At 36.1% G+C, this 118,272-nt stretch overlaps 7 protein-coding genes across 9 annotated transcripts in view; 4 read left to right on the plus strand and 3 right to left on the minus strand.

The window, feature by feature from the left end:
- The first annotated feature begins 499 nt into the window (after positions 1-499).
- Positions 500-10,913, plus strand: LOC126820822 (WD repeat-containing protein 25). Of its 3 annotated transcripts, XM_050548953.1 has the most exons (6): positions 500-688; positions 3,381-4,342; positions 6,090-6,259; positions 7,348-7,485; positions 9,352-9,495; positions 10,081-10,913. In XM_050548953.1, the coding sequence occupies exons 2-6, from the start codon at positions 3,424-3,426 to the stop codon at positions 10,297-10,299; spliced, it is 1,590 nt and encodes a 529-aa protein (XP_050404910.1). In that variant the 5' UTR covers positions 500-688; positions 3,381-3,423; the 3' UTR covers positions 10,300-10,913. The 3 variants fall into 3 exon arrangements, 2 of the variants coding, with proteins under 2 accessions (XP_050404910.1, XP_050404912.1); XR_008788248.1 differs by lacking the exons at positions 6,090-6,259; positions 10,081-10,913 and having other exon boundaries at positions 9,352-9,489; XM_050548955.2 differs by lacking the exons at positions 500-688; positions 3,381-4,342 and having other exon boundaries at positions 5,446-6,259.
- A 4,334-nt stretch (positions 10,914-15,247) lies between these two features.
- Positions 15,248-23,462, plus strand: LOC126820816 (protein Spindly). Its single transcript, XM_050548944.2, has 8 exons — positions 15,248-16,099; positions 16,536-16,663; positions 17,593-17,859; positions 19,038-19,205; positions 19,582-19,827; positions 20,357-20,599; positions 21,028-21,276; positions 22,289-23,462. The coding sequence occupies exons 1-8, from the start codon at positions 16,012-16,014 to the stop codon at positions 23,258-23,260; spliced, it is 2,361 nt and encodes a 786-aa protein (XP_050404901.1). The 5' UTR covers positions 15,248-16,011; the 3' UTR covers positions 23,261-23,462.
- A 2,902-nt stretch (positions 23,463-26,364) lies between these two features.
- On the minus strand, positions 26,365-43,848 carry LOC126820484 (putative N-acetylated-alpha-linked acidic dipeptidase). The gene is made up of 18 exons (XM_050548483.2): positions 43,172-43,848; positions 40,900-41,188; positions 39,805-39,927; positions 38,962-39,142; positions 37,322-37,418; positions 36,604-36,693; positions 35,488-35,573; positions 34,376-34,495; positions 34,035-34,120; positions 33,571-33,634; positions 33,287-33,354; positions 32,868-32,977; positions 32,177-32,267; positions 31,406-31,495; positions 30,687-30,852; positions 30,233-30,314; positions 27,970-28,062; positions 26,365-26,741 (listed from the first exon to the last, which is right to left on the minus strand). The coding sequence occupies exons 1-18, from the start codon at positions 43,447-43,449 to the stop codon at positions 26,531-26,533; spliced, it is 2,325 nt and encodes a 774-aa protein (XP_050404440.1). The 5' UTR covers positions 43,450-43,848; the 3' UTR covers positions 26,365-26,530.
- Positions 43,849-46,591: 2,743 nt separating this feature from the next.
- LOC126821579 (glutamate carboxypeptidase 2) lies at positions 46,592-61,277 on the plus strand. The gene is made up of 12 exons (XM_050550035.2): positions 46,592-46,605; positions 54,791-55,082; positions 55,709-55,831; positions 56,290-56,470; positions 56,777-56,873; positions 57,697-57,786; positions 57,939-58,024; positions 58,349-58,468; positions 58,779-58,864; positions 59,243-59,306; positions 60,788-60,855; positions 61,164-61,277. Exons 1-12 carry the CDS (start codon positions 46,592-46,594, stop codon positions 61,275-61,277), a joined length of 1,335 nt encoding a protein of 444 aa, XP_050405992.2.
- An 8,067-nt stretch (positions 61,278-69,344) lies between these two features.
- LOC130010422 (glutamate carboxypeptidase 2-like) lies at positions 69,345-83,331 on the minus strand. The gene is made up of 18 exons (XM_056100931.1): positions 83,321-83,331; positions 79,736-80,027; positions 79,298-79,420; positions 78,728-78,908; positions 78,268-78,364; positions 77,404-77,493; positions 77,184-77,269; positions 76,276-76,395; positions 75,454-75,539; positions 75,142-75,205; positions 74,446-74,513; positions 73,553-73,662; positions 72,759-72,849; positions 72,261-72,347; positions 71,525-71,690; positions 70,901-70,982; positions 70,365-70,457; positions 69,345-69,688 (listed from the first exon to the last, which is right to left on the minus strand). Exons 1-18 carry the CDS (start codon positions 83,329-83,331, stop codon positions 69,487-69,489), a joined length of 2,049 nt encoding a protein of 682 aa, XP_055956906.1. The 3' UTR covers positions 69,345-69,486.
- Positions 83,332-85,093: 1,762 nt separating this feature from the next.
- On the minus strand, positions 85,094-106,247 carry LOC126820482 (putative N-acetylated-alpha-linked acidic dipeptidase). Its single transcript, XM_050548474.2, has 19 exons — positions 106,036-106,247; positions 100,034-100,431; positions 99,248-99,539; positions 98,853-98,975; positions 98,170-98,350; positions 96,539-96,635; positions 95,851-95,940; positions 95,663-95,748; positions 93,539-93,658; positions 93,182-93,267; positions 92,078-92,141; positions 91,645-91,712; positions 91,023-91,132; positions 89,886-89,976; positions 89,423-89,509; positions 88,844-89,009; positions 87,644-87,725; positions 86,709-86,801; positions 85,094-86,043 (listed from the first exon to the last, which is right to left on the minus strand). Exons 2-19 carry the CDS (start codon positions 100,330-100,332, stop codon positions 85,842-85,844), a joined length of 2,337 nt encoding a protein of 778 aa, XP_050404431.1. The 5' UTR covers positions 100,333-100,431; positions 106,036-106,247; the 3' UTR covers positions 85,094-85,841.
- A 9,584-nt stretch (positions 106,248-115,831) lies between these two features.
- LOC126821824 (leucine-rich repeat-containing protein 74A) overlaps positions 115,832-118,272 on the plus strand; it is a 14,398-nt gene continuing 11,957 nt past the window's right edge. The window contains exon 1 of the mRNA XM_050550334.2: positions 115,832-116,199. The gene's annotated coding sequence lies outside the window, so the exon portion shown is untranslated. The remainder of the gene's footprint in view (positions 116,200-118,272) is intronic.

Below are 118,272 nucleotides of genomic sequence, written 5' to 3' on the forward strand. Positions count from 1 at the left end.
GTCATTTATACATAGGGCCGATATAAGTAAATCCCAATCCTGTGTAGCCATCTTCAAAGCGATTATCATAGAGTATTTTAACTCGATAGTTGAAACCACGTTCAGATGGTTATCTGATGAGTGAATTGTTATTTTTGTCAAATGAATCAGTTGTTGTTTTTATCAAAGATAAGTAAAAGTTGCTCAAATATATTGTTTTTGGCCATTATGACTAACTTATTTGACCGTTATGACTAAGGTGGGGCCGTTTTGACCAACCTGTTTTGGACCGTTATGGCACAGGGCGATATTTGCTCAATATGTTTTGGCCATTATGACCAAATTATTTGGCCATTATGATCAAGCTTTTTGGCCGTGATACCCAAACCTAATGGCCGTTATGACTAAAGTAGGGCCGTTTTGACCAAACCTGTTTTTAGCCGTTATGGCATAGGGCCGTAATAACTACATCCGTTTTGTCAAAATTATTTCTATTGGTTAATTTCTAGGTCAATTTCAAGATGTCTGCGTCCATGTGTAGAATGTCAACATTACTATTATTATTTTTACAGGACTGAGTGATCGTTAGTACATGTATTAGATGTGCTTGTGCAAGAAGAGTTTACTTTTATTTATAGCACACGTTAAAATTAACAGGGTCTACTTTCGCTTTTGAGGTAGAATTGAAAATGGTGATGAAATAATGAAGGTAAGAATGAAACCGCACTCTCTGGAGTTACTGAAGTCACAGTCATAACAGTGCCATAGAAATGGTTCCACTACTGGTGTCTTCCGTCTTACTCTAGCCACAGTATATAGTGAACCGTCCTAAGGCCTTCCTTTGAGCAATTCACTACAAAAAAGTTACTGGCCTATAACTCCCTTAATTTCCAATAACACTGACCCCAAACTGTAGGCCTACTGTACGTAATGAAATGAAATGAAATGGGGTTTAAAGTCCTACTGTTCTGCTCCTAACCTGGGCTAATGAAGACAGGCATATGCCATACAGTGTGCTATGAGGGAAATTTTGCCCGGGCAGCGGCACTATCGCCTACTCTTATATCGAATTCCAACTGCCAAGGGATCTTTTACGTGCAATTCCAATGTATACACGGGACCTCGGTTTTTCGTATCATCCGAAGGACTAGACAGCTGTCCTTGTCAGGCCCTCCGTCCTGCATCACTGACAGGGGGGAACCACGCCGGAAAATCTGGATGAACTTTCTCGGCCAATGCAGGGATCAAACACCCGACCTCCAGGCTAGCGAGCCAGCGCCTTACCCACTTAGCCACGTGGTCCCCCCTACTGTACGTAGCTTAACTTAATAAACCAATTCCCATTGAAATAAAGGTGAAACCTTACCATATAATTATGTGATTTGATTTAACCCAACTGCTATATGAAATTTCTGTGGAGTTTAAAACGGCCGTGGAACCAGAATCGCGGGGTGTCATCTCGAGAAAACAGAAAAACTGTTCGGTAAGATAAGATTATGATTTCAGTTTTCAACTCTTCACTATTTGTAACATAATTGCTGATTTCCATGCAAACTGTGATGATATGTGTTGAAAAGTTTGCAATTGAACCTAATTTTATTTGCTCAAAGCCTTGAATAGTGTATCGATTGCAGTCGTAGATAAGTATTGTCACAGATAAAATTTGGCGCTAGTCACACGATAGATAATACCGTATTATCTATGGTCACACAGTCCTGACATATCTTGTTACGCGGAATTTAACCCACAGTCAACAAAACCCCATTATTAGGGCTATTTAATTTATCACTTGAAATGGGGTTTAACATCCTACTGTTCTGCTCTCACTTTGCTAATGAAGACAGGCATACGTCCTACATGATACCGTGTGCTATGTTGAGGAAAATTTTGTCCCGACAGTGGTACTACGAACTACTCTTGTTTTGAATTCCAACTGTCAATGGTTCTTTTACGTGCCCACCAATGTGTACACAGGATCTCATTCCCTTGTCCCATTCGCATGACTATACATTGTCCCTTGCCAGACCCTCCGTCCTGCACCACTAACAAGGGGGAACCACACCGAAAAATCCAATGATCGAACACCAGGATCGAACACAGGAACTGATCTTCTTATATCAAATTCCAACTGCCAGGGTTCTTTTACGTGCACATCATTTTTTCGACCCATTCTACAATTAAAAAGATTTCTTCTTTTAATCAGAATGTGGGTCATCTATATTGATATTAGATTCATAACAAATATTCATTTTTTGCTAAGCTTCATATATAGGCTCCTTTTTTAGCTCTTATTTTTATTAGTAAAATAATGATCATTCTTTTGCAATCTGTCATGTTATCCTTTTTATACGCCCACATGGAAATGTTGTCGTATATTGCCGTCGCCCCCATCCGTTCGTCTGTTGGTCCATCCGTCCGTCCGTCGTCCACAATTTCTTGTGAACACTCTACAGACTACATTTATCATCTGACTGTTTTGAAATTGATATATGCTGTTTGCATTAGTGAGATGAAGAAGCCTATTTAATTTCCGTTAATTTCTTCTGGAGTTATGGCCCTTGTTTCACTTTGTTGCATCTTGTGAATGCTCTAACGACAAAAGTTATCAACCAATCTGTATGAAATTTATATGCATCATTTAAATTAGTAAAATAAAGATGCCTATGGAATTTCAGCAATTTCCGTTAATTATGCCGAGAGTTACATGTATGGGGCCCATGTTTCACTTTGTTGTACCTTGTGAATGCTCTAACGACAAAAGTTATCATCCGATCTGTTTGAAATTTATATGTATGGTTTAAATTAGTAAAACGAACAAGCCTATTGAGTTTCAGCAAATTTCCGTTAGTTACATCTAGAGTTATGGCCCTTGTTTCACTTTGTTGAATCTTGTGAACGCTCGACCGACAAAAGTTATCACCCAATCTGTATGAAATTCATATGCATCATTTAAATTAGTGAAATGAAGAAGCCTATTTGAATGTCAGCAATTTCCGTCAATTACTTCTAGAGTTAAGGCCCTTGTTTTAATTTGTTGAACCTTGTGAACGTTCGAATGACAAAAGTTATCATCCAATCTGTACGGAATTTATATGCATTATTTGAATTAGTAAAATGAAAAAGCCTGTCGAATTTCAACAATTTCTTTAGATTACTTCCAGTGTTATGGCCCATATTTTAGTTTTTAGAACCTTGTGAACCCTCAAACGACGAAAATTATAATGTCATCTGTTTGAAATTGTCTATTAAATGCCCCTAATTACCTACAAAAGAATAAATATGGAACAAACCCCTGTCGACCTCTCAGACGATTTAGCTGCTGTGGGTGTATGTTTTGTTGCCTGGCAACCTATCTTATTTTTGGTCAAAGGAATAATACATTTTTGTTATTATTTATTTAGAGCCAATGATCTGTTTAACTTAATCATTGAAAGAATCAACAAAATGGATTTGCTGAAGTTGTATGAGAATGACTCAGATTCTAATTCCAGTGGTGATGATCTTGGACCTTCGGAAAAAAATGTGAATGATAACCAACCACAGTTACACAGTGATTTTTTTTCTTTACAAGAAGATGATGAAAGTGGCGTTTCTGTCACTGACTATTCTTATACTAAAAACATTTATGTGAACGGATTAGAAATTGAACTGCCACAAAGCTCATTTTGGATGAGCAAAGATTCTTCTGCGCAAACTAATTCCAACAAGAAGATATCCACAACAAAATCTATTTCAAAAGATGAAGAAGATACTTTCTCTACAGTTTTCCTAAAGACTGTTTCTGATGTTAAAGTTACTTCCTCACAGAAAAAAGACAAAAATGTGTTACTAGGACAAATTTCTGATAGAGAGTGTAAGGTTTTACCAGTGCAAGAATGTAGTCCATTTTATAATACAATGTCTAATAATATTTTAAAAAGGAGTGCTGATTTTGACATTATTCCAGAAAGAAAAATTATTAAAACTGTATCGATTAGTGCCCCAAATACCAAAGAGATTAATCCAAATAATAAAGAAAAACCAGAACGAAGAAATATTTTTTTCATCCATGGAAAAATTGCTCCTTTATTGAATAAAACATTCCAATATAAATGTCCTCATAAAGTTGAGAGAGAATGGGCTGGACATAATCAAGCCATAAACAGAATTTGTTGGAACAATGCCAATTATAGTCATTTAGCCTTGTCTGCATCCATGGATAAGACTATTCAAGTTTGGAATGTGTGGTCAAGTTTTGATTCTTGCGTTCAAACTCTGACTGTTCATGATAAAGCTGTAAAAGATGCTGCCTGGGATTCGTCTGGTCAAAAAATATTAAGTTGTGGCTATGACAGATCATGTGTTTTAACTTGTGTACAGACAGGTAATATTGTCCTTTTTGTGTATCCGGTGTGGTTCCCCCATGTCAATGATGCAGAATAGAGGGCCTGGTAAGGAACAGTGTATAGTCGATCGGATGGGAAGAAAAGCAGAGGTTCTGTGTACAGTGTACACATTGGCGTGCTCATAAAAGAACACTTGGCACTTGGAATTCAATATGCCTCAGGGGGTTGGATGGCCAAATGGTTAGCACGTGCACGCTGTATCATAAGGCCTGTCATTGAGTCAACTGGTGTGGTTTGTAATCCTCGGTTGTATGTGACAAGGAGTAGGGTCGCCTGTCCAACCTCGTGGGTTTCCTCCGGTTTCCTCCCACTGCCCCTACGCGCAAGCGAATTATTGAAATAAAATTAAACCATATGTTAGTCCCAAAATGACCTAGTTTGTGTCGAGTGGACATTAAACCCCATTTCTCTCTCTCTCTCATTATTAGAACAGTCCGAGCAGAACAGTAGGACATTAAACCCCACTTCATTTCATTTCATATAGTGAGAACTGCCAACTGGTTATCTAATCTCCCATAATGTATCTTTAAAGTTACAATTTCATATTTTTAAGTTATATTTTTAAAATGTATTAAAATAAAGCCCTAAAATAGATGGTATCTATAAACAGTCCTATCTTGTTAAAGAATAATCCTATTAATCCTATAATTTACTATTGCCAGTTGAGAAATTGCCAAAAATATCATTTTCAACTTCAAATTCAAACATTTGAAGATAGCTATTCCATGGTGGGGAAGAGGAAAACAAGGGAGGTAATTGTGTTATTATTTCCGCTGCGGAAATGTGGACGTATATTGTCGTCGTCCCTGTCCGTCCGTCCGTCCACAATTGTTTGTGAACAGTCTACAGGTCACAATTTTTATCCGATTTCAATGAAACTTGAAATATAGGTTTATCACCCTAAGATCTCGGTTCCTCTCGATATTGGCATGTATCGGACTGTAACTTCATAGATTATGGCCACTGATTGTACGAAAAATCACGTTTTTAGCTTGTGAACACTGTAGAGGTCACAATTTTTATCCGATTTATTTTAAAGTTGAAATGTATAATTGATTTTGGTTCCTTTCGATATTCGTGCATATCGGACCGTAACTTCCTGAATTATGGCCCCTGATTGTACAAAAAATCGCGTTTTTAGCTTATACCCTATAAAGGTCATAATTTTTATCCGATTTAAAAAAAACGTCTTATTATATCACCGTTAAACCCTAAGGCCAGCTGAGTTCGAATTTCGTGAAAATCGGCCCAAAACTGACAGACAAAATGGCTGCCGTTCGTTCTCAAATAGCGTAAAAATATGGTATATCAAGGTTGTGGACCCTATAGAGGTCACAATTTTTATCCGATTTTTTTGAAACTTGAAATGTAAGTTTATAACCCAAAGATCTCGGTTCCTTTCGATATTCGCGCATATCGGACCGTAACTTCCTGAATTATGGCCCCCGATTGTATAAAAAATCACTTTCTTTTTAGCTTGTTATCTCTCGAAAATGTGGGCGTATCCTGCCTGGCAACCGCTGATTAAGTGTGAGAAAGATAAAATAGAAAGCAAAAGACATAGAAATAATTATGGTTTGACTTTCTTAGAAAATATGAAATTGTAACTTTAATTGGATTAGTACATTATATGTGTGAATTCCATGTACATGCACTAACACGAACAAAAATGTCAAATTTAATTTTATACCAGTACAACTTTGAAAATGTATTTGTATGTTTCAGGTAGTGTTATAAAAAGACTGGATCATGATGGCTATGTATTTTGTTGTAAATATCATCCATGTAACCCAAACCTAATTATAACTGGATCAACCAATAGAATATTATCATGGGATTTACGAATACCTGATAATCCAGTCTCACAGTTTACTTATAAGGACAAACTTGGACAGGTATTTACATGTAACAGTAGGCCTACTATAAATTACCTGCATGAATGACACCCTAGGTCAGACTGCGACCATGGGTAAAATTTGGTAACATTATCACATGGGGTAGAACCATTGCCCTGGCAACATTATCACACTGAATAGAATCACTGGCAACATTATCACACTGAGTAGAATCACTGCCCCGGCAACATTATCACACTGAATAGATTCACTGGCAACATTATCACACTGAATAGAATCACTGGCAACATTATCACACTGAATAGAATCACTGGCAACATTATCACACTGAATAGAATCACTGGCAACATTATCACACTGAATAGAATCACTGGCAACATTATCACACTGAATAGAATCACTGGCAACATTATCACACTGAATAGAATCACTGGCAATATTATCACACTGAATAGAATCACTGCCCGAGCAACATTATCACACTGAATAGAATCACTGCCCTAGCAACATTATCACACTGAGTAGAATCACTGCCCTGGCAACATTACCCTCTGAGTAGAAACACCATTATCATCTAAAATAGAATTTTTGCTCTAGTAAGATTATCACCTTGCCCTTATAAAGTTACCTCCAAGATAAAACCACTGCCATTAACAATAGATGGGACAGCTATTGAAATTGACTTTCTAGACAACTCTGTTCAAATGCTAAATTAAAACTTGCATTGATTCGTGAGGTCAGTGGTGGAACCAACTATTGTCAATTTGATAGGGTATAAACACGACTAACTCTATCCTTTAAAAGTGATACATGTTCATTTATATGTATATGTATTTGGAAATTTTGTCATTATCAGAATTATTAAAACATCGTCATAAACTGAAGTTTTTATTTAATATAATAAAGAAATGAAAAATGAAATGAAATGGGGTTTAACATCCTACTGTGCTAATGAAGACAGGAATATAATAAAGAGTAACACATTGAAATGTATATATTGAATGATAATTACTGGTTTTAAACATGCAATATTTCGAAGACCATAAACCAGTAATTAGTTTATATATTATAGTTTTCATTGCGATAAAATGAATGTTAAATTACATGTATCTTCTTTTTTTTACCAGATCCAAGATTTATTGTTCAGTCATAATGGAGAAACTGTATTCTCATGTAGTGATGTTGTAACCCAGAATTCTTCCGATAAAAATATAATGGCATGGGATTTTAAAACTACTAGTATACTCTCTAATCAGATATATGAGGTAAATCTTCGTCATTAACTAAATTAAAGGAGCCAAGTCTTTAACTCAGACAGTATCATCCACAGTCTTCAATATTGCAAACATGACTTATTGGTCAATTTAAATCAACATTGATGTTGTTATCTTACCGTGAAAAGTTGGGCTTCTAATATCCACTATTTAAGACAAACTGAAAATGTTAAAATTGGTACACGAATCTCGTGCCAGAATGCTTTTCAGCGTCAGTTGTATGAATCGACTCGATGAACGAGGCTAAATGTATCCCATGTAGGAGAATACTATCGGTGTTAACTGGAATAACCAGACGCCAACGACTGCCATTCAATTTAGACTCTTCGTGTATTCCAAAGAATACAACTGATTAGAAATTACCGTTAAAAACAGAAACGATTGAATGGAAATGAGTTTTTATACGTTCATATTACAGTATATGTGTCGTGACCCATTTGTGTTCATTTCTAGGTGCCAAAGAATAGCGATTTAGCTTCTTCAATATAATCCTTGAATGGCATTTAGGGATTGACCACAATAAAAAATACAACATATTTTTTATGGAAATCAATCACTGATTTGTTTACATACATATATACATGTAGCATGAATTTCGATAAGTATTCTCTTATCGTTATCAAGCATAAAAGATCATAATGCTTGATAACGATAAAAGAGAATACTTATCGAAACATCGCGCTACATGTATATATGTACAAACCAGTGATTTTATTTTCATATTAATTGTTTTGTGTTTTTTATTTCCAATTTTGATCAAATATTAATGGGGGTTGGCAGGTCGAATGGTTAGCGTGTGCGCTTGCATCATAAGGTCTGTCATTGAGTCAGCTGGCGTGGTTTTCGATTCCCCAGGTGTACATGACCAGGAGTAGCATCGTCTGTCCAACCTCATGGGTTTTCACCTGATCCTCCGGTGTCCTCTAACCATTAAAAACCACTATGCGCAAGCGAATTATTGAAATAAAATTGAACCATGTGTTAGTCCTGAAATGACCTAGTTTGTGTCGAGTGGACATTAAACCCCATTTCTCTCTCTCTCTTTTAATCAAATATTACTGCAGCTAAAACTTTAGAATATTTTGATGTGTATGTTAAGCTAAAATTTGCCTCTATTAGAGTTGCCTTTCCATATGATTACCTAATTTGACCAAGTTTGTAAAATGTAAGAGGTTTCGATCAATCCACACTTCAGCCAGATTTAATCGGATGAGGAAAAGGTCAGCTGAAAAAGGTTGCGCTTTAAATTTAATTTAACACCAAATAAGTATAACCCACACAGTGGCCACACTGCAAGTCATAAGAAATAAAGGATCAGTGTGTGTTGGGAATATTGTAAGGAATAAGCTTGAATCACTGAATGGTAAGGTTTAGTATGGGGATAATTGCTACTTGGAACAGAGAGTTGAGTAATGAAAAGTAATAATTTGTTTCTTAATCTTGATAACTGATTAACACTTACTTTCACTCACTGTTCCTAAATTATGAAGATAATACACTATAAAAATGAAAACATGGAATTAGCAAAATACTTGAATTATCTGATTACATTATGTGCACTGACTGTTTTAAGAGTTATCGTGATAGACAAGTCTAATGTGCCCACTGAGAGACAAGTCACAAGTGTAATGTCCCAATGATAAATGATTTAGGAAAAGGGGAGATAACCCATGTGTTTAAATTTGCAAAGCGCGTTTTTTTAGCCAACTTTTCTGTTGTAGCAAAAATATTCCATAACAAATATTAGCGAACCACAGTCATAATTTCAATCAGTAATAAACACTATTTTTATTAAATAGAATTATCCCCTGTCCTGTTAACCGTAGTTTCATACATTGTTTTTAAACTGATTTTCAGGAACGGTATACATGTAACCGACTAAAGTTACACCCACAAGATGCCAACTCCTTTCTCGCACAATCACAGGGTGGTTATATCGCCATATTCTCTACAAACCGGCCATTTAAAATGAATAAATCAAAACGATTTGAAGGACATAAGGTAGGTAATATGGATGTTTTTATAATGGCTTATCTCTACTCTAGATATATATTTACAGTGATGTAACAATATCCCAAGTTGCAATTCAGTTGGCATGGCGCAAACATGGCGGACTTTCCCAACCTCACATAAAAAGGTTATTCTTGGCCGGACGGTTAATGTCGGCGATTATGTACACACGCCAACATTGGCTAAGTGGGTAAGAGGCTGGCTGGCTAGTCTGGAGGTCGAGTGTTCGATCCCTGCATTGGCCAAGAAAGTTCATCCAGATTTTCCAGCGTGGTTCCCCCTTGTCAATGATGCAGGGTGGAGGGCCTGACAAGGACAGCTGTCTAGTCGTTCGAATGGGACGGAAAACCGAGGTCCCGTGTACACTGTCCCTTGACAGTTGGAAATCCATATAAGAGTAGACCGTAGTGCCGCTGTCTGGGCAAAATTTCCCTCATAGTACACTGTATGGCGTATACCCGTCTTCATTAGCCATGTTCGGAGCAGAACAGTAGGACGTTAAACCCCATTTTATTTCAGTTCATATACCGACATTTATCATCAGTTGCTTTATATTGACTATATTTTGTTTTTCAGCTGCTGGGTAGAAATATAGGATTTGATATAAGTAGTGATGGTGATATTGTTATATCTGGAAGTTGTGATAAAACATTATATTGTTATAGTTATAAAACTGGTAAACCCTTTAAAACAATAGAAACTACACTAGATTATACTGATGTAGCTTTTCACCCTGTTCTAGCCAGTACGGTATTAACATCTTCATGGAATGGACAGCTGGAATTACTACACTAACAATGTGATATGTAGCAAATAAATTTAAAGACAATATTTCAAGTTTTATTATATTCACAAATTGTGGCATGTATGTTCTAAAATTTCAGAATATTGTTCACAGACTGTGGCAACAGCTTATGGTTTCATAAGATTCTAAAAAGAGTACGCATAGTCCGTTGGCTGTATCGGGCTCCCCGAACAAAAGATGATGCGCATGGCAATGGCTACTTGCTGCTTCACTTATTTGTTTATTAGTTGCGCATTTTAGGTCACTGTCAAGAAGATTACATATATATATATGACTTTTTTTCAAGCGCCGAGAAAGTTCATCCAGATTTTCCGGCGTGGTTCCCCCTTGTCAGTGATGCAGGACGGATGGCCTGACAAGGACAGCTGTCTAGTCATTCGGATGGGACGAAAAACTGAGGTCGCGTGTACACATTGGCATGCACGTAAAAGATCCCTTGATAGTTGGAATTCGATATAAGAGTTGGAATTTCCCTCATAGCACACTGTATGGCGTATGCCAGTCTTAAAGGAGCTAAATCGCTAATATTTAGGACCTAGAAATTAACCCAAATGGGTAGAAACGCATATAATAATGTAATCTGATTGTATATAAACTGATTTACATTCAATTGTTTCCTTTTTGACTCTAATTTCAAATCAGTTATGTCCAGCGAAATACAGCATATGTCTCAACCCTATAGCAATTTCTAGCGTCTGGTTATTCCAGTCTATTAAGCAGGCTCTCCAGTTGAATATGTCTAGCCTCGTTCTTTCTGGTCACTTGTTGCAAATGACACTAAAACGCACTATGGTACACGATTCGTGTACCAATGGTAAAATGTTTATTTTGTCTTAAATATTGGATATCAGAAGCCTGCCTTTTCCTGGTAAGATCACAACATCAATGTTGATTTGAATTGACAAATAATTCGTATTTTCAACGTGTAAGACTTTGGATGATATTGAGTTAGAGACTTAGCTACTTTAATTATCCCAGTCGGAGTAGGACGTTAAACCCCATTTCATTTCATTTCATTTTTTTTTTCAAAAATGCGTTAAAACGGTGTACAACGAACCTTTGTCGTTAAATATAACGATGTGGTTAAATGATTTAACCACATCGTTACATTTAAAGACAAGTTTAATAACTGGGCCCATTAAACCGACGGCTTTTACGACCAATTGGCCCATATCTTAATGCTCCCCAAATCACTGATTTGCTAAATAAATATTAATCTTTGGTGGTCTTGAATGTCATGTTTATCTGGACTTCGCATAATTCGGGACAAAATGGGGCGTCACACTATAGCAATTCGCACTATGGGTATAAAATCCAAAACGCATAAAAATGAAGGCTGTCAAGCTCGATCCCATGGCCTGTATATAATTATTTTGTACATTTATTGTTTAAATTAACACTGTTTAAGACACGTTACTTTTCATGCGACTTTGTGATGAAAAATCCCCACAGGTCGTTAGAAGCTAGAACGAAGGTATTAGGTAAGCATTTAGTAAAATTGACTAGTTGATGGACGAAAAGCCTGTAGGCCTATAGATAGGAGGGCAAATCTACCAAGCCCGTGTCATACTCCATGTTCCTTAATAAAAATCTAAATGTTCCAACGTGGTTTACTTTTGTCAGTGGTTCAGATTAGAGGACTTGACTATGAACAGCGTCTAGTTGTTCGGATGGAACAAACAATGGAGGGCTCGTGTACACGTTGGCGTGCAGAGAATTGATTCCTAAATTATGGGTTGAAATTCGACGAAGAGTATTCGTAAACGCCGCTGTCCGGGCAAAATTTACCTCATATTGCACACTGCATGGCGTAAATTGCCCGTCTTCATAATTGGTCGCGTTCTTGCATTATCCGCATTTGTTACTATTTATGTTCTGGATTTCTTGTTGGTTATTATGTGCGGTTCGGATTCCATGCACTTTTTAATACGGAATACGGGAGAAATTATGCAGCGTTGTTGACGTCAATATAATCTCGCGTGACGTCATATCTGAATGACGTAACAAAGATGACGTCTTATCGTCGAATTTGAAGATGGATTCTATTATTATCATGGGATTGATAGTTTTGAGTCCATTGTACCAAATAAAAGAAATCGTTTAAGAGAAGATATTGGTAAAAATGGAACCAGCAACATTTCTGAAAGGATGTACTTTCTGGATAGTTGTATTGTCAGGATTAATATTACAAAGTCACGGTAGGCAACAAAGACATCAACATCGACGTGACGTCGTTTTTGTTGTTGACTTGAATCGGGTTTTAAGACATACATAATTACATAACACTAGATCTAGTGATCTACCTAAGAAAAATCCGAATTATCGGAAAAGTAAGACATATTTTTTCGAGTTCTAGACCGGAAATGTTTTACCGGAAAGTCGGAACAAATAGACCCGAGTTTTCGTCCTCCAGCGACATCATTCTCCAGCAGCCGAGCAAAGTTTAAGATCTGAATTTATTGACATCATGTAAAACGAAAATTAATAATTCAAATCTAGATCTAGCTCTATTTATATTTATTTATTGCATAATAAAACTAAGTAATACACAATGTTGATCCGGATTTATATTATAAGCCCACTTTCAAGACTGTTCCTTTGCCTTTAAAATCAAGTTTAACTCCTCTGACCTGTATGTTTTATGGATGTTTTGTACAAATTGTATCTGTAGCTGAAGGTAAGCGTGTCGGGCCTGGAATTGTTCTGTACAAAACATATATTCTCCAATCTGTTAAAACTTGGGATAACAATTATATTCTATGTGGCTTTGATTGACAATGACAATTGATAATCATCGTGCCGGCCCGACAGTGGTCGTGGAATGGGCCTCCAATCAGTTAGGCCTATAGAATAGAAATTATACGGATTATGACATGAAAGTGTAGTTAGTCCAGCCTGTTCTCCCACCACTCCACCGGTGTCATGCCAGTCAAAAGTAGCACCGGTTGGTCTAGAAGCCTACTATGTCAATATTATTTATGAATAAATTCGGGAAACATTACACAGTCAGGCTGCTAACATATGCTAGCCTATAGTATAATATGGTCCAGTACATGGTAATATAACAGTTTCTTTAGTTTTCAAGTACAGTGTTCTAGTAAGATCTAAGTAATATTTTGTTAAAGGGTCAATTTCGATTATATTTTGAAGAATAAAACTACTTAATTTTGTGCTAAAAACCGTTAAAATCCTCTACCTTAGGACCGAGCAATTCACCCAATATTGGCAATATACGTGATACGTTTTCAAACAACTTAAACCCGCCAGTCTTCGTCTGAAAATGGAGACCTGTGTCCCAACCTTAACTATACGGTGTCTGGATAGAAGCAGACTTTTATTTTATAAAAATAACGTGTAGGTGAAATTTACCTTCGTTATCAAGTACAGCACGCGGGTTATGCACTGTATAGACCTCTAAAGGAACGACAATAGATTATCAGGTCGTCCAACGAAATCTTAAAAGGGTTATGTGTCCGGATAAGCAGTTTTGACGTTCACGCCCGAACGACTCTATATTTTGAGCTGATACCATTCCTCTATATTTTGGCGCTTAAATTTCATACGTACGATACACAGACTTTTATTGCTGAGACACTCTTGAAATCGGGTGGTGACTTTAAGTAGCTAGACCAGTAATTACAATTGTAATTAGGGTTTCACACTGCGTAGCTTGTGTGAAACACTATTGTTTTTGATAAAATTATTCTTATTATTATTCTTATTATTATTATTATTATTTTTTTCCAATTTGATTGTATCTCAGAAACTACTTGTCGGATTGATTCGATGTCTTCGGTTTCACTGGAAAAGTGGGTGTGACTTAGAGATTAAAGCTATTTCGAACGTTCTGCGACAATGCGAAATGTCCGAAATCGTCGAATTTGTCGATTTTTGAAATATTGCCGTAATATTAACAATAATCGTCCGATTTTAACATTGGATACATTTTGACATAGCCAGAGACAAGGCACATAGCCACGGTTCTTTAGATTTTTGATTTTCCACGAATCGTCGGAGGTATTAGGCGCCAAATTTTGAAAATTTAAATTTTTACAAAAAACTTTTTTATTCATGAATATTTTAATGTGGTATTTTACCCAGGGTTAAAGACTCATCGTAAATTTCCTTGACCCCCATTGGCTAATTCAGTTTTTCAGTCCTGGATTAATTATTTATTGCTCGATTTGTATAAAACAAAGTTCATATGCTCCGTAATCCAAAATGTCATTTTTTTTGTTACCGGTAAAGTTACCTTTCGGCAACGGAAGTGACGTAAATTTAGCAAAAACTACAATTTTGACAGTTCGGTACCACTTTTTGAAAGCAAATATTATTTTTTTCAAATCTGGTATGATTTCGTTTTCGGGTCATTTTGATTTAATGGTGAAAAAAGGTGAAAAAATGAGCTATTTACAACCCATTCAGGCTTTTCATATTTTAAAATATTTCTTCGCAACTTTCATAAACTTGTAGCATTAATCCATACGAAGAGAATCTATCTCAAAATTAGTTTGTAATATGAGCAGTTGCCGAGAAATGGTCAATTTTGCATGAGTCACTCTTTACGCTATTGTGTCTGTAAAAGAGTCAATTATTATTGGATTTTCATAAAAGTGACACCATTTGATGCATAATGTCAATTGTGACTAGTTCAACTCAATTTAACATTTTCCATGTCACCGGAAATGACGAAATTTGGGTAAAAACTGTATTTATAGCCTTAGAAACAAATAATTTATTGAAATGAGTCGTATTTGTTGTTTGTTTAATATTTTGATATTTGATTCTAATCAACTAATAGAATGAACCCATACGATCATATAGGTATCACAAAATGGTTTCTAACTTGTTTAGTTGTAGAGAAATAGGTAATTTTCAAAAGGTCACTTTTCAAGGTTTTTTGTCCATAAAAGTGTCAATTATTATTCGATTTTCATGAAATTTTCACTATGTGATACCTAATGCCATTTACGATTTCATACAAGTAATTTAAGATTTTCATTATCACCGGAAGTAACGTCATTTTGGCAAAAACTGTATTTTTAGCTTTCAAAACAGATATTTTATTCAAATGAGTCTGAGTTGTTATGTTTTTAAAATTATGATATTTGATTCCAATCAACAAATAGAATAAACCCATACGATCATACAGATTCCAGAAAATGGTTTCTAACTTGTATGGTTGCAGAGGAATTGACGGTTTTCTACAAGTCACTTTTTAAGGTTTTTGGTCTATAAAAGTGGCAATTATTATTCGATTTACATAAAATTTTCACCATGTGATGCCTTATGCCATTTCTGATTTCATAAAACTAATTGAATATTTTCATTATCACCGGAAGTACTGTACACTTACATGTAACAAATATATAAAATGAATTGATATTGCTGGATTTGGTTGATTCGGCGTCCATTTTATTTGATGTGTGCAATGATGAGGTGGAAACCTGTTTAATGGTTTCATTGGTACCGGAAGTGACATATGTTTAGGGTAACGTGGCACCGGTGAAACCCGTCATTACTGCATCGCAGTTTTAGTTTTAACTTTGTATTTATGTTTTGGAGGTTTATTTTCAGCAAAAGTTAGTGATGTGATAAAGAAAGAAGGTGGAACATTAGAAGAATGTGCTAAATCTTGTATAGATGAAACAACTATAAAATGTCGATATTTTAAATTTATTAACAGTACTAAAATCTGTTTAATGTCAGCTATAGATCACCCTAACCTTAAAGAATATTTTCAAGATGAAACAATTTCGGGAACTTCAGACCAAAACTATAACTCGAGAGGTAAGTTACAAAACGACCACAAAATATGGTCAATTATAAAAATGTAAATTTCAAATGAAGTTAAAGGCAAACATATTCATTCTTGTAAACCCAAAATGATCGCGAATAACCAGGTAAGCACACGGGAAACGCTTAACCACTGAAACCCTTTGTTTTGAAAAAAAATAAGAATGGATTAAGAATACCTCCTCCACAGAAAATCATTATAGGGCCGGTCATTGCATAAAAAAATATTGTGTATTAAAAAAAAAAAAAATAGGACCGCAAATATATGATTATGTAGCAAATATAGATATGTTGGCCGAAAAAGTTTCTCGCTACTTTGCAGTCTGGGTTTCCCTTCTCTTTTTCTTGAATTCTCTTTTTTTTTTATTCTTTGACTTGAAATTTGTTTTTGACTTGAAATTCTCGTTGTTTTTTGGGGTTTTTTTTTTAGATAAGGTTAACAGAGAAATGAGAAAGATTGTGACCGTTACGAAGGAAGCATATGAAAAACAAAAATTACGACTGGAGAAATTAGTGGAGAGTATATCAAAACTTGAAAAGGAATATAACAAGATAAAGGTTGGATTATTGCTTTTATATATTGTTGAGCCACAGTTACCGACATTGAGGTCTTCTCTTCCTTCATCTTTATTTTTACATTTAATAAAGCCAGACATTAATTCACTTGATTTCATAGTTATGTTATGGTTTGTAATGTCTGTACTTTTCGTCTCGTTCACGTTTCATAACTCATGACTGCCATATATTTCATGTATGAGTACATTATTATTTTTTATTTAATTAATTATTATACAGTTTGATGTTTTATAAAATGAATAAACTAATAAATAATACTCGTTTTCTATAGCGCTAAACATTCAGTAATAGAATGTATGACTGCAATGTGACGCTTTACAATGTAAATATGATTATAAAAAACATACATGTTTATACAAATAAACAAAAGAATACAAAGGAATAGTCAAGTTACAATACACAAATGGAAAGTGAAGCATTTAAATTATAGTTCAAAAAGTTTAAATATAGCCAAGTTTGGACTATTTTGGACTTCCAGAGGCAATCTGATCCATTCTTTTGGTGCTGCGTATATATATTAATATGATTTAATTGAACTATAATTCATGTGTAATTTGTATATAAATAAGCCTGGAAATAATGCACGGGACACGAATATCGTCAGACACAAATTAAAGCTTTGCCAGGCACAATTTCTCTGGTGTTTTCATTTTATTTGGCATAGTAATGTCTTTTATCAATGTGTTTATTGATAATTTTAATACATATCCGGCAAAATGTTCAAAATATCAGTTATTAGTTCAGTACTCTAAGCGTGTGACTGGGCTTGATTTCAAAAGCCTGTTACTTTGGTGTCATTATTAATTTCTTGGCCAGCATATTCAACTGTACACTTTATATATTATTTTTATTGAATATTTTATATATATATATATATATATACATTACATATACTACTTTATATTTTTTAGACTTTGAAAGCGAACCTGGGTGAAATAACACAACAACTAAAGTTTGAAGAGAAAGAAAAACAACACGAGATGAAAAGATTACATGATGACCGAACTAATAGTAACCGAGCACAAAAACTTCTGGCAACAAAACTACGTGAAGTCGCCTTACAGTCCAGTCGTGTTAAATCGGAGTTAAGGAACATAAAAGATACACAGAGAACGTTTAGTACAGAAATAGAAGCTTTAAGAAAAGCTGAAAATGATATGTATGGTAATGTTGTTCAAGTAAGTGTCATGTTGAGGAACAGTCAGAATAAGATTAGAGTTTAACATGTCATTGGTGACGTCCACAAATTATTTATATTGGCCAAACATAACGTAACGCGCTCATCTTTATTCCGCAGAATAGAAATGTATTTGATTTACATATCCGCTGATACATCGAGGTTCAGGGCTTATCTAGCGTTTGTGTTTTGTTTTATTAATCCTCGTATCTTCTACTTCTAGTACCAATTTCATGGCCTTTGGTTTTGATATGCCCACATTTCCACGTGGGCGTATTTTGTCGTCGCCCCTGTCCGTCCGATTTGGACGAAACTTGAAATATAGGTTTATATCCCAAAGATCTCCGTTTCTTTCGCTATTGGCATGTATCGGACCGTAACTTCATGGATTATGGCCCAAGATTCAATTGTAGGAAAAATCACGTTTTTAGCTTGTTAACACTCAAAGAGGTCACAATTTTTATCCGATATTGATGAAACTTAAAACGTATGTTTATAACTTAAAAGGTATTTTTATATTCGAAAGATCTCGGTTCCTTTCGATATTCGCGCATATTGGACCGTAACTTTCTGGATTATGGCCCCCGATTGTACGTAAAATTACGTTTTTAGCTTGTGTACCCTCTAGATCTCGCAATTTTTATCCGCTTTTTAAAACTGTTAAAATATATCACGGTTACACCATGATGACGAGAGAGTTTTAATTTCATGAAAATCGGACCGAAACTGCTCGATAAAATGGCTGCTCTCCGTACGCAAATAGTGTAAGTATGTACGTAATACCAAGGTTTTGTACCCACTACAGGTCACAATTTTTATCCGATTTTAATGGAACTTAAAATATATGTTTACATCCCAAAGATCTCGATTCCTTTTGATATTAGCCCATACCGGACCGTAACTTCTCTGTCCATCGCTTGTAAAATGTTCGCGTGTCTTGTCTGGCAACCGCTTGTTCATGTAAGTAGCGAAATATTTTATTGGACCTTTTTCCTGTTGCCCCTGCCTTATACCTATCCTAAATACTGAACTACAAACTAATTCGCCATGACCAGGCCTTCCCGTATTGGAGAACTCTCTTTTAAACGTTTTATATGGAATGGCATATTGATTTTAACAGTCGATGTGATCAAGTTTTCATAAATTCCTTCTTGACGAGTAATATTTTGTTTCTTACAGATTAACCGTAAGACAACGAATCTTGGCAGTGAGTTGGGAAATATCAAAAATATGGATAGCGATATAAAGAATGAACTACTAGAAATGGGTAGAAATAGTCATAAAACAGACATGCAGATAGAGAAACTACGTAAAGATATTATTACTCGTAAAGAAGAAGAACTTTCGGTAAGCCAACTATATTTTAGAATACCACATGTGTCTTATAGTACTGAGGTACTACTACTACTACTACTACGACTACGATGACTACTTCTCACTACCTGTTACTACTTCCCTCGCAATAGAGTAATTTGAATGAAATTTTCAAATTATTCATTTTACATGGTCTATTTTCGAACTATTATAGCAAGAATGGCTAGCCCTTTATCCAAATCTTACATAATGTATCTTAAGCATTCTTTGGCACATGGTACCATGCTGATATATGCTGAAATATGCTAATAAGGTGAGAATACTGAAAGTCATAGATGCATGCAGTTTGATTTGACCATTGCCACATTGTACATATTGTCCATTATTAATTGGCCACGTACTATTGCAGTTGAAACCGGAAGTTGCTGGTGTTGAGAAGAACCAGAAGACCCTGGCTAAAGCTTTACAAGCGATCGCTCATAAAGTAGAGAAACTGGGAGAATATTTATCAGGGTTTGAGAAGACTGTGGACACCTTCTCACAGAAGATGACCACAAAGATAGAAGATGAGAAGGAACTAGCGGAAGCTGTTAAAAGTATCACGACGGCAATGAAAGAAATGAGAATTGATGTTAATAAACTTCTTAATCCACAGGTAGGCTAGGAATGTAGTTATTGAGTGAAAGACCCTTTCGTGGTACCAGTTTACACAAACTAACACATCAGTACAAACGACCGTTATGTTTACTAAAGTAGCGCCTTGACCCCGCTCTCAGCCTTTAGCTAACACGTTACAGAAAGCATTTATTGTGACCGTCTACTAGTATCTTGATATCACCTAGCTTGATAGTACCAAAGGTATCTTGGGTGGAAGTATGCCACAAGTTCTAGAATGTATAAAATATCCGGTTTTAATACCCACATTTTAGTTCATTACAATCAATGACATGGACGATGCTAATCAGTCTGGGGTCATTCCAAACATTTTGGGGTCTGTTCAAGAGTCTATTCCATTCTCGTTTTAAATTATTTCACTGCTAAGATAACGTTTTTAAGTTTATAAATGTGATACAGGACAGGGTTCTAAAACTTGCTCAGCTGGATTTGTTGATCCTGATTTTAGAGCGAAAACTAACAGTGTCGACTTTGATGGGTACACCACGAGTTCTATGTTTGTTTTTCAGTCGTCGTTAAATATGGAGAGATCTCAAGGTTTATTGAAGATGAAGAGTGATGTTAGTCTATTATCTAGTGCTCTACATCAACTACAACAGGATAATAAAGGAGAGAAGATGGATATGACTAATCTAGTTAGAGATCTAGCTAATGTACAACTCTCTAGTCAAGATATGAAGAATCAACTTGGTATTGTAGCTAGAGCCAGTAAACAACTACAAGCAATGACAAATTCTATACAAGAAGCAGAGGTAATACCATGTTTTTACTGCAAACCTCGAAATAAGTCGTGTGTCACAGGTGTTTTGTCAGGCACAACAATTCTCGGCACTGATTTATCTTCTTTTTTTTTTTGGTACTTTATTTTTCTTTTATTTTATACTTATTTATATGTTTTTGTACTTTATCTTTTTTTAGTACTTAATCTTTCTTTGGTACTTTTTTTTTCTTCTGTACTTTATGACCATGTATACACTGGCGTGCACGTAAAGGACCTCTTGACACCTTGATATCTGGAATTCGAAGAAGAGTAGGCAGAAAAGCCGGTGCCCGGTCAAAATTCCACCCTCTTAAAATGATCGATCGTGGTGACAAGACGTTAAAGTCTATTCCAATCCATTCAAGTACTATTAGTATTATAGTCAAAATTGTTTTTTGAAATACTGAAAACCCTTTTCAGAGGCAGAAACCAAGCGTTGTTGAAGTGGCTCAGATGCACAAAAGAGTTTTAGTAGCATTGAAAGCTATGGAGAATAAAGAAGCACATCTTTTAGATAAAGTGGAGCAATATCAACAAGCAGTGAATCAGATAGCAACCAGAGTTAGAGACGCACAGGAAGGAAACTCGAAAATACAGAGAGCCCAGTTTCGATATGACGAGTCTATTAAACAAATGGCAAATAAACTTATTGCCTTAAATTCCAAAGTTGTAAGTATGATTAAGTTGTTTTCTCTTGTAAGCTCATCTTATAAAGATGCATTATGTTAGATTTCGATACAGAGCTGACCGTTCTTGCTATAATAGTTCAAAAATAGATCCAATTTATCGTAAATATTTTAAATCTCACGGGCGTTCTAATCCATTTAAATCTCTGCCATCCGATGATCCAGGGAGTTGATTATGGGCTTGTCATGTTAATAAATGTTTAAATAATAATGTATATAACAGGGTCTAATCTAGTTTCAGCTGTAACTTAAATATAAAAATCAAGGCAATCAGGGATCTCATTCAAGGAAAATTAACCTAAATTAAATTTAAATACAGCCTTTAAATTAGCCAAAAGAGTTAACGTTTGTGCTATAGGGTCATTGGACTGTTAATAAGTTGCATTGATTTGAAAAAAATGTTAGTTATGGCGGACAAAGTCCCTGGGGTTTCTAATACCCCTTCTTTTTTACCTAACATAATAACATAAGTTACATAACATTTGTGAAAAACATTTGTGAAAAATGACACCCCCCCCCCCCAAAAAAAAAAAACCACCTGATACCACTTCTCATTATTTGTTGTATATTTATTACAATTCTCACCTATAATCCACTATATCAGTTTCTAATTTCTTAAATACGTCACCCATATTTACAGAGGCATTAGTCCTGTTATGTATGCAGGTTATGGATTCGATTGGGATGAGGGATGGAGTCGCTTGCCTAACCCCGTTGGTTTCCCCATACTTCTAAAGATATCTGCCGGCAAGCGAATTATGAATTGAAATACTGTACATGAACTCGTAAATGGGATTTGACCCCTCCACTCCATAATAAGCGGGTAATTTATTTCAATTAATAATTCGCTATCTGATTCTGTTAATACTAAAGGGATCTCGGTCCTCTGTGAGGAAATAGCGACACAAAGTTACATTTCCTCGCGTCTCGAACATAAATATCAGATTATGGATGAGCATGCATTCGTTCTCATTCTATTTGTTTATATTTTTCAGGAGGGTCTAAAACTGCCATTGAAGTTCAATGAAGGTAAAGGTGGTTTAAAATCCAAAGTATTAATAGACAAATTGGTAGATTTCAAGGACGAATTACATCAGTTAGAGGGAGCAGTTGCTAAATTGAAACATGTTTCCCCTGTGCTGAAACCCATTATAGTGCCAGAGACAGAGAGCAAGCCCTTGGAAATATCCCCTGTGCCGAAACCCATTATAGTGCCAGAGACAGAGAGCAAGCCCACACTAATATCCCCTGTGTCGAAACCCATTATAGTGCCAGAGACAGAGAGCAAGCCCACAGAAATATCCCCTGCGTTGAAACACATTATAGTGCCAGAGACAGAGATCAAGTCCCCAGAAATACCCCCTGTGCTGAAACCCATTATAGTGCCAGAGACAGATAGCAAGTCCCCAGAATTATCTACAATTGTTAAAGAAACTTATAAAAGGAAAGAACAGGAGCTTCCTACACCAAAAAAAGTAAAACGTCCGCTCGATTTGTCAAAACCTCAGAAACCACAAGGAATACCACAATCTAGCTTAGAAACAATTCCCCAAATTAACACCGAACCTTTGTCTAAAACCGTTTCAAACCTATTGAAGAAGCAGAACGTATCTCTGACGACGGAAGCCAACGAGTTGAAACAGATGAAACGACTAAAGAAGGGGCGGCGGAGGGGAAGGCGACGAAAGGGAAGGCGTCGGAAGGGAAATCGGCCGAGAAAAGGGAAACGTAGAAGGAGGCGTAAATTAACACCCGAACAGAAATTAAAAAGAGCAGCACTTAAATTAACAAGAAAAGGAAAACGTAAATTTGGAAGAAAAGGTAAATTAGGAAAACGGCGTCGACGAAGAGGTAAATTAGGAAAACGAAGACAAAGACGTAAATTGCGTGATGTGGTGGAAGAACAATTGTCAAAAGAGGGTGTTAAACCATTAATAGCCAAAAAAATGAGTGACGTGGTGATATAAAAGATGCCAGATATGTTTTCAATGTATTACGTAATAACAGTAATTTTTGTTACAATTTGTAAAAATAATACTTTTTCGAGATTAGAAGTCTGGGAGTGAAGTAAAGCCATGTAAAATAACTCAAAAACTTGTTTTGAAACCTTTGATTAGGGTTTTATAACGTGGAAGTATCAGTGAATTTGTTGTGATCTTGAATATATGAAATAAAGGATTTTAATTCTTCGTTTTTATAATATGGTAACCTGCGTCCGTTGTCCGACCACAATGTAAGATTTTGGTTTTATAAATTACAGGGATTAATAATAATAATAATATTAAGGGTTCTTATAAAGCGCTAAACTCCAAACAATATTGTTTGCTCAAAGCGCTAACAAAGTTTACAGGAAACAGTTATAAATATGAACACTGAAACAAGTAAGTTTTGAGTTTTTGTTTGAAGATGCTTAAAGATGGAGCAGTCCGTAAATGTAGTGGCAGAGATTTCAATGTATGTGCTGCATTATAGGCAAATGATCTGCCGCCAAAAGTTTATTGGGTCATAGTGAAAAACTCATCCAGAAAAAAAACAAAAACACCACAAGGACATTGCACCAAGTTAGATTTCAACTGACAAGAAAAAAATTGTTTATGTCAGTTTAACTAAGATGATATAGTATGTTATGAATATTAAATCTACAATAATTTAAATAATGGGATAATCCACTGAACAAATGGTGGCACAACATACATTTAGGGTCATTAACGGGATCATTCCAGACTCCACAGGAGCGCATTAGTATAAGTGGGTTTAAACAGCGGGCACGAACAGAAATCGAAAGACTATAACATCTTTTTGAGCATTACAAAGATAAATTACTAAAACTTGAATAAGGGATTGCGAAAACAAAGTATATTTAATTTTCTCCTTTCTTGGAGATTAAAATTGAACGAAACTAAATTAACCAGATGACCCCAATTCATTTCTACGAAATACGGCGCATAGAGATGGGATGCGGCGTTATAGCTGACAAAGAAATTGTATCTGTTCACATAATTTAAAAACGTGAGGTCCACTCGTGTATACATTTGACAGTTGAAATATATACATTAGCCTGAAAATGGCCTAAATAATATGTTAAACCCCTTCCTTTCCAATATCATGAATTTTAAAATGGGCTTACCAGGTACCCTATGAACAGGTAATATAGTACAGTGTACCATAAAGCTCTGCACACACAGCCAACAGTAAGCGCAACCTGCCTCATTTTGTGCCCAGGAAGGCAACATGTTATTACAACGCATCAATTGTTTTTATAGATATTATAAAAATTACTGGAATCCAAAACGATTACCACCACATGACGCTGAATTGACAAGCTATCCTGGATCGTCTTAGCCTTTACCTCCTTCCAGTGGCTGGCACCTTTTATATTTTGTATTAGAAGTAGTTTGTCAAAGACATCTCCGGCGTTATCCACCATATTCTCACTCCCAGTAACATCATACGTCATGTGCCAGCGCTCTCTTAGCTAGAAGTTTACTAGCTTCCTCACCTCCCTTCACGATTTGTCGGCAGAGCATCTATGGCAGTGGCGACGCCAGCCGCCGGTGGTTAGAGGGGCAAATCTGGGGCAAAGTCCAAGGTTAAGGGGGCATGAGCTTCAACTAGGGGTAGGGGGGGGGGCTCCCTCTGAAAATTTTGAAAAACAGCTGCATTTCCGGCACTGATCGTTGAGTTAAAGTGTCAAACGAAAGGATTGTCGAACCTCGACGAAGCCCACTCACGAGCGTCAAAGTAGGGAGTCCTTACGGCGGATATGGGGGACCTCCCCCGGAAATATTGAAAAATAGACTGCCGAAAATGCTGTCTGACAGTATTCAGTCAGGAACCGATTTTCGAGATAAATAGATCTGACCAGATACCGTCCGTCGCCTGATCACTAGTTTTACCAGCAGATGACGAAACTCCGCTTACTTTATAACAAATATTATATAGTGTTAATGAACTCGAAATGAAATGAAATGAAATGAAATGGAGTTTAACGTCCTACTGTTCTGCTCCTAACCTGGGCTAATGAAGACGGGCATACGCCATACAGTGTGCAATGAGGGAAATTTTGCCCGGACAGCGGCACTACGGCCTACTCTTATATCGAATTCCAACTGCCAAGGGATCTTTTACGTGCACGCCAATGTAATGAACTCGAAGCAGCAGTTCTAATAATACATGTCTCTCTCTGGCTCCTACGTTTTTCCAGATTTTCGTTGGGTTGAACGCTCACCACCACAGACGGCGTAAAATCTGGTCATGTCTTGGGCCAAAGCGTGTGTGAAGTTAAAAATGTTGAGATACACAAATCTGAAGTATCATATACCAGTAGCAATGAAATGAAAATGAAATGGGGTTTCATGTCCTACTGTTCTGCTCCGAACTGGGCTAATGAAGACGGACATACGCCATACAGTGTGCTATGAGGGAAATTTTGCACGGACAGCGGCACTACGGCCAACTCTTATATCGAATTCCAACTGTTAAGGGATCTTTTACGTGCATTTCAATGTATACACGGGACCTCGGTTTTTCATCCCATCCGAACGACTAGACAGCTGTCCTTGTCAGGCCCTCCGCCCTACATCACTGACTAGGGGGAACCACGCCCGAAAATCTGGATGAATTTTCTCGGCCAATGCAGGGATCGAACACCCGACCTCCAGGCTAGCGAGCCAGCGTCTTACCCACTTAACCACCGTGATCCCCCCATACCAGTAGAATTCATGTAACTACATATAGATCACCGTATCAACCTGGGGGTTGGGTGGCCGAATAGTTAACGCGTGCGTGCTGCATCATGAGGTCTGTCATCGGGTCAAGTGGCGTGGTTCCGATACCCCGCTTGTACGTGACAAGGAGTAGGGTCGACTGTCTACCCTCGTGGGTTTTCTCAGGGCTCCCGGTTTCCTCCCACTCCTAAAGACCCCTACGCGCAAGCGAATTATTGAAATAAAATTGAACCCTATGTTAGTCCCGAATTATCAAATAAAATGAAAAAGCTTACACATCTTTTCATAGAAGTTCACGAATTTATAAATGTTTCTGGAAGGTTTAAATGAAAATTGAACAAAACAACACTTTTCCAATTTATTTAATATTCATATAGTACAATTCTAATATGCATACATCTGACCTATAAAAACGGGTAAATACAATTGACATATGGATTATATTAACAAATATAATAGCAACGGCTGGATGATAAAACGCAGGCATTTTAAGGTATAACGCCATGTATTTTATTTTGTAATGGAATGGAATAACGTTACGTCACGAAGAGTTGACGCCGCTGATTGGATAGTGAATAAAATAACAGAGAAATGTTGTCTGATTTGGTCCCATCTTGCATTAGGGTCGGTTGCTTTATCGATTTCGAACAGCAAATCAACTAGTCCAGGAAAACTACTTCCGGAATAGGAATCAGTACTACTTTGCGCCATTATCATATGCCTGTAAACCAGAAGATAAATACAATAAATACATAACTCTGGACTATAATTATATGCTTGTCGTTTATTCCCTTATATAAACCATCATCCGTAAATATTACCAATTTTACTATTTACGTTTTCTTATAAAACAATTCTTAATCTAGGTCAGTTACGAAAAACTTATGCTCACGTAAATGTATCAAGCTCTCGGCCCACCATAAACTTTAAAAATGTCATCCCGCGTGCAGACTAACTAATTTACTAAGCAAAAAGTTTGCTTCAAATCCTCTAAAACATTTTAATTGCAAGAAAACTACGCCATGCCACTAAAATCTTATTTTATCATCCTTGTTTGTTAAGTGAGTTGATTGAGGGGGGATCCATTTTCACCTTGTATTTGTCGTTAGTCGCTGTCCATTTACCATAGATATCGACGCCTAAGTAAATTCTTAGGTTATCCCCTGTCAACTTCTTTTTCCTCCGTTTAATCACAGATACTTCTGGACGTTTACGTCTCTCGATGCTCTCACAACCGTTAGGGGTTAGAATAACATATAAGGGGCGGCCTTATACATCACTCGGGCAGACACGCTGCCAGTTAGTGATACCCTTATATTTTGTCTTGTGTGCGCCCTATGGGTGTTTTTCACGGAATCCAGGGACACATATCGCTCGCTCAGCGCATCGACTTCCCAGAAGTAGTAATGACCCGGGAACGAGGTTGAGTGCCATATTTGACAATACGTATTGTTTAATGGTCGAGAGCGAGACATTAAGTAATATATTGTAACAACATGAGGGCCGTGAGGCCCGGATGTTTTTACAATATATTACGCAATGTCTTAAGCTCGAGATCATTAAACAACTTAAAACACAGACACTTGCACGTGCTTTGCAATGAAATACGTCACTCGAGTTCAATATTTTACGAAGTTACGCTTGGCACATTGCCCGTACGATTATTTGAAATAATGGTACTCCAACATCAAAGGATGACGTCACATCTGTATTTTAAATATAGATAATGGCCGCTTATTGTAATATAAAGGGATGGTTAAACAAACAATCCACATACTAACAATCCGGTTAGCGATAGAAATTTGCTATTAACGGGACCACTTAGTTTGCCTTTCACGTCCATATTGTAAACCATTGGCCAGTTTACACTTTGTATCTAAGTAATGTCCACAGTTCAGCGTTTGTGTTATGCATCTGCAAGAAATATCAGAAAAGTTAATTCGGCTTACTTTGTCAGATGCCTCCCAGGTAATCCAGCTGGATCTAAGAAAGTTCTCTCAAATAACATTAGCTGATCATTCACCATTCTGGTTAATAATGGACTGTATTGAAGTAAATAAAACAGACAATGAATACAGAAATTAAAGGATATGTGTATCGGCCTTGGATATTAATAAAGAAATTAAAGGGCAGTAGTGGATATAAATAAAAGGAATTATAGGACATTAGTGGATATAAATAAAAAAAATTATGGGTCATTAGTGGATATAAATAAACGAAATTATACGACATTAATGTATATAAATAAAAGGAATTATATATATACTATTCAAAAAAAGTAGGGGATATTTGATTTTGGGGGCATAATACTAAAATATGCAAATGACTACGAAAAAAGTCACTATAGAACCTAACAGAAGAAACATTTCCAGTTACATGTGACGCCCAAACGCACCAATAGCTACCGCATGGAATGCAGGTGATGCTTGGGATCATCATGGGGGTCCAACCCAAGATTTGCACGACTCTGACTTTGAATGTTACAGTCATTGTGGCATTGAATTCCAGGGTGGAAACATCAGTTTAATTGTTTTAGTGACCAGAAAACAAATTTTGATATGCGTCGGCTTACCCAAAATGAAAGGTTACGTGCCCTTGGCATGCTACAGATCGGCACAACACAGGCGGTTGTGGCGCGGACGATGAATGTTTCTCAGTCTGTCATAAGCAGGCTATGGTCCAGATACCGTGATACACAATCTGTACAGGACAGACCACGCTCAGGTCGACCAAGGGCGACAACTCAAGCCCAGGATCGATTTATCCGTACCTTGGCCTTGAGAAATCGTGTCATCACAGCAAATCAGATCAGCGCTCGTCTTCAAACAGACACTGGTGTGAGAGTGAGTGGCCAGACGATTCGGAATCGACTGCATAGGGGTCACCTTCGCGCCCGACGTCCTCGCGTGATCCCTTGTTTGAGAGATGATCACATTCAGGCAAGACGTCGTTGGTGTAGGGATCGTCAACACTGGGATAATCGACGCTGGAGCAATGTGATGTTTTCAGATGAGTCAAGGTTCACTGTTGATTTTTTTGACAGACGTAGGAGGGTGTGGCGTCGTCGAAACGAGCGCTTCCAAGACGTTAACGTCATCAGACATGATCGATTTGGGGGTGGTTCTGTTATGGTGTGGGGAGGCATCACTGTTGCTGGAAGAACAGCTTTACATGTTGTTGCAGGGCGTGTTACAGGCCAGTACTACCGGGACAACATCTTGGCAGTCCATGTTGTGCCGTTCGCACGACGTCATGGCCGCCGTTTCATCTTCCAGGATGACAACGCAAGATGTCACAGGGCCAGGATCGTTACAGGTTACCTCCAACAACATAACATCACCACATTACCTTGGCCAGCACTGAGTCCCGACCTCTCCCTCATCGAGCATGTCTGGGACATGCTTGGACAGAGGTTACGTCAACGTCAACAACGTCCTGCCAATGTCCAAGAACTTGCTGCTGCGTTGCAACAGGAATGGGACAATCTGGACCAAAATGACCTTAGACGTCTCATTAGGAGTATGCCACGTCGGATCAATGCTTGTTTGGCAAACAGAGGAGGATTTACCCGTTACTGACTTGGTTGTGATGCTGTGGTAACTTTGCTGTTTGACCCCGGGTATCATTTTACCCTTATAATGGTCAGTCTGTGCCTTACTTCGTCTAACGATCATTTGGAATAAATCGATGAATGTGAACTTCATTTCATTTTGTCATTTGTTTCTTCGTCAGTTTCATTAGGTGACTTTAATAACACTTAAAAATCAAATATCCCCTACTTTTTTTGAATAGTATAGGACAGAAATAGAAAAAAATAAAAGGAATTATACGACGGAAGTAGAGATAAACAAACTAATTCAAAGGATAAGCGCACAGACAAATACAATAATTATAAAAAGACAGATAAAAGCGGGGATCGTAAACATATTACCGAACGACTGTGCGACCTCGTGGGTTTTCTCCGGGTCCTCCAGTTTCCTCCCAGTGCTAAAGACCCCTACGCGCAAGCAAATTATTGAAATAAAATTAATACCATATGTTTGTCCCGAAATGACCTAGTTTGTGTCGAGTGGACAATAAACTCCATTTCTCTCTCTCTATTATTTTCTACATATTTAATTAGTTTGTGTCGAGTGGACGTTAAACCTCATTTCTCTCTCTCTATTACCGAACGAAGAATAATTTACAGTGTTAAAAAGCGCTGAAACTTACTCATTTTTGTTGATTGTTTTCACTCTTTCTTGAAATTTGGACGCCTCTGCACCCAATTCCTTAATGACCATCTGTAAATCATCTTTAAATAAATCACAAAATTATTATCAAAATGATGAAATAGCCAATGCTATCGTCTGTTTTGTCTCTTTGTAATGTGCTAGAATGGGGGCTAGGGAATGTAATAAAGTGGTGGTTTGCACCTAAGCTATAATTAATTAGTAGTCGAGCGTTCAGGTCTTCGTTTGTCAGGGGCTACAACTGCAGGGATGACAAGGAACCCATAACTGTTGGAAATTGAGGAATAGTAGGCGAAATACTGCTGCCCGAGCAGAATTTTCTCACCTTGATTTGTACGCGTAACCATAGAAATAATTTCTATCAAATGCTAGTCTGAAAACGGCTGAAATATTGTGAAGTATAAACTCAATTCCATTCCATTAATTATACTCACCATAATTACTGATGTTCCCCTTTAAATAAGCCCCATATTCTGAATCTAGAGATACTCTGAGGTTTTCCATATTCCAGGCATAATCTGACACGTTTAGTGGAAGTATTAATGAGTCGGCTAAATTTCTTGCCATTTCAGCACTAACCCGAGAAACTGCTTGATGATACTAAAATAAAAGATGGATATATCCAAATGAACCGCTCCAGATATGGTTGATTCTGTGTGAAAGGCAATTATCTTATAGTCTTGTCTTTATTAAATCGGTTTCCAAGTGGGGTTGGCCATAGGTTCACGTTATCTACTTAGATAACTGATAGCCATATTGTTATACGTCACTCATTCAATCCAACATTGAGATTTCTTTAATGGATTATATGACCCAATAATCAAATCTAGCGGGCATTTTCAACAGGCCAAAGATTTTGATTTGATATTTTTACATAAGATAATTGGACAATTTCTTCACATTCTTGGCTCTGGCATTTAAGTTGCATACTTAATCCCACTTTTCTCATTGGATATCCTGTAGAGTCTGTGACAGCTCCTTTAAGGTGTATTTGACAAATGAAGCGGCTAATTTCGTTCCTGACAGGGGAAGACTAAATTTAAGATCAGGCAGTGGTATTTCTCTGTTAATCATCGGATATTAGCAAGCTCGTGTACTCTTCTGGATAAAACAAACCTTCTTTAGAGTAAATAGTTGAAAATAAACAGCCTACCTTAAAGTCTGGATCAACCAGGTTCTTAACCGCATAAAATGTCTCATATTGAGAATGGTAGAGTGGGTAGCCAGACACATTATATCCATGCTAGAACAACAACCACAAAAAACTATGGAACTAGGCATTTTGTCTCATTACATTAAATTACTGTTGATTTTATTACAATGCCGATCCCATCTAGTTATCTTGTAGACTAAACATTAGTGTTGATCCCATGACTATTTGATGACAAGTTTGTATTTTAACTTCCGGTCATTGCTGATCCCATAAGGCTTGTATCACGACTACGTCTTAGGACTGATCTGTTTGTATTTGGACTATATGTTAGTGCTGATCTGTTTGTATTTTGGACTATATGTTAGTGTTGATCTGTTTGTATTTTGGACTATGTGTTAGAGCTGATATGTTTGTATTTGGACTATGTCTTAGTTTCTCATCTGTTTGTATTTGGACTATGTGTCTATATTGACGACTCATTAGTGCTGATCCTTTGGTACTTGACCAGTTGTTAATATATGGATCGTGAAATATCACGTGGTCTAGAAAGAGTAAGGATATCACGTGTCATTACTAAATGTGGTAATTATCGGCTTTAAGGTAATATCGGGACCAATAACCATAAACAGAGTTACCTAAAGTCCCTAACGAGAAGATGTAACCTATGTTCCAGGCAATTAAGCATACTCGTACACCCGTTGTACGAGCATCACTAGATAAAAAATAAACTTGAGCTTGTACTATGTAGAACATTTAATACCTGCAACTTACTTCATTATAAGTATACGTGAAATCTACAGTTGATATCCCAGCTCTCTGTATCATTGGTGCATAATCACTACCAGAACCCATTGCCTTCAGCCTTAAAAGGTAACAAAATTGTATTTATCAGTTCTTGCAACTTATTAATAATGATGCTGTGAGTGGCTTTGGGTGTTCCTTAAAACAATGTTCTTATTTATCGTAAAAACATCAGGATAAATTTAACTTTGTCAGGAGCCACGATTATGTTTAACGAATCTATATTATACCGGAATAACCGCGGGGGCTAAAATTATGACATTGAATGCTTAGAAACAAACCCTAAAGACTAAATGTAAGTTATTACAGGGGTTAGTGTGGAATTTGTACTCTTTGTGTCGACATTGTGGCAAGGGTCGTACTGTTTGTACACATAAATCAGTGACTCGTGTGTTGATGGATTGACAAGGGTCGAGTTGTCTGTACACATATATCAGTAACTCATGTATCGAAAGATTGGCAAGGGTCGAACTGTCTGTACGCATAAATTAGTAACTCGTGTGTCGGGAGAGTGACAAGGGTCGAGCTGTCTGCACACATACTTCAGTAACTCATGTCTCGAGAGACTGACCATGACCGATCTGTCTGTACGCATAAATAAAAAAACTAGTAGGGTCGAGTTATCTTGTACATATAAATCAGTAAATAAGTTTGGCCTTACTCGGGTGATCCATACATTTCACCATTTATTTTCCAGGGTCTGTTTAATAACCATGTGTCGTAAACTGTTTTTCTTCCTGCGGCTATCTCTGTAGCATTAGGGTTCTCAACCTGGAAGATAAATTCTGCGTTTTATTTATCGTTTTGTTTTAGTATTTTCTCTTCAGTTTATATTTAATATAATACTAATTATAATTTCCATTTCTTGTGCGTCATATTCACATATACGTATGCTAAAAGCGCTTTTAAAAGTAATAATAAATTTTTGTTTGAATAATTGTGAATTTTTATTTGGGATTTTAAGTTTCGCTGTCGCTAATTCAGTTTTTACACGACGGCTGCGATAAGCCAAGAATGATTTTTCTCTCGTCTTCATTAGCCCAGTCGGTGTAGAACAGCAAGTGGATATTGTATTCTTACCAGTTTAGCGGCGTCATAGACAGCTCTGTATAATAAAGGAACAGATCGTGTCCGAAGAGAATGTGTTCCTGAAATGTAAAGTTTATTTCATAGAAATTCTGATTTCCAATTCTCTATTTAACGCCTTATTTAATGAAATTTTATCAATTGAATCTAGTCACTTTATCTATTCAAATGATTAAAATCGGTACAGATCAAGAATCTTCTTTTAACAGTAGTGATTCAAGGGCCGATTCAAGAGCTGAATAAAACAAATAAAACATTCAAAATAGTAGATTTCTTACCTTCAACTGATATATCTACATTTATATAAGCTATTGTCCTTTCTTTTAAATTCTTGATATATTCCTGAAGAAAAAAATCGATATAAATGAAGAAATTGAATTGCGCAAACAAGTTACAGGGGCGGATCCAGGATTTTCAGAAAGGGGGGGGGGGCGTGCTGCCCCCACTTGGGAGTGCGAAGCCCGGCCCTCGTTGGACGGACTGACGGGCAATCAACCAAGTCACCCACCGGCTCGTTTCGGAGTAAATTACGACGGGGATCACTACCATTTTTAGGTATTTTTGTTCTCCTTTCCCGCAAATTGTTCGCCACCGCAAAAAATAGGGGGTTCGTGCGCCGGGTGCGCGCCCCCTTGGATCCGCGCCTGCATTATCTGAAAAATGGCAAAGTAGAAACAGTAAAAAAAACTAATACATGTATTGGATTCTTCTTTTTATCTGTCAATATATTTTAATGGTTTACCTCAACCCATTCAGTGGATCCTATAAGTCCATATTCTTCCGCACCCCAACTACAGAATAAAATAGTTCGACGTGGTCGCCATTTACCTAGAGAACATTAGACATAGTTCTGGTTGATAAAAGGTTAGTGTTACGCAAAATAATTATTTAAAACCTAAGACTTAAAGTTTGACGTACATATGCACTGAAGATTTCGTGTAGTAAGAACATTTAGCGCCAAAGGAAATCTTGCCAACATACAATATTGTGAAGACAAATTTTCAATTATAGTCACAAGGTTAAAATTTATGTAAGAAATTTAAGCTGGAAATGTAGGAGGTACGGTCTATTAATTTGTTGTACCTGATTTAACCAAAGCAGCCATTGCTCTGGCAGTTTCCATCATAACAGCTGTACCACTGGAAGGGTCTATAGCCCCATACACCCAGGCATCACGATGATTACCAAATATGACATATCTATCTATAATAACAAACACCAGATATAACATATCTATCTGTAATAACAAATACCAAATATAACATGTCTATATATGATAAAAAATGGTCAAATATAACATATCTATCTGTAATAACAAACACCAGACATAACATATCTATAATAACAAAGACGCATTTGAATTTTATAAACGTTCCGAGCTGTAGCTTTAAATAATATTTATGTCTACTTAGTAGACAGGTTAATCAAGGTACATGTAGATTGCTGGTCGAGCAGCAAGATTCCTGACAACCGGATGCTTAAGATAGTCTTTTGGGACTAGAGCCTTTAAAGGAACTAAACTTCTTACTCAATATTATCCATAATATTCGAAGTAAAACAAAACGAATTAGAATTCACTATTGGTCCATATCAATAAATATTGATGTTGTTATATCGTGAAAAATATGGGATCCTAATATCTAATATTCAAAACACAAGGAATATTTTAAAATCAGTACACGACGTCGTGTATTCTATAGTTTCGAGCGTCATTTGTAATAAGCAAAGAAAACATATTCCACGAGTAATTAATTATTGCTGATTCACAATTCACCATTCGGATTCTTCAAGTACTAACTGATTAGAACTGATTAGAAATTAGAAGACACATTTTAAAAATTGAATGCTAAATCACTTTTGAAAAACCTCATATTATGTGAGTTTAGTGAGAGAGAGAGAGTGTGTAATGGGGTTTAACATCAACTCGACACAAACTAGGTCATTTTGGGACTAACATATGGTTTTTAATTTTATTTCAATAATTCGTTTGCGCGTAGGAGTTTTTAGCAGTGGGAGGAAACCGGAGGACCTAGAGAAAACCCACGAGGTTGGACAGGCGACCCTACTCCTTGTCACGTACAACCGATGTGAGTTTAGACTTTTTTCGTATAATTTAAGGTGTCAAAGAATAGAGCTATGCATCCTTTAACTTACTGTTCATTTCTAAAGCTGTACATTTATGTATACATATTTACCTGGTTCGACAGCGCCTTTTATAATACCAATTACATTAGAAGAATTACGACGGGCACGTTGCGTGGATATATTCATTCTTACTTTCCTATGAAATAAACAAATACTATATTAAGATAAGCAATACATGATTATATGGTTATTCAAGAGAACAAACCAAATATTGCACAGTGTGATGTTAATAGTCTTACTAGATTGAGAACTGGTATATAAATATAAACAAAATACATACTGTTGATCGATGCCGTACGCTTATTTGCGAAAACTTAAAAACAATATTGGTGTCAGTCATTATCACATATTAATTATGTGGTAGAACTCGTTAAACACGTTCCAAATAAAATTTTAACACAGAGATCATTGCTACGATAAATGTGTAATGAAGGTTTCAACAAAAGGGAGTGGCGAACGCAAAAGGAAAACATGAGTTATCCTTCTATATAACTGACTGGCTAATAATTCCGTCGAAGACCAAAAGTTGTTATGTGAGACTGTGAGAGGATATCTGGCAATTCAAAAAAGTAATCGAATGTCAATAGAAATTGAAAATTGCATTCAAATTACTTCATTCTCAGTCAACTTATCATTGCTTGTAGTTTTGACAAGATGTATGCACAGTGGTAACCAAGGCACTGGTATAATCGGGAATAGCCTCGCTTTCCCATTTTTAAATTAAATTTTTAAATGGCGAACCGTTTTAATCTAGTTAAAATCTCGACTATCATGCCATCGAGAGTCGATTATGGTCTTGTTTTGTTAATAAATGTCTAATAAATAGTTTATATAACATTTCAGGCCTAAATAAAGACCTGCAATAGGCAGATTTAGCTCTTGCATAATAAATGTTTAATATATACATGGTAATGCACGGACTTTTTCTGTATTTTTTCGTTTTCTCCTTTCTAGTGACAGTCAATTTCTGTTTTGAATTTAAGATATCCTCTCACAGTCTCATATATTGTCCTTTAAAATATATATCTAATTACACTGTCCCTTTATTATCAGAAATCTTGTGTGTGACCGTAACTCAGAAATAGAGTATCCCTGAAATAGATTAGAATACGTCTGTACAAATATAGCTCTTTAGCTTAATTCAGTGGTTAATATTATCTACTAACCAATTGTCATTGAGAAATCCTGGCCCATATCTATAAGTAATATTTATGTCCCCTTTCCATTTATCTGTCACAGCAGCCCCACCTAAATTCCTGAAAATAGTGACATCAGAAGTACAATGAAGTTTGGGTATCCCTGAAGAGATAAGCATAATTGATTGGAACAATACTTTGGACTTTAAAAAGCGGGACAAATCTGTAGAGGATAACCCAAGAGCAATGGCGACCAGGGGAGATAACTGTTACGTTGTTTGAGTACAAAATCTACCCAGCTGATGTTTCTCTTGGTGATGCTGATGATTCTGTCGGTGATGCTGATGATTCTGTCGATGTTGCTACAGATACTTCTATAATTTCAAATGTCCATATTTCATCGCTCGTGACTTTGAGACTGTCATTGAGTAAAGTGTTGTGGCTTCCATCCGAGTCTTAGTCTTGTAAGTGACGGGGCGAAGGGTCTCATGAATTTTCAACTGGTCTCACAATTTCCCCCCACTGCTAAGGGCTCTCCAATCCTCCAGTTTCCTCTCACTGCTAAAGATCCTAAGCTAATTATTGAAATGGATCTTTACTTTATGTCAATGGCATCACTGATGCTAGTCATATTGTGTCAATATGATTATACTTGTTACCTGTCTGGTAATTGAGGTGGAGGTTGGTGTTAGGAAGGGTGTCTATGACCAATCTGAAGGTTGCGGATATAAGAGTAAATAAAACTTACACGAGTAATTGTTCAGCCACTGTATAACCAATAGGATGTGCTGGTATTTTAGGAAGTGGTGGTTCAACTTTGTCTTCTTCATATCGGTATGCTGTACCTATAATAATTCAAACAAAAAAATTATAAATTATAGCAAGAAAAAAATTTAATCATATGCGGTGCAACTTTATCTGCTTCATCTCAGGATCCAATGTATGCACCAAAGATAAACATTCAGGGTAGCAGTCTATCACTATAGATCTGTTAAACCCAGTGATTACGTTTCTAGTGTAAGGAAAGATTTGTAATATAAGAATCTTCAATGAAAAAAATGGAATTAAACAGTTAGAAGGTTTAATGGATCCATGTGATTTAAAGCGTCGACACATGGATCCAAAATTTTCACAGTCTACAACAGAATACAATAATAATAAATAATAATAATAATAGCTTTATTTCCAATCAAAGGTCCACAGGGGACATTGGAAGAGAGCAAACAAAGAGAGAAAACCCAAATGACAGTCAAGTAAGAAAATATAATAGTATCCATAGCTCCCAACAGGGGAGATACACATATAAGTACCTTATGCACTAAGGCTTCATGCCGAAAAAAAAACGGCTCATGAGAACATTATTATTAATCATGAAAGGGAGATAAATCCACTTAACTCTTAATGTTACAGATCAATATTAAGCATTACAGAACAGCTGTATTCATCCGCAAAAAAAATAGTACCTAAAATTCATGTACATTATATAGGTTTAAACGTCAAATGAGGTCAAATGAATAGAGACGTCTTTAATATATACTAAATATTCGTATCATCCCAAATCGACAATAAAACAGTGAGAAAAAGGAAAATCTAAGTAATGGCAATCTAATTAACATAAAATTTACGACATAATGGATTCTTCAATGTTTTGATGGTGATCATGAAGAAAATAGGCCTACATCTGTTCTCAGGAATCCGATAAGATTTTCAAAAAAAAGATCAGTAGAATTATAGATTGTTATTCCGTCCACAAAGTCGAAAGGTATGTTAGATTTTTCATTCAGTCAAGTTAGAGCGAGTTTATTGCCGTACTTTGAGCTCCAAACCCGATAGAAATGAAGGCGGAAGTGGCCCTAATAGTTTTAGAGATCACTACGTGATGGCGCAGTAGAATTAGATAAAGTGTGCGGCACGTGAATAAAACAATTATATAAAGTAATAATATTGACTGAAATGGATTATTTACAACTTCGAAATAAAAAATATCCGTCGGAAATAAAATGAAATGAAATGAAATGGAGTTTAACGTCCTACTGTTTTGCTCCGAGCTGGCCTAATGAAGACGGGCATACGTCATACAGTGTGCCATGAGGGAAATTTTGCCCAGACAGTTGCACTACGGCTTACTTTTTACGTGCACACCAATGTGTACACGTGACCTCGGGTTTGCGTCCCATCCGTCGGACTGAACTCTGACAAATAATTTGTGTCCAATCGAGAACAAAAGCGGATATGCAGCTTTTCCAGCGATATTGATAGATGTTACGCCATCTATATATAAATTATTTGATCTCATGTCTTGAAAAACTTTTTTCATAAGAATCCTTTTGAAAATGCGTTTGTCTGAAATAGTTATTTCTACAAAGTTCTGTATATGCGCATACTTACTTATAGCTGGATATCCTGGTGTCAATGGGTCACCATCACCAGTAAAAATGGTTCCTCTCTGGGCACCTGAACCAGGTAACCACCATGCATCAGGATAAACTCCTTCACCTGGTACAGCATAATCTGCCGGGTCAGAATATAGGATTAATCCTATAACACCATGCTTCTGGGCTATGTCGACCTAGAAAGTTAGAAGATGGTAAGACTTGTCAATACCATACTTCGGACATGTGTTTATTTTCTTCTATGGTCAATGATAGGTTATGGAATTTTGTTCTCTTCCGTGCACTCAATGTGCTCACGGGTTTACCATTTGAACGACTAGAAAAACTAGACTACCCCTGATTAAATTGAAATATATCTATGATCTAGAGAGTGATAGTTGGACAGAATCAAATAAATGAAATGAAATGGGGTTTAACGTCCTACTGTTCTACTCCTATACTGGGCTAATGAAGATGGGCATACGCCATACAGTGTGCTATGAGGGAAATTTTGCCCGGGCAGCGGCACTATCGCCTATTCTTATATCGAATTCCAACTGCCTGGGGATCTTTTACGTGCATTCCAATATATACACGGGACCTCGGTTTTTCGTCTCATCTGAAGAACTAGACAGCTGACCTTGTTCTGTACCACTGACAAGGGGAAACCACGTCGGATAATCCCGATGAACTTTCTCGGCCAATGCAAGTATCGAACACCCGACCTCCAGGCTAGTGAGCCAGCGCCTTAACCACCTAGCCATCGTGGCTCCAGAATCAAATAAGTGCTTTATTAAACGAAAGGGTCTGTGATTTGATCACACAAACTATTGCAATTTTTAATGCAAAAAAAAGGTACCTTGCTTCCTCTAAAGATTTTACCGTATCTTGCTATGGCTACACAGCCTGATACATTAACACCAACAGAATCTAGATGTATATAATCTTCTACTCTACCATAATTAACATAAACTAACTGACCCTGTAAATATACATATAATTAACATAAACTAACTGACCCTGTAAATATACATATAATTAACATACACCAACAATATAATTCTATACACAAACACCACGACCTCGCTACCACCAATAGATGAGAGCGGCATGTACGTGGCAAGATCTTTGTCAGCGTATTAAGAGCCTGGTGGGGTCATGGTAGGAATGTCGAGAGCCTGATAGCGAAGTCGTTGTGAAAAAGAAAGAAAGCGGGAACTGCGTAGTGGCAGCGTAAAGAGAGCTGAGTGACCGCCCAGGGTCACTCTCTCGCTATGCGTACCGCGTCCCTACGACCAGTGAGACTGTTTCACGCTCTCACATGTTTTGTAAAGCACCCTTCAAAAAGCGCGTGATGAGGACGTGACAAGAGAGTGATGGACGCGTGGTCGATTTTTGACGATCGAGTCGCGAGATCTTCGTTATGTGTGAAGGTTGCTTAATTGACATAATCTGAACTGAGAGAGAGAGAGAGAGAGAGAGAGAGAGAGAGAGAGAGAGAGAGAGAGAGAGATGGGGTTTAACGTCAACTCGACACAAACTAGGTCATTTCGGGACCAACATATGGTTTAATTTTTTTTTATTTCAATAATTCGCTTGCGCGTTGGGGTCTTTAGCAGTGGGAGGAAACCGGAGGACACGGAGAAAACCCACGAAATTGGACAGGCGACCCTACTCCTTGTCACGTACAAACGGGGAATCGAAACCCCGCCAGTTGACTCAATGAAATCTGAACTGAACCTATAAGTAAACCTAAATGATTCTATAAATATACATAAAGCATATCGTTTTATCCCTGTAGTTATACATAGCTGACATAAATAATTGTAAATGGCATGTTTGCTTTCAAACTAGAGTAGGCGTTAAAGTGGGAATGCGACCTCTGAAATAAAAATATTATTTACACAAAAATAAAATAAATAACCGGAGAGTGGGCGTTAAAAGGAAGACTCACTGTAACAATTCCTTTAGGAGAGTAGGCGTTAAAAGGGGGAATACCCTCTGTATTATTTTTGCCTGGAGTAAGAATATCTTCTTCTATAGGTGTTTGATAAACAATTTCATTATTTTCATTAAGTAATTCTATCATGTTAGGATTGTTTTTATCTGGATAAGATAACAATATATCGTAAGTTGCTGTCTGTACATCATCAAAACCAACATTCTCCCAGAACTTTTTTATATAATTAACTGTGTCTTCATCTTCTGGTGAACCAGCTATATGAGGTTTCTCTGTTAGAGTCCTGCAATTAAAGATATAGAAATAGTATATTGGATATCCGCGAGGATACTTTGCCAATTTGTATTTTTGGACTTTTAATATAAAAGCCCTTTAAGAGGGTTGGTGGTAGGCCTACTTTACATTATTAACACATCAACTTTTTATTTCAATACATAATGTCCAAGCAACAAGCCATCGATCAAACAAACATGAATTGGCGGAACCTTGTGTTTTATTTCGAAGGGCTTCGCCCCCAAGAACACCAACAAAAACAACATGAGTAGAAATGAAATGAAATGGGGTTTAACGTCCTACTGTTCTGCTCCGAACTGGGCTAATGAAGACGGACATACGCCATACAGTGTGCTATGAGGGAGATTCGAATTCCAAGTGACAAGGGATCTCACGTGCACGCCAACGTGTACACGGGACCTCGTTTTTTCGTCCCATCCGAACGACTAGACAGCTGGGGAAGCACGCCGGAAAATATGGATGAACTTTCTCGGCCAATGTAGGGATCGAACACCCGACCTCCAGGCTAGTGAGCCAGCGTCTTACCCACTTAACCACCGTGATCCCCAACATGAGTAGGCCTTGGGGCCCAGTTTCTGGTCCAAATTATGTATTTGTTGACAATGGTCTTGCTTTCTCCAGAGAATCGGTGCACTTTATTTCTGTTGCCATTTCCCCACTCAGTCTGTGTATTATCGTTAGTTTATAGCCCAATACACATATTCTGATATCAATTTATGTTGTAAACTTTACATACAGCGCGTTTTTATAACAGATTTTTCATTTCTCATAAAGTTATAAGAGTTAAAACCATAAGGCCGTAAATGTACTTGATGGCGACGGTGCAGATCTTTTATTTCAAACTCGACCTTTTATGCTTATATACTAGAAAAGTATGTAGGCTGTCGTTGGGTCATGGACAGGTGACAAGGTCGTATAATCTATAGGATTACATAGCTAACAGATTTTGTTGTATTATATAGGCAGTATGTATCAGAATGTTGTAATAGTGGATTCAATCCCCATTGGATGCCAGGGTCTGCTATGGCATGGTTTCAAAGTCGGCATCAAAACACTTTCTGTTAATTAATATTTTAGTCTTCAACCGAAAACATCTGTACCAGTCATCCGAATGACAAACTACATTTAAACAAACTAAAATAAGTATTATTCGCACATCATTCGTATAACCGTTTTAATGTCAATACCCTTTTAATTTGAAAAGTAACATTCATCGCTGTCATGGTAACTGTCTACTAGATAACTATGAATTGTGTATGGATGTCTATCAACCAAGGACATCTTATAGCTCAACACAAAAAAACGCATCGAATAACAAATTACTTATTCACGGGTACATGTTGACGGGATGATTGAGGTTTAAAATGAAAATGAAATGAAATGAAATGGGGTTCAACCGTTTAACGTCCTACTGTTCTGCCCCGACTGGGATAATGAAGACGGGCATACGCCACACACCATGCTATGACGGATATTTTGCCCGGGCAGCGGAACTACGACACACTCTTCTATCAAATTCCAACTGCCAAGTGATCTTTTACGTGCACGCCAATGTACACACAAGCCCTCGGTTTTTGATCCCATCCGAACGACTAGACAGCTGTCCTTGCCAGGCCCTCCGTCCTGCACTACTGACAAGGGGAAACCACGTCGGAAAATCCACATGGACTTTCTTGGCCAATGGAGAGAGAGAGAAATGGGGTTTAACGTCCACTCGACACAAACTAGGTCATTTCGGGACTAACAATAATTCGCTTGCGCGTAGGGGTCTTTAGCAGTGGGAGGAAACCGGAGGACCCGGAGAAAACACACGAGATTGGACAGGCGACCCTACTCCTTGTCACGTACAACCGGGGATTTGAAACCACGCCAGTTGACTCAATGACAGGCCGTATGATACGACACGCACGTGGTAAATATTCGGCCATCCAACCCCCCATGAGGTTAAGGAAAGAGTAAAATATAGACTGACCTTAGATATGTTTCGATGTTCTTACTATCGATACTGGTTAATAACAAATCTCTGAATGACAGATCAGCTTCTTTGATGATAGCATCCGGAACTCCGGGAAGAAATACACCATCTTTCTCTGGAATGACCGCATCAGACGACGTATCACAAGCCGCGTATTTACCTATTAATATTCCTATTATAAAAGCTAACACACCAATTATTATAGCTATAATCCAGTATTTCCTTGATGCGGTCTTAGATGATCCATCTTGCATTAAATCAAACGTCGATGTCATTTTATAGCTCGTTTCCAAAAATAATAATCTAACCAACAATAAGCATATAAAACAGATTTAACGAATGTTTACGTATTTCGTTCTCCTCTTCCACCTCTGTTTAGAATACTTTATTTTTATCCAACGAGATGATTAATGTCCCCCAACTATGAGTTGTCCTCGACATCGAGTGCGCAGACGTGTGACGATGGCGACGCTCAGTTGTATAGAGAGGGATAAAACTAGCGTTAAACCTTGCAATCTTTCAAATGCAAATATTTGTGAAAGAAATCTTAATCAGATACATTATGTAAATTACAATGATAATGTGTATTAGAGTGTCTCTTTTCTCACACTACAGCTGCAGAATGAATATTGACAAATTTATGTACAATATAGCATGTACAGAAGGACGACTCGATATACATATACACAATGATTAGACGAAACACGTACTTGTATGTATGAATTAACTCCCAAAAAGAAGAACACTGTTTGTGCAAAGTCTTAGTTTTAGATTTATCAAATAAGCCGCTTTATAAATCCTTAACAGGAGTTTTGTGTCATTGGCTTTGAGATTAACACATGACACAATTATATGGAATACAAGTTACTTGAAGGATTTCTTTGGCTTAGAGATTGTATGCCCTTTCTCGGATGGAAAAACATTCAATATGATGTTCTATACTGTTAGCACGTATTTGCCATATTTTTTGTCGTAATGTTTTAGCTAATCCTAATAATGAATAAATGAATGAATAAAATGGAGTTCCATAGTCCGTCAGCAGCAACACTGTTACATAATGCCAAACATATGGTGACGTTTAATAAACGAGTGTCTAAAACTGACCAACGGTCAAAATAACGATCGGAAGCCTATCATTAGGCAGAGTCGGTCACTAGACTAAAGTAACAACAAATATAGATATACAAGTTAAGGATTAAATAATTATATAATATTATTTGAGAAATGATGTTAAATTGTTTAAATACAGAAGATAATATGAACATACCAAGAACGCGTGTTAACTATAATTATGTATTATATATCGTTACATTAAAGTTGCATTATGTAAGAGTTAGATAAAGAGCTGGTCGTTCTCGCTATTATAGTTCTAAAGTAGATAAAAAAAATGAATACATTATGTCATGTATATTGAAAACGTCATTCATTGATTTTTATGAACAACCTTATCACGGTTTGAAATTTTGACTTAGATTGCTTATTATGGCAGCAACGTTACTCGTTAATTGAGATTCGGCATCGCTTTACCATTTTGTTTTTTTGGGAATATGGCGTCCTTTCGTCAAGTAAGATTTTGTGCAAGTAGGCGAACCAATATACTATAAATGTCGAGTTGTCCTACTTCGTGCATTATACAATTAAACTTCAAGATAAATACACACCCATATAATAAACATCCGTATCGTACGAATACAGCAACAGACGAAAAATAGAGTACTCAAAGCACAGCACAATTTATCGTATTTTTTTTTTTTTGGGTCGATTGTGAAATACTAGAAAAAAACATGTCGTACACAGCAAAGTTTTAAATTATATTCTTCATCAAATTCGTTAAATGTGTATGCGGATGGACCTATGATTTTCTATAGTACTATGCAGTGATATGCGTCGCCTTTAGATGCAGAAAATACACGGGAAAACTCCCCACAGCCGACGTGTGACGCATACTCCCTCTGCTACATATTTCTATAGACTTGTGATCGTCTAGTATTGTCTCTGGTTATATTTGTAATTCTCTTCTTAGGATTCATTTTCACGTTGTGTATTTTCTTCTTAATCTCCGCCGCTAAAACATTTGTCTATCGGATACAACAATGCTACACTCCGTTTCTACATCTTATATCAAGCACTGGATACATAGATTACAAGCATGGCATATGGCATATCTACATGGCATATGCTCTCTAAGAATCTACATGGTGTCCATGCTCTAAAAATCTACATGGTGTCTATGCTCTTATAGTAAGTGCAGGGGGACTGCGCCACAAATAATCACACAATACGCAGAAATCACTAACAAACATACATATCAGATTAAGAAGAATCTTCATGTTGTCTTTTATAATGGCGGGGAGGAACGCGTACATTATACACAGCACAGAACCCGAAATATGGCAAGGCCGGTACTACGCAGGCCATATCCTGGTATGGTGAAATCCAAATTACAACAATCACAACACATTAATCGATAAAAAAAAAGACATAAACAAACAACGGAGAACATTATTTAGTACACATGGTAAAGGTCTGATACAAACACAGCTAGAACCGTATTCAATCAGCTGTATATTTGATTAAAAAGATCGGTTTTGAGATACTTTTTAAATCCTTTAATAGAATTTGCGCTTTTGGTTTCGTTTGGTATTGAATTCCATAACTTCGAAGGACCGACGGCGAAACATCTATCACCGGATTTGGTTTTTAAAAAAGGCTTAAATTAAGAGGTTGTCTGACTGTGATCGAAGGGTTCTGCAAGGTTTATTGGTGTCGAGGATGTCTCTAAGGTATTGAGGTGAAGAATCGTCTTTTAGAGCAGAATACGTAATTAAATAGACAGTATTTTAAAATTGATACGTTGACAGACTGGAAGCCAATGGAGATCTTTCATTTGGTTTCATCTTGGTTATGATCCGGGCTGTTTTATTTTGAAGTTTCTGAAGTCAGTCGTTTGATTTTATTTTCAGGTAGATTGTACAAACGTGAATTACAGTAGTCCAGTCTTGATGTAACCATAGTGTTTATCAGCATTTTAGTCGTGTCACTATCAATGAAAGATCTAATATTTCCAATATTATAAATCTGAAAATTAATACTTTTAGACATGGCCGAAATTTGTCTATTCATGTCCAGATGAGAGTCAAAATTAACACCAAGATTTTTTACAGAATTTGTTGGTGTAAAAGAGATTTTGCCAATTTGATAGTAGTTGCTGCCTGCTGCCGACTTTCATTATTTCTGTTCTGTCATCGTTGAGTTCTAATAAATTTGAGCCCATCCATTTACGAATATCTGATAAACAGGCCTCAAGTTTACATATCTCAGATGGTTCAGAAGAAGGCTCAAAAGCTATATAAATTTGAGTGTCGTCGGCGTACAGTTGATAATTAAGACCGTGTTTACGAATGACATTTCCTAAAGATGTTGTGTATGTGGTAAATAATAAAGGACCGAGAACGGAACCCTGGGGCACACCATACTTTAAAACCGTTGAGTTGGATGGGGAACCTTTGATAACAACTGTCTGTGTACTCTTTTCAGGGTATGACTGGAACCATGTAAGGGCTAGGCTAGTTCACTAACACCAAAGTGGTTCAGCAATCTTTTAAAAAGAATTTGGTGGTATGTCGTGTCAGACGCAGCGCTTAGATCAAGCAGGACTAGTACCGATGTTTGTTTCTTATCCATTTCGTTTAGTAAGTCATTTTGAACACGCAATAAGGAGGTTTCAGTGCTGTGTTGTTTTCTATAAACTGATTGTAATATTTCGTTGAGGTTATCAAATTCGGATGCAACAGCTTTCTCGATAATTTTTGAAAGAAATGAAAGATTAGAAACCGGTCTGTAATTCTTTAGTAATTCTTTATCAAGGTTGGGCTTTTTTAGTAGCGGAAACCCAAACGCTTCTTTCAGAACCTACCGCGTACAGCCAGAAGCCAAAGAGAAACTTACAATATATACGTGCCATGACGTGATAGCTTGGACCATCACGTCAAGACACTGTTTTAGTAGCCAAGTAGGAATGGGATTTAGAGTACACGATGCTGAAGATGATGCTGAAGATGATCTTATCTATATCCAGATTAGATACGGATCTAAATGTTGAGAGTTGCATGCCAGAGTAAGTATTAATATCCTGAGAGTCATCTAGTAGAATTGTTCCAAGACCTGATCGTTTAGTATTAACAAAATCATTTGCCAAAACTTCAGAGTCCCGATTTACTGGGAGAGCATGTTCTGGCCCGTCTTTATTTAGAATTCTATTGATAATCTTGTGAATTTCACGAGTATTACCACGATTCTCAAAAATACTGTTCATAACATGGCGACGTTTTGCATTTCTTATTGTAGTGTTTGTCTCATTTTTACATTTTATATATATTTGCTTGTGTATTTCTAGATTTGCTTTTCGCCACTGTTTTTCCGCTTTCCCTTTCTTCTGTTTACATTTCTGAATTTCATCATTAAACCAATTATACTTTTAGTTTGAACCGGTGCATGTTTATCTAATAATTTAATAAGAATTTTATTATATTGTTCAATCTTGTGATGAATTGTTTATTGGATAAAACGGAAACATTTATTTTTTCTGTTTTGTACCTGTAAAATAATATACGATTTATCATTTTATATAACGTATATCTAACGGAAGTAAGGCCTAGTCGTCATTTTCTTTCCTATTGAATATGTGATTTACAGGGTTTTTGGTGTCGCTGGGTTCAATTCTGATCTCAAAAAAAGAATTCAAGAATCCATGATGGCAGAAATGCAAAATGGCCACCATAATGAAATCCCAAACGTCGGTATTTTAAATAATCGTCATTAATTTTTTTACTTCCGTTAGATATGACTTGTAATATGTCTCATAGCCTATATAGGCTAAGGGGTTTGGGGTTCTATCCCAAAAAATATATTTATGAATAGCCCAGATGGGGTAAATTTAAAATGATAATGAAAATAGAATCCAATATGGCGATTTTTGTTCTTTTGGATATTCCTTAAAAAATAAATTTTTCAGGGTTACGGAATTCAATATGGGGTTCAAAAATTAATTTCTGATAAGATTGTCTGTTATTCATTTCACAAGTTCTTGTGATTGCCACAAAACTGTTTTTCATCAGCAATAGACACTAGACAAACAATTAAGCAGAAATGAACCTGTGGTTATTGTCGGTCCTAATGATACCCCAGGGGTCCGGTGGCGTTCTCTCCGAACAGGCGCAAAATTTCTTTAGAAAACTAACTGTAAATTTTGCTTTATAGAGTATATCTTGGTGTTTCTAGCTTCTGCACATATTGAACTTGCGGCAACCTTAACAATTCTTGAAAAGCGACGTAAAAGAACATTAACTAGTTTCGGGACCCCCGAAATCACCATATTCCTGTTCAGTCCATACAAAATAGGGAGGGGAAAGATAGGATGTTAAAACGTGTTGCAAATTTTTGCATTACTTAATCAATCATCAGTAGAAATACGTTATATAAAATGATAAATCGTATATTATTTTACAGGTACAAAACAGAAAAAATAAATGTTTCCGTTTTATCCAATAAACAATTTATTGTCGTTTCATGCAGAAAGATATGGCGTTAAAACGTATTGCAAATTTTTGTATTACATGGTTGGCCTGAAATTATCATATAAATATTAACACATGGTATTTTGATTGAGTATTTTACAGCAACAAGGACGTTTCTGTTTAATCGAAAATTCCAATAACCAATTTATTTTTAGTTCATGTGGAAAGTGCTACAGGTGGTAGATAATATTTAAATGTTGTTTAAATGCGTATTTTCATAAACTTATGCAGATAGATGTTTATATGGAAGGTCCATTTGGACATAAAATACGATTTTTGTGAAATAGGCGTCCTGAATACAAAGCAACACAGGAGGCTTATGAAATTTTACAGTCTAGTAGTTTATTCATCCCTTGATTCTGTGAAGTAAAGAACATTTTGCCTCCAAAGCTGGTTTGAATACTGTTTAATGCAAAGTGAACATACCCTTTTCTGCGTGCCCAGTTTGCGATATTTTAGTATGTTTACTCTAATAACATGTCTTAAAATGTTTCTATTATAAAGGTAACAATTATTATCCTTTTAGCCTCTTAAGCGTCCACAAGCAAGGGCCATCACTCCGGAAGTAATTATAGGAAATTGTTCCAAATCAATAGACTTCAATTGTTTGCATCATTTTGGGATAATCAACACGTGGTGTGGGGTATGTGTCACTCATTTTTATATTTTATTTTGTTCGAAGAACAAACTATAGCCTCTCACACTTTGGTTTTCATTAAATTCAATTTGTCAGAGCGAGTTGAGTATCTGGCCAGTACCAAGATATCATTGGCAGTAGAAACTTAAAACTCTGGGTGGTCCTACTAATGTCCAAAATTTCGTCTGTCCAAATCATTTATTGTCCGAATAACAGATCATACAAATTTAGTTCCAAATTAGTCCATTTTTTTGAGTATTTTTCTATTAAATAAATATTTTTCCATTTTGCCAGGTTGGTATCAACGGAGCATGGTTAATCCGTATGGTATAAACAGCATAAACCAAGCGGATTTATTGATTCTAAGCTTAATATAGCTTAATTGCTGGTGTATCTTAAATTTAAACATATACACCTTTGTGGCTATATTACTGAGTATACCAATCAACATGGAATTCACATTTATAATTTGATGCCAGTGGAACTTGTAGACGGGGGGGGGGGCAGTCTTTCCGTATGGACCCCTGTACTAGAATACACCATCAAATACCGAATACTGGTAATGCAAAGCACACAGACAACTATACAACCGAGTGATATACAAAGTGTTTTTGTAGTTTTTCTGAAATATATGAGGTTAGCAAATTTTCAAAATAAGATATCATTACGTTTTGTCAAAAGCTGATAATGACGATGGCGAGATATTCGATAAATGGGAGTCTGTTTTCTATTAATTTTTGCTTTGAGTGTTTTAACAATAAGTAATAAATACAGAGCTATATACTATAATAAACTGTTGGGTTTGTTGAAAAGCATTCTTACAAAGACTAACAAAAAGACATTGAAAAATGATGAAACAACACGACAAATCAATTTCTCTGATGTTGGAAATAGGCAACATATGAAGATGGTGAACCAAAAGGATTCGTAAACAAGGAACCGAACCAAATCGGGCACCGAGTTAAATCAATCCTGGTCTTGGTGAAAAAGAATTCCCGGCATGCAAAGGAATTTTGAACAGATTGAGATCGGGCAATGTTCCTCTACTAAACCATAACCATTGTGTTAACGAGAATTGAAACCGTGCTCTATTTCATTTAAAGGAGCTAAATCGCTAACATTTGGGACCTAGAAATCCACAAAAGTGGGTCGCAACGCATATAATACTGTAATATGAATGTATATAAACTGATTTACATTTAATGTTTTCCGTTTTTACTCCAATTTCAAATCATCTATGTTCGGCGAAATAAGTCAGCAATCTCAATCGAGTGCAAATTTCTAGCGTCTAGTTATTCTAGTCTACATAACTCCATTTGATTTGGTGCAATGTGTCTAGCCTCGTCCCTCGAGTCTCTCAATACAACTGGGGCTGAAGCGCATTATGGTACACGATTCGTGTACCAATGTTAAAAAAAATATTTTATCTTATATATCGGATATCAGAAGCTCATCTTTTCCCGGTAAGTTTACATCATCAATGTTGATTTAAATTGACCAATAATTCGTGTTTTCGATGTCGAAGATTTTGGAGGATTTTGAGTTACGGACTTAGGTCCTTTAATTCCGTTCAGATACAAATAAAACTGAACCATATGGATATCATTTACTGCTGTCCGGTTGTCGAAATTCTGGCTGTACATGTAACGAGTTGTCACTGTTAAATGTTTCATAGATCACGATATGTATTTACAATTTGCCGGGCTTGTTCGGGTGTGCATTGAAACAGTATAAAAGACTCTACAGGTAACAGCTTTTGAGATTCATTTTAGCCATAGTTATTAGTGCCGCTGTCACCATAACATGGGTTATACCGCGAGATACCATAAGTTGCTTAAATGTTGTATGTTGTTAAATAGAGACATCTAACTGGTTTTGAAAATAATACAAGTTTGGGATGTTTTAACACAAGTTTTAAGTTTGTGTTTGTTTTAACATAAGAGCTTTTAGAGTGTAGTTCTTAATCGGCACCTGTAAGATTGTCTTCATTACCGCATCTATATTGTCTTCATAACCCTCTCAAGCAATATGATTACTTCGGAACAGCTCAATGTTTTGAACTGAAAAATCATTGCCTACCACATGTGTATCCTATTTACACTTTTGACGACTGGAATTACAGACTTTTATATTTAAAACCACTAATCCGTCTTACATTTTGCGTACAATCTATTTGAACATGCATGTTGTATCAACGGGCCAACTCGCCAACACAATGTTAAACACGTTGAATTTGCCAACCAAATGGATGTATCAGATGGGCCGTAATGAGGGAGTGTACATTGTGTAATTCCACAGCAATTGTTTAATGTGTATGGATATGTCATTGATTGGACCCAGCGTTAAAGATGCATTGTGTAAGATTTGGTTAAAGAGCTGGTCGTTCTTGCTATACTAGTTCAAAGATAGATAATGTAAAATGGATATACATTTATTGAAAAATTCAGTCTAATTACTTTATTATGTAAGAAGTTATGAGTGTGGTGTTGATTGATTTTATCGTTGCAACGGTACTTGACAATCGAGACTGTCTCGATTATCCATTTTATCGTTTAACTCTTAAAGACCGCGATGTTTAATCTACTTAAGATCGGAGTCATCCGATTGTCATGGTAATAAATGCTTAAATAATAATGTATATAACATTTGAAGCCAGAAAAATAACCTGCAATAGGCAGATTTAGCTCCTAAATGCATCTTTAACAGTATTTGTGTAATATTGAACGTTATGCACCCTTAGATCAAGAATAGTGTATGACATCATTTGTAACATCGAGTGCATTCATAGGGAGTGTGTTATATATCATCCGTCAAAAGTAATAAAAATGAATGCATGATGACTCCTATTATTCTAAAGAAAGTTTGGTTATTTAGGATAATATCTACGTAGAGTGTTACGTGAAGGCCTTGATAAAATGTACAGAGTTAAAGCGAGATCAAGCCTGTATAGATAGATTACATGAAAAGATAACATTTTTTTAAAAGTTCTCAGACAAGTCCGCGACGCCAAGAAAAGTGCTCGCGACCCAAGTGACCCAGAGGTTGGGAAACGCCGATCTACATCTTACTTCATGCGTAACAATATCGGTTTTACTAATCTCCGACAAGGGCGTTTCTTTTCTCAATGGCGCCCAAAATATTGCAAACCGTAAACGATACTTTGAACGATACTGACAAAAAGTACGCTATTGTCGATCTTTGTCGGTGTGTAATAGGACACAAAAATGTAAATGGCAGAGGGAATGGACATTTATACAAAAGCTAATACGTCGTGCATGTTATAATGCACAAACTTAAATCCTTAGCCAGGTTGTATCTTTAGGTTGTGCATTTTGATATGTGTATGTAGATAAGGTAGATAAATTTATTACATAAAATACCCTTTACGGACAGTTGTAAATCATCAACTATGACATCAGATTACAATGTCACAAAAAATACAGAAATGGTGGATATATAAGAAAGAGAGAGAGAAATGGGGTTTAACGCCCACTCGACAAAAACTAGGTCATTTCGGGACTAACACATGGTTCAATTTTATTTCAATCATTCGCTTGCGTGTAGGGGTCTTTAGCAGTGGGAGGAAACCGGAGAACCCGGCGAAAACCCACGAGGTTGGACAGGCGACCCTACTCCTTGTCACGTACAACCGGGAAATCGAAACTCCGTCAGTTGACTCAATGACAGGCCGTATGATACAGCGCGCGCGTGCTAACCATTCGGCCATCCAACCCTACTCCTTGTCACGTACAACCGGGGAATCGAAACCCCGCCAGTTGACTCAATGACAGGCCGTATGATACAGCGCGCGCGTGCTAACCATTCGGCCATCCAACCCCCTCGCCCCCCGACTCAATGACAGACTTTATGATACAGCACGCACGTGCTAACCATCCAGCCATCCAACCCCCTTATATAAGTAAGAAGATGACAATAAATATATAAGAAATTTATTGTATGTAAGTTCGAGTTTATTGAAATAGAAATAATATAGCACTTTATGGTTATTTATGTCGCTGACTGTTTAATATTTTATCTATATCCATCTATTAGTCACTATTTTTTTTGTATTAGTCACTAATAAACAATCTTTTTATCTAGCAAACTGGGACATTTCATTTGCGAAGTTCAGATCAAGAACATCCACAATATTTTAAAATGCTAAAGTTTGATTCAACGCAAGAAGGCATAGAAGAAAAAAGCACCAAGTCATCGTCAAGGAAATTCTGGATTATAGCTATAATAATTGGAACAGCAGCTTTTATAATAGGAATATTAATAGGTAAATACGCCGCTTGTGATACGTCATCTCCACCAGCAGAAGTTCCTGTCACACCAGAAAATGATGGCGTCTTCCTTCCCGGAGTTTCAGACGCCATCATTAAGGAAGCTGATTTGTCTGTCAGAGATTTATTATTAAAAAGCATCGACAACAGAAATATAGAACAGTATCTTGAGTAAGTTAGTTCCTTTATTCCTAAACATTGTTCATACCATTACAATTTTCAGAAAATAATATCTTAAGCGAGTTACTTTATTCTTAAACAATGATGGTTTCATGAATTGTTGTTACAGTTTTCTGTATATATTGATCTCATTATTCTTGTATTACTGTATTAGCTTGATAACGTTGAGAGAATACTCTTCGAAACGTCGCCCAAATAAATAAGTACCTGTTTTTCCATAAGTATGTGTTTTTTGTGTATTGAATTTACACAACATTACTCGTGTGTTCTTTTATTCTTTAACACTTTACGTAGCAATACAACTTTAATTAACATTTCATAAAGCAGAGGGGAATCAGGCTGGGTAAGACGCTGGAACGCTAGTCTGGAGGGCGTGGGTTCGCTCCAGGTGTTGGCCGAGAAAGTTCATCGAGATTGTCCTGCGTGGTTTCCCCTTGTCAGTCGTGCAGGACGGAGGCCCTAACAGTGACAGCTGTCTAGTCGTTCAGATGGGACGAAAACCCGATGTACTGTGTACACATCGCGGTGCACGTAAAAGACCCCCTGGCAGTTGGAATTTGACAGACTGTGGCACACTGGGAATCCCCTCATAGCACACTGTATGAAGTATGCCCGTCTTCATTAGCCCAGTCGGGGCAGAACAGTTGGATATTAAACCCCATTTCATTTCATTTTTATAAAGTAGAAACCTTTTAAAGGCTATTATCAGACTTGCTATTAATATGCATTTGTAACGTTCTTAGTTTTGATCTAACGAACCAACGGGTCCTTGCAGACTATAAAATAGATTCGAATAAACGATACAGAAAGAACAATCCACCTTACTTTTAGATGAAAATTCATATTAACGTTTCGTATTCTCCCGTGGTTTTACGGGGTTTTTTTTATTGTATGCCCTTTCGTATAGGGCAATAACCCAGGCGTCTCTTTCTTTCAGGACTCTGACAGAGAAACCACATATAGCTGGTTCACCAGAAGATGAAGATACATTAGTTAATTATATAAAAGATTTCTGGGAAAATGTTGGTTTTGATGATGTACAGACAGCAACTTACGATGTATTGTTATCTTATCCAGACAACGAAAACCCTAACATGATAGAATTACTTAATGAAAATAATGAAGTTGTTTATCAAACACCTATAGAAGAAGATATTCTTACTCCAGGCAAAAATAACACAGAGGGTATTCCCCCTTTTAACGCCTACTCTCCTAAAGGAATTGTTACAGTAAGTCCCCCTTTTAACGCCTACTCTCTTGGTTAACATGTTAATTATATGTATATTCACAGGGTCAGGTTAAGTTAATTATATGTATATTTACAGGGTCAGGTTAGGTTAATTATATGTATATTCACAGGTCAGTTATGTTTATTGTATGTATATTGACAGTGAAATGAAATGAAATGGGGTTTAACGTCCTACTGTTTTGCTCCGAACTGGGCTAAGGTTAATTATATGTATATTCATAGGGTCAGGTTAACTTAATTTTGAGAGAGAGAGAAATGAGGTTTAACGTCCACTCGACACAGACTAGGTCATTTCGGGACTAACATATGGTTTAATTTTATTTCAATAATTCAATAGGGGTCTTTAGCAATTGGAGGAAACCGGACGACCCGGAGAAAACCCACGAGGTTGGACAGGCGACCCTACTTCTTGTCACGTCAACCACGCCAGTTGACTCAATGACAGGCCTTATGATGCAGCGCGCGTGCTAACAATTCGGTCATTCCCCCCCCCACCCTAGGTTAATTATATGTAGAATGTATATTTACAGGGTCAGTTAGTTTATGTTAATTATATGTATATTTACAGGGTCAGTTAGTTTATGTTGATTACATGTATATTTACAGGGTCAGTTAGTTTATGTTAATTATGGTAGAGTAGAAGATTATATACATCTAGAATCTGTTGGTGTTGATGTATCGGGCTGTGTGGCTATATCAAGATATGGTAAAATCTACAGAGGAAGTAAGGTACGTTCATCTTGTAATATAGGTTCATTTTGTTTTCGATATAACCCTCAGTGGACATTACGCCCCCGACACCTCCCATTATGTGTACTATATACATACTTATAGCAAAAATTAGCCAATCACGTGAACTCCCCAAACAAGCAATACCATCAGTGGTTCTAGAAGAATATGCACACCCTTTCTCGGACTCGGAGTGATAGTTTGGAAAATGACTTCAGCAGCAGATAAGCTCGGGTGCAAGGGTGAGTTGGTGTGTTGAATCCGTTTTCCTATAAAAAATTGTCTAGCTAAATATTTATTCTAGGTTGATATAGCCCAGAGGTATGGTGTTATAGGATTAATTCTATACTCCGATCCTAAAGACTATACTATACCAGGTGAAGGAGTTTATCCCGACACATGGTGGTTACCTGGGTCTGGTGCCCAAAAAAATTTGTCTAGCTAAATATTTATTCTAGGTTGATATAGCCCAAAGGTATGGTGTTATAGGATTAATTCTATATTCTGATCCTAAAGACTATACTATACCAGGTGAAGGTGTTTATCCGGACACATGGTGGTTACCTGGGTCTGGTGCCCAAAGAGGTGGCCTGTTTACTGGTCAAGGTGATCCATTAACCCCAGGATATCCAGCTATAGGTAAGATTAAATGAATTTTACCGTTTTCTAGTAATACAATGTTGTCGTTAACCAGTTTAAGCAGTTTAGGGCACACAAGGGTTACCTCATTAATTTTTACCTTTAACCCTTTTGTAATATAATTTTTGATTTAATGTCCCATTCAGTCTCTGACATAAACTTTTTAACCTTCCGTACCGACACGTGAACAATGTTTTGATCTAAGTATGTCAGTGAATGAATAGTTATTTTGAATACGATATAATATAAGAATAATTAAATTTAATTTTTTGTTAAAAGTTCAATAGCCTCTTTAAATTACTATAGATTCAGCATATCGATATGAAGAAGATAAAGTGGAACCACCTCTTCCTAAAATACCAGCACATCCTATTGGTTATACTGTGGCTGAACAGTTACTCGTGTAAGTGTTTTTTTCATCATCAGTCGCAAAACATCAACAGCAGTATCACCAGCATCAGAAACATCAACAGCAGTATCACCAGCAGCAGCTGCAATTTCATTTAATATTAAAGTTTCTTTTCCCTGGTCTATCTTAAAGATGCATTACGTAAGCGCCAAAATCTGCATATTGTAGGTCGATCTTTTGGCTTCAAATGTTATATAATTTATTATATAGACATTTATTAACATGATAAGCCTTTAATCTACCCTGTAGACCATCGAATGACCGAGATTTAAAAGGATTTAAGCATCCGCGAGATTGAAAAATTTAACGATAAATTGGACAATCGAGGCTAAGTCTTTGTTGTCAAGTATCGTTGCTACAATACTGAACGCCGCCGTAGGGTTTGCAAAGATTTGTAAGAAGATGCTAAAATTAATTACTAGATATGCACATATATATTTTGTCTTTTATTGTGGGGCCCATTTATAGGCTCTGGTTCAGCTGGACCATTACCTCCATTTTCAATTTCTCATGGGGAAAAAAACTCTGTAAGCCCCCCTTCTCTTGGTGCATCACTTACTTATTTCATTTAATGGTTAACACTGAGTAGGACATAGCGTCAAGACACATTCGATATCGAAATATAATACTTGCGAGACCAATTTCAAAATTGTTGTTGCAATTGTCCATTGGTACATGTATGTCATTTTTAAAAATCTTAGTTTACAATCATACTCTAGACGCCCTTTCTCAATATTTATGTCTGTCGTTGACAGAGAAATATTTACAAAAATGTTTTAAAAAGTCAAAACATAATGATCGATTTGTTTTATTTCAGTAATTTAACAGGGGCTACTGTGATAGATGAATGGAAAGGTGGAATAAATATAACTTACACATATGGTCCAGGGTTTGTTAATGATAACTGGTTAGTATAAATATTTATTACAGAACTTCTAAAGAACTATCATGATGTTATTGTTATGATGTTGTTATATCACTTTCATTTATAGTATATATCATGTCGATTGTGTAAAACAAATTTTATAGATGTAATCCCTGTTTTGTATTGTGCTTCAGGAAAGTAAGAATGAACATTTCTACACAAAATGCACGACGTAACACAACAAATGTTATTGGATTTATAAAAGGGGCAGTAGAACCAGGTAAATGGATAGATTATTAAAGATAAATATGTTATGTTTGTTATTACAAATAAGGAGATATGTTATACAATATTTGGTTATTGTTATTGTAGAAAGATATTTATAGTTGGTGTTTGTTATTATAGATATATTATGTCTGGTGTTACAGATAGATATGTTATATTTGATTTATTGTGTTATTACAGATAGATATGTTATGTCTGGTGTTTGTTAATAAATATAGTTATGTTATGTCTGACTTTTGTTATTACAGATAGATATGTTATATCTGGGTTGTGTTATTACAGATAGATATGTTATAGTTGGTGTGTGTTATTATTATAGATAGATATGTTATATTTGGTAATCATCGTGATGCCTGGGTGTATGGGGCTATAGACCCTTCTAGTGGTACAGCTGTTATGATGGAAACTGCCAGAGCAATGGCTGCTCTGGTTAAATCTGGTAGGGCACCCTTTACTTGATTTTTAGTAAATGAATTATTGAGAGAAAGTTATACATGAGCACAGCGGTAATCCCAAAAGACCCATAGTTTTTGTTTCACCATTGGCATATTTCTGATGAGCTGTAATAACATCTGATTGTCTGAAAGAAAACAACAATAGATTCTTCAGTGTGCCACTTCTAAAGGCCATTTTAATAGCTTGGATGGTACAGATATGTGCTTTATGGAAATTAGATAGACTATTAAAAATGTTTATTTCGTAATGTTTAGTTTATGCATCAATTTAGCAGGTTTTACAAATTTTAATAGGTGACTGGCGACCACGTCGAACTATTTTATTCTGTAGTTGGGGTGCGGAAGAATATGGCTTGATAGGATCTACTGAATGGGTTGAGGTATTGTTATGCTTTTTGATGCTACAGTACTATGTCATTTAAAATGGAATAAGGGATCATTCATTCTAAGACGGGGTTGAATTTTTTTTCAGTATGTCATATTCTTAAATATTAATTTATCGAATGGGATGTATTTCCCCATGTGAACGCTTATTATTACTACTTTATAATTTCTAAAACACAATTTAATGCCTTAGTACTATTTCATTTAAAATGCAATACGTGATCATTCTGATTTGGGATTTGGGTTATGCAGTATATATACATCTAATTTGCTCACCTTTACACGCTTTAATCCACATGATGCCGTTACTTTTCTTGGTAATAAAAAAAGCATTAAAGGCATTATGTTTATCTTAATATATAATTATTTTACAGGAATATATAAAGAATATAAAAGAAAGGACTTTGGCTTATATCAATATAGATATATCAGTGGAAGGTAGTCTAATATATGTTTATTATTTGTGTATCAGTGACTGCTGTCTGTCACATAATGAAGCCGTACACACTGCCAACTGTGAAAACTACAATGATGTCTTTTCGTTTGGCATTATAAATTTTGTATAGAAAGAAAACAGCGATACTTTGGATTTGTTGGGCCAAGCGGTGATTGGGTAATGGTAGAAGTGAGAATCGTGGGTAATAACTAAAGACTAGAATTACCCTTGAAACTATATTCTTAAAATGGTATATTGTTACTAATAACAATTAAAGAGGAAATATTAAAATACAAAAGTCGTAAATGTGTCAACTGTCAATGGTCTGTAATTAGATTAGTAGCTTAATAATGACGGATTAACAGAAACATAGTAATAATAGATATGTTTAATTGAATGAATGAATAATGAACGAATGAATTATCGAAAGAATGAAATACAAACAATTCACAAATTTATCACCATTATAGTATTTTCATGTAATTTTGGAGAGAGCTATTATTATCCCACTTATTAGTGTCTAACGAATTTGGCTTGACTTTGATTTCTTCACTTCACATTGCGTATTCGCATTAGCCTCATATCGTTTCACGTTTGTTTGAAAATGGATAATTAAACATCATGGAAATGGATTATTAAACATCTTGAAAATGGATTATAAAACATCTTGAAAATGGATTATTAAATATCTTGAAAATGGATTTTTAAACATCTTGAAAATGGATTTTTAAACATCTTGAAAATGGATTTTTAAACATCTTGAAAATGGATTTTTAAACATCTTGAAAATCGATAATTAAACATCATGAAAATGGATTATTAAACATCTTGAAAATGGATTATTAAATATCTTGAAAATGGATTTTTAAACATCTTGAAAATGGATTTGTAAACATCTTGAAAATGGATTATTAAACATCCTGACTGAAAATCTATTAAACATGCATCATGCAAGGGCTAAATGTGCCTATTGCTGGTCTTTCTTTATAGGCCTGAAATATTAAACATCTTGAAAATCTGTTAAACAGGCATTATCTAAGAGATAAATCTGCTTATTGCAGGTCTTTCTTTACGCCTGTAATGTTATATCAATTATTAATTAGACATTAATTAACTTACCAAGACCAGAATCAATCCTCGATGCTATCGGATGCCTGTGATATTTAGTAGATTTAAATACGTTTTGTGGTGGATGTGGTTACCGTAAAATTGGACAATTGAGACTTTGTTTATTACCAAAACAACGACAGCAATGACAGTTGAGGCTAGCCTATAATTGTATCGCTTATATCTAGGCTCTGAGTGAAGGAATGTGACTGAAATTTTCAACATATCCTCTTTTCATTATCTATTTAACTATTATAGCGAGAATTGTCAGCTCTTTATCTAATCTTACTTAACGCCACTTTAATAAACATTTTCAAAATCTATTATTAAACATCTTGAACATCTTATTATTAAATTTAAATGCTTTATATTTCAGGAACAAACACACTCCGCTCTAAAACTACGCCATTGTTATACAACTTGATGTACGAAACTGCAAAGCTGGTATGATTGAAATTTTTTTTTATTAAAATCATTAATTGACGTAAACATTTCTAGTAGAGTGGGGAGATGGGATGGTAAACATGTTCTTGTCATATTGGATTGAAATATTTATTAACCAGCAAGACTTGTGTGGTCAAAACATCATGGCAGTAACTCTCTGTGAGAAGAGCGGGGCGCGCTCTCTATAAAATCCGGTTTCAATTATGAGACACGGGTTTTCTTCCGCTTGATTGTGCAAATGTAAATAAGTAAGGATATAAAACCTTTAGGGTTATGTGAACACTTCCAATGATATGTTTATCATACAGGTTGAGAACCCTAACGATACAGAAATAGCAGCAGGAAGAAAAACAGTTTACGACACGTGGTTATTAAACAGACCCTGGAACATTAATGGTGAAATTTACGGAAAACCAGAGTAAGATTTCAAACATAATCTACCAACATTTAAAGCCATCTTTCAGTTTGTTGACCCTTCTAAATTAGACGAAAAACGCATACAACACTACAAAACGCAGAGAGCACAGAGTACCAACACTAAAGCAAAACAATAACGCAAATTATAACATGTTTTGGACGAGAAAGTTCCGGCGTGGTTCCCCCTTGTCAGTGATGCAGGACGGAGGGCCTGACAAGGACAGCTGTCTAGTCCTTCGGATGAAACGAAAAACCGAGGTCCCGTGTATATATTGGAATGCACGTAAAAGATCCCCTGGCAGTTGGAATTTGATATAAGAGTAGGCGATAGTGCCGCTGCCCGGGCAAAATTTCCCTCATAGCACACTGTATGGGGTATGCCCGTCTTCATTAGCCCAGTATAGGAAGAGAACAGTAGGACGTTAAAACCCCATTTCATTTTCTAAACATGTTAACTACGTGAAGATATTGCAAGTCATCACCTGGCTTACCCAGATGTCTCATCAAAATCAGATGACAATTACGTTTTGTTATTTAATGTTGTACCACGCTGACATTTCACATACTTTCCGTTGTTCAGAACACGCAAACTCATTCTCCAATCAAATTGCTTATACTGGTAAACAGAGCTGTGTTTTTTAGGGAATTTGGGGAAATTTTAATCCCAAGGGTATATGCGAGTTATTCTGTGCGTACGATTATATTATGATTGGCTGTTACAGAAAGAGCAGATCTGTGGTGGAATGTTGCTTAGACTTGTAACGTACAAATCAAATAAAAGTAAATGAAATTGTAATACAATTCTGTTTAGATTTCCCACAGCCATTCCTCTAAAGTTATTGTCTAAAAAAAGGATTAGTTAAGAATTTAGATATTTTTTAAGTCTTTTTAAATTAGGATATCCATTTGGTAAATCGGAAACAATCGGCAGTGTTTTACAGAAGGTAAATTTCTCTGGTGCAGTGCAGATATACGCATCTTGTAAAATCACTTGTCATTGATTAATTGATTAACCCACACCCATGTATTTGTTTCTAGAATGCAATCGATGGGTTCCGCAAGCGACTTTGCACCAATCTTACAAAAAGCTGGAGTGACATCTGTAGATTTTAGATATACTTATGATACGGTAAGCTACTGAGTTTTAGGTTTATTAAATTTATAAATTAATTCATATACACGAATATTTCCAGTTCTGGTCATATGGAATTTGGGGTTATCAAAATATATATATATGATTAGTGAGAATTCGAATATTCTTAAATACTTTAACATTAAAAGCATAATTTTATAATTTGCTTGTTTTTTTGTTTTGTTTGTCATAGAACTTGCCTGTTGTTGGATATCCACTTTACCATTCACAGTATGAAACATTTTATGCTATGAAGAATCTCATTGATGTTGACTTTAAGGTATGCTCTGTATGATTAATTTGTATTTGAAAAAATATTTTGTTATCAAGGCAATTTGCAGTAAATCCAATATTTAGTATAAATGAAGTACCGCGATAATATCAAATTCAATAATACTTGTATGATATTCATTTAAATATTTAGTATCATCAAGCTGTTGCTCGTATTGGTGCTGAATTAGCCAGAAATTTAGCTGACTCCCTTATCATTCCACTAAGTGCATCAGATTATGCCTGGGATCTAGAAAACCTCAGAGTCTCACTAGATGCAGAATACGGTTCTTATTTAAGGGGTAACATCAGTAATTATGGTAAGTAGATATACATTATGTTATGTTCAATCCGATGGAATGAACACATTAACGTCAGAATATTTTATGACCTCAGAAATAAATCACATTGTATTTAAAACAAGAAAACTCAGTTATACATACCACCCCCAACTAAGTCGAACAACAAAAATACTAAATTAGATCTTTACTTAGAGTCTGTCATCAAGTCAAGTGGCGTGGTCCCCATCCCACATTTGACGTGGGAAGGAGTAGGGTCGCCTGTCCAACAACATGGGGTTTCTCCCGGTTCCCCGATTTCTGGGATGTGTATCACATGTTTGTATGAATTAAATCAGATGGTAGACTACCGAATTAATTCAGTGAATCCACCAAACTGTTTGTTTTTAAAGCTTTTAAATAGGCAAAGTTAGAAATAATGTGTTACATTCTCATTTTTTTAAATTTTAATTCCTAAAGACGACTTAGAAATGGTTGTTAAAAAGTTTGGTGAAGAGGCGGCCGACTTTGATGTAAGATTAAACAATGTCAATAAAAATGAGTAAGTTTTATTTTTGTATGTTTAATCTTTTGCGCTATATATGCGGTTTCAGTGGGCTTTAATTTTAGCGAATTATGAGGACTTTTGGAACTTAGCTGGGATAAATGCTGTGGTTAATTCCACAATAGACAAAACGTGATGTGACAAAAGTCTGTACACAAAATAATTATTCACTACAAACCAATGACCTTTCTGCACTTTAATAATACAAATCCCATTGCATTAAAGATACATTATGGGAGATTAGATAAAGAGCTGGCAGTTCTCACTATAATAGTTAATAACTAGATAATGTAAAGGGAATTTGCTGAAAATTTCAGTCTAATTGATCCACTCAGAACCGAGGTTTTAGCGATTGAATTTTGCGTCTAGCCTTGATCATCAATAAAAGTCTGTACGATAAAAAAACATATAGTCTCGATTATCCATTTTTTGATTTAATTATCAATGGACATTAAGCAGCAGATAGGATTCTAATCCAGAAAATATCACAGCCTAGCGATGCCATCGAGAGTTGATTATGGTCTGCATAAATTAATTAATGTCTAATTAATAATTTAGATAACATCTCAGGCCTAAAGAAAGACCTGCAATAGACATATTTAGCTCTTGCTTAATGTATGTTTAATGATTACACGGGTTCAAGCTTTATGGTATTATTTTTCTCATGATTCTGCTCTAACTTCTATAACGTTTGTTTATTTTCAACAGTCCATTATTAACAAGAGTAGTGAATGATCAGTTAATGTTGTTAGAGAAAGCGTTCTTAGATCCAGCTGGTTTACCATCAAGACCTCAAGCAAAGTAAGTTGTCTGTAACGTCCTACTGTTTTGTTCCGGCTGAGCTAATGTGCTATGAGCTAATGAGCATACGCGAGTGTACTATGAGGGAAATTATTGTGCCTGGAATGCGACGCTACGGCGTACTCTTATATCGAATTCCAACTGCCAAGGGATATTTTACGTGCACGCCAACGTATACACCGTTCGTCCTATCCGAACGACTATACTGACAAGGAGGAACTACGCAGGATAATCCTGATGAACTTTCTCGCCCAACTCAGGGATCGATCACGAAACGGTGTTTAAAATACTGCATGTAACGATATCACCGTCGTATTTATCAGTGTTTTCAATTGGCCATCTGCTGCAAGAAGGTCGTAGTTCCTTCATTATGCTATCCTTATTTTTGCTGGTCGGCTGTCTCTAATTTCGCGTGACGCCATGTATTGATTTGTTCAGAGAGTTGTTGACGTCCACTCAGAAGGAAATAGGCTATTGCATGGTTAAAATATTTTATTCCACTTATTCATTTCAGTGCAGGGATCTTTAGAAGGGGGTGCGGGGAATAGGTACCTTATCAATCAATGAGAATAACCTACCTTGTGGTCATAGTATAATGAGAGAGAGAGAAAGAAATGGAGTTTAACGTCCACTCGACACAGACTGGGTCATTTCGGGACTAATATATGGTTTAATTTTATTTCAATAATTCGCTTGCGCGTAGGGGTCTTTAGAAGTGGGAGGAAACCGGAGGACCCGGAGAAAACCCACGAAGTTGGACAGGCGACCCTACTCCTTGTCACGTACAACCGTGGAATCGAAACCCCGCCAGGCCGTATGATACAGCGCGCGCATGTTAACCATTCGGCCATCCACCCCCCCCCCCCCCCATAGTATTACGAGGAACACTTGACAAACCCACATTTATTATCAATTATTTTTCCTTTTAGACACGTAATAATGGCAGAAAGTAGTACTGATTCATATGCTGGGGATAGTTTTCCTGGACTTGTAGACTTACTGTTTGAGATTGATAAAGCAACCGACCCTAATGCACGATGGGAGGAAGTTAAGCAACACTTCTCTGTTATTCTATTTACTATCCAATCAGCTGCTTCAACTCTTCGTGACGTCACTCTCTTCCATTAATGATTAAATTGGATGAGGATGAGGAGAAACGCTCATTTTATAAATTGTATATAATTTTGTTTAAAATATATCAATAATGTAAATAATATATCAATATCGCTGATGTCAATGGTTGTGTATAAGTAAGGGCTGCCTAAACGTCAAATAAAGATGAAAGTTTGGAATAAGGGTTTAAACTTTCACCAATAATAGTAATAATAATAAAAGCACTTATATATGATGTTGGTTTGTTTGATAATATAGTATTTATATACGACATGTATATAAACTATTGAGGCACCATTACATACGTATTGAATCTCTGGCGATCTGTTATTATCTGATCAAAACATTTCATGTTACTATAGCAACTACTGAAATCTTGGTAATATGCCTGGTGGGGGAGGGGGCGGGGTGCATGGTCTATGGTCTAATGCAGGACTTTTTAGATTTTTTTATTCCTAGGGAGTTTTTTAAAATTTATTGGAAAGAGATTTTTTTTGTCTATTTCATGTAATATAATTATTATATATTTATGTTGTTGATTATGATTAGATAAAATATAAATAAATTTATGGTGATGTAAACATTGTATTTTAAATCATTGGTAATAAATAATATATTTTTATAGATAATGCATTCTGATTTGAAATGTATCTTGCTATAGAGTTGACAATACATACTTTAGGTATCAAATTATTTTGTTGTCAGCCCCAGATATTTAAAGAATTGTGTATTCAAAGAAAAAAAGAAAAAAAAATTTCTTAATCTCAATTTAAAAAATCTAAGATGGCGTCCCTTCCGGTAGTCATGAAATCTCTTCAGTACCTGCTGAGAAAACGTTAGCAAATAAACATAGTAAACTTCTCAAACAAATGGCCACATATCATTAAATTAAACATGCAATTTTCGGCCCTACATTTCAACCTAACCAACCTATAAACTCTTGTATCCTTCCGCCTCAAAATCATGAATATTCATCAAAACCTGGCAGAAAATGTATTTTCAAACCCTTTTCTTCCATTCTACACCAAAAAGTCAACAAACATCGCCATGCAAAAGGGGAAAAAGGGAGAGGGAGAGAAAGACTAAAAATGACTTGTTGGTAATTCTCTCCCCTATAACTTAATATTAAACCAATGACATTTCTTAGCCTAAAACATTTTTTTAACATTCCGAGCATCTTAATCTTTATAACCACAAACAGCCCAACATGTCACAATCATCAGATAACAATAATGAAGGGGGCTGATCGTTTCGATTTTTTATAGGCCTGGTCTAAGGAATCTATTTCCTGCAAATTCAAACACCCTTCTTCGATTATAGACCACGCAAATGGTCAGTGCCGGACTGGGCTCACCTGCCCACTGTCGTGACAGGTGGGCCTAAGCTCATTAAAAAAAAGTGGGCCTAAGCCCATAAAGAAAAAAGAAAAAAGAAAAGAGAAGAAAGGAGAGGGTGAGGACAAAAAAGAAAGGAGAGGACAGGATACTTGTGTTGGCTTTGGTCAATGACCACTCGGCAAACCTCAACAGATTCCAGTACCCTACATCTAATCTCGGCTGTATGACAAAGTCCGCCATTAGAACTACTTTCAAGTTCCCGAATTACAATGGCGTTGTCCATGACGACCAATGACGTCATTGATGACGACGTATTTGAAGAATGTTTTATCTCACAAAATTTTCAAAGTTTGAAGCTGTTTTTCTTTCAAGTTTATCCGATTTTCTTAAGACAAGGACACATTTGCACTGAAAATTCTACACACTCTTCGAACGACGCAATTTTGAGAACTTCTTTCTAAACCGGTGCCGCATCGCAAATGTATAGGCGTAGGTACATATCACTTACTGTCATACAGCCGAGGCTCGATGTAGGGTACCGGAATCTGCCGAGGTTTGCCGAGTGAGTCAATGACCTGACAGGTGGGCCTTCGACACACCAGTCCGGCACTGCAAATGGTAGAACGAGGGAATTTAAATAAATCCGTGTATTATATAATCAGGAGAAGCAATTATTATAGTTTTAGTCGATATGATCAAGTTGGATGTTTAAAAACGAAAAGAACAAAACGCCGATTTTTAACCCCTTGTTAAACCCATTTGTGATTTCGCCAAGTGTCACATTTTAAGGGCTATGAAGCCTATGATATGATCTAAGATAATTTTGTTTTACTTCACCATTAATAGATTCAATGGACCACCAATACCTTGAATTCAGACCCTATTTAAAAAAAACCCAGACATTTTGATTCGCTGTTAAATACACCAAAATTCATGTAATCTTAGTCACGCTGTTGGGACGTAACAGATATAGAGAATCTCCTACAAGTCTTTTTTGATATAAAAAAAATCGACACAAGTTGATAAAGTAATAAAAAACGAGGCTTTATCGACCAGTGTTGATATTTTTTGATATCAGAAAAGACGAGTAGGAGATTTTATTTATCACCCAATCCTTTCTTACGTGCACAAATAAATACATATAATTTTTTGCTATAGACTTCACTTGTACTGAACCTGATTACATTACGGCGTAGTGATACATCATTTTTTGACAGCAATTCAACCATTGCAAAGTCCTTTATATTGACCCAGTGTTTCCATCAAAGTCAATTAAATAAAAATATGTCATTTTCAATAAAAAAAAAAGGAGTTACTTTTAATAAAAAATGAACTGTTTTTTGAAAATACAAAAAAGTAGTTCCTTTTTAACTGACCAATCAAATTCATGTAAAGCGATATCTCCCAAGGATATATCGCAGTAGATTATGAAATTTATCACACAAGCGATATCTACTGTAGAATGTATTATTGGGTGATAAATAATATAGTCGAAACTACCCACAGCAATACAATAAAACAGTCTGAGAAAACATCGAGGACATTTTGCCGACAGCCATAGCACGGCTGGTAAAGTGAGACTCATTGTTGATGTTTCTTAAAGTCACAAAGGCTGGAGATGTGATGAAAGTTGTAGGAGGTAAGACTGATATTAAGGTTTAGGTCCGAATTCCTTAAATCTATTCACCATGTGAGTACCAAGGTTAAGCCTGAACTACAAAGAATACAATCTCATGATAGATGAACCGTGTTGTAGAAATTGTTCCCTAAAACCTGTTTCTGGTCTGGGTATCTCGCCAGAAGATTTTTTGTTTAGTTCATGATGGGATTTATATCACCAAGGGGAAGAGGGGGGGGGGGCAGAACGTGTGCACCCAAGAACGTGGGCATAGATTCAACTAGTGCATCCTGGAACAATTTTGATGAATCTCGTTTTTTAAAACCCACTAGATCCAACTCTTAAACGGTTAGGTTTTAACATTTTAGTAATGCACCACAAACGAAACCTTGTATATCAAACAATTTTATTATCAAATAAATAAATAATTATAATTCATTATCTGGTCGATGATATAGTTAGTACAACATAAACTGTTTTCATCAGATGTGTTCGGGTTTATTTTCAGATAATCTTTAGTGAAATAATGCATTAATAAGACAGGAGATAGTGACGCCTCTATATTTTATAATATACAGATATTATTATTATTATTTTAAACCCTCATTTCGGGAAAATGGGCCGGTTTGCCATATATAGTCTCTTACATATTCAATCAACCCAAGGAAATTACTCCGTTCTCACGAGGAAACTCTTGCGCTCCGTAGCCACATTGACAAGTACATATAAGTAAAAAGTGAACATCTTACATTACATGTAAATGATGATGATCACTGTCTGTCGTTTTGTACTTTATTTTAGAAATACGAAATTAGAAAATTATGCGGGCGAATTTTCCTTTGTTGTTGTGTTGAATTTGGCTTCAAGACGGTGCGGCGCATTATTGATATGGTGGGTGGATTTTTTGATGGCCGTCCCCCCCCCCCCCCCAACCCCATGGGGAAAATATGTTTGTGCGCCCCTGTAGACATACCTAACCTATTAAGTTTTATTATGTAGATACAAGAATAGACATGGGCATTATTGATTACAATATTTACTTTGTTATTGAGATTTTAAATCAAATAATATACAATTTATAAAATGGTCTTATCTCTTCATCATGAATGAAAAAGAGTGACGTCACGAAGAGTTGAAGCAGCTGATTGGATAGTAAATAAAATAACAGAAAAATGTTGTTTAACTTCCTCCCATCGTGCATTAGGGTCGGCTGCTTTATCAATCTCAAACAGTAAATCTATAAGTCCTGGAAAACTACTTCCGGCATATACATCATTACTACTATCCGCCATTATTATGTGTCTAGAAAAAAAAATAATTCATGTTATTTCTCAACATTAAAAATTGTAAATAGTTAGAATTTTATTTTTCGATCAGCCAAGGTATGCTCGTTGGTTGATATAAAAAAAAACTTATTTACGGCCATTTCCTTCCCCACCCTCTGGTCTAAGGATACCCTCACTCGAGCGAATTATTGAAATAAAAGTTATTCTTGAGTTGATCTCAACTACGACCTTCTTACAACCGAGAGCTAATTTCCTGATAAATACAAATGAAATGAAATGGGGTTTAACGTCCTACTGTTCTGCCCCTAACTGGGCTAATGAAGACGGGCTTACGCCATACAGTGTGCTATGAGGGAAATTTTGCCCAGACAGCGGCACTACGGCCTACTCTTATATCGAATTCCAACTGTCATGGGATCTTTTACGTGCACAACAATGTTTACACGGGACCTCGTTTTTTCGTCCCATCCGAACGACTAGACAGCTGTCCTTGTCCGGCGCTCCATCCTGCATCACTGACAAGGGGGAACCACGCCGGAAAATCTGGATGAACTTTCTCGGCCAATGCAGGGATCGAACACCCGACCTCCAGGCTAGCGAGCCAGCGTCTTACCCACTTAGCCACCGTGACCCCCCCCCCACCGATAAATACGATGGTGATATTGTCACACCGTTTATAAAGAGAAACTTACTTTTTCAAAGGTCTTGATGGTAAACCGGCTGGATCTAAGAACGCTTTCTCTAACAACATTAACTGATCATTCACCACTCTTGTTAATAATGGACTGTTGAAAATAAGCAAACATTATAGAAGTTATAGCAGAATCATGAGAGAAAATCTATAATCTACATTGGAATATGAAGTACAATGGGTAACTTTAAAGATGGTTGCCTAGTCAAGTATTTTTAATATTTGTTAAATAACTTTTTGGGCAGGTTAATCTAATTATGACTACCGTGTATTCATAAGTTTGTGCATATCAGTGGTCCCATTTCTTAATTAGATGCGTTAGGTTTATTATGTACATTACAGTAGGCGCAATCACGAGATTCGCAGGTTGGAAAATTAAACCCACCGATAAGCTATGAGTGGGTCGTCAATGCCACCAAAGGGAGTTTACTCGAATTTACCTGAAATTTAGCATACTGTGCCCCCGAAACTACATAAGTAAAAGATCCAATTTACAAAGTCCATATTGAAAAAATCCTCTACAAAAACAAAACGTACTCATTTTTATTTACATTGGCCAATCTTATCTCAAAGTCGGCCGCCTCTTCACCAAATTTTTTAATAACCATTTCTAAGTCGTCTTTTATGTAAAAAAGAAAAACACACACACATATAGTACATTATTTCTTACTTTATGGAAACATCTCCTATTTAAAAACTGATGGCTTAGTGGATTAACACAATTAAATCGGAAGTCTGTCGATGTAAATCATAAAAGAAAATCATGAAAACGTTCACACTGCTAGATTTAACTCATAAAAACACGTGATATAGCAGATTAATGCGTGTACACTGCTAGATCTAAATCATATAAACATGTGATTCAGCACATTAATACGTTTACACTGCTAGACCTAAATCATATAAACATGTGATACAGTGCGTGAAGACATTCACATTGCAAAAGTTATGTATCTAAGCATTTTCGTGGCTGATGTTAGTGGCTATACTAAGGATATCCGTGTTTGTAACCTAACGTCGAAGATGTCAATTCAAATAACTATAAGAAACGACAAGTGGCATTGGGGCGGGGCTAAATTTTATAATTATTTCTGAGGTCATAAGAACTTATGATGTTAAACTGCCCATTTCATCGGATGAAACATAACAATATCTGCTTACCATAATTACTGATGTTACCCCTTAAATAAGAACCGTATTCTGCATCTAGTGAGACTCTGAGGTTTTCTAGATCCCAGGCATAATCTGAGGCACTTAGTGGAATGATAAGGGAGTCAGCTAAATTTCTGGCTAATTCAGCACCAATACGAGCAACAGCTTGGTGATACTAAATTATTAAATAAGAAACATAGGAAATAAGTTAAATACGTAAAACGCCTCCTATATGAGAAATATCACGATACTTCATTAAAGATACATTATGAGAGATTAGATAAAGAGCTGGTAGTTCTCACTATAATAGTTAAAAACTAGATATTGTAAAAGAAATTTACTGAAAAATTCAGGCAAACAGATCCACTCTGAACCGAGATTTTAGCGATTGAATTTTCGGCCTAGCCTCGATCATCACTACTAAAGTCTGTACGATAAAAAAACATAGTCTGGATTATCCAGTTCCTGATTAAATCACGAATGAAAGTTAAGCAGCAAATGGGACCCTTATCCAGTAAATATCGCAGGCTAGCTTTAACACCGAGAGTTTATTATGGTCTAGATAAGTTAATTAATGTCTAATTAATAATTTAGATAACATTTAATGCCTAAAGAAAGACCTGCAATAGACAGATTTAGCTCTTGCATAATGTATGTTTAATACTAGTAGTTCACTTATACTGTCGTCTAACAAATAGTAAAAAAAAAATACTTTCAGATACCACATTAATCATACAGAGCATACCTTAAAGTCAACGTCAATGAGATTCTTCATAGCATAAAATGTTTCATACTGTGAATGGTAAAGTGGATATCCAACAACAGGCAAGTTCTATGGCAAACAAAACAAAAAATAAACAAATTCTAAAATTATGCTTTCGTTAAAGTATTCAGGACAATTCGTATTCTCACCAATCTTATAAATATATAGGCTAATCATTTTGATATTTGTCAATAAAATAAACCAATCTATGCTGATTGAATTTCCTGGCCATTTAATCATGGGGTAACCCGAATTACATATAACCAGAACTGGAAATGTTCGTGTATAGGAACTGATTTACAAATTTAATAAACCTAAAATCCATGATCTTACCTTATCATAGGTTAATCATGGGATAACTAAAATTTCATATAAACAGAACTGGCAATATTATGTATAAGGAGCTGAAGTATCAATTTAATGAAATAAAATAAATCTACTTTATAAAAACCGCCTTCAAAACGTTGACTAATAGCTTACCTTATCATAGGTATACCTAAAATCGACAGATGTCACTCCAGCTTTTTGTAAAATTGGTGCAAAGTCGCTTGCGGATCCCATAGATTGCATTCTAGAAATAAGAACCAATTTAGCAATGATAAGTTAATGTACAGCATGCGAATGCCTCTCGTGTTAGAGAGTTGCACATACCAGCTATCCAAACAAATGGGAAATATGCCCTACCTGTCCCGTTTACCGTCTCTAAAACACTGTCGATTTTATTTCGTTTTACAAAATTGATATCCTAATCTTGAAAAGGATAAGCTTCTCATCGAGCACACTCATGTAAAGCTCCGAAATATCTAGATCTTTAAATAAACTTGTTTTTTTTTTTTTTAAGAATTTTTAAATTTAGACGAATGGGCAATCAAATTAAAATTAGATTGAAATTTCGTTTATTTAACTTTTATCAGATTTTCACAGTACAGTGTGATCTATTATTTACGCCCTCTACTATAATCCTAAACACATCAGAATAACTCGTATATTCGCATGGATTTTAAAATTACCACAATTCATCACAGAACGTATCTCCTTATACCAATACAAGCAATTGGATTAGCGAATGAGTTCGCGTTTTCCGAAAATGTGTTACAGCCAACGCCATAAATTAAAAGTGATAGCTGGGTTAATCGGGGGCTAGAAAGGTTGCTGGCCTGTAATAACGTTTCAAAGCTAAAATGTTTGGGTTTACCGTGCTTGCCTTTTCCTAAAAGAATTGTGAGGTGTGAAGGGTGTCGTATAATGTTGGTAGATTAACTTTAAAATCTTACTCTGGTTTTCCGTAAATTTTGCCATTAATGTTCCAGGGTCTGTTTAATAACCACGTGTCGTAAACTGTTTTTCTTCCTGCTGCTATCTCTGTAGCATTAGGATTCTCAACCTGGAGGATAAACATGTCATTGGTTTGGTTTACAGATCGATCTTCGACCTCTTTGTTTATATTTTCTTTACATTATTTCACCACTTACGTATGTGATATCCAACAGAAATAAATACACTACTTTTTCTAGACAACGCGCCACGCTCTTCTCTCAATTACTACTAAGATCAGTGTCAATTTCAGCTTTCCAATGTATTTACGTCTCTCAAAATACATCTTAAACTCGTTTCAAGACCTCTGACTGTCGACAGGTCGTCTTAAATGACAGTTGCCATCACGTGTTCATTTACGTGAGTAGGGCGTTGGCTCGGTAACATGGAGGTCCCGTGTTTGATCCCGGGATTTTCCGGCATGGTTCCCCATTGTCAGTGGTGTAGGACGGAGGGGGGGGGGGCTGGCAAGGGACAACGTATAGTCGTTCGGATGGGACGAAAAAACGAGGTCCCGTGTACACATTGGCGTGCACGTAAAAGAACCCTTGGGAGTTGGAATTCGAAATAAGAGTAGGTCACAGCTACACCTCAATGTGACGCCACGAGCATGGAGCATAGCAAATCAGAATTGAAATATATTAATAATAACTGAGGTTAACTAGTGTCTTGTTGGTTTGTACGTCACAATAACCATTTCTTTTCGGATATTTATTTTTTCATATTCCGTACATCACAATAAACACCTCAATTCCAAAACATGTAAAACATTTTACCACCCACACTCCCAAGCAGCGCATCGACGAAATACAGTTATGTCAATTAATGATGTTAAAAATGTTTTCAATCATACCAGCTTTGCAGTTTCGTACATCAAGTTGTATAACAATGGCGTAGTTTTAGAACGAAATGTGTTTGTTCCTGAAATATAAAACACATAATTGTTATATCTTATTTGATAATAGATTTTCAATAAAGCATTTAAATAACTGGCGTATCGTTTGTTATTTCTTGTTAAAGATACATTATGTGAGATAAGATAAAGAGATGGCAGTTCTCGCTATAATAGTTAAAAACTAGATAGTGTAAAGGTAATTTGCTGAAAATTTCAGTCAAATTGGTACACTATGAGCCGAGAAAGAAGCGGGTGAAATTTTTGCATAGTCTCGGGCATCATTACTAAAAGCATTAATATAAACAGCATAGTCTCGACTATCCACTTTTTTTATTTATTTATCAGTGGCCGTTAGCGGCATATAGAAATCTAATCCAGCCAACATCGAAGGCTAGCCTTGACATCGAGAGTTTATTATGGTCTGGATAAGTTAATTAATGTCTAATTGATAATTTAGATAACATTTCAGGCCTACAGAAAGACTTGTAATAAGCAGATTTTGCTCTTGCATAATGCATGTTTAAAAAAGCAGACATGAAAATCAGATTAATTAGAATAGCCGTCTTCAGGATTATATGTATGGGCATCCAATCAAAGGTATAATGCAATATTGCAAAAAGTATTTTTCATATTTGAATCTAAACATAATTTTACCTTCTACTGATATATCTATATTGATATAAGCCAAGGTTCTTTCTTTTATATTCTTTATATATTCCTGTAAAATAATTTTAAAATTTAATGTTCTGTATATTCTTGTATAACAACATTAATCACTAGTCTAAAACAAAATCTTATGGACAATTGGGACAAAATTTAAAAACAGCAAATGGAGTCAAATGCGGAAAACTAAATCCTATTTGATAAATGATATTATGGGAACTGAAATAGGTAGGCATATTACATACAAGAAAAAACACGGGACTTATTGGTGAATGATACAATAAGTAATAATAATAATCTTACTTCAACCCATTCAGTAGATCCTACCAGGCCATATTCTTCCGCACCCCAACTACAGAACAAAATAGTTCGACGTGGTCGCCATTTACCTATAACATATTTTGAAACATGTTAAATGGATATAATCCGTTAAATTAGCGTATGATGTGACTGTATCTTTTAAATTGGTGTATAATCTATCTGTTAAATTAGTGTATAATCTAACTGTATCTGTTAAATTGGTGTAAAGTCTAACTGTATCTGTTAAATTGGTGTATAACCGGACTGTATCTGTAACACTGATGTATAAGCTAACTGTGTCTGTTAAATTGGAGTATAATCTAAGTGTATCTGTTAAATTGGTGTATAATCTAATTTTATCTGTTAAATTGGTGTATAATCTAACTGTATCGGTTAAATTGGTGTATAATCGGACTGTATCTGTTAAATTGGTGTATAAGCTAACTGTATCTGTTAAATTAGTGTATAATGTAACTGTATCGGTTAAATTGGTGTATAATCGGACAGTATCTGTGAAATTGGTGTATAATCTAACTGTATCTGTTAAATTGGTGTATAATCTGAGCATTACGACTTATCGGTAAAACATTACTAATGTGCTTATCCAGCTCATACGATGTCCATTATACAACTAGTTGAAATGACCTTTCAAATTAGTATAAATTATTGCAGCTCATCAGAAATATATCACTAATACTATAGCAAGTTTTTTAGCTTTTTTTTCATAATTAGTTTAAGGTTCACAACTAGGGACTAATGATTGCCTTTTGTGTATCTTTATTTCAATAATTCGGTACTAAAGAAATCAATTAAAAGATGTCCTACCAGATTTAACCAATGCAGCCATTACTCGTGCAGTTTCCATCATAACAGCTGTAGCACTGGACGGATCTATAGCTCCATACACCCAGGCATCACGATGATTACCAAATATGACATATCTATCTATAATAACAAACACCAGACATAACATATCTATCTATAATAACAAACACCAGACATAACATATATATCTATAATAACACACACCAGACATAACATATATATCTAAACTAACAAACACCAGACATAACATATCTATCTATAATAACACACACCAGACATAACATATCTATCTTTAATAACACCTGACATAACATATCTATCTATAATAACAAACGCCTGACATGACATATCTATTTGTAATAACACCTGACATAACATATCTATCAATAATAACACAAACCAAATATAAATATCTATAATAATAATACACGCCAAACATATCCATCTGTAACGACACATCAAAAATAACATATCTATCAATAATAACAAACATACATTATGCAAGAGCTAAATCTGCTTATTGCAGGTCTTTCTTTAGGCCTGGAATGTTATCTAAATTATTAATTGGACATTAATTAACTTTTCCAGACCATAATCAACTCTCGGTGTCATCGCTAGCCTGCGATATTTACTGGATTAGGATCCGATCTGCTGCTCTACGCCCATTCATTATTAGATCAAGAAATGGATAATCGAGACTGCATATTTGATCTTACTGTCTTTAGTAATGATGATCGAGTTTAGGCCCAAAATTCAATCGCTAAAATCTCGGTTCAGAGTTAATCAATTTGACTGAAATTTTCAGCAAATTCCCTTTACATTATCTATACTTTTTAACTATTATAGTGAAAACTGTCAGCTCTTTATCTAATCTCCCATAATATATCTTTAATATAACATAATGATACCTGGTTCTACTGCCCCTTTTATAAATCCAATAACATTTGTTGTGTTACGTCGTGCATTTTGTGTAGAAATATTCATTCTTACTTTCCTGAAACACAATACAAAACAGGGATTTTATTTATACAATTTGTTTTACATCATCAACACGATACTATAAATGAAAGTGAAACATCATAACAACACCATAGTTCTTCAGAAGTTCTGTAATAAATATATACTAACCAGTTATCATTAATAAACCCTGGTCCATATTTGTAAGTTATATTTATCCCACCTTTCCATTCATCTATGACAGTAGCTCCGGTTAAATTTCTGCAAAATAAAACAAAAGATTTTACAGTCATAAATTTCATTGTATACCAAGCTTTAACAATAAATAAAATACTAACAAACAGCTTCAGAAGAGATTGTGAAATCAGGCAAATTAAAATTTTGCCCTCACTAAGAAATGTTATAGTATTATATTTTGAAATAGAGTCTGTTGTGAGGCTGTGTCCTATCCTATATAACCTATAACTCGTTGATTAAAATAAGCACGTGCTGTGTCAGGGGAATTGGAAACCGCACAGTTTCTTCTAGTTTCACATTTAACAAGGTGGAAATGATGTAGTTTCAGGAGGAACCACAAAAAGTGCCTATACCATGTTCATTTCCGAGCTCACCGCCCCCTCCCCCACTCTTTCCAAACAAGACAAGAAAACGAATGAAAAATTAAATACTCCCTTACATACAATACAAGTAATTAGTGACACCTTTAACGGCCTATCCGTGTATATGTGGATGGACTGACCCATAGGCCACCATAGTCGTGACCTCCGCCCCAACCCACCTATAATAATAAAAAATTCATCGCTACTTCTCGGTGACACCTTTAACGGCCTATCCCTGTATATTTGGATGGATTTACCCGTAGGCCACCATAGTCGTGACCTCCGACCTTGCGTTTTTGTGCAGACACTGCTGCTGCTGTTTGATCAACTACTGCTGATGCTACTGCTGTTGGTGTTACTGCCGTTGATGGTACTGCTGATGATGATACTGATGCGGGTATTGCTGTTGTGATAACTAGTGATAAAATTAACTTACACGAGTAACTGTTCAGCTACAGTATAACCAATAGGATGTGCTGGTATTTTAGGAAGAGGTGGTACAACTTTATCTTCTTCATATCGATATGTTGTATCTATAGTAGTTAATTTAAACAGGAATTAGGCAGTTTAACAAGAAACTAAATATAATTAATTTTATATAACATCATATTTAAAAAATAACCATAGATCTATCTCATTATGGAATAATTGAGACGTGGCACATTTAAATCAAAGCATGCGCCTTCGCTGAACATCTGAACACCAGTTTAAGCTAAAAATGTTCATATATCTATGCGATGAATTGGCACGTCAAATTATTTTTTTTATTTTATTCTAAAGCATCTTTAAAATCGAAATAACAAGAGGGTTAAAAGTTCAAAAGAATCTTAGTGTGAGATTAATCTGGTTAAAGCCAACGTTGTGTAAACGAAAATGAATAATTCATTTAATCTTACCTATAGCTGGATATCCTGGGGTTAATGGGTCACCTATACCAGTAAAAATAGTTCCTCTTTGGGCACCTGAGCCAGGTAACCACCATGTGTCGGGATAAACTCCTTCACCTGGTATAGTATAGTCTTTAGGATCAGAATATAGAATTAATCCTATAACACCATACCTTTGGGCTATATCAACCTAGAATATACTTATTTCACATACAAAAGCATTCCAAACCACAATGCCCCCTTTCCGGGCACTAGAGCGCTGTTACCCCCCATCCCCCTCCACCGCCCCTCCTTTCACGCCTCTGATACAGAGCACCTGATTTCCACTCCGAGTATTAACTCCTCAATATTCCCAGTAACCCCAGCTGCTGAAGCCTCGGTCCAAATCATGACGTCTCTTAGCTATAAGCTAGCTATAAGCTGTAGCATGTATCATGCGAGAGGAAGAGTGTGTCTACTCCTAGAACATCGTGTGATATTTTGATATTTTTACTTTGAGGTTTTCAAGTGTTATAATTATGTATTATATTAATGAGTAATTGCCATTCTGAAAACAGCCTATATAAGAACATGGCGTACCTTACTTCCTCTGAAGATTTTACCATATCTTGATATAGCCACACAGCCTGATACATTAACACCAACAGATTCTAGATGAATATAATCGTCTACTCTACCATAATTAACATAAACTAACTGACCCTGTAAATATACATATAATTAACATAAACTAACTGACCCTGTAAATATACATATAATTAACCTAACCTGGCCATGTAAATATACATATAATTAACCTAACTTGACCCTTTAAATATACATATGATTAACATAAACTAACTGACCCTATAAATATACATATAATTGACCTACCCTAACTAACCCTGTAAATTTATATACATGTACATATACATGTAGAAAGTTTGAACTCCAAAGTCCAAACTCAACGATTCCTAAGTGTGGGCGTTAACCAATTTGACCCGAACTCAGAGATTAGGCATAAAATGTGAGACTTACTGTAACAATTCCTTTAGGGGAGTAGGCGTTAAAAGGGGGAATACCCTCTGTATTATTTTTGCCTGGAGTTAGAATATCTTCTTCTATAGGTGTTTGATAAACAATTTCATTATTTTCATTAAGTAATTCTATCATGTTAGGGTTATCTTTATCTGGGTAAGATAACAATACATCGTAAGTTGCTGTCTGTACATCATCAAAACCAACGTTTTCCCAGAAATCTTTTATATAATTAACTAATGTATCTTCATCTTCTGGTGAACCAGCTATATGTGGTTTCTCTGTCAGAGTCCTGAAAGAAAGAGAAGAAAAGCCCGCTTCTTTTTTAAAATTTCACTGGACATGTCTAAAAGTAAAATATGCTGTTTTCTTTCTTTACCCCATTTCGTATCATATATTCGATTTGATAGTTCGCAGGGAACCGTTGGTTTATTACAGTATGATTGTAGGAACCAGGGCCCTGTTTCTCGAAATCTTAACTAAAGATAAAATCCAAATTTTAGTAGATACTTCACTTTTGATTGGCTAAGCACTAAAATCAATCTAACATTATCCAATCAAATTGCTAAAATTTGGATTTTATCTTAGTTAAAATTTCGTGAAACAGCCCCCAGGAAGGTTAAATATACATACCAATCGTCTTATAGCAAAAGAATTATTTTTATTGCGTAATGTTGCGTAAAGTGTTAAAGAATAAAGAAACTCACAAAAGATACAATTCTGAAAATTGTAATGTTGCGTAAAAGGTTTGAAAATAAAAAAACTCACTTTAGATATTGTTCTATATTTTTGTTGTCGATGTTTTTTAATAACAAATCTCTGACAGACAGATCGGCTTCCTTTATGATGGCGTCTGAAACTCCGGGAAGGAAGACGCCATCTTTTTCTGGTGTGACAGGAACTTCCGCTGGTGGAGATGACGTATCACAAGCGGCGTATTTACCTATTAATATTCCTATTATAAAAGCTGCTATTCCTATTATTATTGCTATAATCCAGAATTTCCTTGTTGGTGACTTGGTCCTATATACTCCTATGTCATCTTGGATTAAATCAAACTCCGGCATCTTTAATTATTCTAGATGTTCTCTATCTTATTTTAGCGAATGAAACGTCTCAGTTTGCTTAATATTGAAGATTGTCTATATTAATATTTACTAGTTGGTGTATACTGAAGAGAAAAACATAGAAATATTGAACAGTCAGCAATAATGCTATACAAAATATATAAATAATTGTAAATGGTTAATTAGGTCCCATGGGTGTTTGATGTCAAAATGTCCGGTAATTCATATGACTGTGGTCATAGTTTTTGACATCCAACATTAGTCAAAGCAAATTCGTAGAAAAATGGACAAATGGTCCCCAATAAGCACACTAGTGACCAATCATGGAAAAACATACATCGCAGATCTCGAGGGTCGGTCTTTAAGAGAGTTCTTAGAGCTATTTTAAGATTACTGTTGTTTTAAAACCATGTATGTAGCTTCTGGTATATAAATCCATATTTAGAATAACATTCCCGAATGGGATTATTAAAATTACTCAACGTGAAGTCAAGTGAAGTCCAGATTACAGGTCATGAACGCAGAAAACGGGATCACAAGATCTAGTTGAAGACAATGTCACACAGGATCGTGTCACATACACCATAGTGGTAAACTATTTTGTACATTCACCATAGTAATTACTGTTCCTCGTTTCTTTCTTCTTTACCAATGTATATGTTATCAATATTTATTATGTCATTGTTATCTTGTGTCATAATTATGTTTGGTATAATAACTATCTAATCTATCTTATCTTATCTAGAATCACAAAACATCTGAAAGGTACAATTTGTTTAAGTGTTCAAATGAATCTTTTAGTTTGTATATAATAACATCTAAAATGCGCGTCTTTGATCAAAATCAAAAGTTTTTGATTTCAAACTGCACGAAGTATTTTAAAACTTTCGTACTAATGGCCCATTTCACAGTAGCTCTCAATTTAGGTGGTTTTCAAGAAGTTTAAGTAGTTCAGCATAGTAAGTTGTGTTTATGAGTAAAATACATGAACAATCCCAAAGATAAAATCCTTTAAATTGAATACCGATTAACTTAAAATTAAGCAAACACATTAGATTTAAGGTGGTTACTTAAATTTAAGGTAGTTAACTTTAATAGGCAATTCTAACAAAGTGCTTGCTCGCATTGTATATTATACTTACAACCTCGACAACAATCATGTGCCCTAACCTTATTTACATCTCAGTGACCTAGATGAAAATTGGGTTGGCTTTAACAAATAGATCTATCCGGTATTACATGCATTCAAGGGGAGCGGCCATTTTTTCGCGCAGTTTCGGTCCAATTTTCACGAAATTTGAACTCAACCGTAATTCTGGTGTAACTTTGATATAATCATACGGATTTTACAATCAAATAAAAACGGTGACTTTTACAGGGTTCGCAAGCTAAAACCTGGTTGTTCGTACAATTATGGGTCATGATCTAGGAAGTGACGGTCCTATATGCGCCAACCTTGGCATTTTTATGCATATATTTGTCAAGTTCAGTATCACGGGATTAAACCACCATAGATTGTGTTTTTATGGTAAGGGAATTAGAAAAGAAATAACATTTCACTTCATTGATGAGTAATTTTAGTGGCCAGAAATCGCTCAGAAAGCTTCTCCGGCGATCTAGAACCCCAAGAGCTTCCGGGCCTAGGTAGCACCTGGACCCTCGCCTAAAGTCCCAAGATGGTAGCCCCCACCACCACCAAATCAAGAATGCTTCAACCGGCCCTGTTGTAGTTTACTTGACTTCTTTTATACATTTTCAAAAATTGTATCATTGTTTAAAAATATCAATTATAAGTTGCCTTACCATGTTCTGGTATGTACATAATATATCCTAGTCTGTACTAAAACATCCGAGAGTTCCTCTTTCACACCTAACCATGTATGTAACTTTATCTAATTACATGTATGTAGGTCGTCAGACTCATGCGATCTGTGTGTGCAAGTATGTCTATCTTTTTCAAGGTGTATATGTGCTACGGTCAAAAGTGCAAAAGGTCAGTTATTGTACACCTGCCGTCGGAAGATATAGATGGATGGATAGATGAAACATCGAGGGAGGACAGCATACAACATAATAAACATATACTGTTGTTCAGTTATATACCTCGCTACGAGGAGTTTTTGCGCCTCCCTTGAGTTTTTGCGCCGCCTTGAATTGTTATGCCCCATCGCAAATGGCAAAAAATCACGGAGTTTCAATGCGATTTTCAACATTATAATCATAATCATAATGGATAACCAGTGCCAAACATATACCGTGGGTCAGATATGCTACGAATCGACTCTAACATGTTCCACACAGCGGCACTGGGACCCCCACCCCACCGCCCGCACAAGCATTTAATATTGGTTTTGAGGGGGGGGGGCGGACGCAGGGGCGGATCCAGGAACTTGTGCAGCGACTCCTTCAAATTATAGAGAGAAATCCAACACCCCGTTTGGCGTCAATTTATGAATTAATAGGGTCTCATTGTGATTCAATTTCATTGCTGCAAAGCAGTAATTGTGTTATCACATACGTCTCTATCATTATTTCACGCTTTGAATGCCCCGTCCCACCGTCTGCTAGTGAAGGATATAGCATCTTTTTAAATGTAGCTGAGCAGGGTGGGGTTTGCCTCCCCCACCCCGGGATCCGCCCCTGGGCCGGGATCTTGTTACTCATGCAGAATCATGGGTCACCACGCCCCTAGCTACCATTGAAATTTAAAATTTTCAAACTGCAATCGCCATGCTGTCTTCTTTATCAGACATGGGCAGTCCTGTATTAACCATTAAGCTTAGAGCACCAAGGGATGGGGGAACCAGTGTCGAGGGGTTTGGTGGTCTAGTGGTTGAACGCGCGTGTGTTAAATCATAAGGTCTGTCACTGAGTCAAATGACGTGGTTTCGATTCCCCGCTTGTACGTGATAAGGAGTAGGCTTTCTCCGGGCCCTTCAGTTTCCTCCCACTTCTAAAGACCGATACGCGCAAGCGAATTAGTGACATAAAGTTGAACCATCTCTCTCCCTCTCTTCTCTCTCTCTCTCTCTCTCTCTTGTGTTTATAGTTTGTCTTACCTCATTTACTCAAAAGCAACAGCAAATTTTCTCAGCAACACAATATTCTCTCGGTTAAAAAGATTAAATATATCCCCCTCTTTTATTATGAATCCGGTAACAATATTTAGATTTGCATGCACAGAAGCAAGCAAGATATGCTGTATTTTGAATCAGGTAACAATATTTAGATTTGTATGCACAGAGGCAAGCAAGATATGCAGTAATCTTTCACTAGCTATAAAAGGTTATCAAAACACATGCGACAATGTACAACCTACGTGATGAATCTTTCAAGTTGCTTGCAGGCTTTAAACTGTAATAGATTGTGTGTCTTCATTTCGGACGAGGTGGATAAAATCCATAAAATAATGGACTGGGCTAAGCCTAATTTTCTAAGATTGTATTAATTCCAATTGGCTCTAAAACTCAGCTTAATCCACTAAAAACAGAGACGCTATCTATTAGCGACAGCGAAATACTCTTTTCCTAAAACGGCACAAAAACCTTGCTAGTAGTAGGAAATAAATGAAAACGCTCATAACTAAACCTTGCCGTCCAATTAGTTTTCCCCTATCATATTGGAGAACCAAGATCGTTTTGTGAAAACTAGATTCTTGCAATTTTACTCCTATGCCAACCCCATGCATCGTTTCATTATCTATGATTTAACTATATATTATAGCCAGAACTGTCAGTTCCTTTAATATAGATAATTTTAAAAAAAAATATAACTATTCTTTGGTTAAACAGAAGCCAGTAACTGAAGTTTTGTGATCCGTTGATTTGTTACAACTATAATTCTTGACGCCTTTTTCTAGATCAGTTGGGGTTAATAGAAAACACAATATGCTGAAAATTTAAGTCAAATTGCTTAACTCGGAACCAAGATATTAGAAGTTCAATTTTAGGCTAGCGTCGATCATCATTACTGTTAAAGTTGGTATCATAGTTAGCCTCGATCATCATTACTGTTAAAGTTGGTATCATAGTTAGCCTCGATCATCATTACTGTTGAAGTTGGTATCATAATAAACAAAGTCACCATTTTGAATTTTAACGTTAAATTATCCTTCACAAAATGTATTCAAATATACTAAATATCTCTGGTTAACGATGGCATTGAGAGTTGTTTATGGTCTGGATAAGTTAATTAAAGTCGAATTAATAATTTAGCTAACATTTCAGACCTAAAAACATTTGGTGCCCAAGACATCAGTGCTATAACAACATAGTTTGAAAAGCAAAATGGATTATCTACAAAAATACATAATTTATTATCAGATTTAAAATACAAGTTTTACATCACCATACATTTATTTATAGTTCATCTATATATAATCAAAAACATAATCATAATCATCAACATTAATATATAATAATTATACTACATGAACTAAACAAAAAAAAAACCTTTATAATAAATTTCAAAACTCTCTAGGAATAAAAAAATCTAAAAACCTTGATTTTTACACTACATTTTAATCTAAAGTTTCCATCTCAACTGAGTTCTCACAGTGACAGTTCTATGTATGCCAACGAGTCATAATTTTAGCAATTCAATTTAAACTAAAAATCGCGTAGCAATACAAACTATTTGATTGGCAGGTAATAAAACTTAATTAATAACAATAATAAACTTAATATTATGTTTTATTATTTATATACAGGCATAAAGCAATATCTATATTCTAATAAGTTTACATTATTATAGGGGAATTAAACTTCAGAAGATTCTAAAAAGCAGGTTTGCAACTGACCATGTCCATTACTCTGGCGTCATTAAGATTTTAATTAAAAGTATATTCAATTTATAAAATGGTATATTTTTTTTAATCTGAATCAGTGTTACTTTCCGCAATTATTGCTTGTCTAGAAAGAAACCCAATTCGTGTAATTTTCGTTTGACACTTTTCCATATTTGGAAGTTGGTGAAACAGACTCGTGGTTTAAAGATTCCAAGGCTAATTCTCAAACTTGTAGCGGATAAAACATTTTGTGTTATGAATGGAACATGGTGACGTCACGAAGAGTAGAAGCAGCTGATTGGATAGTAAATAAAATAACAGAGAAATGTTGTCTGATCTCGTCCCATCTTGCAGAAGGGTCAGCTAATTTATCAATCTCAAACAGTAAATCTACAAGCCCAGGAAAACTACTGGCAGCGTAATGATCATTCTTGTTTTCAGCCATAATCATATGTCTGAAAAAAAAAAGTATATTTTTCTTTTTAAAGTTACAATACCACTCTTGTTGCAACTGAATAATATGTCCCAATCTTTATTCTGGTCAACAAATTGTATTATTTTACAATATTCCAATTAATTGATGATACAAATTTCATCTTAAAACACCTAATTTAAAAAATTGGAAAAATTCAACTAAATGATTTGAAAAGCCTGACGTAAAGCTTTTCAAATGTGACTTGGATTTAAAAATATTTTTGAACCCTTTGAACAAGTAAAATAGGATTTAATGCATAATTTACACAACAGGTAGGACACTAACACATCTAGTACTTAGAATCAGGCTATTTTTTATTTTCTGGGGCTGTTATTGTCACTTTAACATTATACTTTTGCTCCCTATATTTAAGTCCCATCAGTATACGCTCCAGTATATATCAGTGATTTTTAACGGACCGATTTATTTGTAGGTGTGTCAGGCGATACGATGATCAGCCATATTATCCTCGTTGTTTGATAAAAAAAAAACACCTAATGACCCCTTTGTTCAAGAGAATTATTAGAATAAAATGTTAAGTGGACATAATCAATATTGAATTCTCGAGAAATTATAGACAACATAATGAAAGGATCTACGAACTTTATGCTACCTAATTCAATACCGTTTATACAGACAACTTACTTTTTCAAAGGTCTTGATGGTAAACCAGCTGGATCTAAGAACGATTTCTCTAACAACATTAACTGATCATTCACCACTCTTGTTAATAATGGACTGTTGATATAGAAAATAAACAAACGTTATAAAAACTAAAGCAGAATCATGAGAGAGAAAAATACTCATAAACTTGAATCCTTAAATTAACTTTCTGTTGCACTGTAATTAGTAATCTAAACTGTATGGTCTCATGCACCAATAGTGTTAAACAGACCATCGGGACATAGGACATGGTCTCATGCATTAAAAATGGTATAGAGACCATCAAGGCACGCATTTAAACTGTTAAAAATAATTGTGTAAAATCAAAAGTTATTAATCGATTCGTCTGAAATTTGATATGAGTTCATAATTAGTGACCCTGAACATCCTCAGCAAATTTCAAGTCTCTACGATCACGGGAAGTATTAGGTGTACGAAAGTGCATTAGCAATTAAATATATGGTCTCATATATTAAAACCGTTCAAGAGACCTATAGCACACATGGGCAATTTTCTGATACTAAGCGGCAATTTTCTCAAACAATTAGTAATCGATTTTTAATTGCTCCCATATAGCTAGAAGAAATCGCCCGTATGTCGTTTACCGCGACGACAGCGGATATGGATGCGTGTCGCCGGCGACAGCATGCATCGTTGGTTAAGTAACAATTACGGTCGTAGTAACGAAGGGAAAATTGACCATGACGTCAAAGACTAAGCATGCCAAGTTTCGTGTCGATCGTACTTGTATTCGTAGAGTCTTTTCTTGAAATAAAATGAAAGGGGGATTACTCATATTTCGTGTTGTGAAAGATCTGTTTTACAAAGAGCATATTCAAAAAATATATAAATACAAAATTTAAATGTTTTACAAAGTTCATATTCACAAAATCACCATATAAAGATACAATGCTTACTCATTTTTATTGACATTCTTTAATCTTTCTTCAAAATCGGCTGCCTCTTCACCAAATTTTTTAATAACCATTTTTAAATCGTCTTTTATGTAAAAAAATAATAATAAATGAATATTGTAAACAGCACAAGTGTATATTGAGACTGCTTTAAAAAGATATTTTTTTTTTTTTTATCTAAACTAATGACCAATTCTCCACTAAGCTCGTTGCTCCTAATAACAAACAATTGATAACTAACACTTACATGAAATGAAATGGATGTTTAACGTCCTACTGTTCTGCTCCGATTGTGCTAATGAAGACGGACATACGCCATACAGTGTGCTATGAGGGATATTTCTTCCTGACAGCAGCACTACGACCTACTCTGTCAATGGACCTTTTACGTATATGCCAATCTGTATATGGGGGGGGGGCGGTTTTTCGTTCCATCTGAACGACTATAGGTTGAGCATGTCCATGCCCTCCGCCCTGCACCTACACCGATGAACTTTCTCGGCCAACGCAGGGATCGAACAAGGGACATCATGGTTAGTGAGCTAACGTCCTACTCACTGGGCCACCGTGGCTCCCAAGTGAGATTTACAGGGCAAGGCTAAATTCAATGACCGCCTGCCTTTCACATTACATAAATATTAGTCTTAAACATGCATTATGCAAGAGCAAAATCTGCTTATTACAAGTCTTTCTTTAGGCCTGAAATGTTATCTAAATTATCAATTAGACATTAATTAACTTATCCAGACCATAATAAACTCTCGATGTCAAGGCTAGCCTTCGATGTTGGCTGGATTAGATTCCTATATGCCGCTAACGGCCGTTGATAATTAAATCAGAAAAAGTGGATAATCGAGACTATGCTGTTTATAAAATGATTTTAGTAATGATGACCGAGACTATGGAAAAATTTCACCCACTTATTTCTCGGCTCATAGTGGATCAATTTGACTGAAATTTTCAGCAAATTACCGTTACACTATCTAGTTTTTAACTATTATAGCGAGAACTGCCATCTCTTTATCTTATCTCCCATCATGTATCTTTAATAAGACTAAAGTAATCCACCTCAGTGTAATTAGTAACCCATAATTCTATTTACGCATTCCTTGGGACGGCCTTGAGAGGGCCCAGGTTTTAAGAGGATCTAGTTTTAAACTGCCCATTTCACCGGATACAATTATGTACTTGTTATCTACTTACCATAATTACTGATGTTACCCCTTAAATAAGAACCGTATTCTGCATCTAGTGAGACTCTGAGGTTTTCTAGATCCCAGGCATAATCTGAGGCACTTAGTGGAATGATAAGGGAGTCAGCTAAATTTCTGGCTAATTCAGCACCAATACGAGCAACAGCTTGATGATACTAAATTTTGTAATTAAAAACATAGGAATAAATCAGTTACGGTTTAAAACGCCTTGTATATGGAATATAACTGCATTTGATATTATCACGATACTTGCGAATTTTTGTACCAGCTAACAATTATAGTGAAACCTTTCTTGGACCAGGAACTTTTTGGGGTCAACTCATCTTCTTGTTTTAGTTATTCTGTATTATGAGGGAGAAAATCTTCGAAAAAAACCTAAGGCTCAGTCAATTCAAGAACGGTCGGCATGGAACTTGGCATGCCTGTTGCTTGGACAAATGCGCATCGATTTGCGGACTTCGATTTAGGTGATGTCATGATTCGTCCTTAGTCCATAGTACGCTCGTACTTGTCTTGGGTTTTTAATGGGTTTTTTTTTTCAAATACAAATTAATCATAAAGAGCATACCTTAAAGTCAACATCAATGAGATTCTTCATAGCATAAAATGTTTCATATTGTGAATGGTAAAGTGGATATCCCACAACAGGCAAGCTCTATGGCAAACAAAACAAAAACAAACGTTAAATATTTCAAAATTGGAAAAAGTTATTTTCAAAAACATTTACCAATAATCTATGCTAATTGATCCACTCTAAACATTCCTTCGTTCCGGGTATATGATGGACATGACATCAATAACATCTACTTTTTAAAATCCAGTATGTTGCGACATACCGTCTAAATAATGGAATCTACAGATGTCATCCTAGCCTTTTGTGTAAGATTGGTTAAAAAAAAAATCGCTTACACCGTTTCATAAATGGATCTAAAATATACAGGTGTCACCCAGCCTTTTGTGTAAGATTGGTATATCTAAAATCTATAGACTTCATCCCAGTTCTTTGCAAGATTGGTTAAAGTGTAGCTTACCTTATCGTAGGTATACCTAAAATCTACAGATGTCACTCCAGCTTTTTGTAAAATTGGTGCATAGTCACTTCCTGAACCCATAGATTGCATTCTAGAAATAAGAACCGTCGTATCAGTTAATCAATTTAGCAATGACAAGTGGTTTTACAAAATGCGTATATCTACCATTTAAGCATGTTCCTGAGGGAACGATGTTTTCAAAGTTTACGAGGTTATAAAACGAGATCAAGCCTTCGATTAAAGACGCCATTTAAGAGAGATGGATCTATCAGTTTTTAAAACAAACGGGGAAAGCATAGTTGTATTCTACATTCACTTAAACACGACCCACTGTTTCCGACTAACTTCTTACTTCGTATATAATATCATTAACTAATTGTATTTCAGATATTCTTAAGTTTAAACAATTAAATTAAAGATACATTAGTTAAGAGTTGCTATAACAATTCAAAAATAGAGGATAAAAAAGAGAAAATATTGAAAATTCCAGTCAAATTACTTTATTCTGAACGAAGTTATTACTGTTGGAAGTTTGGACTAGAAATAGGCATTAACTGTCTCCACATTGTCCCCGAGAACTCCCAATCGTTTGATTGACAGATGATAACTCCACCCACATATTCTCGATTATTTAGTAACATTCTCAATGTCTACGGTACCCTCGATTGCCAGTCCTTTCATCGGCAGTCTCCGGAATTGACGTCAGTGATTAACGGTAAATGTGAGCGTGGTCAGTTATTTATTGATTTAATTATTAAATGGAGGACAAGCCGTATCCAAGCCATGCGAGGGTTTACAGAGTTGATTCTGAGCCTGCCATGTAAATAAAGGTCTAATTAATAATTTAGGCAGATTTAGCTCTTAACTCATGTATCTTTAAGTATAAATTACTATTTCGTTTCGTTTACTTATATCTGTTTTTGACACTTTATTGTAAGTTTGGATATCTGCTGTGTTAATCTGATGTGTAATAACATGACGTAATAAACATTTCTGGGTTTACTACATCATTCATAACTAGTGTTTGAAATTTGTGCATTGTCTCTGCGTTTCCTAGTCCTGCGTGCTTGCATTTTCCAATATGTACAATTAATAAGGTGGGTCCAAAAACCGAAATTTTTATGTTTAAAATCTTACTCTGGTTTTCCGTAAATGTCACCATTTATGTTCCAGGGTCTGTTTAATAACCACGTGTCGTAAACTGTTTTTCTTCCTGCTGCTATCTCTGTAGCGTTAGGATTTTCAACCTGGAGGATAAATTACCATTTGGAGATGTTCGCATAACGATAGAACTTTTAAAAATTCGTACAATTTTTTTACATTGCTTTATCGTTTTACTTCAGTGACTTTGCAAAATCCCAGAAACCTAAATCCGAATTTTATAGACAACACGCCCTACCTATGATCATATCACAAACAAAAGATGGACTAAAGGATGACGCTGCAAGCTGGGCACCTAAAGTGACAGCAGCAATTACGTGCTATCAGTGTAATATCGCTTATGGTGAGAAGTCACACCTCCATACACCTACCACCCCCTCGACCCCGCCCCGACCCCCGACCCCCGACCCCCAAAACCTAAAATTTCGGAACATAACAAATCAGAAACGACTGGGAATAGATGACGTTTCGACCATGCATAGATATATACCATATATACCATATATACCATATGTACCACGCTACCCCCCATCCCCCCCGCCCCCACCACACACACACCTAATCTTGATTAAGGATTTTAAACAATTATCAATCATACCAGCTTTACAGTTTCGTACATCACGTTGTATAACAATGGCGTAGTTTTAGAACGAAGTGTGTTTGTTCCTGAAATATAAATCACATAATTCACCAACATATCATTTGTTATATCTTATTTAATAATTTCAAGAAATCATGAAAACAAACTGGGCATATTGAAGTGAAGAAGTACGAAACTTGGTAAAGACGGGAAGAAAAATATGCATGTACCATAATCATTGCTTGGAGCATCCAATCAAAAAAATCGGTGGGGTGGGGCTTTGTTCTAGTCAAAAAATTATAGTGCAATAAACAGAAAATACGGCACAGTACTTTGCACACTTGCCTGTTGTACAAATGAATGCGACCTGGTTTCATAGACTGTTTGCTGTTGTTTCACACCAGCCAATGACATAGAAATAATAAACATATATTATACTGAATAATTTTACCGTCCACTGATATATCTATATTTAGATAAGCCAAAGTCCTTTCTTTAATATTTTTCATATATTCCTGTAAAATAATTATATACATGTATTAGTCTAAACCTACTTTCTTTAAAGAACCATTATACAAGAACTAAATCTTCCTATTGCAAATCTTTGGTTTGGCCTCATATGTTATATAAATTATTAATTAGACATTAAAATATAAAGTAGCACTATTACACTAGGCACAGACTCCAAAAAGAACCGTGGTAATATCCTGTTCAGGAATTACAAAAAAGAACATGTAACACGGCTCTTAAAATCCTTGACTTCAATAAAGACCTTACTACGGACTGCAATATGGGCTTCATTAAGGACCTCAATATTACTATTATTACAGCGTTTTTATAGTGTGCCCTCAATATTATTATTATTACAGCGTATTTATAGTGTGCCCTTTCATATCACATGTTCACGGACACTTAACAATATGACATTGTAATCATAAAAACAACAAGATTGTGGACATGTTAAGTAACAGATGTATAATCTGACTTCACGTTGTGTTCTTTTAATACCAAAGTACATAACAAATAAACAAGTTATAACATCTATGATATTACATATATAATCACAAGTTACATGTAGAGTCTATAGAAACTCTAAATAATGCATCTCCCTCAACCCGCTCGAACGGCCGGTTGAAAAGCAAATCAAAGCCAAGATCTCACCATCCTGTCCTAATGATGTCTGGCTAAAATCACGCTCGCTTGCCATTTTAAACCCTCAAACGTGAATACATCAGACGTAATAATGACTTGATTTGTTACTAAGCAAGGAATTTCATCTGTATGTCCTAATATGGAAACTGTATAGTGTATAATAGAAACGCGGCCCCATGTCTACGTAATAGATCTTCAATACGCCAAATGACTGATGACGGTTACAAAGATCCCATTCGCTAACAGATAATCATACTACATAAATGGAAACACGGGTATTCATTCGTACATAAAACACACCCCCAATCCAACATTACAATGGTTATTATGCCACTTTATATGAAATAATATTGTAGCATTTAAACATTACCACATTTCTAAAAAAACAAAATCATAAGCTTACCTCTACCCATTCATTAGATCCTATCAAGCCATATTCTTCCGAGCCCCAGCTACAGAACAAAATAGTTCGACGTGGTCGCCATTTACCTATCAAAAATAATGAGTGTTCCCTTTATACCTTAATGCGTGAGACATCACTTCTATTTTATATAAATGACATAATGTCCATGTGTGTAAATGGCAAAGTCTTGAAATGGCCTTTCAAATGACACACAACTGTTACATAACTTTGAAAGAGACCAGCAAAGAAGGCCAGTTAAACGTTTACAATTCGGTCATTTTGGGACTACTGTTTCGCTCATGTTTATCTTTCTTTCAATAATTAATTTATTAAAAAAGGAATCAAAAAGTGTCGTACCTGATTTAACCAAAGAACCCATGACTCTAGCAGTTTCCATCAAAACAGCTGTACCACTGGATGGATCTATAGCCCCGTACACCCAGGCATCACGATGATTACCAAATATAACATATCTATCTATAATAATAACAAACACCAAACATAACATATCTATCTGTAATAACAAACACCAGACATAACATATTTAACTATAATAACAAACAAAGGAAATGGAATGAAATGGGGTTTAACGTGGTCTGTTCCGACTGGGCTAATGAAGAGGGAATATTAACAAACACCAGACTAAATATAACATATCTATACTAACACACACCAATAACATATCCATCTATAATAACACACACCAAATATAACATACATCTATAATAACAAATACTAAATATAACCTATATCTATAATAACAAATATAAATATAACATCTATATCGATAACATTTCCAAATATAACATATAAATCTATAATAACAAATACCAAATATAACATATATATCTATAATAACAAATACCAAATATTACATAATATATCTATAATAACAAAAAAACAAATATAATATATCTCTCTATAATAACACACACCAAATATAACATAAATTTATAATAACAAGTACTAAATATAAGATCTATCTATAATAACAAATATAAATATAACATTTATATCTCCCCCCCCCCCCTATAAATCTATAATAACAAATAACAAATATAACATATATATCTATAATAACAAAAAAAATAAAATAACAGATATATATCTATAATAACAAATACCAAATATAACATAATATATCTATAATAACAAACCAGCGGCTTCCAGGCAGGATACGCCCACATTTTACACGAGATCGATAGAGAACATGCTAAAAACAAACGAGAATTTTTGTACAATCAGGGGCAATAATCCAGAAAGTTATAGTCGGAAATGCGTAAATATCAAAAGGGGCTGAGGTCTTTGGGATATAAAGATATGTTTTAAGTTTCATCATGTCCGCATGAGGGTCCGCAACCTTCGTATTGCATACTTTTACACAATTTGCGTACAAAGAGCGGTCATTTTGTTGGGCATTTTGGTGAAATATTTAAAATTGTGACCTCTAGAGAATCCACAAGCTAAAAATTACATTTTTTGAACAATCAGGGGCCATAATCCAGGAAATTAAGTTCAGGTATCCGCGATTATCAAATGGATCCAAGATCTTAGTGTGTAATGGTGATATATTCACACATTTGTTTTAAATCAGATAAAAATTGTGACCTCTACAAGGACCACAAGCTAAAAACGTGATTTTTTGTTCAATCAGGGGCCATAATTCAGGAAGTTACGATCCGATTAAGTTTCATCAAAATCAGAAGAAAATTGTGACCTCTAGAGGTTCCAAAACATTGATATACCATATTTTTACGCGAATTGTGTTCGAGGGCGGCCATTTTGTCCGGCAGTTTTGGTCCGATTTTCACGAAATTCAAACTCAACCATCATTAGGGTGTAACGGTGATATACCAAAACTTTTTGTTTTAAATCGGATAAAAATTATTACCTCTATAGGGTCCACAAGCTAAAAACGCGATTTTTCGTACAATCAGGGGCCATAATATGCGCGAATATCGAAAGGAACCGAGATCCTGGGTTATAAACTTACATTTCAAGTTTCATCAAAATAGGGTTAAACTTGTGACCTCTATAGGGTCTATAAGCTAAAGACGTGATTTTTCGTGCAATCAGGGGCCATAATCCATGAAGTTTCGATCCGATACATGCCAATATCGAAAGCAGCCGAGATATTTTGGAGATAAAACTGTATTTCAAGTTTCGTCAAAATCGGATAAGAATTGTGACCTGTAGAGTGTCCACAAACAAATTGTGGACGTACAGACGGACGGACAGGGGCGACGACAATATACGTCCACATGAAAATGTGGGCGTATAAAAAAACAAATATAATATATCTATCTATAATAACAAATACCAAATATAACATAAAATAAAATATAATAACAAAAACCAAATATAATATAGTATATCTATCTATAATAACAAATACCAAGTTCAACATATCTATCTATATATAACAAATACAACATATAACATGTCTATATATGATAAATAATGTTCAAATATAACATTTACCTGGTTCAACCGCCCCTTTTATAAATCCAATAACATTTGTTGTGTTACGTCGTGCATTTTGAGTAGATATGTTCATTCTTACTTTCCTGAAACACAATAACAAATCGTGATTACATCTATACATTCATTGTCTTTACATGATCGACGTGATATTAGTAATTAAAGTTCTGTAATCAACATATACTAACCAGTTGTTGTTAATAAACCCTGGGCCGTATTTATAAGTAATATTTATTCCACCCTGCCATTCCTCTGTCACGTTAGTGCCAGTTAAATTACTGAAAATATAAGAAAAAAAATCATGTATCATGTTTTCAAACATAAACAATAAGAAAAGTCCTGTAAAGTAAGATTTAAAGAATAGAATATCAGCGAACAGTTTGTAAACTTAATGGTTTACCATTAATAAAAACAGGGTGAAAATGGGTCAGTTGCCTCACAATAAATGACAACGACATTTATTGTTTATTTTAAATTTCATAAACTGTAACACATACTTATGTAAGAACAATTACTGATTTATTTAGGCGACGTTTCGAAGAGTATTCTCTCAACGTTTTCATGCGATTTCATCTTGAATTACGTGGATACTGGCTACCATGATCTTTTCGGTGGTTAGAACCTTTAAAGGTTTTAATCCGGCAATGGATATGTCAAATATAGACACCGACTCATGATTGACCCATATAAAATCATTTAGATAAACCAGATAATAATGTAAATATTTGACGGTTATGTAGGTGATGGGATTGATAATGTAACGGTTGATGTGCATTAGGATCATGCTCTTTTGTGCAGCCACATATACTGCGGTTTGTACAGCTGCTTGTGATACTGCTGCAGATGTTACTTCGGCTGATGATGAACAAAACTTACACGAGTAACTGTTCAGCCTCAGTATAACCAATGGGATGTGCTGGTATTTTAGGAAGAGGTGGTTCAACTTTATCTTCTTCATATCGATATGCTGTACCTATAATAATTAATTTAAACAGGAATTAGAACATTTAACCAGAAACTAAATTTTATTAATATTATATAATATGCAACAGGACGGGGCGACCCACAGGTTAATATGGATATGATGATAGTAAGTCGTAATCAACCTGTTTGTCGGAGACCATATCAAAACACAACAGGCTCATTGGTCACCAGGTTATATTTTTAAACGTTGTGTCCACATTAGGACATTAAATGAAGTTCTTGCTTTTTTACCAATCAAGTATTTAATACCCCTGTCAGACATCATCCCTAGAAGGGGGGGGGGGGAGATCTTGAAGTTGGTTCCATATCAGCCGTCCGAGCGAGTTGTTGAGAGAAAACATCCCTTAGAGCCCCTACAAACTACAACTTATGCTTGCTTATGTAATATTATATCTGGAGTAAACATTTGAATTAGCAATGTATCACTTCTCTATAAACATATATTTAGAACAAAGCGGCTGTAGTATTAATAGAACACAGCTTGAAGTCATATTGGAGTCCACATTGAAGTCTATGTTGAAGTCCATAAGGAAGTTAAGGTTTTGGGGGTCGTGAAGCGGGATCAATAGTGTTACGTATTTGATTTGGTGCCGATTCATTGCAATGACAAAGAATATTTCTAGATATTCTGATTTGGTGCCGTGACCGGGATGTGAAGCCTATTGATAAACCCTTGGAAGTGTTGTTGGGTTAAGTGCATTTTCCCTATGAATTGTCTATGTAGTTAATAAAGAATACATTATTGTTAATTTAGAATAAAATTTAATAAGATAACATATGTTATACGCTTAGGTATAGGAAATATACTATATTCAGATTTACATCACATGTCTTGTATGATGGGAGGAGTGTAACAGAACAGGGGAGCTACACTGGCCAATATTTACATATGTGCTTTAAAGTATTACTGTTCCATAAACATGTATTTGAACGCGGGTTTTCTGCGTTTATTATTAATAGAACACAATGTGAAATCAACATTTCAATCCATAGTGGTTTCACGTTGACGTTCAACGTGAAGTCAATGATTTTTAGAACTGTGACACGGGATCGATAGTGTTACATATTTGTTTTGTGTCGTGTAGTAGGATAGTGCTAAAATTGCCGATTCACTGCCGTGAGATAACATATTGTTACAAATAGCAATAGAGAAGGTTCATAATTTCTATAAATTGTCCTAATCCCTTTAAAAATAGTTTTCAATAAAAATTTAAACCATATACAAAAAAAAACTCTAGACGCACGTTATTATTGAAATGCTAAGATCAACGAATTGTTCACGAGCCTTTCCTGATTTCGGAATACCACTAAAATGAGTAAAGAATCATAAAACGGATCACACGTCAAATAAAACAAAAACCCACTCTCGATTATCTCCAAAGTTATAATTTGTCTTTAACCCAGTAATAACAAATAAGTTTCCTAAGTAACCCCACGCCGACACTGAAATGCATGAGCTGGTAAAAAATGAAAAGGACAAAGACTTGTGTTACAAGAAAACGGTAAAATTCATTTAATCTTACCTATAGCTGGATATCCTGGGGTTAATGGATCACCTTGACCAGTAAAAATGGTTCCTCTTTGGGCACCAGAACCAGGTAACCACCATGTATCAGGATAAACTCCTTCACCTGGTATAGTGTAATCTTTAGGGTCCGAATATAGAATTAATCCTATAACACCATGCCTTTGGGCTATATCAACCTAGAAGAAATATTCAACTAAATATGCGCCATTGCTACAACTAGAAAGGGAAGCTCATCCCCATCCCAAACAGAATGTACCTGACGTACCCCGAACATGAATACACAAATAACCCTTGTCTTTACTACCAACTCCATATCGAGCATACAAACCAATAACAGACCAAGCTTCTTCTATACATATCCTTGACCGGGGACTTACTTCAATTATTTATATGTCCTGGTGCCTGGGTTTCTCTTTTACCTAGTACATTTAGCTACATAAGCTCCTGGCCAAAAAATGTCTACAGTCAGCTGTAAGTAGTAACGTATTGGGCGAAAGACGTGTTATGACCTCGCCTACTCTACCTAGTAGTACATCATTCTCCACACAAGTTTCGCTATCCAGAATTAGTGTGGCCTGCAATGACTCTGTTTGGGAGATCGGTAGAACACCTGGTGGCACTGTTACATAAATTAATATTTTTCATTCTGAAAAAACCTATATAACAAAGTAGGCATACCTTACTTCCTCTGAAGATTTTACCATATCTTGCTATAGCCACACAGCCGGATACATTAACACCAACAGATTCTAGATGTATATAATCTTCTACTCTTCCATAATTAACATAAACTAACTGACCCTGTAAATATACATATAATTAACATTACCTGACCCTGTAAATATACATATAATTAACCTAACATGACCGAGTGAATATTAACATGGACAACTGGCCCTCTAATATACAAATAATTAACATAAACTATCTGACGCTATGAATATATACATATGATTAACATAAATTAACTGACACTGTAAATATACAAATAATTCACATGAACTAACTGACCCTGTGAATATACATATAATTAACATGTTAACTCAGAGAGTAAGTGTTAAAAGAAGCCTTACTGTAACAATGCCTTTAGGGGAGTAGGCGTTAAAAGGGGGAATACCCTCTGTATTATTTTTGCCTGGAGTTAGAACATCTTCTTCTATAGGTGTTTGATAAACAATTTCATTATTTTCATTAAGTAATTCTATCATGTTAGGGTTGTCTTTATCTGGATAAGATAACAATATATCGTAAGTTGCTGTCTGTACATCATCAAAACCAGCATTCTCCCAGAAACCTTTTATATAATTAACTAATGTATCTTCATCTTCTGGTGAACCAGCTATATGAGGTTTCTCTGTCAGAGCCCTGCAAGAACGATAAACATGGGGTGTTTTGATTTCAGGTTGGAAACTAAAATGAAATAAAACAAAATGCAATACCACTGAATACTAGGAAACGAAGTATTACACGACTAAACAAAACGAAATACGAAGATATGATATGAAATAGGAAAAGGCCATTTAATCTAAATTTACATGGGATACAACTGAACGTATTGTTTTTTGTTTCTTTTATTTTGTTACCCTATTTAGTACCTTGTATTGGTATATTGCTTCGATTTCATAGTCCGAAAGGGCCACCCGATTCCCTAAATCGAATGTGTATTTTAGTCGTCAAAACCTAGAATGTTAACAAAATAGTAATCCTCTGATATCAAAAGAGTAATATGCATTGTCTTGAAAACGTTTCTAGATATAAAAATGTAAAAAAATTTCAATGTTACGAAAATGAACTCAAATATAATAGTTTTCTGAAACATGTAATCTTGCATAAAATATTTAAGAATAAAAGAAACTCACTTTAGATGTTTTTCTATGTTTTTGTTGTCGATGTTTTTTAATAACAAATCTCTGACAGACAGATCAGCTTCCTTAATGATGGCGTCTGAAACTCCGGGGAGGAAGACGCCATCTTTTTCTGGTGTGGCAGGAACTTCAGCTGGTGGAGATGACGTATCACAAGCGGCGTATTTACCTATTAATATTCCTATTATAAAAGCTGCTATTCCTATTATTATAGCTATAATCCAGAATTTCCTTGTTGGTGACCTGGTTGTATATTCTCTTATCTCACCCGGCATCATATCAAACTTCGGCATTTTAAATTATAATGCGTATTCTGTATCTGCGCTTCACATATAAACTGTTCCTGCTTACTTGATATTGAAGATTGTCTACCAGTTAATAATAAATTGATCCTGAAAAGAAAATAACAGAACTATTAAACTGTCAGCAAACATAAATAACTACAAAAAAATAACTAGGCAGATTACTATGGGTTTTCTCAATTTGAGTCTAACATATAAACTGCCCCTGTTTACTTGATATTCAAGATTGTCTACCAGTTAATAATATATGGATCCTGAAGAGAAAATAACAGAACTATTAACCTGTCAGCAAACATAAATAACTACAAAAAAAATAACTACTCAGATTAATATGGGTATTCTCGATACGAGCTTAGAGGAGCTAAATCGCTAATATTTGGGACCTATAAATTTCCGTTTTTACTCTAATTTCAAATCAGAAGTCTCAATCGAATGACAACCTCTAGCGTCTGGTTATTCTAGTCTACATAGTATTTATTACGCATACTCCCCAGATATGAATATGCCGTCACCGTTTGACATGGCTTGTTGAATATGTCTAGCCTCGTTCTTCGAGTCCCTTGTCAAGGATGAGCCTGAAACGCATTATGGTACACGATTCGTGTACCAATGGTAAAATGTTTATTTTGTCTTAAATATTGGATATCAAAACCCCATCTTTTCCCGGTAATATAACAACATCAATGTTGATTTAAATTGACAAATAATTCGTGCTTTCAATGTCGAAGACTTTGGATGATATTGAGTTAGAGACTAAGCTCCTTTAATATATACACGTAACTATATTGAAGATTGTCTAACAGTTACGTATCCCGAAGAGATGAATGAATAAATGAATGAATGAAAATACTTATAATGCGCCATTTCCAGAAAACTGCTCAACCGCGCATGGGAAAATTCATCAATGACACTAGTCAAATATGAGCCTTTCACGGTAGGCTTCACGGAAAAAGTGTGTCTTCTGTCTCGATTTGAAGATATCAATTATGTCCGGAACTCTAAGCTCCAGGGGGAACCGGTTCCACAAATAAGGACCAGCAACCATGAACGAGCGGTCTACAAAGGTACGGGATCCGGATGGTGGCACATACAGGAGACGGCTCTCAGATGAAAATATTAAAAGGTAAACATAAATAACTAAAACTAAAAAAATAACTATTCAGATTTGTATACAAACAGACTTAAGGTGACAATCTAAGGGTTTAAATAAATGTTTTAGTTTGTACATAAATAATATCTAAAATACCCTTCATCAGAGGCGGATTCAAGGGGGGCGCGAGGGGCGCCCCCCCTCCCTAATTTTCGACAGTGCCCTTTTTTACTGCTGAAAGTGCCTTTTCTCAGACCCAAATATGTCCTTTCCCAACCCGTTGCAGGGATCCCAAATGACTCAAACCATCGATTCAAACACACCAGTCTGGTCTGATTAATGCTTCCACTTTCAAACGAATTCTTGTTGTTTAGCTGACGGTGCCCTAATCCTATAGAGTGACAATAGACAGACATCTTGTGGAATCGGCGGCGTATACACTCATGTCCATCACCGACGCGCATGAGTGCAACTTAATGTAGCATTGTTTCATGTGTGGACAGTACATGTTACAAGGCTTAAATAGTGAAGTGGCTAGGGAATAGATCCGACTTTTTTTCCCATCATACTGCCTCGCTCGCCCTGACAATATTCGAGTCGCATGTTCAACTGGCTTTTTTGCTCGATTTTAAGGCTCTTTTTCAACGATTTCCGAACGTTTACTTAGACGAAAATATCAGCCAAATAGCTCTTGGAATGGCTACAGATGCGGTCAGTGCCCTCATTTTGAGCCCCCCCCCCCTTTTTCAAAATTCCTAGATCCGCCCCTGTTCATTGTTTAAAAGTTTTTATTTACAAAATAAACGACCTATCAACATTCATACAAATGCCAGCTTTTCTCTAAAACATGAAATAAGACGTAGATTTTCTTTTTCTAAATTTTCCCGGCAAGACCCTGACCTATGCTAGCAAGCCCTATCACAGCTAAGGTAAGAAATAAAAACACTACAATTTATTAAAAAGAATATCCGACGTCATTTATTTATGTATTTATTTTCATGAGAAATGTGCTTAAAGTTTATATAACACAATTCCCTTAATACAGTTAGGATTGTGGCAAAAGATGGCATAGAATATTTTTGATCTAAGGGGTGTCCAACGTCCAACATCAATTTAAAGCAAAGTCCAAACTATACCCTATTAAATATATTAAATACAATTAAATGCCTTTCCCTTTACGGTGCATCTATCTGTTTTGGAAATTATTTGTTAAACCTTTTCAATAAACTGGGTAGTAGCACTTTCGATTTCTTGGTCGATTGTTACATCATGTATGTTCAAATTAGATTGTGTGCAAATTTGAGCATCGCTGAGATGTAAACGTTGTAAATCTCAATCTATTATTTCACATAGTTGTGAAAACTGAAAGGAATTGAACCATTTTAGACCTATATTCCTTTTGGTGGATTAACATTCACATAATTGAGGTTAGCAAGGGATTAAAAATGACGATTAACAGTTTGAAGTGTTATCAATTTCTTAACTGAATAATTCGAAGGTCAAGTTTAATATTCCCTACAGTATGTACAAGATTGGACCTGTTATTCATAGGGAAAAAATACAGCAAATATTTGTTAGCTATTAGAAGTGGTTGTATTTATCGTATAACTTTTGTCAACAACTCCACGTTATTCAAACAATCATGGACATGAATTTAAATAAGACCCGGTTTCTTTTCAAATCCAATAACTATACGTTTTATATTATGTAATTATTTAATGCAAAAATGTGTTTTTAAAGGCACATTCCCAGAGAGGGAGAGATGGGGTTTAACGTCCACTCGACACAAACTAGGTCATTTCGGGACTAACATATGGTTTAATTTTATTTCAATAATTCGCTTACGCGTAGGGTACTTTAGCAGTGGGAGGAAACTGGGGGGCTCGGAGCAACCACCCGAGGTTGGACAGGCGACCCTACTCCTTGTCACGTACAACCGGGGATTCGAAACCACGCCAGTATAATTAATTATTACGCTGTTTGAAGGTAAAGGTCAAGGTGTTTACTGTGGGGTGCCATGGTAGATCAGTGGGTGAAAACGTAGTCTCTGTCACCCAGAACCACCTAGTCTTCAACGTGCTGAGGGTCTGGGACCGTTGTCAATATTTGACGAAAAGTCCATTGCCCATGCGTAACCGGGAGTTTGGTTTTTAATCTGGTTGACTATCCAGTATCTTCTGGCCAAGTCAAGTAAGAGTTTCACCCCTTCCCGCAATAAATCCCATAATTCTTACATTAATATGAACAAACATGAATTGTGACGACGAATTGGGATTAATTTTTAAAAAAAACATAGATATGGCCCATGAAGAGAGAAATTTTACAATAAAAAAAATAAGAGTGTTGGATATTAGGACTAGTTACCTCCCTTAGACTTTGTTTATGATAATGTAAAAGACCGGATAGTCTAGAGACTAGTGAAAACGCTGAGAACGTTTCTCGGGATATTTCAGCTTGTTGCCCCTTGTCAGTGGTACAAGATAGGGACCTGTAAAGGAATGTTCAGCGTTTTGTTGTGAGGGTGGAATAAAAAAAAACAGGGTCCCGTATACACGCAGGAGGTGGGGGGGGGGGGGGCAAATGGTTAACACGTGTGCGTTGCATCATTGAGACAAGTGGCTTAGTTTCGATTCCCCGTGTACGTGACAAGGAGTAAGGTCGCCTGTCCAACACCGTGGGTTTCCTCCCACTGCTAACGAACCAGATATTAGTCCCGAAATGACCTTGTTTTTGTCGAGTGGAAGCTAAACTCTCTCTCTCTCACTCTCTCTCTCTCTCTCTCTCTCTCTCCAGCACACACGGCATGGCATATGCCTGTCTTCATTGACCCAGTTGGTGCAATAGGTGCATTAAACCTCTATATTAAGGTGGTTAAGTTAAAAAAAATGGCGTATTCTTTAGTGTAATGAATAGCCTAATAAAGCTAACTAAGTTAATGCAACAGGCAATCGAAATCCTATTTAAATAGGTGTCGGATTAGAAACTATATATACTCACATGAAAACTGTATTTCATTATACATGTATGGAGACACAAGAACACGCGACTAGACTTTAACTGAGTAATATACGGATGAATTTATTAAATATTTCTTGAAAGTCCACTTTAAATCCTAGTAAACGAGGCAACCCAGCCACGGAACCCCTGCGATCAAAGGAAAATGGTTACTAAATGTTATATATATAATATATGTATATATATTTACCTATACAGCAGGTATATATTCATGATCAAAGTCAATACATTACATAAGTTTGTTGACACATATTCACACAATTCACAGCTTTTAAGCAAGTCATGTTGACTTCGTGGTTTATTGGTAACAAAAACATAGTAAATAGATTATATAAAATGACGTAAGTATTATGTAGACGAGTATTTTATTATAAGTACATATGTTTGTCTGGAATACATTATCTAAAGACTTGCCTTAGCTCTATATTATTATAGTCTATATAGATGTATGGAGGCTAAATCATTCCAACATATTCAGCGCACTGGGATTGCCCCGCACCACCCTACCCATATCCATCCCAACATAACTAGATGCATCAAACATACTTTCCTACTGTAGGCAACGTATTCGTGAATAAATAAAATTATGCCAAGTGTCTTGTATCCTTCAACTGTCCCGACAGAAAAACACTCTTTTTACAATACTGTAGACCAAGCTTCCGATCCTCACGTGCGCTACTATTGGGTGAGGGTACATGCCTTCTACAATCCCTCCCCTATCCTCCCATTCACACCCACGTATCCGTCTGGCTCAAATATATTGTGAGACATGTCAAGATTGTGAAACAGTTTTAGTTCCAGGGTTAGTGTTAGGGGTATGATCATCAGGCGAGAAAATACACTGTAGGATGGTTTAGGTAGGTCAAACGCTTTCGAATATTACCCAGATGTATGTTGAACAAACTGTTGTTATGGGGATTTGTTCAAGCCATCCACAGAAGTGGGCGTGAATTACCACGCCACCCTGCCCCGTCACGCCCACCACCCTACCCCACCCATTCGGCATACGATTAGACATAATATAACAGTAATACACACCAACGAACAGAATGTTTAATCCTTGCAGACCATATTTCTCCAATTATATTCTCTCCCCAGATCTCTCTCTCTCTCTCTCTCTCTCTCTCTCTATATATATATATATATATATATATATATATACAGTAAAACATTCCAACTAAAGCGGTTACACGTGTATTGTTGTGGGGAACCATGATGGCTCGGTGAGTAAGGCGCTGGGTCACTAGCCAGTGTATCCAGGGTTCGATCCCGGTGTTGGCCGAGTAAGTTCTCCGGGATTTTCCAGCGTATGGTTTAACTTTGGTGCTGTCAGGGCAACAATCCCCTTATAACACACTGTACAGCTGTGTCCATCTCCATTACCCCGGATTGGCGCAGAACAGTAGGACGTTAAACCCCAATTTTATTCACTCAGTCAGTATTGTTATGAAAATATACATAAGCCCCAAACCTCATTCAACCTGCGAGACCCTCATAGGTCTTAAACATGCGAACTAGGTATCCCTTTAGTTCTAATGTTGCCATTGTTTTTGGAATAACATGTGAAATTATATATTATTGCGTCTTACCTCATGTACTCAAAAATAACAACAAATTTTCTCAGCTATAAATTTGTCCTGGATTACATAAGTTAAATATACAACTCTCAACAACACAGCAAGTCTTGTTGTACTAATTCAGTATTTGTAAGTAACGATAGTAGGAAATGTAAGCACAAAGGCAAACAATATACCACTATCTATATAAAACTATTAATAAACACGCAACACCGTACGGCTTATATGATGAATCTTTCAAGATGCCCGCGGTCCTTAAAGAGCACTAGACAAAATGAAATGGGGTCTAGCGTCCTACTGTTCTGCTCCGAACTGGGCTAATGAAGACGGACATACGCCATACAGTGTGCTATGAGGGAAATTTTTCCCGGACAGTGGCGCTACGGCCTACTCTTATATCGAATTCCAACTGTCGAGGGAGCTTTTACGTGCACGTCAATGTGTACACGGGACCCAACGACTAGACAGCTGTCCTTGTCAGTCCCCCCACCTCCTACTGCATCACTGACAAGGGGGAACCACGTCGGAAAATCTGGATGAACTTTCTCGGCCAATGCATAGATCGAACACCCGACCTCCAGGCTAGCGAGCCAGCGTCTCACCCACTTAGCCACCGTGATACCCTCGCATGTTTAGACATCTGAGCGCCTCCTTAAGGCGTGTCCGTGTATTTACTTTTATCTAATTACATGTATGTAGGTCCATGTATCTATACGATATGTTTATACAGATATGACGATACATGATCATGACTATCTTGGTCAGGATTTATATGTAGTACGATCATAAAGATCAGCTGGAAGATGTAGACCGCCAATCTGATTAAAACACAGATCCTACTTCGTTTCGTTTTTTTATAGTTCAAAATTTCGTTTTACTTGTCTTTACTACACTAGGTTCTGGAAGATTTGTAATATATCCGGCGTTTTGGTTGAAATGAGGGATAAGCCAGTGAAACATTCTGAACGGAACTGTGGGTAAACCACTAGAAACGCCAACGTTGATTAATTAATCAATGCCTGGTGTCATAGGGTCAAACGACGCTCGTACGACCCCTGACACGACCTTCGAATACAACTTGTCAGATCTTCATGTAGTGTAGGCCATCGAAAGTATAAAAAAACGAAACGAAATATAGATTTGTATTTTAATCAGATTGTTAGAGCGCATCATTCACATGTTTGAGAATAAACATGCTAACCTTATAAATCTGAGACATGAAATTAACCTTTTTTTATTCTTGTAAAAATACCCACTGAGTGTCTTCCAAAGATCAAAATGCAAAATTTTGCTATCACCGTGGGTTGGATTCGATTTGAAGGGGGAGCCACGGTGGCTCAGTGAGTAAAACGCTGGCTCGCTAGCCTGGAGGTCGCGGGTTCGCTCCCAGCGTTGACCGAGAAACTTCGTCGTGACTTTCCGGCGCAGTTTCCACTTGCCACTGGTGCAGGACGGAGGAGCCTGTCAAGAACAGCTGTCTAGTCCAGTGATTCTCAACCAGTGTGCCGCGGCTCACAGGTGTGCCGCGAGATCTTCCAAAGTGTGCCGCGAAATTTTGAACGGCACACCAAGAAAATGCGAAAAGCCACTTGATCCCAATTGAGTATTTACTGGTGTCTACTGGTACGTTCATAGCTGTGTTTTTCTTCATTTAGTTTGAGTCATTCTATGTTTCTATGACTAGCCTGTGTCTGCGGTTGTATGCCGTCTATGACTTGCCATGTTTTTATTTTGAAAATTCAGATATTTTTCATTTATATTTAGCCAAGTGTGCCGCCATTTGTTCGTGTGCTCTAATGTGTGCCGTTGCCTAAAAAAGGTTGAGAACCACTGATCTAGTCGTTCATCATACAACACTGTATGGCGTATGTCCGTCTTTATTAGCCCAGTCGGAGATGAACCCCATTTCATTTCATTTCGATCTGAAGGCAAGTATTAAACCAACGTGAACGGCAGGTGATATCGAGTGTTGTAAGAAGAATATGTATTATCCCATGACGAAACCGGTTACTACTTATAGCTAAATGGAGTGATAGTTTGGACTTGGATTATAGTAATCTGATTAAAATACATATGTATAATTCGTTTCGTTTTCTTTTATACTTTCGATGACCTCTACTACATGACGTTTAGTAAAGACAAGTAATTTTGACCTATAAAAAAACGAAATATAGGATCTGTGTTTTAATCAGAATGGGAGACAGGGGGATCACGTGGCTAAGTGGGTAAGATGCTGGCTCGCTAGCCTGGAGGTCGGGTGTTGACCGAGAAAGTTCATTCAGATTTTCCGGCGTGGTTTCCCCTTTTCAGGGATGCAGGATGGAGGGCCTGACAAGGACAGCTGTCTAGTCGTTCGGATTGGACGAAAAACCGGGGTCCCGTGTACACATTGGCGTGCACGTAAAAGATCCCTTGGTAGTTGGAATTCGATATAAGAGTAGGCCGTAGCGCCGCTGCCCGGGGAAAATTTCCCTCATAGCACACTGTATGGCGTATACCCGTCTTCATTAGCCCAGGTTGGGAGCAGAACAGTAGGACGTTTAACCCCATTTCATTTCATTTCATTTCACCACGGAGACAGTCACGGGTCCGGTGGTTTGTTTGAACGCAAACGTACAACAATTACCACAGCTAAATATAACACATATCCAATCAGAAACGTCTGCTGATAGAATACATAAATATTTTGTGATGATCGTAATCCTAACAAGTTATGGTTTGTTGGAAATAATTTGTGCTGATGCCCAAAATATTGTAATCGTTATAACCCACTATCAACACCGAATACATTTACATACGTTAAAACAAACACCTCGCCGAGTGGAGCAAATTTTAAAACATAAGTTCGACCAGGAGGTGGTTGGCGGGTGTGGCGGGTGGCGTGTGGCCTAAAGGTCTAACGGACGAGCTTTTGATTATCAGGCCTGTCATTGAGTCAAGTGGCGTGGTTTCGATTCACAGCTTGTAAGTAACCCTGGTGGGTTTTCTCCGGGTCTGTCGGTTCCTTAATCTATAATATACCAGCAAACAGCTCGGTGGACGAAAAGGATATAGCATAACAGATCAGCCATTTTGAAAACAATATTCTCGACCTAGAAACTTCTATACTAACTACACCGAAATAAAACTGTCACAAAATACACAGATCAATATAAAAAGACACGTGCTGCTGTGTTTACCGTAGATAATAATATTTTAAAGCATAGGCTCGGTTTTTAAAAAAATAGGCTAATGAACTGAGTTGGAAGTACTTCATTAGATACCTATTGTGAATTTAGCTAATCCAGATTAATCTATGTCAGATTAAAGGTGAAGAGACTCGTACGATAATCCAATAACGTGTATGCTCAAAACCTAATTTCTATTAATTACATAATTACAGGTAGTAGTCTTAACTGTTAGAAATAAGTCAAGCATTAAATAGGATTAAAGATACTACAATACAATCATGGTCTCTAAACCCAGTTTGTATTTAACAATACATAGGTTTGGCTATCGTTATTATTATAAGCTATAAACAATAAGGTACTTATTTTGGAAACGGTCATGCTAGCAGGCTAGGGGTTTGACTATCGTTATTGTTATAAGCTTTAAACAAAAAAAAAAGGGTTATTTTGTACACGGCCATGATAGCAGTTGGATCATTGTACGGAACGATAAGTGTCTTGTGTTGGAAATTATAGAAAATGGGCATTTAACAATTTTTAGGATCTTTTCTTGATTTAGGTAAGTCCAAATCCCATCAGTGAAATATAATGACTTATGTATTCTCTACATAGTTCTATAACAAATACAAATGAATATTGTAAGGATTTGCATAGTATGTCTGAAAGCTAGAAGCCTATTTAAAGGCGAAGTCGCAGAAAATGTTAACGAATAAAACTAGTTAATAATGTGTTGATTTAAATCTCTTACAAACCTTTGTCTTGGTCCTGTGAAACTATCGAATCTCAATGATATTTCTTCGAGAAAAAAAACATGTACAATACCGCCACCCCACCACATTCAACTCATTGTAAGACTATATATTTTCAAGATTTATAATAGTAAGTTATCGTCGTGAATATCAAGTAAAACCCATGTTTTACCGATGGTTATATCCAGCATGGTTAGGCCATCTGTTCGACCAACAAAAATCTCTTAATCTCAAATTACGATGTTTGTAATGAAAAGGGAAAATAACATCAGAAACTCAAATGTCATTATTACACAGTGTTAACCACTGTGTCTGGCGTGGTTATTTTAGCGCATGCATTAGGCTACTCGTACGTTAGTCAGTAACACACACGTCAGAGACTTCATCGTCATTAAGTGTACATGTTATATGCGTTAAAATTTTATTTTTAAACTGAGTAGGTTTATCTTTCGTTATTTCATAAGATATAATGTTGACAACAAATATATTTTACCCGGTATTTATATTATTTAATCGAGTTTAATTTATTTCCAATCGAAGAAATATATATTTGTACATTCGTCTGTTGTGTGCTATCTCCAAGGATACTAGAAACAGCAAAGGCCAAAGCATCGTTGACTTCAGAATTCTCTGAGGCATTATCCTCTCAATGAAGTTAATATGGTAAACAAAATCGAACAGTGTATGCTGATCCAAAATGTTCTATGATCTTACAATTTGAACATTCGAACACTCATCGAATACCTGTCCGTGAAGTCATTAAAATAATATGATATTTTGAGTACCATTCACAATTCATAAGTCGATACATAGCTCTTCTGTTATCTTTATTATCGATAAAAATATCGCGATATCCGGCATACTTATAATATTAATAATCTCTACAAAATAAATAAACCTTTACTGTCGGGGGAGGAAAGAGCAATATTTGAACCCTAGAGAACCATGAAGTTTAGTAAGGGTCCATTTTAAGAGTTTGTTTCCTCTGAGTTTGACACACATTTCTAAACAGAGCGAATAAAAATAGTATTAATCTTTATTTTGTCCGAGGTCTTTATTTTGTGACGATAAAACGTACCACAAATTCCAGCCATTTTTATATATATATAAAAAAAGAACTATGCTACATATTCCTAGAAAATATCTTTAGGGTGCTACAAATTTTATATAGTAACCAAAGTTCCAACATGTCAGAATGTACGTTTAATTCTGCGTATACAACTGTACAATCAAATGTAGGCTACTTTGAATTTGTTTCCTACAAACGAACCCTTTCTTCGTGAAAGGGGATCACGTGGCTAAGTGGGTAAGACGCTAGCTCGCCAGCCTGGAGGTCGGGTGTTCGATTCCTGCATTGGCCGAGAAAGTTCATCCAGATTTTCCGGCGTGGTTTCCCCTTGTCAGTGATGCAGGACGGAGGGCCTGACAAGGAAAGCTGTCTAGTCGTTCGGATGGGACGAAAAACCGAGGTCCCGTGTACACATTGGCGTGCACGTAAAAGATCCCTTGGCAGTTGGAATTCGATATAAGAGTAGGCCGTAGTGCCGCTGTCGGGCAAAATTTCCCTCATAGCACACTGTATGGCGTATGCCCGTCTTCATTAGCCCAGGTTAGGAGCTAATAATCGAATATGCTTAATTACTATATAACAAGTCTTTACATTAAAATAGTACATCTTTTGGACTGGTGTGAAGGATCTTTTAATTGGTTGTGCCTTAAACACACCCCTTTAAACATACTACAAGTATTTGTTCGATCAACGCGGATATTCTTTTATTGATTCATAAATTTACAACACGAATTATGACCTTTAGAATTGTGTTTTATTTTTAATGGGTGTATGACTCTATTCTTTGGAGAGAGAGAGAGAGAGAGAGAGAGAGAGAGATGGGGTTTAACTACCACTCGACACAAACTAAGTCATTTCGGGACTAACATATGGTTCAGTTTTATTTCAATAATTCGTTTGCGCGTAGGGGTCTTTAGCAATGGGAGGAAACCTGAGGACCCGGAGAAAACCCACGAGGTTGGTCAGGCGATCCTACCGTATAACTGGGGAATCGAAACCACTATTCTTTGGAACCTTAAAATAGACGAAAATCGGTCGGTCGTATTCTAATCTTGATATTTGTAGATTTGAGAAATTATAACAGTAGTTTAATTTCTTTTTCATATAAATGTTATTTTTTTTTCACGCCATTACCAATAAATCCAGTTATTTAATACCCTGCCTCGTTACGTCACAGCAGTTAATGGAGTTGAAAATACGATTCATACTAAACCTAAATATATCCCATAACCATTAGTCACATATGTATATATTATTATTTACCTGCATGGTTGATTGAATAACGTAAAGATAATCTGCTGTTCAAGATTATAGCCTTGCTGAACCATAACCGAACCGCTCTAATACTAATCTCCTTAATACAATAGATCGTTGTCATATGAATTCTACATATTTAATTTGCTAATAAAACAAGTTATATCTTATATTCTAGAATACCGCGAGGGAGCTTTACGATGAACACTGGATAAAACTGTTTAACTGACAAAAATGCGTTTAGTCCAATATGATGAAATACAATAAGTCATGCACCTTTGACAGTGATGCCGAATGAATTTATCGATGTCTCTTTACGAGATTAGAAAATGAGCAAATAAATTGTATGTTAGTGTCAAATGTGTTTACATATAATTTTCATTAATTTATACATTTATCAGGTTTTTAGTGAAACACTCAAAATGGCCGACATTGTAATAGAGCCAAAACAAATAAAAGCAGATGACCTTGTACTTGAGCAACCGGGAGAAGAAACATTTATCAAAGATATTGAAAACACAGCAGGTGGTGAAATAACTACTGATAATCCCGATAACAGCCAGCTTGAAAACAATACTAGCCATAATAAAAATGACAATACTACCCCGGAAGATAACGGTGTGTCAAATGTTGAAACGATATCGCACACATTACAGAGACTACATCGAACATCTAGTGCCAGAACTAAGAACACTTTGTCGTGTAAAAGTGCCAAATTTTCAAGGATGCTACTCAGTCATGGCGGTGCGGATACGGAATCTCAGAATGAACTAATGAAGAATATATTAATAACTCAGTTTGATAATTATAATCTAGAATATGATAGTGATGATGATACTGAAGACAATGTATTTAGTGTAACTGATAGTGATCATGTTGTGTATCCAGATGAAGATGATGCTGATTATGATACGGATTTAGAAATGGACATTGACAGTAAGTTATTAGTATAAATAGTGATTTTAATATATGTAGAGTTGCAGAAGTTTTCTTTTTTTTTTATCACAAACTCTTTTGAATTCTGGACAATGTCTGAAGGTTGATTCTTGTTAGTCGTTTCGATTTTACCCATTGCAAGGAACAGGGCCCTGTTACACGAAATTTTAACTAAAGATAAAATCCAAATTTTAGTAGATACTTCAATTGATCGGCTAAGCACTAAAATCAATCTAATATTATCAAATCAAATTACTAAAATTTGGATCTTATCTTAGTTAAAATTTCGTGAAACAGGCCCCATTGCAGGCCCTTGAGGAGCCTCAAGAGGAGCAAGTATATTGAAGTCTCAAGCTAATACAAGATGGCAACAGGTGTATCTGCGGTGTAGTGCATTAAACATGCCATATTTAAACCAGATACGCCTACTAAATGTCTAAATCAAACCATAATATTATGCCCCCCCCCCTTTCTCGCCACATCCACCGTGTACCTTTTAATCTACTCACTTAAACTACTCTCCTCTGTTTATAAATATATACGCGTTGTAACTGCCTAATAACACCCTCTCCCGCTTCCCCCCCCTCACCCACTACCATGGGCGTCACACCATGGTCCGCCCCCCCAATCTGGAGGGGTTTGAATATACTTGGACCCCCCCCCCCCCCAAAAAAAAAAAAAATAAAAAAAAATTACATAGTAGACCCTAACTCCTATTTATTTACAACAATTATTAGGATTAGTTAAGATTCTATCTGTATAAAACCTGTACGTATCATAATATGGTTTACATTGCTAAAATAAAACACAGAGAGAATCATCCTTGAAACATGTGTGATGTGAAAAGTAACTGTGTTCCATAAAATTGTGTCAAGTTAATTTTTTTCTGCCACTTATCAGAGTGAATCGCATGTAGGTACCCAAAAACATTATCGCCTAAACCAAATATTTATCGCCAGCTCAGCCAGCCACGTAACCATAATACTTTGCACGCGGTGGGCCAATCAGCAAACGAGTTGTGTAGACAGCATGGCCATATGGTGTTTGTTTATATTTTTAGTGGTTTTTAAATAGGGTTAGGGTTAGGGGTTAGGATTGCGGACCCCCCCCCCCCCATATATATTTCACGGCTACGCCTCTGCCCACTACGCCCCCTTTATCTTACCAAACAGTAACTTACCTCCACCATAATCTCTTCAGATCAGAATAAAATCAAATTAACTTTTCAGAATGGTTAGATGATGAGAAACGACATATAGGAAGTGATTTAACTGGAGAAAAGAGATACATAGCTAGTTGTGAGGTAGCCGGGGTTGTACCAGCATCTTATTTTGTTCGTCATATTCAGGAAAATGATGTGTGTATGAGGTTTCATGGTTTAGGTCCACAAGGTGTTCGAGCAATGTGTGTTCCATTGAAAGTAAGTTTATTTAAACCAAATTAATTCAGGGAAAAGAGGAAAGTGTGATAGATTGCCGTATGGGGGTGATAAACTAATCTCATAATAAAAATGAATCACTAATATTTTGGATTATTAATATTAACCAGAGAATGGGATCCCACTGCCCATGAACCAACCGAACAAAATTAAACGAAAGCAAGCAGACCAGGCCCGTAACTAGGGGGCGCAGGGGGTGCAAAGCCCCCCCCCCTGCAAAAAGTTTCGACCCCCCCCCCCCTGTGAAAAAATTGTCGACCATAAAAACAATAGATATACATTGTCTGTTAATTTTACAGCACCCCTACGAACAATTCCTGTCTCCTCGTTGCTCTGGGCTAGTTACGGCCCTGAAGCAGACTTAGTAAACTCTAAAAATAAAACCCTACAGAGTACAGTATTCTGGTTTCATCAAGCTCCTTAGGCTGTTAAAGTTGTTGAAATTTTGCCCTGACAGCAGCGCTACATCCTACTCTTATTTTGATTTCCACCAGCTAGGGATATTTAACAAGCCACCAATGATATACATGGTGTAGACTCCCTTACCGGGTCCATTGTCATGGGGAATCTAGAGGAGCTTACGTGCACCACACCAACTGAGCTACCATAAATATAAACATATTGCTTTCCCTGAACCCACAATCCAATATTTTATATTATAAAACTAGCGAATGACCCGGCGTTGCGCCGGTTGAAAGTAGTATGACTCCGTAAAAGGAATTTGTATTCCAACGCCACCTAGCCAATGTTTCTCCCCAGTCCGAGCTACCCGTATACACCAAATATCAGTCTCGGAACAAACCTTGTGTAGCCGCCAACCCTGAACAGACAGACAAACAAACCAACAGAGAAAGGAAAGTCACAAATTTGTATAGATTTAAAACACAACTAACCTATATATATATATATTTCACCTGTCTGTCACCAGCAGTCCGTAACAGCTTATGCACTGCACCTGTATAAATCAAATAATAACATACTTTATATGTTATTATAATGTATATATATATATATATATATATATATATATATATATATATATATATATATATATATATATATAACACATTTGGGAATTCCCAGATATATCAATGAGTTAATGGTCTGATTTCAATGAAAAATTTTGATAATATAATATCGTTTACCAAGCCTGTGGGTCCCTGTTTCAAAGCATGTGCGCCGGTTTGATCCGGTATCTTATTTCGGGATTTCAAGGATATTTCAATGAGTTAATGACGTGATAGTATTGATTATTGTTTGCATATAACCACAGGAATCTGACCTTCTATCCGTATATATATGCATACACCAAGTCGTACCAGAAAATATATAATAAAAAAGAACAGGAATGCAATGCGTCAGCGCATGGCGGTCGTGACAAAATGAAAATGGACGAAAACGATGTAAATATTGGAAACAAGTGGCGATGATATCGTTTTGCGGGAGTATTTATGCAAATCAAAACGACTAGATTGAAGAAAAAACATATCTGAGTGAATTGACAGAAGTTTGGTTGCCTGACATTACGAATTGTTGAAAAAAAACGAGCCGAAGCGAGAGCAGGTAAGATCGAGTTTTCAACAGGCATTGCATTCCTGTTCTTTTTTATTATATATTGTCTGGTACGACATGGTGTATGCATATATATACGGATAGAAGGTCAGATTCCTGTGATATAACCTAGTATATCAGTTCGCAAAACTGTTACGCAATCCAATGTCTATGAAAATATAACATTCGTGGGTCCCAGCTTGGCTTGGGTTTTTGTTTAGTGACAAAAATACAGTACTCAAAAGGTCTAAGTCCAGTAATGATTAGTAAAATAAGAATTACACAAGTAAGAAATAAAACACCAAGTCAAAAATTTAAAGTTATTGGGTTGTTTAAAAGACCCTTTGCAGACTGTTAACAGAGTAAATGAAATATAGCCGTTAATCTGAAATAAGCACTCGATCCATTCCATTTCATCTTTTTGAAAATTAGGTTCTGACCTAGTAGCGTATTCTACAAGCATGCTTTAATATTCCAAGAGCCAACAAAAAGATATACATTAGACATAATTTTACCTTACATTTACTGATATACATAACAAATAAGACATCGAGTATCATTATATGTCATACCCCAGGTTAACCATGCGCATGATCACAGCTTCCCTTTTATACAGTCGTGTATAGTCAGTATAGTTTATTAACAAAATGTCGCCATGGAAATAAAACGAAACAACATAAACTAAAAACTAATCAATATTTTGACATTTAAACTGGAATTGACGTTAACAAATCCACAATTTAATTCGACCATGTTAACCATAAAAAACACCGAAATGCACTAAATGAGATATACCAAAACATGGACCTACTGTAGAAATTGGTTGTTGCATTTACGGCCATCTGCGGCGGTTTAGCTCGGTACACGGTTCGAATCGGTTCCGTAAGCATAGGACTCACGTATCTGTATTATAGAAAACAGATTTTATCGATTTGTCCCACTTTGTTCCATTACTATAAGGACTGATCGATTGCATATTGTGTAGAACTAGTATGCCGTACACGTATTTTGAATTTTAAAAGTAAGGAAACAATACAAACCAGATAAGACAAATGGTGTCACCAGTGTCGCGGTTTGGCTCGGTATCCGGTTTGACTCGGTTCCATATCGGTATCATCAGTTGGGAGCCACGGTGGCTCAGTGAGTAGGGCGTTGGCTCGCTAACCTGGGGGTCCTGTGTTCGATCCCTGCTTTGGCCGAAAAAGTTTATCGGGATTTCCCGGCGTGGTTTTCTCTTGTCAGTAGTGTAGGACGCAGGGCTTGGCAATGGACAACGTATAGTCGTTTGGATAGGACGAAAAACCGAGGTCCCGTGTACACATTGGCATGCTCGTAAAAGAACCCTCATAGCACACTGCGTTAAACGCCATTTCGTTTCATCATTTACGTACCTATTTTGTTTCATGTTTTTAAAAGCTGAAAAATGGTGTTATCATGTTGCTTCAATACTTTTTTTTTTTTTAAAAATGTCTTTATTGCACCCGTAACCAACTAACCATAGAAACAAATATAAGTACCATCTCTTAATCTCAAAATGACCGGTGGATTGTATGGACAAGACGTTGCTCCCTATTTAAGAATTATCCGTTCTTAAATGTATGTGATGTCATGCACGAAAAAAGATGTGCTTGTATTTCAGTAACATCAAATACCATTTCTATGTGTATATGTGTATTGTGTTGACAAGCTATATTCAAGAACTATCCCCGACTAAAAGTTGGGGGGTTGGATGGCCGAATGGTTAGCACGTGCGCGCTGTATCATAAAGCCTGTCATTGAGTCAACTGGCGTGGTTTCGAATCTCCGGTTGTACGTGACAATGAGTAGGGTCGCCTGTCCAACCTCGTGGGTTTTCTCCGGGTCCTCCGGTTTCCTCCCACTGCTAAAGACCCCTGCGCGCAAGCGAATTATTGAAATAAAATTAAACCATATGTTAGTCCAGAAATGACCTAGTTTGTGTCGAGTGGACGTTAAACCCCATTGCGCTCTCTCTCTCTCTCTCACTCTCTCTCTCCGACTTAAAGTTGTGTCGTGCACGAGGCATGGCATGCTTATATTTCAATAACAACTTATACCACTTCTTTG

Source organism: Patella vulgata, chromosome 5 (assembly GCF_932274485.2).
Source record: "Patella vulgata chromosome 5, xgPatVulg1.2, whole genome shotgun sequence".
Lineage (NCBI taxonomy): Eukaryota > Metazoa > Mollusca > Gastropoda > Patellidae > Patella > Patella vulgata.

Bases quoted from the DNA above. Each gene is read 5' to 3' on its own strand.
- LOC130010422 (XM_056100931.1), bottom strand. The intron at 79,421-79,735 runs GTAAGTCTCACA...GTATATTTACAG, and splicing joins CCCCTAAAGGAATTGTTACA to GGTCAGTTAGTTTATGTTAA. The intron at 78,365-78,727 runs GTAAGATTAAAT...TAACTACTATAG, and splicing joins CCCAGGATATCCAGCTATAG to ATACAACATATCGATATGAA.
- LOC126820816 (XM_050548944.2), top strand. From the start codon at position 16,012: ATGTCAGCTATAGATCACCCTAACCTTAAAGAATATTTTCAAGATGAA. The intron at 16,100-16,535 runs GTAAGTTACAAA...TTTTTTTTTTAG, and splicing joins CCAAAACTATAACTCGAGAG to ATAAGGTTAACAGAGAAATG. The intron at 21,277-22,288 runs GTAAGTATGATT...TATATTTTTCAG, and splicing joins TTGCCTTAAATTCCAAAGTT to GAGGGTCTAAAACTGCCATT.
- LOC126820822 (XM_050548953.1), top strand. From the start codon at position 3,424: ATGGATTTGCTGAAGTTGTATGAGAATGACTCAGATTCTAATTCCAGT. The intron at 4,343-6,089 runs GTAATATTGTCC...TGTATGTTTCAG, and splicing joins TTTAACTTGTGTACAGACAG to GTAGTGTTATAAAAAGACTG. The intron at 6,260-7,347 runs GTATTTACATGT...TTTTTTTACCAG, and splicing joins ATAAGGACAAACTTGGACAG to ATCCAAGATTTATTGTTCAG.
- LOC126820482 (XM_050548474.2), bottom strand. From the start codon at position 100,332: ATGCCGAAGTTTGATATGATGCCGGGTGAGATAAGAGAATATACAACC. The intron at 98,351-98,852 runs GTATGCCTACTT...TATTTCTTCTAG, and splicing joins AAATCTTCAGAGGAAGTAAG to GTTGATATAGCCCAAAGGCA. The intron at 91,133-91,644 runs GTATGATTGATA...TTTATCCTCCAG, and splicing joins TGTACGAAACTGTAAAGCTG to GTTGAAAATCCTAACGCTAC.
- LOC126821579 (XM_050550035.2), top strand. The intron at 55,083-55,708 runs GTAAGTCCCCCT...GTATATTTACAG, and splicing joins CTCCTAAAGGAATTGTTACA to GGTCAGTTAGTTTATGTTAA. The intron at 56,471-56,776 runs GTAAGATTAAAT...AAATTACTATAG, and splicing joins CCCAGGATATCCAGCTATAG to ATTCAGCATATCGATATGAA.
- LOC126820484 (XM_050548483.2), bottom strand. From the start codon at position 43,449: ATGACATCGACGTTTGATTTAATGCAAGATGGATCATCTAAGACCGCA. The intron at 33,355-33,570 runs GTAAGAAATCTA...TTTACATTTCAG, and splicing joins TGTAGATATATCAGTTGAAG to GAACACATTCTCTTCGGACA. The intron at 28,063-30,232 runs GTAAGTTTCAGC...ACTTCAATACAG, and splicing joins AAAACAATCAACAAAAATGA to TCCATTATTAACCAGAATGG.